Source organism: Lentinula edodes (assembly GCF_021015755.1).
Source record: "Lentinula edodes strain Le(Bin) 0899 ss11 chromosome Unknown C8R40scaffold_22, whole genome shotgun sequence".
NCBI classification, from domain to species: Eukaryota; Fungi; Basidiomycota; class Agaricomycetes; order Agaricales; family Omphalotaceae; genus Lentinula; species Lentinula edodes.
This window is the reverse complement of record NW_025764328.1, coordinates 223063-359706: the sequence shown is the minus strand read 5'-3', so window position 1 is coordinate 359706 and position 136644 is coordinate 223063. Positions and strand designations below refer to the sequence as shown.

At 45.3% G+C, this 136644-nt stretch overlaps 29 protein-coding genes and 1 non-coding gene across 30 annotated transcripts; 15 read left to right on the top strand and 15 right to left on the bottom strand.

Annotated features, from left to right (window-relative positions):
* Positions 1-18458: 18458 nt before the first annotated feature.
* Positions 18459-20673, bottom strand: C8R40DRAFT_1070354 (FAD binding domain-containing protein; the record flags this gene model as incomplete). The annotated part of the gene is made up of 11 exons (XM_046226218.1): positions 18459-18855; positions 18903-18932; positions 18987-19140; positions 19192-19317; positions 19379-19448; positions 19497-19651; positions 19674-19684; positions 19752-19878; positions 19927-20017; positions 20342-20459; positions 20519-20673. 11 exons carry the CDS (start codon positions 20671-20673, stop codon positions 18459-18461), a joined length of 1434 nt encoding a protein of 477 aa, XP_046085299.1.
* Positions 20674-21418: 745 nt separating this feature from the next.
* C8R40DRAFT_330672 (uncharacterized protein) lies at positions 21419-23121 on the bottom strand (the record flags this gene model as incomplete). Its single annotated transcript, XM_046234727.1, has 12 exons — positions 21419-21743; positions 21791-21825; positions 21879-21963; positions 22021-22150; positions 22207-22233; positions 22294-22413; positions 22467-22475; positions 22531-22583; positions 22724-22754; positions 22812-22928; positions 22977-23032; positions 23088-23121. Coding segments are annotated over 12 exons (995 nt in total), but the record flags the coding sequence as incomplete, so codon positions are not given.
* Positions 23122-25943: 2822 nt separating this feature from the next.
* C8R40DRAFT_1016347 (uncharacterized protein) lies at positions 25944-26603 on the top strand (the record flags this gene model as incomplete). The annotated part of the gene is made up of 5 exons (XM_046222931.1): positions 25944-26036; positions 26090-26219; positions 26273-26396; positions 26459-26512; positions 26564-26603. Coding segments are annotated over 5 exons (441 nt in total), but the record flags the coding sequence as incomplete, so codon positions are not given.
* A 3111-nt stretch (positions 26604-29714) lies between these two features.
* C8R40DRAFT_1171718 (uncharacterized protein) lies at positions 29715-30745 on the bottom strand (the record flags this gene model as incomplete). The annotated part of the gene is made up of 3 exons (XM_046231754.1): positions 29715-29918; positions 30002-30082; positions 30131-30745. The coding sequence occupies 3 exons, from the start codon at positions 30743-30745 to the stop codon at positions 29715-29717; spliced, it is 900 nt and encodes a 299-aa protein (XP_046085296.1).
* Positions 30746-33267: 2522 nt separating this feature from the next.
* Positions 33268-33753, top strand: C8R40DRAFT_1048038 (uncharacterized protein; the record flags this gene model as incomplete). The annotated part of the gene is made up of 2 exons (XM_046224474.1): positions 33268-33635; positions 33690-33753. Coding segments are annotated over 2 exons (432 nt in total), but the record flags the coding sequence as incomplete, so codon positions are not given.
* A 444-nt stretch (positions 33754-34197) lies between these two features.
* Positions 34198-35657, top strand: C8R40DRAFT_1048095 (WD40-repeat-containing domain protein; the record flags this gene model as incomplete). The annotated part of the gene is made up of 6 exons (XM_046224478.1): positions 34198-34288; positions 34341-34540; positions 34601-34869; positions 34926-34988; positions 35043-35319; positions 35373-35657. 6 exons carry the CDS (start codon positions 34198-34200, stop codon positions 35655-35657), a joined length of 1185 nt encoding a protein of 394 aa, XP_046085294.1.
* Positions 35658-36472: 815 nt separating this feature from the next.
* On the top strand, positions 36473-42608 carry C8R40DRAFT_1171716 (uncharacterized protein; the record flags this gene model as incomplete). The annotated part of the gene is made up of 34 exons (XM_046231753.1): positions 36473-36538; positions 36591-36635; positions 36693-36749; positions 36801-36860; positions 36913-37014; positions 37064-37138; positions 37194-37244; positions 37297-37371; positions 37429-37518; positions 37593-37700; positions 37759-37809; positions 37863-38012; positions 38062-38184; positions 38237-38398; positions 38460-38609; positions 38662-38682; positions 38735-38902; positions 38972-39121; positions 39171-39404; positions 39465-39659; positions 39716-39886; positions 39937-40155; positions 40207-40374; positions 40427-40669; positions 40723-40902; positions 40956-41432; positions 41482-41514; positions 41563-41637; positions 41687-41746; positions 41803-41925; positions 41985-42125; positions 42182-42286; positions 42355-42498; positions 42564-42608. The coding sequence occupies 34 exons, from the start codon at positions 36473-36475 to the stop codon at positions 42606-42608; spliced, it is 4317 nt and encodes a 1438-aa protein (XP_046085293.1).
* Positions 42609-44130: 1522 nt separating this feature from the next.
* C8R40DRAFT_1195411 (WD40-repeat-containing domain protein) lies at positions 44131-45686 on the bottom strand (the record flags this gene model as incomplete). Its single annotated transcript, XM_046233078.1, has 8 exons — positions 44131-44301; positions 44349-44471; positions 44535-44545; positions 44605-44873; positions 44926-44982; positions 45037-45109; positions 45230-45359; positions 45411-45686. The coding sequence occupies 8 exons, from the start codon at positions 45684-45686 to the stop codon at positions 44194-44196; spliced, it is 1047 nt and encodes a 348-aa protein (XP_046085292.1). The 3' UTR covers positions 44131-44193.
* A 495-nt stretch (positions 45687-46181) lies between these two features.
* On the top strand, positions 46182-48049 carry C8R40DRAFT_1171714 (uncharacterized protein; the record flags this gene model as incomplete). The annotated part of the gene is made up of 14 exons (XM_046231752.1): positions 46182-46207; positions 46267-46486; positions 46549-46622; positions 46672-46730; positions 46792-46866; positions 46916-46984; positions 47038-47121; positions 47180-47290; positions 47337-47369; positions 47428-47526; positions 47574-47654; positions 47726-47781; positions 47827-47856; positions 47909-48049. 14 exons carry the CDS (start codon positions 46182-46184, stop codon positions 48047-48049), a joined length of 1158 nt encoding a protein of 385 aa, XP_046085291.1.
* Positions 48050-48404: 355 nt separating this feature from the next.
* On the top strand, positions 48405-57463 carry C8R40DRAFT_1171713 (uncharacterized protein; the record flags this gene model as incomplete). Its single annotated transcript, XM_046231751.1, has 34 exons — positions 48405-48476; positions 48529-48747; positions 48806-48856; positions 48912-49118; positions 49171-49242; positions 49296-49325; positions 49382-49441; positions 49489-49608; positions 49660-49830; positions 49884-49949; positions 50004-50216; positions 50271-50399; positions 50449-50532; positions 50594-50698; positions 50750-50836; positions 50893-51072; positions 51128-51307; positions 51364-51564; positions 51615-51785; positions 51844-51909; positions 51960-52079; positions 52130-52168; positions 52223-52276; positions 52337-52372; positions 52423-52455; positions 52505-52618; positions 52698-52844; positions 52893-52898; positions 53269-53418; positions 53469-53808; positions 53864-55695; positions 55749-56141; positions 56194-56731; positions 56778-57463. The coding sequence occupies 34 exons, from the start codon at positions 48405-48407 to the stop codon at positions 57461-57463; spliced, it is 6972 nt and encodes a 2323-aa protein (XP_046085290.1).
* Positions 57464-57714: 251 nt separating this feature from the next.
* Positions 57715-58332, bottom strand: C8R40DRAFT_1048003 (uncharacterized protein; the record flags this gene model as incomplete). The annotated part of the gene is made up of 1 exon (XM_046224472.1): positions 57715-58332. The coding sequence occupies one exon, from the start codon at positions 58330-58332 to the stop codon at positions 57715-57717; it is 618 nt and encodes a 205-aa protein (XP_046085289.1).
* A 2737-nt stretch (positions 58333-61069) lies between these two features.
* C8R40DRAFT_1171711 (uncharacterized protein) lies at positions 61070-70576 on the bottom strand (the record flags this gene model as incomplete). Its single annotated transcript, XM_046231750.1, has 36 exons — positions 61070-61540; positions 61598-62044; positions 62094-62345; positions 62402-62485; positions 62537-62599; positions 62653-62724; positions 62781-62960; positions 63014-63211; positions 63265-63444; positions 63496-63570; positions 63634-63675; positions 63725-63801; positions 63872-64043; positions 64110-64241; positions 64297-64458; positions 64513-64587; positions 64640-64714; positions 64764-64787; positions 64860-65063; positions 65119-65199; positions 66535-67719; positions 67771-67861; positions 68704-68731; positions 68798-68893; positions 68959-68982; positions 69035-69103; positions 69158-69229; positions 69284-69334; positions 69392-69437; positions 69481-69557; positions 69624-69695; positions 69746-69829; positions 69894-69952; positions 70003-70076; positions 70128-70347; positions 70401-70576. 36 exons carry the CDS (start codon positions 70574-70576, stop codon positions 61070-61072), a joined length of 5490 nt encoding a protein of 1829 aa, XP_046085288.1.
* A 572-nt stretch (positions 70577-71148) lies between these two features.
* On the top strand, positions 71149-73902 carry C8R40DRAFT_1070343 (uncharacterized protein; the record flags this gene model as incomplete). The annotated part of the gene is made up of 10 exons (XM_046226217.1): positions 71149-71304; positions 71372-71422; positions 71475-71579; positions 71632-71673; positions 71883-72086; positions 72309-72327; positions 72594-73044; positions 73092-73123; positions 73222-73599; positions 73802-73902. 10 exons carry the CDS (start codon positions 71149-71151, stop codon positions 73900-73902), a joined length of 1539 nt encoding a protein of 512 aa, XP_046085287.1.
* Positions 73903-77400: 3498 nt separating this feature from the next.
* C8R40DRAFT_1048066 (uncharacterized protein) lies at positions 77401-77873 on the top strand (the record flags this gene model as incomplete). Its single annotated transcript, XM_046224476.1, has 2 exons — positions 77401-77685; positions 77736-77873. Coding segments are annotated over 2 exons (423 nt in total), but the record flags the coding sequence as incomplete, so codon positions are not given.
* Positions 77874-78256: 383 nt separating this feature from the next.
* On the top strand, positions 78257-80693 carry C8R40DRAFT_1109785 (S-adenosyl-L-methionine-dependent methyltransferase). Its single transcript, XM_046228310.1, has 15 exons — positions 78257-78566; positions 78616-78627; positions 78681-78852; positions 78909-78990; positions 79042-79177; positions 79232-79255; positions 79313-79373; positions 79427-79575; positions 79631-79735; positions 79795-79808; positions 79856-79938; positions 79990-80039; positions 80093-80214; positions 80263-80377; positions 80433-80693. The coding sequence occupies exons 1-14, from the start codon at positions 78318-78320 to the stop codon at positions 80339-80341; spliced, it is 1338 nt and encodes a 445-aa protein (XP_046085285.1). The 5' UTR covers positions 78257-78317; the 3' UTR covers positions 80342-80377; positions 80433-80693.
* A 1285-nt stretch (positions 80694-81978) lies between these two features.
* Positions 81979-82796, bottom strand: C8R40DRAFT_1109778 (uncharacterized protein). Its single transcript, XM_046228309.1, has 2 exons — positions 82260-82796; positions 81979-82176 (listed from the first exon to the last, which is right to left on the bottom strand). Exon 1 carries the CDS (start codon positions 82775-82777, stop codon positions 82469-82471), a length of 309 nt encoding a protein of 102 aa, XP_046085284.1. The 5' UTR covers positions 82778-82796; the 3' UTR covers positions 81979-82176; positions 82260-82468.
* Positions 82797-85600: 2804 nt separating this feature from the next.
* Positions 85601-86587, bottom strand: C8R40DRAFT_1047983 (chaperonin 10-like protein; the record flags this gene model as incomplete). The annotated part of the gene is made up of 1 exon (XM_046224471.1): positions 85601-86587. One exon carries the CDS (start codon positions 86585-86587, stop codon positions 85601-85603), a length of 987 nt encoding a protein of 328 aa, XP_046085283.1.
* A 3073-nt stretch (positions 86588-89660) lies between these two features.
* On the bottom strand, positions 89661-91144 carry C8R40DRAFT_330432 (uncharacterized protein). Its single transcript, XM_046234726.1, has 6 exons — positions 90790-91144; positions 90651-90734; positions 90422-90595; positions 90261-90368; positions 90034-90207; positions 89661-89983 (listed from the first exon to the last, which is right to left on the bottom strand). The coding sequence occupies exons 1-6, from the start codon at positions 90849-90851 to the stop codon at positions 89881-89883; spliced, it is 705 nt and encodes a 234-aa protein (XP_046085282.1). The 5' UTR covers positions 90852-91144; the 3' UTR covers positions 89661-89880.
* Positions 91145-92955: 1811 nt separating this feature from the next.
* Positions 92956-94094, top strand: C8R40DRAFT_1171706 (uncharacterized protein; the record flags this gene model as incomplete). Its single annotated transcript, XM_046231749.1, has 6 exons — positions 92956-93131; positions 93185-93283; positions 93340-93426; positions 93482-93655; positions 93707-93871; positions 93926-94094. The coding sequence occupies 6 exons, from the start codon at positions 92956-92958 to the stop codon at positions 94092-94094; spliced, it is 870 nt and encodes a 289-aa protein (XP_046085281.1).
* A 2238-nt stretch (positions 94095-96332) lies between these two features.
* On the bottom strand, positions 96333-97122 carry C8R40DRAFT_1109737 (uncharacterized protein). The gene has a single exon (XM_046228308.1). The coding sequence runs from the start codon at positions 96647-96649 to the stop codon at positions 96362-96364; it is 288 nt and encodes a 95-aa protein (XP_046085280.1). The 5' UTR covers positions 96650-97122; the 3' UTR covers positions 96333-96361.
* A 697-nt stretch (positions 97123-97819) lies between these two features.
* On the bottom strand, positions 97820-99023 carry C8R40DRAFT_1171705 (translation initiation factor eIF 4e-like domain-containing protein; the record flags this gene model as incomplete). Its single annotated transcript, XM_046231748.1, has 4 exons — positions 97820-98560; positions 98617-98802; positions 98865-98915; positions 98973-99023. 4 exons carry the CDS (start codon positions 99021-99023, stop codon positions 97820-97822), a joined length of 1029 nt encoding a protein of 342 aa, XP_046085279.1.
* Positions 99024-99676: 653 nt separating this feature from the next.
* C8R40DRAFT_1109734 (P-loop containing nucleoside triphosphate hydrolase protein) lies at positions 99677-101102 on the top strand. Its single transcript, XM_046228307.1, has 7 exons — positions 99677-99791; positions 99843-99869; positions 99928-100129; positions 100191-100574; positions 100623-100762; positions 100816-100968; positions 101026-101102. The coding sequence occupies exons 1-6, from the start codon at positions 99710-99712 to the stop codon at positions 100833-100835; spliced, it is 855 nt and encodes a 284-aa protein (XP_046085278.1). The 5' UTR covers positions 99677-99709; the 3' UTR covers positions 100836-100968; positions 101026-101102.
* Positions 101103-101383: 281 nt separating this feature from the next.
* Positions 101384-102058, top strand: C8R40DRAFT_1027802 (uncharacterized protein; the record flags this gene model as incomplete). Its single annotated transcript, XM_046223107.1, has 1 exon — positions 101384-102058. A coding segment is annotated over one exon (675 nt), but the record flags the coding sequence as incomplete, so codon positions are not given.
* An 837-nt stretch (positions 102059-102895) lies between these two features.
* C8R40DRAFT_1109731 (translation initiation factor eIF 4e-like domain-containing protein) lies at positions 102896-104445 on the bottom strand. The gene is made up of 3 exons (XM_046228306.1): positions 104248-104445; positions 104111-104195; positions 102896-104010 (listed from the first exon to the last, which is right to left on the bottom strand). The coding sequence occupies exons 2-3, from the start codon at positions 104177-104179 to the stop codon at positions 103336-103338; spliced, it is 744 nt and encodes a 247-aa protein (XP_046085276.1). The 5' UTR covers positions 104180-104195; positions 104248-104445; the 3' UTR covers positions 102896-103335.
* A 1093-nt stretch (positions 104446-105538) lies between these two features.
* Positions 105539-106898, top strand: C8R40DRAFT_1048113 (Clavaminate synthase-like protein; the record flags this gene model as incomplete). The annotated part of the gene is made up of 6 exons (XM_046224480.1): positions 105539-105687; positions 105747-105869; positions 105929-106358; positions 106420-106508; positions 106574-106793; positions 106848-106898. 6 exons carry the CDS (start codon positions 105539-105541, stop codon positions 106896-106898), a joined length of 1062 nt encoding a protein of 353 aa, XP_046085275.1.
* Positions 106899-109660: 2762 nt separating this feature from the next.
* Positions 109661-110797, bottom strand: C8R40DRAFT_1070332 (uncharacterized protein; the record flags this gene model as incomplete). The annotated part of the gene is made up of 6 exons (XM_046226216.1): positions 109661-109679; positions 109748-109897; positions 109988-110053; positions 110076-110188; positions 110253-110318; positions 110624-110797. 6 exons carry the CDS (start codon positions 110795-110797, stop codon positions 109661-109663), a joined length of 588 nt encoding a protein of 195 aa, XP_046085274.1.
* Positions 110798-111141: 344 nt separating this feature from the next.
* Positions 111142-114803, top strand: C8R40DRAFT_1272894 (glycoside hydrolase family 51 protein; the record flags this gene model as incomplete). The annotated part of the gene is made up of 21 exons (XM_046234078.1): positions 111142-111261; positions 111535-111562; positions 111619-111654; positions 111728-112290; positions 112352-112400; positions 112462-112469; positions 112535-112632; positions 112698-112771; positions 112834-112904; positions 112974-113013; positions 113071-113158; positions 113208-113269; positions 113337-113426; positions 113482-113546; positions 113726-113786; positions 113848-113933; positions 113994-114014; positions 114070-114092; positions 114147-114189; positions 114247-114360; positions 114419-114803. The coding sequence occupies 21 exons, from the start codon at positions 111142-111144 to the stop codon at positions 114641-114643; spliced, it is 1965 nt and encodes a 654-aa protein (XP_046085273.1). The 3' UTR covers positions 114644-114803.
* On the bottom strand, positions 114801-116558 carry C8R40DRAFT_1237971 (uncharacterized protein). The gene is made up of 12 exons (XM_046233451.1): positions 116478-116558; positions 116376-116428; positions 116293-116307; positions 116205-116243; positions 116106-116148; positions 116026-116058; positions 115792-115827; positions 115585-115743; positions 115455-115527; positions 115260-115397; positions 115162-115210; positions 114801-115091 (listed from the first exon to the last, which is right to left on the bottom strand). Exons 1-12 carry the CDS (start codon positions 116551-116553, stop codon positions 114843-114845), a joined length of 963 nt encoding a protein of 320 aa, XP_046085272.1. The 5' UTR covers positions 116554-116558; the 3' UTR covers positions 114801-114842.
* A 1169-nt stretch (positions 116559-117727) lies between these two features.
* C8R40DRAFT_1109686 (uncharacterized protein) lies at positions 117728-120019 on the top strand. The gene is made up of 13 exons (XM_046228305.1): positions 117728-117801; positions 117857-117978; positions 118036-118110; positions 118166-118294; positions 118343-118393; positions 118448-118498; positions 118550-118639; positions 118694-118854; positions 118918-119088; positions 119163-119310; positions 119368-119389; positions 119486-119526; positions 119589-120019. Exons 2-13 carry the CDS (start codon positions 117871-117873, stop codon positions 119619-119621), a joined length of 1080 nt encoding a protein of 359 aa, XP_046085271.1. The 5' UTR covers positions 117728-117801; positions 117857-117870; the 3' UTR covers positions 119622-120019.
* Positions 119999-120080, bottom strand: C8R40DRAFT_t146. The gene has a single exon. It is a non-coding gene; the product is annotated as a tRNA-Val (tRNA).
* Positions 120081-136644: the final 16564 nt, after the last annotated feature.

Sequence of the window (136644 nt, the reverse complement as noted above, 5' to 3'; positions counted from 1 at the left end):
CGAGGAGTTGCGCCATCTGACTCTCGAGGACAGCCAGTCACTCGCCGCTCGGGCCCACTCCTTCTTCCTTCTTCACTACATAAGGATGACCCGAGTATGAGCATCATACCTTCGAGTCATGGCAGGGCTTGCAGATTACACTACTCCGCTTGCCAGCCTGCTTCAGGCAAGGGATCTTCTTTGACCTGCACCGTTCGCAAGGTTTTTGGTCTTCTTCGTCCTCATCGTCATCGTCGCCATCGTCGGGGTCCTCATTGACGTCCTGGAAAGAAACAAGTCAGCAAGGGAAATTTATTGATAGAAGGAAAGGGCGTACCTGAGCCTTGGCTTTACCTTTTCCTTTACTTTTCAGCCTCAGTATCTCCATAACCGGCCTTCTCGGTGAAGCAGAAACATCCCCCGTGGAAGTTCTGCCTTGACTTCTGGCTGTTGCAGCCTCTGCCAATTTCCTCCTCCATTCGATGACCTCGTCTTCCTGTTCTTGAGCCCGAACGGCCCAGTCGCGGGCATCTTGAGCAGCTTGGCGTCTCGCCGCTGCCTTCTTCTTTTTCTCCGCCTCCTCTGCCGCCTTCCTGGCAGCTGCCTCCTCTGCTGTCTTTTTCCTAGCAGCCTCTGCTGCTTTTTGCACCTTCACTCTTTCGACCCTCGCTAGGGCCTCCCTGATAATTTCATCTTCATCCTTGTCGATAGGAGCGCCGGGACTTGGAGGATCGGCAGGGCGGGAGGAGGTGCTGGCAGTTGGTTGAGTGGTGGTAGTGGTTTGGCTGGTCATCATTTTGATGGACTTAGAAGATTTTGGAAAGTTAGGCCCTCAATGGCAAAACCGCACTGTCAAGTCCATGCCTCGGGCCCCCATTCCACCGCTCGGTACTCCGAAGATCCACCGTTTATTGTAATCTCACTCTTATTGTTCTTTCTCGCTACACATACCCTTTCGTTCTAGTCCCTCCTTATTGTCTTTTACTTTACCCTGCAGGTACTACTCATATAGCTCCTAGTAGTTAGTCTGGCGCTCCGCACCGATGCGCCGCTCCGTAGATATAAATACTGCCTGTATGCTACTGTAGTTCCTCATTTTAATTATCGTCTTAGATTCCGTCCTTAACTCTGTGCTTCTCTAAGTCTTCAGGCTCAACACCTTGAAGTACGTTCTACTCTACCTTAGGACTTAGACGTTCTCTGGTTCGCTCCTCGTTACCGGCGATACCGCCGCTCCGACTTGGCTGCTCCTCAGCTCCTCCCTTCTATATTCTCAATCTCTGGGGACTAACAGCGTAACGGCGGTGTTGTTAATAACTTCACTACTGTCCCACTCGACCTCCCGCACTTAGACACCTTGTGACCTCTGGCACGGTTACATGGTGTACATGATCTTAACACGCGCACAGACCAGCTAAAACTTTCCATCAAATTGTACTCAGCTTACGGTGCACCAACAAAAATTTCCTGATGACTAAAGGGATAATTGCCGATGCTAACAGGATATAAAACTCTGGTGACTAATAGTATTTCCCGATACTAACGGCTTTCGAGGGCTCAAGCCTAAGAGGGGGATACTGTCAAGCCCATGCCTCGGGCCTCCATTCCGCCACTTGGTATTCCAAAGATCCACCCTTTATTGTACTCTTATTGTTCTTTCTTGCTACACATACCCTTTCATTCTAGTCTCTCCTTATTGTCTTTTACTTTACCCTGCAGGTACTACTCGTATAGCTCCTAGTAGTTAGTCTAGCACTCCACACTGATGCGCCAATCTGTAGATATAAATACTGCCTGTACACTACTGTAGTTCCTCAGTTTAATTATTGACTTAGATTCCCTCCTCAACTTAGTTTTCCTCTAAGTCTTCAGGCTCATCGCCTTGAAGTACGTTCTACTCTAACCTTAGGACTTATAAGTTCTTTGGTTCGCTCCTCGTCATCGGTGTTACCGCCGCTCCGACTTGGCTGCTACTGGCTCCTCCCTTCTATACTCTCAATCTCCGGGGACTAACGGCGTAACGGTGGTGTTGTTAATAACTTCACTACTGTCCCACTTGACCTCCTGCTGTTAGACACCTTGTGGCCTCTGGCATGGTGTACATGATCTTAACACTCCTCTCTTTAGCATCCCATCTTCCCAAACGAGAGATTCCTCTTTGTTGTGTGCAATCCTCTTCAATGCTTCAATCATAGTCATGTCCTTTGGAGCTTCCCTTACTCGATTTACTAGCAGGTCCTTGTTCATGAGGATGGTCGCATTCAGACGTTCTGGAGGTATGAGTACCCTTTCCCTCCCCGCTAGGACCTGATCCCTTTGAGCTCCCTTCTTTGGGTACACATCTGATCTCCGTGTGAGCACGTCCGGCTTGGCTCCCAACCTCCCTGGTCGATAGTTGATGACGAAATCGTAACCTGAAAGGAGCTCTGCCCACCGGGCTTGTCGTACTGTCAACTGCTTCGTAGTGGAGAAGTATTGGAGATTGTTGTGGTCCGAGTATACCTGAATCTGGTGTCGAGATCCTTCGCAATATGCTCTCCATTGTTTGAAGCAGTCCATGATGGCTAGGAGCTCTTTATCGTAGATGTTGTAGTTCAGCTCTGCAGCAATTATGGAGCGTGCATGAAAGGCAATGGGGTGTATCTCCCCCATTTCTGGGTCCAACTGTGATAGGATCCCTGCTATTGCCAAGTCAGAAGTGTCGCATTCAAGGACCACTGGTAGGTCCGGGTTGTAGTGTTCTAAGACTGGCTGAGAATGCTGACTTCAGTAGCTCAAAAGCACTGCTACACTGTGGGGTCCAGTTCCACACAGAATCCTTTCGGAGAAGCTTCGTGAACACCTTGGTGATTCCCAAGTAGTTGTCTATGAACCTCCTATAGAAGTTCACGAATCTGAGGAACGCCTGGAGCTCTTTTACTGTCCTTGGTTTTGGCCAGTCCATTACTGCCTTCACTTTCTCTGGGTCCATGTATACCCCCAACGGTGATATAATCACCCCCAAGTATTCGACAGTGTTGACATGGAACACACATTTTTCCGGCTTTGCATGGAGGTGGTTTGCCCGTAGTCGTTCAAGGACCTTCCTGACGTGTTCCACATGGGATACTTCATCATTTGAATAGATCAGTATGTTGTCCAAGTAAATCACCACACAAATGTCCACCATATTGTGAAAGATCTCGTTCATGAAGAATTGAAATGCGGAGGGAGCACTCGTGAGCCCAAAGGGCATTACCAGGTACTCGAATGACCCATACCGAGTTTGGAATGCAGTCTTCCACTCGTGTCCCTGGGCTACCCTGATGTTGTTGTATCCTGCGCGGAGGTTGATCTTTGTAAAGATCTTCGCCTTCCATAGTTGGTCCACTAAGGTCCCTATCAGTGGTAGAGGGTACCTATTCTTCTTCGTAATCTTGTTCAGAGCTCGATAGTCGACGCAGAGTCGCAGGGTACCATCCTTTTTTTTGGCAAACAAGACAGGAGCTCCCGCGGGGGAACTGGAGGATCATATGAATCCCTTGCCCAACATCTCGTTGATGTACTCCTTAAGAGATTTTAGCTCCTTCTCAGACATGTTGTAGAGCTTCCCTATGGGAGGTATCGCATCCCCTTCCGTTTCAATTTTGATATCATAAGGTCAGTGTGGAGGTAGCATCCTTGCTTCTCTGGGTGAGAATACGTCCGAGTAGTCCTGGTATTGGACGGGAATGGATTTCTTTAACTCCTCCGTCTCCTGGCGCCTCAATGCCTCTTTGTCGAGTTCCTTGACAACCTCCCCTTGTTCCGGACTAGGGTTTCCACTCTCAGGATCCTTTGGTTGCTGCACTCCCTTTGGGGAACTGCTATCACTCGCCCGGCGCATTTCTTCGGTAGGGGACTCTTCCTTTGTGGGCGATATATGGAGGAAATACGCTGGGGTTCCCTCCCTCAATAGGTGATCCATCCCAACAGCTCCTATTAAGCTGATGGGTTTCCCTTGTATGGTGGGGTCCGATTTTTGTTCCACCACATGGGTCCCCGCTATGAGCTGCTTTCTTCGGAAATTGTTACGCCTTATTGAACTCTTGGGAGTTAGACCCAACCTTGAAGGAATCTTGGGTATGTTCAGGCTTTCGATGTCTAAGGTGGGGAGATCGGGGTAAGGTCCATGCTCCCTCCTTTTCTTCCTCCACCTGACTTTTTGTTTAGCTCTAGGCCAGGAAGAGGATCGTTCCGTGTTTCGACTCTTCCACTTTTGATAGGCCTCTTCTGAATCCTTCGCGGGTTGCAGGGTTATTGCCTCCATGGCAGATCATCCGGCCTCAAGGTTTTCCTCCACCTCTTGTTCCGTACTTTTGCTCGCGAACGCTGGCCATTCATTGATCCCCATAAGGATTGGGCCATCTGGTCCTAGATCTTTTTCTGAGGGGAATAATTCGTGTGGACCCGGTTGTTTTGACTCGTGCTCCTCGTCCTTTACTTCCTCCAACTTCACCTTCATCCTCGGAGCTTTAAGAGGAGCTTCAGGAGGTGGTTGGAGAGTTCCTTCGTGTATTTTCTCGCCGTTTACCCCCCTTTCTAGCTCCTCAGTACCTCCCTTGGCGCCTGGTTGAACAACTTCCGACACAAGGGCTGCTGAGATTCGGACGTTTTGGTCCTGGAATGTCAGGCGAAGCTCCTTCCAGTCGATTACTGGGTTGTGCATGCGTAGCCACGGTAGTCCTAGCACAATTGGAGCCGTGGGGTGTAATTGAGTTACTAGGAACTCCACCTTGTGAATTGTTCCATCCACAAAGCTAATCTGGTCAGTGTAGGTCTGCGTTATCAATCCTGCAGAGGTAGGTTGCCCATCCAACAGCTCCAAAGGAATGCTGTTTGTTGAGTCAACCAGATTTTTGGGGTGTTGCATAGCGATGGTTTTGTCTATGAAGCATCTAGTTGCTCCACTATCCACTAGTGTGGCGTATTCTTTGTCTTCATCGAGGTCGGAGAACGGAAAGCGTGTAAGGATGATGAAGGAGTTGTAGGATTGGGATGTGAGACGAGCTGGCTGACTCCCCACGAGTGCAGCTCTTATTGTGGTAGGTGAAGGTGTTGCGGGGCTTTGCAGTTCGCCTTGATCTACCTCAAAGCCCCCTTCCCATTTCCCACTTCGTCCAACAGTTCCTGCTCACCTTCCTTTGGTGAGTCTAGGATGTGAACGTTCCAGATATCGTCCATTCCCTCCCGTTCCTCCACCACGATTCCTGCGTGAATCCATTCTAAAGGATGAGTTGAACCGTCCTTACGACCTCCCCCTTGATTGGTCGTCCCTCTTCCTCAAGTTGAATCGGCCTTGGACGCGCTTTCTGAGCTTCCTTGATCCTCCACTGGTCGTGCCAGTGATTCTGGATTGGGACAGTCCTTTGCCCAGTGCTCCTTTCGTCCACAACGCATGCAGAGCTCCTGTCTTTGTCTTCTCCACTTCTCCGCTCTTTCTTCGGGAGTCCATTTCCTCCTGGTATCAGTAACTCCTGCCAGAAGGACCGCTTTGGTCCATTCTCCTCCATCCCTGCAGTGGCAGCAGTCTTTCTCTTCCCCTTGACCTTCGTTATCGTAGTTTTCCTCTTCCCCCCAAGCTGCGGAAGCCCTTTGTCGTCCTTCTTTCCAGTTGGACCTATTTTGGAACCTCCCTGTCACAGCTGGTTTTGGATTGGAGGTCCAGACATCAGCTGGATCTCGTTCCCTACGCAAGGGAGATTTATAAGGAGCTTCGGGTGCTAGTTCCAACCCGGGAAAGCAACTCAGCCATCCTTGCAGTATTTTTTTGCCGTGGAGGTTCCTCAAACTCTCCGCTTGCACACATACAGCTCCATCCAACTTCATGAACACTCAAGTCCACTTGTCGTAGGATCGAGGTTCTTCCCTTCCGGTAACAACCTGTACAGGCAACCAGGGAGCTACCCCTTTCTTGAGGTATGTCACCAGGGCCTCATCATTAAATCCAGTGTAAGACCTGGGTCAGAATAGGTCTTAGGGTAGGTTTTGGTATACGAAGATTTATGTTGTAGCGTGCTAGGAGCAGGCTGGAGCTTGAAGGGAGCTACGGGAACCGCAACCGAGGACGGGAATGACCTAGTAGTGGCTGGAAGATGAGATGATGACCCTTGAGGGTGTTCCTAGGAGGTCCAGGGAGGTCCCTAAGGCATAGGGAGGTTAAGTAAGAGTGCGGGACCGTACGATATTGTGTATGGTAGATGTGAATGGGTCTCGAGAGTGTAAGCTCCCGAGAAGGTATATGCCAGGGAGGGTAGGTCCCTGGGGACTGGGCTTGAGGATGGACGTCCCCGAGTGTGGGAGGTGGTAACGGAGAAGCGATACGTAGTTCGACGTTACTTAGATCGAGGTCCCGAAGCTTACGAAGTAGCTAGGGAGCTCTGGGAGGTTTGGGGAAGGGTAGCTCACCAAAGCGTTTAGGCGTTGGGGAGCTTTAGTAATGTTAGAGGGAGCTCGGAGACTCACTCGGAAGGCTTAGACTTGAAGTAAAAGTGTATATTCAATCGTATAGATGATCAGAGAGACAATAGATGAGAGTAAAGAGAATTCCGTATAGGTAGCAGGTACAAAGGGACAGGGACTGGACCTATGTAAAGGGTGTGTGTTCAAAATATACCAAGCTGGGGCTTGGGGACGTATCAGAGCTACTTAAATAGGTACAGGAAGTGAACAAGGGAACATCAGGGGCCATGAGGCGTGTAATCAAGATTAGTAGCTTAATGGGGTAGGTGTAGGAGGGCTTCAAATGCGTGTCAGGGGAGGTTTAGGAGCTGTCTTGGGTAGGTACAGGCGTGGATCGATTCTTGGGGAGGTACGGGCGTGGACCGGTGCAGAGGGGTGAGAGTGTATGGCTGATACTGGGGCTGTCCTGGTCGTCACCATTAAGAGGGCTGTGGATAATGGTCGAGGCATGACAGGAGGAATGTGTACAGGGTTGGGAACCAGCCGAGCTGTCAGATCTTGTCCAGAAATCTGGGATGAATGTTGTGCGCCATCCATCCTTACCTCGCTGAACTGATATTGCTGCATCAAGACTGGGGTTACCGGTTTCATTTGCAGGTTAACTCTGGGGGGAGGAGTCAAATTTTGAACCAAGACATGTACAGTGGGGGAGGTCCCCGAGCGTAACTGGGGGCTCCTCGTGGCCATATTGCCGGGGTTAAGGAATTCAGGAACCTCGTTATTTCTGGGCGATGAATGTTCTGTCCCTGGAAATGACCATCAGAACCATGGAGCTGCCCTTTCTGGTCAAATTGCTCCAACGGGAACTCCCCTACACCCTCTGATTCGCATTGGACCATGTACGAGGTTCCCCGATTATCCGCAACCAGTCTGCGACAGAATTCCAAGGCCCTTTCTAGATTCGATCCAGAAAGTTCCTCAGACAGCATCAGAGTATCTGATTTCGCTAGTAACGTCCGATGTCGGGTCTCCTGCGAACACAACATTGCTTCGGACTCCTCACTTCTCACCAGAAGTTGGTGCATATGACTCATGGGCATATATGTATACACCGTCTGTCTGCTACGGACCCGGACAGGACTATCCTGATCGGGCATTGATTCCACTGGAGCAAGGAGGTGTACAGTGGTATATCTCCTGCATCTATGATTTTTTGCAGTGATTGCGTTGACATCCTTGTTGCTTTCTTCATCGATTTTAGCTGCCGCCGCCGCTAGGTTTGCATTTCGAAGTATTTGGATAGCCTGGTAGTTTGGGATATTAACCCTTGAAGGGGGGGTTCGAATTGTACGGCTCCTGATCTGTAGTTAGATGCTCGGTACAATATACGTAGCCCCACTTTGCCACAGAACTCCTTCTCTTTTCCATGGGTATGAGGGAGGAGGGGAAGTATGAATGATCGTCCATAACGAGCCTCTGCCTCTAACAATTCTAACATCTGCTCCGGGTCCAATAGGACATTGTACAACCAGAGAAAGTCTGATCGGTTTGCCGGGGTCATCAGCCACTGTTGAGCCTTCTCTGGGAGGTCTATTTCCAGTTGAGTTCCCACTGTTAGGAACTGTACCTGTAGGTCTGAAAATTCGAGACCATCTCCCAATGTTTCGATCCCCATCGACTCCAATACCTGCCGTAAGACCATAGCTACGTCCTCCGGGAGGCACTCCTGGATTCTAATGACGTCTTCCAGTCGCAACGTCATCTCCAACAATGGTTGCACTGGGAAGTGGGTCCTACTATGGTGTATTGCGTGTGTACGCTCCCAGTTGGGCATATTCATAGCTGGACTCTTCAAGAGGCCAGAGAGTGAACTTCCTTGTCTCGGAGGAGGAGGGTTAAGGGACTGTACGGGAGGAGTCGGTAGCCTCCTGGATGACGCCTGAGACTGTTCAGATGCTGCGGGTGATACCCTCCTCTCCGGAAGTTTCTCCTGTTGTCGTACCATAAGAGAATCCGGATTCTCCCTTGTATCCTTTCAATAGCGGCTACTTGGCCGCTGACTCTTCCACCTGCATTCGAAGCTGACTCCATGTCTAGCTGTGGTACCAGTCCAGGGGGAGGTCCTCTCATTCCCCAGGTAGGGGAATAGGCAAAACCTCCCATGGGGCTACTGGCAGACTGGGCGTAACACATGGAGGTATACCTCCGTTGTGGTGGTCCCATCCCAGGTTCTACTAGAGGGGGCTCCTGAACTGCAGGTTGACGTCCCTCGGGGGTCCTTACATTGCTAGCGGTTTCATCCCCGAACGACTGTACTGGGATGGACATCAGGCGTTGACCAGCTGCCACTGTGATGATAGTGGATCTAGCAGCCTGGTTTGACTTTTGAGCTTTTGTTGTGTTTCCACGAGATAAGGCACTCTTTTGTTTCTTCGATTCGAGTTTGGAACTAGAAGGTTGTTCCATTGACGTTGCAGACATTTCGTCGCGAGCTTGAAGGGAGCTATGGGAACCGCGACCGAGGACAGGAATGACCTAGTAGTGGCTGGGATAGAGAGATGTGACCCTTGAAGTACGCAGCCCCTATCATTTTCCCTTTCTTGCTGTCTCGACGCCTTTACTTGTATGATACATCATCCCATCACTGTCAACCCCCATCGATTACTGATCCACCTGACCCACCTTCTCTTTCTATCGGCTTCCGCCACCTTCTTTGCCCCTGAACTGTACAGTATTACATCGTTGTTTCTTGCAGACTGGATTATGTATATATAGCCAACCCCCCACAGCCTGGTCCCTTATCTTGACCTCTCTGTCATTATCTGGGACCAGGTATGTGCTTACTTACTATTACCTATGACTATGATACTCAATATATCTCTGTCATTATCTGGGACCAGTTTGCCTCCGCTCTGCTTAGTCGCTCCGCCTCACTGCCTTGCTCAGTCACTCCGCCTCTGCCGCTTCGTGACAGTCCCTAAGGCATAGGTAGGGGAGGTAGAAGTATGGAACCTAGTTAGGGGGTGGCTTTGACATTACCTAGATCGAGGTCCCAGAGCTTGTGGAGCAATTGGGGAGCTCGAGGAGGTTTGGGGGAGGTTAGCTCACCAAGGCGTTAGGCGTTGGGGAGCTTTAGTATTGTTCGAGGGAGCTTGGAGACTCACTTGGATTGCTTAGACGTGAAGTAAAAGTGTATATTGGATCGTATAGATGATTGTAGAGACAATAGACAAGAGTAGAGAGAAACTGAGATAGAGAAACAGAGAGTAAAGAGAAATCCGTATGGTTAGCAGGTACAAAGGGACAGGGACTGGACCTATGCAAAAGGGTGTGTGTTCAAAATATACCAAGCTGGGGCTTGGGGATGTTGCGGAGCTACTTAAATAGGTACGGGAAGTGAACAAGGGAACATCAGGGGGTCTAGAGGACATGAGGCAGGTGATTGAGATTAGTACTTAATGGGGCTGGTGGTAGGAGGGTTTCGTACACATATCGGGATGGTTGTCAGGACGTTTGGGTAGGTACACATCAGGGAAGTGGTGGTACTGTTTTGGGGAGGTGCGTACTGTCTCGGGGATGTCTTGGGGAGGTGCAAAGATAGGTAGGGAGTGTGAGAACGTGTGGCTGGTGCTGGGGTTGGTCTGGTTGCAGTCAGGGCATGACACTATTATCATTTTATTTATAATTATAGTGATATTGTTGTGCCAATGACCCGGCTTACCTGGAAGGGCACTCCCTGGATCTGGGACAACGACTGTCAAGAGGCTTTTGAAAACCTCAAAATTACTTTTACTTTTGCGCCTATTCTCGCTCACTGGGAACCCAATCGTCCTATTATTGTGGAAACCAACGCTTCCGATTACGCCATTGTGGCAATTCTCTCCATTCAGACTGTTGACAGTGAAATTCATCCTTTAGCTTTCCTTTCCAGAACTCTTCACACTGCGGAGCTCAACTACGACACTCACAACAAAGAGCTCCTCGCCATCTTCGAAGCTTTCAAAGCTTGGCATCATTATCTGGAAGGTTCCGGTGATCCGGTGGATGTTGTCACCGATCACAAAAATCTTGAGTATTTTTCTACAACCAAGATTCTCACCTGCCAACAGGTCCATTGGTAATCCATTTCTGGCTGGGAAAGCTCGGCGAAAAACCCAATTCAATAACTAGACGCTGGGATGTCTATCCCAAAGAGGGGGATATTGGCTACATGCAAGTCAACCCTCACAACTTCAGACCTATCTTTACTAATGAGCAACTAACTACATCTCTTCAAGCTACCTTCTTAGAAGGCCCGATGCTCCGAGTCTCTATTGTTATGGATATCGAAGCTCTGCATCAAGCTATCATTCTCACTCTTCCGAAGGACCTGAGCTCTGTTGTTGGCTTGGAACTTGCAAAAGATCCTTCCAATGAACGTTGGAGCTTAGGTAGTGATGGGTTATTACGCCTTGACGAGTGTATTTATGTTCTGAATCACGGCAATCTTCGCCTTCAAGTCCTCCGCTACTTTCACAATCATCTACCCCCAAGCCATTTTGGCCAGAACCGAACTCTAGAGGTTGTCAATACACCTGGCCCAAGGTCAGAGACTTTGTTTGTGACTGCGTCTCCTCCTGCACTACTTGCGGTCGCAATAAGCCTCGGCATCATCGGCCTTATGGCTTATTGAAACCTCTGCTGGTTCCAGTCTGACCATGGGATTCGATCTCCATAGACTTCATTGAGCAACTGCCAATGTCGAATGGCTATACAGCTATCCTAGTCATTGTGGATCGATTATCCAAGCAAGCAATCTTTATTCCAACTTTCGACACCATTACTTCTGAACAACTAGCTGAGCTTTTTGTTATTCATGTTTTCTCTAAGCATGGTGTCCCTAATCATGTTACTTCAAATCGTAGTTCCGAATTTGTTTCGGCATTTTTCCGGGCTCTCGGTAAAGCGCTCTCCATGGAACTTCACTATACCTCCGGATATCATCCGGAAGCTGATGGGCAGACCGAGCATGTCAACCAAACTCTTGAGCAGTACATCAGGATCTATTGCTCCTATCAACAAGATGACTGGTCACACTTACTTCCGATTGCTGAGTTCGCCTATAACAACGCTCCTAATGCTTCCACAGGTATTACTCCATTCTTCGCTAACAAAGGATACCATCCAAATATCACCGTTCGGCCTGAGGTCGACATGAAGTCTGATCTAGCCAGAGAATTCGTCGTCAATCTCAATGAACTCCACGTCTTCCTTCAAGAGGAAATCCTTCTAGCTCAATCTCGTTACAAGGAACAAGCTGATAGGAAAAGAATCTCACACCCGGAGTTCCCGATCCGTTCCAAAGTTTTTGTCCTTGCTAAGCATATTCGATCTACTCGTCCTACTGAAAAATTCTCTGAAAAATATCTTGGTCCTTTCAAGGTCATCAGTCGACCTGGTACTTTATTTTACGAGCTCAAGCTCCCGGAATATCTTCGCCGGATTCACCCAGTCTTCCACATCTCACAGCTGGAGCCGGTAACGAGCTTGCCTCGTTTTTGTGTGAAAGAGAAAGGAAGGAATCTAATGGGCACTCCAACCAACCAATCTAATACACAATATGCAAGTTCACTGCTATCAAATTTATTTAATAGCAAGGGGTAGCATTGGCAAAGGTTCCGCAAAGCTTTGAGAGCTAAGTAAGAAGCTTTGATCAATCAATTTGAATCGTTCTAAGGATTCGGTATATTCCTTTGATCAAGGTAGATTCAGCATGATTTGTGCTTTGATTGTATTGATATGGGTATATCAAGAATTGGGGGTTTGAATCAAAGTAAATGAAAACCGAAACACACAGACCCCTACGGAGGGCTAGAACTATGTGCTGGCACAACCACACAGCGTGATTTGCCCTTAAGACCAACAACTGATCCTAAGTTCGAAGAATACCCAACAACTGGATATACTTCTCGCAGTCACAAGGAGCAGAACACAATGTTCCTATACTCACAAGTGCCGGGCCCAAATGGCTGCTAGCGAAGAGGGTTCAGTCTGGCGGGAGTGTGTCTTTCCTTTTTATGGATTAGCACTGCAATGTCATCCCAAAATCACTTGTATTCCAGATACATCGGATTGCTATTTATACATACAGAATATAGAGTCGCACAGTACAATTAATTTAATACAATAAACGTTTGGAACCGCAAGGAAAGTATGAGCCCCTGCATGACCATGGAAAAGGAAGCTCAGTTTTCGAAGGCAAATAAGGAAGCGATTGAATGTGCATACATTCACCTCTTGATTCTCTTTCACCATCATCTACAACTCAAAGTGCAGAAAGTACTTGGTAGAATTAAGTTCCTTTCACATGTTAGAATAAATTTTCACAACCTTCACGTACTCGCTTTGCCATGGACGCTCAACTGCACTTCACCAGAGCTCGGGCTCGTGCCACCCGACGAGAAGATGACAATCCTGCTCCTCGCCAGCGGGCATCCTTGCGCCAGAGCATCCTGGGCCCTCCTCCAGCTTCGGCTGACAAAAACCCAGCTTTGTCAGATGGTTTTGCAGACCTCCCGGCTACACCTCCACCTACCCAGGCCCAGCCGTTTGTTCAACCGGCGTCGATCCACCCTCTTCTATGGGCAACTTTGTTTGGGAGAGGTTCTACCAGCTTCCTCACTCACTTCGAGATACATTAATTCCAAACTTCCCCTCCTCAGTGATCTATCTATCACAGCTACACCTAGTGACAAATCATCTGCAAAGCTACGACTCCCTTGTACGAAGACACAGCAATTGAGGGGGGAATCCGCCATGATCATCAACCACTCAGCGAGGACGAATCCAGTCAGAGCTCTGTCTCGCCACATTGAAGTCAACAGGTTGACGGCATCAGACCCTCTATTCTCATACTAACTAGCGAATGATTCCCTGCAAGTTCTGACCAAAAAAGACTTCCTCCATTATTGTAACAGGGTCTGGTCCCGCGCAGGCATCAACAGGATCACAGGTCATTCCTTCAGGATTGGCAGAACCACGCACTACCTCACGAAAGGGATTCGTCCCGACATTGTCAAGGCAATGGGCAGGTGGAAGTCCGATGCCTTCCTCAAATATTGGCGAAACCTAGACACGTTGGCCTCCATTCATGTCCATCACCTCCACGTCAGACAAGACTTACATCGTCGCACTCTTCACAGGTGTTCCGCTCCAAACTAGTTATAATTACCAGAACACTCACATACTGAATCTCACCATGATTCCACAGGCTTGGCTTAGCTCTCTGGGTTTGTCCACTCCTTATACCTCGTTCGACGTGCCAGTGGCTTCACTGTATCGAGTTGGGTTTGTCTTCACACTTGGTTTTTCTCGCAACCCCAGAGCGAAAAATTTATCCAACCTACTCTTCAGCAGCCCGAATAAATTTTCCGTGCCCTAGCCCATCACAAGCTATCAGTACAGACTACGATACGTTGACATCTCTCGATACTCTTTGAACCTGTATAGATACATTCTCGATTCCTGTTGCAATCTCGAAACTTCTACAATTGGTCAGATACCATTTAATTTGAATCTACATGTCCTTATTTGGTCCATAATGGTTCCAAGATTCGAGTATACCTTCAAACATGGGTAGGTACTTCATTATTCATTTAATTTAATTGTTTTGGAGAATGACTCGAATGGTGTTCAGCTGTCATTGCTGTTCAACACTTACTTCGATCGTTTGTCACCTCGTCTGGAGGCAAATCAGCTCTCCTCAATTCTAATCCTATCAATCTGATTCATCTGGATTAAACTAATTGCTTCTCTCTTTCAATAGACACCCATTGTGCCTACACTCTTTCAAGGGAGTTACGCATAGTATTCATTTAATTGCATTCTTCAATATTTTCTATGTCAGGACTCCTTGATATTCATTTGATATGTCTTTGGAGCCTCGCAGTACTTCGATCATTCTTCTAGTCATTTTCCTCAACCATGCAACCTGATTGGTCTATTAGACTAAATCGCAGTCTTTTAGATTAATGCATGATCTCATTCTAGAAGGAGTATTTGATAATTCCTGAGTTCTAGAAAGTCATTTTGAGTCAATCCTCGGCTCATGGTCACTTGAGTAAGTTCTTCCAAACTCCTGCCAGTGTAAGGTCCAATAAAAATACCCTTGGTATGTCATACATGAATGGTCATCCTTCGGATGTAGTCCGAGTCTGGTATAATCCTGCTTGACAAACAGGTAGACTACTATCCGAAGGTAGTATCGGGGATGGGTAAACTGACCAACTTGTGGAAGTATGGGTATATGGTCCCTTCAACTTATTAAACTGATTCAGTATTGACTTTGACTGTCAATCTGAGTCTCAATTACAGTCCTCTCAATATGAATCTATGCGTGAAAATGTCACAATTCACAGCATAGACGTCTAGCCAAAATTTAGGCATGTCACCGGTTACGCCGAACCCATTCCCGAATCGTACTCAATCTCCTCCACCTCCAATTGAAGTTGATGGTGAAGAGGAGTACAACGTTGCCGAAATCCTTGACTCCAAACTGGATAGAAGGTATAAACATTGTCCCCTTTGTTATTACATCCGGTGGGCCGGTTACGGAGGTACCGACGATGAATTTTCTTGGGTTGCTGCTGATGAACTGGTACCCGCCTTCCACGCTCGATACCCTCAGAAACCTGGACCTTGATCACAAGAAATCATTTTATTCCTTTCCCGATTCCGCCGTGCTCCGCTGAAGTTTACTTTGTGCATTTAGAGGGTAAATGTCAAGTCCATGCCTCGGGCCTTCATTCCGCCGCTCGGTACTCCGAAGATCCACTCTTATTGTAATCTTACTCTTATTGTTCTTTCTCGCTACACATACCCTTTCGTTCTAGTCCCTTCTTATTGTCTTTTACTTTACCCTGCAGGTACTACTCGTATAGCTCCTAGTAGTTAGTCTGGTGCTCCGCACCGCTGCGCCGTTCCGTAGATATAAATACTGCCTGTACGCTACTGTAGTTCCTCAGTTTAATTATTGACTTAGATTCCCTCCTTAACTCTGTGCTCCTCTAAGTCTTCAGGCTCTCTGCCTTGAAGTACTCTCTACTATAACCTTAGGACTTAGACGTTCTCTGGTTCGCTCCTCGTCACCGGCGATACCGCCGCTCCGACCTGGCTGCTACTTAGCTCCTCTCTCTCTACTCTTGATCTCCGGGGACTAACGGTGTAACGGCGGTGTTGTTAATAATGAGGCTACAAGAAGATTACAAGAAGAGGCCGGAGGGCCGATGTCCGATGTCCGATGCTACTCTACTCCGCCCTCTCCTTCCCCTTCTCCAACTGCGCCATCGTCGGCGCCGTTCCCTCCTCTACCATCTCCTCCTCATCTCCTTCCCCATCTTCCTCCATTCCCTGCTCCTCTACTTCCTTCTCCCTTTCGCAATCCTCTTCTTCGTCGCTGTCCATAACCCTTCTCCACTTCCTCGACAATCCCGACGGCCCCGCTTCCGGCAGTTCAGGGGGCATTCTCCTCCTCCTCGCGGCATCCGTTATAAACCAGTCCAGCTTCCAGTTGAAGTGTCGATGGTAGGTGTTGGCTTTCACCTGTCCATCATGGAGCTGTCGGTTGTCGGCAAGTAGTTGGGCTACCTGGCTCTCCAGGACAGCCAGGCGCTGGCCGGTTGGGTTGGAGCCGCCTTCTCGCTTTACCGTTGACAGCCATCCAGAATAAGAACACCGTACCTTGGCATCGTGACACGGCTTGCAGATTACTGAGCTCCTCTTGCCAGCCTGCATCTGTCAAGAGAGCTTTTCACCCTGCATCACTTGCAAGGCTCCTTGTCATCATCGTCGTTGTTGTCACCATCATCACCATCATCCGGATCCCCGCCGACCAGCTGAAGGATTTTGCAAGTCAGTATTAGCGGAGCAGTTAGTAAAAGATCTTACCTCTGCCCGTGCTTTCCCCTTTCCTTTACTCTTCGTCCTCTGAATTTCTACAACGGGTCTCCGCAGAGAAGCCGGCACCTTGCTGGGAGAGGTCCCCCATTGACTTCTAGCGGTTGCCGCAGTGGCCAACAGCCTCCTTTTGTTGTCGAGCCCATTTGGCCCACTCCTGCGCCTCCTGCGCCTTTTTCTTCTTCTCTGCTGCCGCCCTTGCAGCCTCTTCCTCAGCTTTCTTCCTTGCGGCCTCCGCCGCCTTTCTCGCTCTCACCTTCTCCACTTGTGCCTGTGCCTTCCTAATAATAATAGCATCCTCGTCTTTGTCTTCTAAGTCTTCCTCCTCGTGGACGGCGGAGTTGGAAGGTGGTGGTGGTGGCGGTGGTGCGGGGTGCGACCTCGAAGGGCCGGCAGTAGAAGGAATAGTAGTGGTGGTAGTACGACTGGCGGACATTGTGGACTTAGAACTTTTTGGAGAAGTTAGGCCCTTAACGGTAAAACCCTGGACCTTTTATAGGGAACAACCGTGCACGGACCAGCGAAAATTTTCCATTGAATTGTACTCGGCTTACGGTGAACCAACGAAATTTTCCTGATGACTAAAGGGATAAATGCCAATGCTAACGGGATATAAAATTTTTTCTCTGGTGACTGATAGTATTTCCCGATACTAACGGCTTTCGAGGGCTCAAGCCTAAGAGGGGGATACTGTCAATGTCATGAAGTACGTAGCCCCTATCATTTTCCTTTTCTCACCGTCTCGACGCCCTTACTTGTACGATTACATCACTGTCAAATTCCATCGATTACTGATCCACCTAACCCCCATCATCGATTACTGATCCACCTGTTACCCTTCTCCTTCTACTGGCTTCCGCCACCTTCCTTGTTCCTAAACTGTACAGTATTACATCGTCATTTCTCGCAGATCGGATTATGTATATAAAGCCAATCCCTCACAGCCTGGTCCCTTATCTTGACCTCTCTGACATTATCTGGAACCAGGTATGTGCTTACTTATTGTTACCTATGACTACGATACTCAATATATCTCTGTCATTATCTGGGACCAGTTTGCCTCCGCTCCACTTAAGTCACTCCGCCTCATCGCCTTGCTTAGTCACTCCGCTTCCCTGCTCCGCTAGTCACTCCGCCTCTGCCGCTTCGTGACAGTCAAGTCCATGCCTCGGGCCTCCATTCCGCCGCTCGGTATTCCGAAGATCCACCTTTTATTGTAATCTCTCCTTATTGTTCTTTCTCGCTACACATACCCTTTCATTCTAGTCTCTCCTTATTGTCTTTTACTTTACCCTGCAGGTACTACTCATATAGCTCCTAGTAGTTAGTCTGGCGCTCCGCACCGATGCACCGATCCGTAGATATAAATACTGCCTGTACGCTACTGTAGTTCCTCAGTTTAATTATCAACTTAGCTCTTCTCTAAGTCTTCAGGCTCAACGCCTTGAAGTACGTCTACTCTACCTTAGGACTTAAACATTCTTTGGTTCGCTCCTTGTCACCGGTGTTACCGCCGCTCCGACTTGGCTGCTACTTAGCTCCTCCCTTCTATACTCTCGATATCTGGGGACTAATGGCGTAACGGCGATGTTGTTAATAACTTCACTACTGTCCCACTCGACCTTCCGCCCTTAGACACCTTGTGGCCCTGGCATGGTTATACAGTGTACATAATCTTAACAGGTGGTTGTACTGTCTTGGGGAGGTACCGGGAGCATGAGATACGTGAGGTAGGGGGTGTGGGAGCATGTGGTTGCTGCTGGGACTGGTCTGGTTGTAGTCAGGGCATGACAGCCACTAGAAGTGATGTCAAAAAGTTCCTTTTGTGATCTAAGCAGATTTCAAGCAGGTGTTTATTCTCTCTTTGAAATCTGGTCTCAGTGATGAGTTAACCCCTGTACCATTCAATGAAATTTATATTTCTACAGACATTTCAGGAACTTGCAGATAAAAAGTGCATTTTCCTCTGAAATTTCTAAAATGGCTGAAATATATCCATCCGGACGCACAAGCACCATTCCACTTTGTTCAGATATTGTGTTGAAATATGTTCTATGAACACTGTGTTGACCCATTGTATATATCCTATTTCTTTTTGCTCAATTTCCAAGATTCATGTAGTGTAATTATGAAATATACCTTTTCCAATCACGTAAAATGGTTGGTACTTGTTTCCAGATATTGCTTTCCTTGGAATTGATGATGATTGTGTACATGGTAAATCTTTGCAGTAAACTGGCATCTTCCTTATCCTTTGAGTCGGCCATCTTTTGGAATGTTTGTGTCAGGCCTTGTAATGCAGTATAATGTCTGTGATCAAAAAGGTCGCCAGCAAATATGAGGACCTTAAATAATACATCACAGGGTGCTAGATCTTGCATGTCCATTGGCTGCCAATCGGCCATCCGGATAATTTCGGTTGGAGGAAGACGGGTTCCCACTGCTAACCCAGAAATGTCAAGTGTTCCCTTCTGACTTTCTAATTCAATGACAAGGCGAGACTTGTAACGGATACCAATGCCACTAAAAAAGATTAATGAGTGTTGTAGGGTTGTGCTGACTTTGCTGACCTGCTAAACAAATTCTGCTGATGCAGCATTCTGTTCAAAGCTTGAGTCAGCTCATCAATGAACTCTCAAGAAACATTTGCCTACGATGAATATACAGATGCCTTGCAACCATCAAGAGTGGCCGAAATTGCCTTATCAAATTTGATAAGTTGGTGCGCCAGTGCGCGTCGTTCAGTCTCATATGTATCGAGCAATGAGTCATCACTCCATCCTTTGACCACCCAAGCCAGTTTCCAAGCTGTCAGTCAGCCAAAGTCAGCCAATGCTCATGGTTTTACTATCCTCTTACCAAGATTATGGGCATCACCCATGGAAACATTTGCACCTTGGCCTGCTTTTGGGGAGTGTGTATGAGCACTATCTCCAGCAATAAAGGCAGATCCAACACGAAATGTATCAGCAACTTTCTGTGATGCTGTAGCATGTTTATATGTGTATCAATTTCCATTTGTTTGTCTGTACGGTTACAGGGTTACCTGAAAATACTGTGGACCAAAATATTTTGGTGAAAATGATCTTGTAAGGTTGGAGACCATTTGAAATATGCTAGGTAACTCCTTGAGCATAGACTCAAAAGAAATCAATAACACTGACCTGGAGGAGCTTCTTTTCTGTGTACTTGGCCGCGGTCATTGTATCAGAATTAGCTTGGCATGTGATTTGGTCCTCTGATGAACACTGAACATATATCCTGAGTTTGTCCTCTTCTCGGGGGATAATCTCTTTCCACCTCAGCAAATTGAAGAATACTGATACTGAATTTGCACTTACAATGATAGCACCTTGCGATGATTGAATAATGCATTTCAAACGAAAATCCGGGAAGTCAGTATGTGCGCAAACATCTACCACGCCCCAAACATTCTCTTATAATTCCATTGAATTTGCAAGAAAATCTGGAAAATATATAATGACTTGCCTGCTCGTTCACCCTCCAATTTCACTCCAATTTGTTGTCGCACCCAAGAGTGAGCACCTACAACATGAGATCAGCATCTCAACCCATATCTGTGCCCAAAATTACCATCGGCGCCGATGATATATTTTGCCTGAATTTGCGAAGTGCTAGAAGGCGGCTTTCTTCCCAACTTGTCCACCAAATGCTTGACAGTAAGCTACATAGCAATCACTAAGGAAGGAAATCATTCTCATCATGAGGTCTGACAACTACCACAATTTCTTTGCTTGTTCCAACTATAGATTGATATTGAACATGCATGGGCTCTGCAGGTTGCAGAATGACACCGTTTTTGCATTTGAGCTCAGAATGGAGAGTACTTTCAATAATTTGAATGCTTGCTGTCAGCTCATAGGGAAATCGGCAATCCACAATCATGTTCTGGCAAGGTATCCCCCTTTCAATGCCATTTCCATTCCTTTCATAATTAACCTGTCATCTCATTGAGCTGGATAATCAGAAATCATGCATCGAGACACACCAATCCATGTACTGTGGCTGCTTGTTTGGAAAACTTATCCAGAAATCCATAACTGTTCCAAATCTCCAATGTCCGAGGTTGTAAGCCATCTGCATTACCATAGATCTCGCCAGCATCTCTGAACAGATGCATTGCTTTGTAGCATTCTAGAAAACTTGTTATTGGTGAAACACTTACCGGCGTTCCACCACCATGACCCCAAGACCGAAGCTTGCAAGAGCCTGGGCCGCCATAAGACCAGTAGGTCCAGCTCCAATAATTACGACATCGGTTTTGAATGAAGAAGGATTTGACGAATTTGGCACTTTAGATTCGACACAGGCAGAAATCATAATGGGAAGGGTGTTATTATAGGTCATTGTCCATTGATGTTTAAATAGGACTGACGGGGTATAAATCCGGTGATTGAGCCTTTGCTTATAGATATTTATTCTGTCAATACATTTTTTGGCATCCAATCAGCAAGCTCCGCCGATGGCATACACAGCACCCACCTCTTTCGAATCAAATGACACAAAAACGGTATTAGATGACTTCCCACAGGAATTACACCAGACTGTATTAGTGTGTTTGATTATTCTACAGTACATGGTAAACTAGTTGTTTGGGAATCAGACCTCGCCAGTATAATTGATATCCTATCCTATCCAGAAAATTAATTTGTGCCACCAATATAAGTGAGCCTAAGCGAATATATCCAGACAGCGGCTTCTCAGAAGCTACATCAAAACCAACTTCCAATGGCCCCCCTACTTACCCTGTTGTCAACTGGTTTTTGGTGTCCCATCAACAGTCTGCACATCACATCAAATGCCGTTGATAGTTAAATGCATGTTAACTCTAGAATAATCGCAACAGGAAATCACCCATTCATCTGCAAAATCTGTTTTCTTGGCGAATTCTCCAAGAGCAGTTGAGAGTGCTTCCCAGTAGCCAAAGCACCCAGAGCAAGTTGAAAATTTTGCTCTCTGTGCTTTGGGTGCTGACTGCCATGTTCAGTACTGAGTAATGGGCCATTCCGCTTGCCGCGATAGTGGCTGGATAGATTAATTTCAAGTTTACATAAACCAAATATAGCTACTAACATGTGTAGAATCAACTGCTCTATCCCACCCTGAGAGGCCTCTCGTCTAGTTCAATTATTTCACCGGAGCCATACAGTTTTTCTTCATCTTCTCCATTGAAGGCACCTTCAAAAAAGCTTCCATAGAGTTCATCACCAAGATGGCCAACAGAAAAGAAGTCCATGTTATTCCCAGCACTAGAATCCACCTTTCGACCAAAATTCAGGCCACGGCCTTGTGGTGAGGGAACTGCCGTTGATTCTTCATCCAGGGTAATTGTCTTTTTTAAATTGAGTTGGAGTCGTGCCACCATGATAGCAGTAAGAATCTGGCTGAAGCTACGACATTGTTAACATATTTCACAGGCCATAATGCTGTAACATACCTTGCGCCAACAGCTTTCAGGTCCTCGACCGCTAGCTGAGATTCGAAGAGTGAATACTGACATATGATAAATTGAAAGATTGACCCACAAAATAAATCATAACATTCATTATATTCACACTACATATTAATGCAAAGTAAATTATGCCATCTCGAAGAATTAACTGCATTGTTCTACCTCAGCCAGTTAGTATGGGATGCAAAGAAAAGGGAGAAGAAATTCAGGCTCACGATATATGTCCGTGCTTGCTTCTATAGCGAATTGTTCTCCATAAAGTCAGAAAGAAGATGCATGAATCTGTCACAAGTGGAGCAGCCCACAAGGCAGCCATCCATTGTGATCGCCCAGTCAATACGCAGCCTGATTGATGGATAATTTCAGCAAAAGATGAAGACCACAAGATCATGGTGCCTGACCTGGAAATCCATCTGGGAGAGGGACTCCTACGTTTTGTTGAAATGATATTATGAGAGAAATGCAGTGTTGAAGATAAAATAACTCACTTTCTCCAAAATGAACAGCCCACCCACTAAAGAAAATTTGGGCTACAAGTACTGGGAGGAGCAACATCAGGATACATTTGCTTCTAAGGTACAAGGCATAAACACGAAGGATCATAGAAACTATGTAGTGGTGAGGACAGTAGTAATGTTCCAAATAATGTTTCCAGACTGACGTTCAGCGACTGAAAGACAATATTAATAAGAAATTATAAGGACCTAAACAAGGTTCAGCCCTACCAGTAACAAGACATAAGGTAGTGGCTCCGGCAAACTTGACATATCGATTACACCTGCAGAAGATGAAAGCATGATTCAGTATCAATTTGTTCATCGACCTTTGTACCAACACACATCTAAAGAATAGAACAATAACTATAGATTAGGTCCGAGCTTTTGGCCACAAAACTAGGGCAACTCAGCAAATGAACGCACTGAGTGGGTCCATGATGTTTCATGAAATTCTGTATGTTTATCTCTGTCATTATGTTCACAAAGGTCACAGTATAACAATGGCTCACCAAATTGCAGTATGATGAATTGACAGTGCGTTAAGTATCGGTTTATATAGAAGAGAAGAGAAGCAAATGTCATGGGTTGCGACCAAATTTTATCCACTTCATCCGAGAATGTAATGGCTTTCTGTCTTTCAGAAATTGACGGACCACTCTGTTAAATACTCATACCATGGTCCCAAACATATAGGGCATAATTCGAGGTTTGGAACATGTAGTTGCTGTTCCTAAAACTAGTTCAACTTGGATTCATGATACTGGGCTAAGGCTGTATGAACTTACAGATGCAAGAAAGAAGTAGCCAAGGATTCCATGTCGAAACTGTAGTCTACACATCCTGCGCCTCTTACACTTTATAGCCATGCATGGTTTCAGTTGGAATTTGCTAAATGATATGGGTGCTGTGCACTATTTCCGGTATTGTATTAATTTTGATCTTGCTAGCAGGCAGATCGGATCATTGGAGGTTCATTTGTGATCATCTCGCTGAAACCCCTCTCTACAATACAGCCAGTAGACCACATTTATTAGCCATTGTATTTCATCCTTTAGTGTCATGCCCTGCATGGTAGTCCCCGACTCTGAAAGTGAACATTTTGGTTGAGTAACTTGAAAGCTGTAAAATATGGAACCTCATTTCCTTTTCTATGTAGAAGGTGTCCTCAAGGAAGGAGCTCATCGCAAGCTTTCATGATGGTAGTGTCCTGGTGACACAGATGTGCAGTGTGTTCAGGGGTTCCGGCACACTGGTTTGCAGCCTGATTCAGGATGATGCAAATGTGCAGTGCTTTCGGGGTGTCCGGTGCACAGGGAAATTCTGAACAAAGCGATGTGAGGGGGAAGTTTTGAAAGGAGTAACCTATCTGGACAAACCTGCTTATGTTGCCACCAGGGTACATCTATGCAAGAGGTTACTCTGCTCACATTGCCATGCTCAAAGTTTTCCCTATGGTAAAATGTATTAAGTAAACCATATATTAGCCTTATTGAACCCAGCAATGTGTCAAACTCACCCTGGAGTGGCTCTGAGCAGTGCACCAGAGACCCCGAATGTACTGCACATTTGCATCATTCTAAATCAGGCTGCAAAGGGCTGCAAACTAGTGTGCTGGAACCCCTGAAATGCACTGCACATCTGTGTCACCAGGACACTACCATCATGAAAGCTTGCGACTTTTGATTGTCAATTGGTGCGAACAAGGACCTCCTCTTTCAGAGTCGGTGATGCATGGATGTCATTGGCAGGATTGGTATTGTTGAGTTTGGCGGGATATGTGGTATCAGCATAATCAAATGTACATGATGCAATCTGTATAGCATATATACTAAATGAAGAAAATATTATAGTATAAAGTCAGAGTCTTGAAACCATTCAGTTGGACATGACATTGTGTGACTATAAAGTGACTACTCCCAAAATATTACCACTGTTTAGTTTGCCATGCACAGCTGTGCAGTGGCCCTCAATCGCATGTCCAGAGGGTTTGGTAATGAAGCTTGCTAATATCAGATTGACTAATGCGGCACAGTTTCTATGTAAATTTGTCATTCTTGATTTGGTTATATTTTATTTATTGACACTTAACAATTGCGGCAGTCAGGCCGCAGAAAGTGCATGGCCAATGACAGCTCTTGACATTTAAAGCCATCAGAATATTCCTTATGACTCTGATGAAAATGATAAACTGTTTTCAGTAAGTTCAAGTAAACATCCCCAGTTGACTAGTAATCAGAGATCAATACAAAAATGAGCAGTCATTGAAAACCACAGTATGAAGGGCAGTATCACCCCCAGTTTCTCTGAGAGTAAAGACTATGCTGTTTCTGTAGAGGGGCAGTTGAGGATGAATGTCATGTCCTGATGGTATCCAAGGCACAGCTCTCATTGATGAACAATACTGGGTGGAAATGATGGCACTAGATGACATTCTGATGTGGTGCCAACTCTTACACTATGCCCTTTTACAATGTATGTATATTATTCTACAAGGCCGGATATATGAAGACTTGTCCTTATGTACATTGTTCAATTCGCAATTTGAGCACCGCATTTCATTTTTATCCACCTTTTTTGCCTATATATGGCATGAAGTCACAGGGTCTCGAAACCATTCATTTGGATGTGACATTCACGTAACATTGCGTGACTATTCAGTGACTACTCCCGAACTATTACCGCTGTTTGGTTTAGCTGCATTTCGCTGTATTCTGCTCTATTCCACCGTTTTCATTTTCTTTCCTCACTATATGCGGTGTATGGAGGATTGAGAAGGTTGCGCACCCCAAATCTTTGACTTACACTTTACTATACATACAACTAATCCACTCTATAGCTTTGTAGACATTCTTCAAGTACCTGGGTTGTAGACTACAGAGAGGTCAGAAGTAGAAGGCTCCAGATTTTACAGCCTAACCAACTAAAATATCCACATTCAGAGTTGGGAACTGCCGTGTGGTGGGCGGCACTAAAGGATGCAATTTTGAGAACACTTCGAGGTGAGTTAGTGCAATATCTCAGAGAATTATGGAACAAGCTTTCAGGCTATTCCACTAAATACGCACACTCAAAGTCAGAAACTGCCATGCAGCCTCAATGCGCACATGCCAGCTATCCTGTCCTTTCCTGATGCCAAAATATCCGGTGCCTGACAGTAACTTTTGTGTCTTACAAATGAAGCCTAGTAAAGACCAGTCCTTTAATGGAATTCTGATACCTTCCATGTGTCAATTGAATGATATCTGGGTTCAGCCTACAGCTGCTACACACATGGTACGAGGAAAAATCTCCCTGGGATCTCCTTTCTTCCCGTAGATGATGTGAGTACTATCCGACATAAATGGAACTTACGTGTGGGTTGATTTTAACCACCAAAATTCACAGTCCGCCATGCACATACCTATAAAAGGTACCACTGGTGAGCGTTCAGGTATTTCTCTGTCCTTTCTTGTCTCTAGTTTCTTTTGTCTATTCTTTTACTGGCTATGACATTTGCACAACTACGTCTATTGATTAACAACATGGATGCAGCTGTGAATGATCTCGAGAAGATTTTTTCTGTTCAGTCTCTTGATTTCCCATCTCTCAATACACCTTTTGCTGAATCACCAGCCGAGCAATTGGCTCAAACTTCAGATGCAATCAAAGCAATTGACATCTGCATTGCATCTGCCTATCAACTTTTGTCGACTGTACGGCATCCTTTTGGAACACTTTGTGATGCATCATCAATTGTAAGGTCCTTCTTTGATAACTGTTCTTGACTGAGATGTTCATACAAATCTAGTATCAACTCTCTGCCTGTCTTCGCGTTGCTGAGAATCTTTGCATTCCCGAGATTATACGTGAAGCCGATAACGGTGGCTGCCACGTTAGAGATATCGCAGAGCAATCAGACATTGACCCATCCAAGCTTGGTTATTTTGGCCTATTTAATCATTACATTCACACTGAGACATATTTCACATAGCCCGCATTTTGAGGGTGCTATCATCCCACCACATTTTTTTGGAGGTTTCTCCGGATACATTTGTTAACAATCGTGTTTCATCATTTTTCGATTCTGGGAAGCATACCCTCATACTCAAGGAGAAGTAAGTTGAATTGTTACTTCAACAACTCATTGGTTGCTGATATCTTCTGCTACTGCCCATAGTCCTGTGGATAAATATAAGGACACAGTAGGCATTTGCGGCTACATTGGTACTTGGTCAGTTTGGTAGAACAGCTACCATGCTGGTTGATGATACGTTTTTTTTAGCACAGATGAAGTGGCTAAGGCCGCATCATATCTTTTAGAAAATCTGAAAGATAAAAAACATGGCAAACTGTTTCATCCTGGTCATTCAGCTCTTCAACTGGCCATGTCCACCAAATTGGACTACTTTACCTGGTTAGAAAGAAGCGGTAATGAATATCGGTTTCAAAGGTATGCTGACACTGCGGCTGCACATATGATATTCAGGGGAAATTGATTGGGAAACTTCACGTAAATAAAGATAAAGTTTTTCTACATTTTTATCACCAGATTAAGTATATCTATTGCAGTTGGATGGTAAAATGTAATCTTTGTTTACTTTCTAAGTAAATCTCCCGCAATTATGGCATTAATATTGATTCACTTTGTGCCATGAAAGTGAACGCCCTTATTGCCCCCAAAAGATTGCCTATATCAGGGGAAAATCGTAATGAAATTGATGATGTTTTGTTGTAAAGATAGCTCGAGATAATGATAAGTCATATTTGGTGAGATTGATAAGCTTTTACCTTGCCTTTTGTTCGAGATAAAGAACGGCTATTGACAGGGAAAAAGAAAACGGACGTTCGGAGGGCATTTACCGGGAACCGGTTGGGAAATGGTCAGGAGAGATTCAGCCATCGAAGAGACACTGATTACCACGTTGTAGCGCCCGAGCGACGAGCCGTTGGTCGAATGTTGAGTGGATTTAATGCTTGGAGTTGTCGCCATACCAAAGTCCACAGAAAAATCACTGTATACTGTTGAGGTTGACGCAGACCGTAGCGGATAACATGTAAGAAGATCAGTGCATCATAGCCACTAGCAACGAGAATGACTTGACACATAGCTCACCTTTCTACGGACCTACGGTAGAATATATATTAACGGAAAATGCATGGTCCCGCTATATAGAGTCGATGGTCGACAGAAACTTCAAGTCTATGAGTGCATCGTCAGCAACATGGCATAGATTTAAATATATGAACATAGATACTCATCTGGACATGTAAACCGCTCATTTGACCGTTCAAATATTGGAGATCTCAAAAAGCATAAGGCCGCATCACAACAACAATTTCAACGTTCGATACATACTACGAGCCACAATTGTAGATATAGATCCTTCTATTGAAAAATCGTAAGTCAATTAGAACACGATTCTAGAGAATCTGGCGTACCTTTAACAAGTTGCGGCCCTTCGAAGCGTTGGACGGACGATCATCCTCCAGACATCTTTCCAATGGCCAGCGAAAGAGAACTTCTCGATATGCTTTCGGCGACCTGGTTCAAAGTGATCTCGTCAGTAGTTAAATGACAAAAAAAGTTCACCATACATAATCGACAGTAAAGTCTGGGACGATTAACGCATCGCAATTCCAACAAGATATGGCACATGGATTCTGAGGCGAATTTAGTTTAGCAAAATGATAATCGGAACACTCACCCGCTCGACGTCGATTCGCGACCCGAACTGGAGGAAACCAAATCCTCTCTGAACAAGGACAATGCGTGTCCCACTGTTCCTTGCGTCGCGCAAAACAACTCGACATCCCGATTTTCCATACCTCTTCCCGATCGACATAAGCGTATAACCAGCCAGGTCCATCCGCAGGAGAGATGATTTGCAAAGTTCGTCGGCGGAAGATTTTTCGTAATCTGGAAGGGGATCGACGGGGCATCGAACGACAGACTGAGCGGAACGAAAGCGAAGAAAAATTCAGCTATAAGGCGAGAACAAAATGAGCACATACTGATTTCTAGTCGGTGCACGTTTGCGAGAGAAATGAAACAGATTAGGTGAGTGCCTGTGCGGCAATGTAGAGACGTTGAACGAAGTAAATACAGTCGTGTAAGCAACATATAGTGTATAGCAGACTGACAATATAGAATAAAGGTGAGACCCGCACAAATTCTGAGATGTAAAAAGCTTCAGCTTACAGCTTGTACGGTTAAGCCGACGTACTGACATCCCGAGTGAGTTTCACTGTATCCGCTGGCGATCTACAGTGATCACGTTCAATAGTCATTTAGCTTGGGGTAGATAGAAGCGGAGCAACAACGATGCTCATGTGAATATGCAATGGGCAATTCGCCTGCACTACCAGTGAATGGAGCACCTAGCTTTTACCTAGCTGCGGACGAGCTTTGAACGATCATGAAGCAAATATGGACGATATTCCAGTAGACATTTGAACGAACTGTCGGAAGGATACTTTGAGATTCTCAAAGCTGCACATAAGTTATCTCAAAGCACTCACCTGCCTCTTCTGGCGGTCTATACTTGTCCCATTCACAATTCTAACGAAACCAGTTTCTAACACTGACGTGGACGACTTTCGCTCCAGTCTCGCTGACAGAGTACACTTGTATTTGAAAGAAAGAGCCATGTACATTGTTGAGAAAGCCATCCGAGACGGTACAATTGACGGCTGTTTGATTGATAAGAAAGGGGGGGACGGTAATAGGAGAGAGCACGGGAACGAGAGCTGGCGAACGGAATCCGGGAAGGCAACCTGGATGATAAGGTTAGTTTGAATACCAAGCTGATGCATCAGGGTCAAAGCTGAAGAGGGAGGCATTCGTCGTGGATACATTCAACCATACGCAGTTGTTTCGAAAAGATACTGAGTGTCGTAGCGTGTCGTAGCTTGTATTTCAGTCGGGGAAGCTAAGATATAAATTAAAAGGGAAGTTTAGATTTGAGGATGCGGACCGATTAATGGATTACACGTGGTTATCCCGGAGCTCCGGCTCGATCTTCGACGTCTTGGTAGGTAGGTCTAACAACGTTTACCTTCACCTGCTAGGTCGGAACAGGGTTTAAACCTGGTTATTATTGCTAGTTTAGTTTTCAGGCTACCCGCCATAAGGGTCTTCAATCACATCAATATCTTCAAGACAACAACACAAAATATATACAGCGCACTCCAATGCAGTGGAAGACCTTGATAATTGCAGCCTTAAGTCTCATCGAAATGTGTGTCTGAGAAAAGAAAGCAGGGTAGGTAGATTCTCTTATATTATACCATAAGAAGATACACTTTCTATTGCCGCATCGATTGAGGAATTTTCTCTGGCCTACACAAAGTGATAGATTTACGGTTATCTATATATCTTTTGAAAATCGAGAACAATGGTACGACCAGCAATCTATGTTATTACGGACTACAATCTATTGCCCTTGCCTGCGCGCCTCCTTTTCAGCTTGTGCAAGGCGTTGCCGAACTTCCTTGATCTCTTTCCGGGTGCTTACAGCTTCATGTCGAAGAGATATTTTTTGAAGTGCTTGCTTGCGGTACTTCAGATGGCATCTGATGAAATCGTCCACCGCCCAATGATCGCGATAATCATCAAGAAATCGGAATTTTTTAACAGCCTGAAATAATATAGAATGCGATTGAGACATTGTCCAGAGTGAAACGTGAAACAGGTTCGGAACATGCTCACCATCGAGCGTACCTCCTCGACTTTTGACGCAAGTTGTTTGGTGAGAGGTTCCGTGCAATCCAGGTGAGCTTGAACGAGCTTGTCGATATAAGCCTGATAGATATATCAATAAAGACACGACGTAAGAACACTTCCACGAACCTTCACTTTATCGAAACGATCGGTTGACCATTTCAGTTCCACCCGTAAGTTATAACCCCCCCGGCCAGGTCTACTGACTTCACCCCGAGGCTTTGGAATTTTGCCCAAGGCAGAGTCATCATCTTCAAGCTCTTCATCCGCGTCGTCTGACCCAGGCGTTACTGCTTCTGGACTCTTTATGGCGTTGGAAGTGTGAGTAACATTGATGTCTGCAACGTGAGAGACCTGCGCAGGTGTTGTCTTCTGAACCTGTCCATTTCTAGTCAGAATGATACGGGGTTGAGAGGTGCGGTTTGGTTCAGAGGCTGGCGATTTGTGAATACTGATACGAGGGTGAATAAACGGAGATGAAGAGGGATGGGCGATGCGTCCCTCATTTATATTAGACGTATAAGGAGTGGTCGATGGAGAGGAAAGAAATGTAGGATCTGGGGACGGGGTTCGATTGCGATTGTGCGACGTTCGCCGAGCCACTCGCTGAAGTCCAGGATTCAAAATACGACGGTCGATTGATTGAGACTGTACTGGTGATGTATGCAGTAGCTCAACGCGATCGTGGTATCTCGGATTCGTTTGAGCGGTGTAAATGTGTCGAGTTTGGCGAGATGCATCCATGGCGAACGATGGGATGAGGTTAATGATTTCCTGCTCAACGTTCTGATGACATTTATGGTTATGCTATGGACAAAGAACCTTTGCTCGAACAAAGGGGATCATCAAACCTTTCTTCGGATCCGCTCTGAGATTTCCCATCGTTCAAAGAAAAAGGATCCCTGTTCGTGTTTGTATGCGGCATGAATACAGAAGAGACAAGCAAACGGCGGGACCCAGACCTCGCTGCAGCAGGCAACGAGATAGGAAATACAATTAAGCTGTTAGCGGTTGTGTCAGACAGTCATACGTTATGACTATTATCGGCCTGTAATTTACGTACACACGTCGGTGAATAAGCCCATCGTTCAGTCAGTGCTTGTGCAGTTGAGCCCTTCTCTTCCTTTATTCTTTCCAGCATCTTTCAAATGAAAGATATTCGTCAGTCAATCCTGGCGCAAATCAAGCGGGTGAAACAATCATCCCTATCCTCGACAAGGGCAAACGACATCCGAGTCCTTCATCTCCTTTCACCTTTCGGTACGAATGGCTTTTGCTTGGGCACGGCGGGCGATCAACTATCTGTTAACATAATGTTCCGGAAAGCTTTCCTTTGTGTAAAGCCTTTCTAATACTCTTTTTTGCTTTTGATCAGGGATATATATATAGAGACAGCCAAAATCGAGACATCGATACTTGCTCCTCATGAACACAAATCAACCCGACGCCCCTGCGTTTATCCGCAAACCTCCTTACGATCGCATTGAACTTCGCTCCTCCACCATCACAAAGCCTGTTTCCGCTGATCGTCGCATTCTCAGCTCTCTGGGTGCTATCAGAACTCCTCGATCCACTGTCCGGGTATCCCCTTACCAGCCCTGTCGACCTCTGTCGCCAGATCCTACCTTCCAGCCAGCTTCGTTCGCTGCATCGAACACCTCTAACGACATTCCCACTACTTCTATCACTCAATCTGAGAATTTGCAAACGTCGGACCCGACAATTTCTCAGCCCCGGATCGTCACGAGCCGAACCACGACTAGTGATGCTTCGAATGCGAGTCAGCCTCAGGAGTCACTGGCCCACGATGATTCTGGAGACGAATTTGAGACAGACGATAAGATTCCGAAACCCTCCGGTGAAGTTGGTCAACCTACTCGGGGAGGGTATAATTTGCGCATCAAGCTAGGATGGGCGGACGACAGGTTTGACGATGTCGAGGTTCATACGTTTAACTACTTACGCGATATGTGCTCAAACTCATCTCCGCAGAAATTCATCAATGAAATTGTTGGAAGGAAGCTGGATGCCACACAACGTTTCGATGAACAATCTCTCTCAGACATCAAGGAACTCGGAGATATGGTGAGTCCTTTGTTACTTTGTTTCCTGCTATAATTCCTGATGTATCTTGCAGGCCGTCAGAAGGTATCCGTTTCTCAATGAGTATCGTGGTAACTGGGTGGTTCATGACTTCATAAAATGTAATTTGAAACATCGCAAGAGAATTCACGCAAAGCCTGCAGCTGTCGGGAAAGGGGAAAGGGAAAAGATAGGACGTCTTCGATTCGGATAGTCAGGATATACAGTAGTATACAGTTCAATGAAATGAATCGGTCTACTCGGTATTGAAAGCACATAGCCCAAGCGTTCGGCAGAAGATCCGTCCCGGTTCGAAGGCTTTATTCCTACCAGTACTACTGAGCATCGATTCCTTCATCCCCCGAAGAACTTGTTGCGAGATATCCTGACAATTCAACCAGTTCGGGAAACATGCGGAAGCCTTACGACTCATTCAAGGGCTGGCGACACAACAGTGTTTCCACAAGTGAGACTTGAGCACATATAGATCGCCATTTCATTTTCTCTCTAGCTACCTTACCGGACCCGGATGTAGCGTCCTACCCTCGATTTACCAGGGCACCTGGTTGAGAAGCCGAACTGGAAGGCAAGGTTCGAACGCGCTCAAAAGGATCCCAAAGTTGCCCTTCAAGATGCCCAGGTGTGTCATACTATAATATCTGATATTCAACAATCTAGTGTGCTAATGAACTCTCAGGTTGTCTAACCACCTCAAACGTCCTGTCACATGTATAATCGTATATTTCTCAAGGGAAGTCTGTAGCTTGCACGAGAGTTTCTTTTCATATTATGACCACTGGTTGATGGTAGAAGACGTCGAACTGGTGAGTGTTTTCTAACATATGGTGATCAAAGCAATGGACTATATTTCTTCTCGCCCAACTCCCGATAGAAACTGACTGTCGTTTGAAAGAGCATGATGCATATGCGATCTCTTTCATATCAATACAAAGATATTCTTTGTGACTACTTTCACAGGCAGACCTTTGTTTGTCGCTAGTAGATATAATCAGCACCTGAGATGTGCCAATCCCCTCCATCCAGCATTCAAGATACGAAATCCTCATCCTATTTCGATTTCTGCTAGCGCAATGGGAATGAATCAAGTGTCTATTCTTTCCAATCCCGGAGTGAGTCTAGTTACCTGTCAATAATCCTTTGCTCAAGCTTTCCAGATCATTGTTCGCAGCGTCCGCGCCCGCATATACCGCGCAAATGGTACAAATTCGGCACCAACACGAGTGTACTACCGCGAGGATTCTTTTCAATTAGAGAGAGGAAGATTTGTTCTCGCATCTGCGGAATTACCACATCCTCAAACTCAGCCTTACATTCATGATTCCATCGTGAAAGTTGTCCACCGCGGGAAACAGTACAAATTTCGAGTATTCTTCAAACGACACAAACTACTTCCCACCAACCAAGCAATTCTCCAACTAGCCGGTGCTCCGATGGATGGAGACGTCTTAGTTGTTGCCTGTGGCACAAAGGTCGGCATCAGAAATATTCGAGGCAGGCTGGAGACGCGCGCAGCAGACAAGGCTGTGAAAAGGTTCATCTCGTCCTTGACCCGTATACTGTCGAGGATATTTAACACTGCAATTAGGTTTGCCCAACACATAGCGCCCTTCAGGACAAGACGCACTTTCCCAGCATCGGTATCCTTATGATAATGACGAAAATGCATTCATCTTGTACATGTATAGCTTCCCTATCATAGCCTTTACTGTAACATTAACTTGAAGCAATTACTCTATTATACTTGTGTATCTAAGTGCTCTCGTTGTGTCTCTCGTGTAACTAAGATCCTTGGTTCTTGTGTTATTGTCTTTCATGAGATCGATTCAAACTCACAAACACAGCGCTATGAATAAGCTAGCACCCACTCATCCTCCGCTTAGTGTGTTGCGGTATAAAGAGCGCCCTTTCCGTCCGGAGAAATGTGAAAACCACGGCGGAAACAATGGTGCTTTGTCCTCCTCACTTTGAACTTCATTCGTCAACAAAGGGGAGGGTTTTTTGATCCGGTGAGCATAATGTGTGATTTAAAGCAGCATCGTATTCGTATAGCTTAGCCACCTCCCATTTCTTGCTCTCAGTTCCTCGCCTTCGTCATGTACCAACATCTCATTACCTTACAGGACTCCCGAGATGCCGTCATCTGTCTTTCGTTTTCTCCTCAGGCCAAATTTATCGCTGCTGCAGGTAGGTGGTCATTGCCAGTTAATTATGAATCGTCAGACCCAACTCTCCACAGGTTACGGCGGCGTGACAGTTTGGGACCTAGAATCGTTTGATCCTATACCCGTATCGAATAACATTTATAACCCGCGCAATCCTGACAATGTCTACTCGGCCTGTGCTTGGCTGCATTTTGAACAGGCAGATAGATATTTTCTCATTGTAGGATCACAGGAGGGCACGGTGTCTATCATGCAGCTGGAAGCAAATGACGAGGTGTGTGCAATGCAAATATCTCTTTATGCCACATCCACTGATTACGATTTATATCTTCAGGCCTTTCACACAGCTGTTCGGGTCGTTCCTGAACCTTCGGGTTTTCAGGTTCTTTCAATTGACGTGTACCATACCGAAATTGGAATAGGGAAACTCGCTCGTATCGCAGTTGCAACTGCTGACAATCGAACCACGCTCTATACTCTATCTTCATCGGGAGTTTTTAGGGAAATATTTTCGGCCACCGTCGAAAATTTTTCACTCATTGCTGCAAGGTTCTGTAAGAAGACTGCAGATATCTATATTTTTGAACTGAATGGTGGCACAATGTGAGTCGCTCATTTCATAATGGATATCTTGAATGCTTCTTATAGTGGCTTACTAGAATGAAACTCGACTACAAAACCGGGGACGTCAAGTCAAATCAGAAATATGGTCCTGACCCCATGTGCGAATTCCTCCGTTTTGCTCCTCAGAATGTCTTCACTGAGGTTTACTGTAGGGGAACTGTATGCATTGATGACTCGAGTAATTTTTTCGTAGCCTGCACCGACTCGGACTTCCAGATGTTACGCCTTGACACAATTGAACACATCCGAACTTTCTCAAGCCCAGACCCTGTGGTGGTTCGCTTCCCTAAGGTTGCTACATTTTCCGAAGATGGAGCTGTCTTGATTGGAGGTACGGACAAGGGGCATGCAATGGTTTTCGATGTTCAGAGCGGTGCCAAGGTTCAACTGCTCAAATATGCAAAGGGAGGTTTGGTTCAACCTGTTGCTGTGAGTATTCTCTAATCATTCAAATACCATGCCTTGTTTCTGAGTCAGTTTAGGCATGTATCTCCAAAAAAGGGTTCCTGGCTGCTATCGCCGGATCGACAATGGAAATTCCAGCCGAGGTCGTGATTTATCAAAAGAGTCATCTTCCCCCTTCTGCTCCGGAGTCCAACGATATCATGAAAGCGAGCCTCTATCGCACTCTCATGCATAGAGGCACCCTACAATTTATCTTCGTTATCCTAGGGATGTCATTGATGCTCAACGGACTTTATTTTTTGGCCCTTAACTACGCTCCTATGGTATGTTTTCCGGGTTCTTTGATTTTGCCCACACCATAACGCTTTCATCGCATCAGGTCCAGTCTATGTTAGAAGCCCAATCTTCGATGTCAGGATCGCCGGGGACTATCAAAGTTCACACAGAGTCTGCCCCTACATACAGTCGTCGTGATCCTATTAGCATTTCCGACGCATACACTATCATAGAGTCTCGGTATGCTTCGGAGCATCTGGATGTTCTAGACTAGCTTCGATTATTTCATAGCAGTATTTTTCTGTCTCTGTTTCCAAATCTACATGTTGCTCGATTTTTGTACGAGCTACTTACAAATCCAATGTGTTTTTGCGTTTAATATAAGCGCTAATATTGCAAGCGCTTGATGATTCCCTCATCGCACGAACATAAGTAGTGCCATTATTGGACTCTCAATGCACGTCAAGACGACACCATCCATCTAAATTTCTGCCTGAGGACGGCAAAGCGAATAACGGTGTTAAACTCATAACACAACAAGGAGTCATTAGTGTTCTACGGTCTCAATGCGTGTTTTACCTGTTGTGAGTATGTCGTACCTCTATAGGTATGAATATGTGAAGAATCTATATCAGCCTATCCCTGCCTGAAACATAACCCCTCAACGTGCGCCTATACAACCAAGCGAACAAACGGATAATCCATATCATGTCATCGAGTCAAAACGTGTCACTTCCTTTCTTTCTCTCCTTTCTTCTGTGAACAAAGACTTCCACCTCATCGTTGGACTAATGCATCCAAGTCCTAAAGCAATCCCTCCTTCTAGGAAGAGAAGACGTTCAAATTCTGCTGCCGCAGAAGGACCGTATCGCACAGTATGCCTTCAAATATAGTTATCACAATGGCGAAGACTCATACATTGGATAATCAGAAGATTCGATTCGTCTCCCTCCACCGGAATAATTCAGTAAGCCTGTCTTGAATTTTCTTGTTGACATCAATAAGCTCATCGATATCAGTCTACACAGGAAATGACACCAACTACCGTACTAAATATTCTTGATGTGCGTGAAGATCTAGTGCACGGAGGACGAGATTTTGATTCGATAGGCCATTGACAGAATTTCCACCAAGCAATTGAAAGATTGTCGATGCAGAATACTCAAGAGAATTCCGAGGTTTGTCTCGAGTTGGTGGATACCCGGCCCTGAATGTGAAATTCACCGCAGTTCGAATCGCTTATCGAGGAATTGCACTCTTACAAGAAAGAATACCATGCACTGTGGACGGTAAGAACTTGCTCAGTGTTATTGATGGTATACCATTCATTTCCAAAATTAGAAGTTTGAGAAACATGAGAGGCAGTCGCAGCTAACTCAATCCCGGACAAAGTGTACAGACAACTTCGATGACATGGGAAATGGGGAAAAGGATTCTCTTTATGTCAGTCGTATTTCGCCTTCATCGTAGTGTCTAATTTGGTTTTCATCAGATTGCTCAAGTACAAAGTCGTATGACCGAGAACTCATTGTTAGGCACTATATCTGCTATAAACGTCGAACTTGATGTAAAGTTTGGTTCACGTTGTTGTAGATTGCTTTGTACTCAACACAAATCTACAGAAACAGAGGGTCCGTGTTACGAATCAGGAACATGAGTTGAAAAGGTTGAAGGTATGTAGGAAGGTTTGTTTCACCAAACGCGAAAGCTTCCCTCCTGTTTTAGACCGTTATCAACAAAGATTCCCACCTAAAGAAGACCATGTCGGAGAAAATTAAGGATTTCGAACAGCGATTGCAAGTGAGGCAGTCTCAGTCCCTGAATCCTTGCACAATATTGATATATCCAATCGCATAGGAAGAGAGCAAGGCATCCAAAAATGAGCTCAAACTTCAAAAGCAAAGAATGACTGACTTAAATACACTCAATCAAGGTCTTGAGAGGCAGGTAGCTTTGTGCAAAAAGAACAATGTAACATTCTACTTTAACCTGCTATGTTGAGAATGTGACAAAGGTTTTAGCACAACCAGGCGCTCATTGTCAAAGAAGCTTCGGAATGGAAAACCCAATTCAAGCGGACTGTTCAGCAACTGGAGTCGGAGAAAAATGAACTGGACGGACTGTTAAAGGTAAATGGCTATCTGGAAGACCATATCTCTAATCTTCATACGCCGATATCAACTACAGGCGAAAGAATGCGCCATTCAAACTGCGAATACCAAATGCGGAAATTTGAAGGTAACTGTTAGAACCGATGGTCTTTTTTTCGGTACTGATGATAACTCGAATAGTCTCAGGTCAAAGAATTAGAACTTCTCGTAACAACGACGGAACAACTTGTTAAAGCGCAAGCTCAGGAGCTCACACTCGCGCGAAATAGGATTGATGAGCTCCAGTTATCCATAAAGGTCACAAGGCAAAAAGCGGAAAATCATACCAAGGTAATTTCCATGCTTTCCATCTATCTGCCCTTTAAATTGTTTCTACGAGGTTATTGAGAACCTTCAAGCGAGCGAAGCAAATGCGCAAAGTTCTCATGAAATCACAATGAGGGAACTCAAGGCATCTCGGAAGCGAAATGAAGAATTGCAGTCCGCAATCAATGAAATACAGGTGGGCGGTTCCTAATCACATATCGGCTTTGATGATCCAAACATACGTGAAGTATTCAAAAAGCGAACAAGCACAAGAATTAGACAATATACGAAAGGAGAACCTTTGCCTCTTGAATCGCAGAAACCAAGAGTACCAAGAACTTTGCGAGAAGTATGCAAACCTTGAGTCTACGGTTGAAATTATCAAGGTTACTAGTATGGAAACATTGAAGGTGCGCGTTATTCCTCTAACACATACATAGCTCGAGTCACCACTGAAATCTTGGTTTCCAGAACGAGAAAGAACTTGAAACTTGGAAGAGGAGACAGCTAACAACCGAAAATTTCTGTGATAATGAGGATTGGGAGATATTTCTCAAGCAAAATGAGAGGATTCTCGCATCTTCTCATGCTGCTGTCCAGGTTAAGAACCACGAACTTCATGTATGTATTTGGTGCTCCACTTTACGGTATTTTATCTCATGCGACTGCCCAGGCTAAGGACCAAGAACTCCAGGTATGGACCAGCACTACTTTTCGGTGCCATTCTCAATACAATTTGTCACTAGTGCAGAGTATCAGAGCTCAATACCTACAAGACGGCATTGATTGACATGGAAATTTGTGCCGGCAGAACGCTCAATTCTCTGCGAAATCATAACCAAGAACTTTTGTCACTCGTTGCGGTGCAGGATGCTAAAATACATCAAGTTGAAACCCTCAAAGATCAGATGAAGGTAAATCAGCAGAAGGGGCATTACCATGGTTTTTCAGACATTGATTCATATGGTCTTTTGATGTTTTAGGAGATGGCCTTGGAACTAGAGAGCCTGCAAACGGAAAAGGCTAATACCGAGCGTTCTTTTGTGCACAAATGCCAAGAGGTAGACAATCTCCGTATCGAATTTCGTTCCTCTGTACAACTTATCAAGGAGAAAGCCCATGCGGAGCTAGAGGTGCGCCTGTCTGTATGAACTCATTCTTGTGGTGCTTACCGATAGGTAGGAGAAAAATTTGGAGCTTTCAATACTCAGCAAAGGCAAGCAGGATGTGTGCCTGTTGGTCGAAGAAAAGGACCGGATCCTAAAGAACCTAAGGGACACCGACAATGAAAGAGAGAAAGAATTAGGCAGACTTCGCAAAGAGCAGGGGAAACTGGAAACCGCCCTCCATGTGGCAAGGCAGGAGCTAGGAAAATCGCAATGCCCGACATGTAAGGATGCTAAAGTGAAAGTTCAGGTGGGTAGGCATATCTGTAGACTTCATCACGAACTCATTCCCGATTAACATCTGAAAAAGGTGAACGAATACTTTAGCAAGAAATCGAAGCAGAAGTATAGGGCAATGACTCATGCCCAGACGCAAACATGTACAGTCGATGGTCGCAATGATCCAGAAGCTCAAGGAAACGATTCTAGGACGACGGAGCAGAGCATAGATTTGTTATGCACGACATTGAACAGGCAGTTATCCCTCGCAAGCGAAAAAAAGGAGGTACGATGAAATTAATACAATTAATGCAAGAAATAAATTAAGTTTCTGCCTTGTAGAAACGAGTGGGGCCGCCCACGGTACTTCATCTCATGACCGATATTCAGCTGATATGTCCTCTACTTCATGAATCGTCCGCGCACCCGGTACATCAAAATAACGACAAAAGGGCTGCGGCAACCATCATACTGCCAGTGGAAGTACGCGCTTTGCGTAACAGCGAATTGCAGGTCAGCTATCCCTTCCTCACGCTGTTGCCCGATGATTATCGTAGTCTTAGAACTATGCGGATCTAATACAACAGGAAGAAAGGTCGATTAAACCACATGCGAATACTTTGATTTCGGAGAAGCTACGCAAATTTCTAGGCGCGAATACAATTTTGAAGCATATGCAGGTTCAATCGAACTTCCCTTTAATTCTCCCTCAAAAATCGATACGAAAAGAGCCTGAACTCGCTGATTCAAGAAAGGCATTTGAAGTTCTTGAGCTTGTAGAGGTACCTTTCCTCCTTATTTGCCAAGTCACTGCAGGATATTCATTTGACCAGGAACCAGCACGAGAGCTTGAAGCTTCGAACGTCGTGAACGCGGGATTGGTACTTGATGCAAACATACCACAAACCATTGAAGAGGCACGTAGATCACAGGATCAAATTATCCAAATTTCGCAGGAAAAATTGTTCATCACAGAGAAAAGTCTCAAGAAGATGCTAAAGGTGCGTCTTGCTTCACAGATTCAAACGCAGTCACAACTGGAATAGTTCCTAGGACTGCAGATATTTCGAAACCGATCAGGACAAGACGAATATGTCAAACACTGAGAAGGCTGCAGAGTTGATGATCGAGCTGGCGCAGAACCCTGCTTTGACTATCCAATCAAAGTCCTTGCAGGAACAATGCGATTCCCAAATGCGTGCGTTCAGGACCACTCAGCCGAAGTTCAAAGACCTCCAAGTGACCATTCAGGGTCATGATCGGGAACTTGTTGAACTTCTCAGGATCAACGAAAATGTATGTCTTCTCCTCATATATACACAACACTGAAATACCTCCATTATGGACAGGAACGTTCACGAGAGCTGCAAACCTTTGAAGCGAAAGAAGCGGCAGATAGGGCGATGACAACCGATTTACGGAAGCAAATTCAAACCCTCGAAACGAAACATCGATCACAGGGCAAAAGCTTCCAACTTGTGAAGGAGCAGCTACTTCGCACAAACAAGAACCTGAAGATTATGACAGCAGTACGTCCCTGTCCAATAAAGATAGACCCGATAACCGATGAAATTAATTCTAGGACTACTACGACATGAAAATGCTTGTTGCAGAAGAGAATACACAATTGAAGAACGAGCAGGCCCGCACGTCTCATTTGACTATCCAGCTGAAAGGTTGTCGTGAACAGTGTAGCTCTCAAAAATATGCGCTAGATACAGCGGAACAGAGACTGGAATCCCTTCAGAAAACTCTGAATGCTCGATGTCAGGAACTGGAGTCTCTTAAGGGCAATATGACGACTCACGCAGACATTCTGTCTCAGAAGAATGCTCAACTCTTGGATGCACAAGAGCAGTCCGCTGATTTGACCACTCGATTGAAGGCCTTGCAGGAACGAACTGATCTTCAGCATTGTAGACTAGAGGAAACGTTACAAGAATTGGAGAACCTTCGGATGAATAATCAGGATTTGCTACGGGAGCTGGAGTCGCTCAAGGATGAACACATTGACGCGAAAAACATCGCAAAAGGGACCGGCCAGCTAATGAATATCCAGGTGCGATCCTCTATTCTACCCTGTATCAAATTATAATTATACTGTCTAGGATCAGACGAATAAAGAAAGGAAATATACCATGGTATGTCTTCTCACCCTACCCGGGGATTGACTCGATATCTTTGCTCAGGCACGAGTCGAGGTGGAAGCCCTTCGCTCCGAATTGAACAACCTTCGTATCTATCAAGAGCAGAGAGCATCTCAAGTGAGGTGATTGCTTCGACACTGGCGGATCTCTGAACAAAATTTGTTAGACGCAGGAACACCACAAGCTACATCGGAATAACCTAGAAAAAGTGGTTCAAGACAATAAGGTATAAACGAGCCAACATTGGAGGTTATTCGTCCTACCTAAACAATCCTCTGACAGTCACGGGAAGTTCGGAAGACTACAGATGAGCAAAATTTGGTCTCCGCTTTAGCTTCAAATACGTCGAAGAATCAGGTTCTGCAATCAAAAACAGAATCTCAGGGGAAAAGTTTACCATGCAAGGTTTGTAATGTCATCTTGAACGGTATATATACTTATCTCACAATGAGATTGTGCTAAAGGTCCTTCAAAAGACCCATTATACTATGGCACCTAGGCTCGATACTCCATCATGGGGAGGTCTCAAGAAGAGTTTTAGCGATGCTGACGTGGGAACGGAAGTTACGACCAGACACAGATATGCATTGGGTTTTCGAAAGAAGGTAAGAGTTTAGCTCCTGTACGATCGCCCCTTTGTATTGACATTATGTCGACTTAGGAAGGAGACAATGGAGAATCCCGGTTCTTCAAGAATCAGCGAGCATCCATCTATGTGCGTTCATATTTTGGTACGAACCGAAAGCATCTGCTCATAGCTGTTGTCGTAAACAAAGACATTCAATGAGTCCAACGACAATCTAGAGCAGTAAGGTGAAACCCTGTTTTCTACAGTCATCGCGTGCAGCTAATGGGTGGCTTTATAAGCTGGCAGTGTCGCGACGAAAACAGAAAGGAACATTAAGGACCGAAGTTGATTATACTATACCAGTCCCAGATCATTCTCGATCCCAACAATATATGTTTGCTACTTACATCGTATGATTGAGGCACGACCATCATGGCGCATCGAATACAAGACCTTGAATCATGCCATTCTATAGACTTACCTTGGTCAACGGTCTGATGAGTTGAAGCGGAACTCCTAGAATTTCTCCTCCGTCCAAGACATTCATGTAAATGTACACTACTTTAGTATTGATGATGAGCACATAATTGTACTCTACTCTAGTATTGATGATAATCGTCTATCATCGCACTCTAATCAACCAGTCCGGTTTGCTGACATCATCGAAACTCTCTAGGCAAAACACCAATACCTATTTACCCTCATTATCTCGTTGTAACCTGACATTACTTAGAATGCGCTTGAAAACACTGCAACACGAAGAAATCTAAAACGAGAATCTAAATATCAACTTATCGAGAGGTTCCCTCCTCGCCCTCTCATTACTTACGGGAAAAAATTGCAACAATCGATCATTCCGCCCCATTCCCTCACGTCACCAGAGTCTCCCAGTTGCGTCGACTTCGACTTCTCTCAATATGCAATTATCAGCATTAGATTCTGAAGAGCCGATCTTGATTCCCAATTCGCCGCCCCATATCAGCGTCCCCGGAAGATACCTCTGTCACTCCAGCGATGGGTTTCCGAATCATTCACAGAGACTATTTTTACAAGGTGACATTTCTTTTCTCCTCAGTGGCTATTGTTCTAATTTTTGCTCCCTTCTTGCTGAGATCAACGTGGATTCTGGAGTGTTAACGAAATGAAATTGCTCAAACAAGTAAGAGTCGTTGTCCCTTGGATTGTGCTTGTGCCTCATTGATTATAGGGGAAGCCCTTGCCCTCGAGTTCCACCACAGCATCCACGCGTGAAGCTCGATTGGAAGACGCTTTCTTATGCACTCACAAAAACCTGCAATGGATGACACCATGCTGTTCGCATCTCTTGTGGTCATCTTATACAAGTATATCGAAGGGAAAATGAAGTTCCCAACCCAACTACCACGCAGTTGAGGAGTGTTTTACACCAATCCTGAACTACACTTCACAATCGCACGTCGACGAGATGCTATCTTCAGATGGCATCCACGTTCCGGTCGTCGCCCACTGCGGTGGTCCCGCAGGTCTCGGTTTAGGCACGCGTGTCCCAGTTCCCAGCTAACGTATATCGGTGTCTTCTTCCGACATGTGCATGCAGTTTGTGAGGCTTCTTTCGTTCGTTATTTCTAGACTCTGCAGTGTATGGTGAATCAATCTACCCTCCTCTAGAATTAATACGACTACTTATGGAGCCCGCCATCATACAGATGTCGATGTTTACGATCTTCGTATCTTTTACTTGCCTTTTCATGCGTTCTTCCTTACACATGTTTTTGCTTGGGCGACGATTCGTATCGAACGATGGGACAGAATACTAAGTTTCCTGTATCCCATGATGACCACTATTTATTTACCAATCAATGAACTTCTGTGGATGACGCATGGCCCGACATGAAGAAGATTTAAAGAATCTTTGAGGAAATCGTTTTCCGCAATGCTTCTCAATACCTAGCTTCACGAACAGTGGCAAATGCAGCTGGTTTGCCGTAAAATCATATTCTACTAGGCAAGAAATTGCTACAGAAGTGCTATTGTATAAAGTTAACCGGAGGAACTAATGTTAGCTACATAGTATCAATATCTACCGGGGAAGAGGTAGAGCTTGATGCAGAAGGGATAAGAATCATTCACAACGATTGTAGAGTAATGAATTTGAATGGAAGAAAACCGAACACTAGTACCAGCAGGATTATCACTGAAATGGCGCGCAAGCATTCTATCACTGGAACAGGGACCTTGTATAATATTAGGAGTAATTTTCGAAATAATGACAATTGCTGACCATTACAGGGACTAACGTCCCAAGAAATCGAATCCGCTTGCTGTCCGGGAATCCAAGAACCCAGATATTGATATTGCCGTCCACATCTCCAGTTGCCATCGAGAGGCTTTCTTCGTCGTATGCCTGTAGACAGTGTTATTTGCTGGAGCATGCCATAACATCAAATGTCCTTACCAGCCCGCTTACCAGAGAATCAGCTGTATAAGGTTGATCTTAGATGCAAGCATAATTCTCCCTCTTTAAAGCAAGAACTTACAAGAAGAATGACGAAGGGTTTGAATCCTTCCTCCATTCTCAGAATCACAGATGACTGCATAACCATTGGCAGTCCCCACAACTGCGGCGTGGCCCTTATCTATGAAGATGACAGGCAGGTGTGTGCTTGACATGATAGGTAGCTCCGCACGCTCAAGGGATGTCTGAGTCTCTTTCTTCCAGGAGCCCGAGGATAAAATGTAACGATCGAGGCCCTTTGAGCTCGTTACCATTAGTGCAGTACAGTCTGGAGCGATTGCCGTTGCCCCCCTAAGCTTTATCAATTGAAAGTTCGAAGATATTATTGTCACGAGGAACTTACAATTGATCGTCCGGATAGACAATCCACTGGCTATGACCTGATTCGAGATTGATTTTCCTGAATAGAACGTCCCTATCACAACACTTTCTTTCGAAATAGCCAAAAACATACCAAAGTCCATGATGTAGAAATGTAATCACAGAATGTCTTTGATCTTTCAAAAAGTGGGCGCCACTAACAACAACTGGCAGATATTGGAGACTATGATTGGCACTGGGAGAGATAGTGCAATGAAAGCATCTTCGTAAAAACCAGCGATCTATGCTTTTTAGCAGATTCCTATACCACGAAGTAATCACCTTACCACCTTCTTTCTTCATGACAATGATATTGTCGCCCGCGCAGATGAGCATTTCATTTCTGGGGTCGTTGAACTCGATCGAGTGAATGGGTGAAGAGAATATATGAATAATGTTGGGCTTTGCATAGTGCTCCTAACACAATGATGGAAGACAAATCTTCGAGGAGGTGAAGATATTGCTTACCCTTGTTTTCGGACTGAATGTCAATAATTCTCCTTTCGCGGTTCCCATTATTAGACTGTGATCGCTATCCCAGTTGATCGTTTCGATTTGAGATAACTGTCGATGGGACCATATCGTCCGGAATCGAGCTTCCACATCGTAGATTCGAATAACCCCATCTTTTGAACCATTTTTGCTTGCACTTCCTAAATATCGGTGGTCCTTCGAAAATGCAAGAGCAACAATTGAGTCTTCAGGATTTTGTAAGGTTTGTATAAGGTGGAAATCGAAGGCCATAGCGAGGAAAATGAGCTATCGATGTATATTAGCCTCGTATTTTCCTCCCGAGGTGTGAAAGGAATTCGAACGATATGAAAGAGCAAAAGTGACGTGAAAATGTTCAAGGGAAGATGGGCTGACAGGCAGCTCAAACCGCTTTATATACCTCATACACATGAGGTGCCTAGGATCCTCCGAATCAAGGAATCCGAACAGCCGGAAGTCGTCTTTGTGCTTTAGAATCTCTTTCATTGGAAGTAAAGGCCAAAAGTGGGATGACGTAATTAGTTGGGTTGACGCTCAGGGTTCATTACAGCAGTCCTTTGAACGCGTTCACATGATAACCTATGATAACTCTGTGATTCAGAGAAAACAAAGGAAATCAACACGAGGGTATAAATAATGAATATGACGCTTCTGCTTTAGGAACGTCTTGATTCCTTTCAGCCTTTCAGCCTTCCAGCCCTTCATCCTCTCACCTTTCATTTCTAGTCTCTTTCTTGCTCATTCGCTATGAAGCCTTTACACGAAGAGATGTGGTGAGACAAATACTTTCATTGAGAATCACATCCACTGATCATGAGATGATCCGTTCTAGGAACATTGTCTTAGGTCCGAATACGAAAACTTACTTCGTGGATTTGTTTCCTGCGGCAATGGGACACAATCGTAATCTCAAGATCAAGAATGCGGCTTTACCGAAAAACTTGAATGATCACAGAAGCTGTCGTACCACTATAAGTCTCGTCAATGCAGAAGGTTCCGACATTGACACTCTCAACCAACCGCTCGTCCTCTGCACCCTGGTACCAATGATCGTAAGTATACTTTCATTCATGTAGTGGATATCTCTTTCTTATTGTGATTCTCCCTTTCACAGATAGAACAAGTCCGATTAGATTTTGGCCTCTTATTGAACAGTGAAGCATGCTATATTCTTGTGGAAGGACCCAAGTAAGTTATAGTGTTTTGTGCAATTCTGGGAAACTGACTGAGTCTATAGTCCGGTCAACATCTGTATGCAAGCAATCTCTTCAACGAAACAAAGGACCGACGTCATTGGTAAGAATAAAGCTTTCTACCTCCAACTTCCTGCATTTCGTTCCGACGGTATCCCGACCAGATCATGCTAGGACCCAATCGCTTTCATCTTCTCAAACCTCTCCACCTTCGCAAGCGAAATGCCCAAACGCAAACGGTGAGACACTTTACACCTCGGTATGCATCGAATACCAACCGAATCGCAGGATCGCTAACTGCCTCTACATCAACCCGAGATCCACGACTCTTCCAACAATCACGTTTAGGCAAATCTGGTGAGGTGGCTTCTCTTCTCAGAGAGTATTGTGTAACATCTGTGTATCTGTAGAGACACCGATCGGATCTAGCCTTATCAGCATCTCTGGGCGACTGCCGTCGTCTCTTTCATCGACTGAAAGAACCAATGTCAATGGTAAGAGCAAAAACTTGACATTCAAAGGTCCGACAACTTATCCACTCCCCCCGGTTAGTAACCGATGGCGCGAGGACCCCGCAATCAACTCATAATAAGCGCCAATCCCTTTCATCTTCCTACAACTCCTCACCTTCGGGGATAGCGACGAAAGGCCCGAACGTGAACGGTGAGATACGTCGCAATACATTATGCATCGCGCTGATTGAGTTCAGGAAATTTGGCAGCGACCCGAGCACTCGATTCACGTAATACTCAAATCCTTCCACCTATGTCATGACACTCATCCGCTCCTCTCCCGGCTAGGTCCTGGCAACATGAAGGTCCATTCTCAACCCTTTCCTCTGAAATCTCCAGCTGTCGACTCTCGATCTCATGAAACAAAGACAAACTCGACTCCGGATGGTGCACATGAATCTAACCTCATGCATCGTGTATTGATTGAGTTCCAGGATCTGGAGCCTTTCGCGCATCACCGCGTGTGCATGATCCACGAGTTTACCAAGGGGAAGGATTGAGCCGGGGTGAATCTAGTAAGATAATTCTTCTGTCTTCAACATTCTACGCATTATTAATGAATGTCGTACACTCAAGCAACCATCAGTTACCGCTCATCGTCCATTGTACCTCAGACTCGAATTCCAGCTTTCGACAACCGATGTAAGCACAGTTTTCTGGTTTTCGAGTATTGCGTACTTGACATAGTCGAAGCATATCCGAAAGACCACCTTCGATGTAAGCTCAATTCCCTACTTCCGGCTTGCTTGTCTTACTGTTTCATTCATAGACCGACCTAATTGCAGACACGAAACGAATGTTCCTTATCCTTCCAGGTTCCATACTCCAGAGGGTCGACATAATGGCGGAACACCAAGGCCATCTAGCGGGTATCGGTTTTCCAACTAACGATTCTGTCAATAAACAGTAGCTCAGAGTTCTATAGTCAAAGTCTGTAGATCATATTACAATATCTATCATGTTCATTCTGTTTATACTCGAGTCACTCTTGAGCGCATTCAAAGGATTGTTAGTGGTTCTAATCAACCCCTTTCTGTTCTAGCACGTGTGAGTCTAGCCTAACGGAATTGTATATATATGTGATATCGGAGGATAACCGTATCACTTTGGCTTTGGACAAAGTCCTTTCATATGTAACTCATTCATGCTGTCAAAGGATTGGGCGTAGGAACAAAGGTAAGTGCCTATCAAGAGCCTGGCACGATTTCACTGAAAGGGATCTGATCGTTTAAGACTGGGTCGGTTATCTGTTTTTTGCCTCCAAAATGCCCCGCAAAAGGAATAGATTCTCCGCACCAAACGACTCAGATGATTCTGACCATGAAATAGAACATCTTGTATGTCATGAGTGTCATTACATGCAACGATTGTTACTAACTCAACTGATAGAAAGTTAGACTCATTTCCCCGCTTCATAACGATCGTCTCCAAGCTGAAAACTACACACTCCGAACAACTTTGGCACAATTGACCCACGAAAGAGATGTGGCAGTCGGACATGCGTTGCAAACCAACAATGATCTTGCCTCTAGGCTTGCTTCGACAGAGGTTCAATTACGAGCTAAAAATGCTTTACTTCTCGACATGGAGAGTCGGGTAGGCCTCATGGTGCTTACCGTCATACCTTACCAATTGTTGCATCCACTCAAACATATTCTCATGGTAGCCCGGACATTACGCGAACGAGGAACGTAACGAGTTCAAACAATACATCGAGGTGCGTGAAGGTCAATATTATGAACTAGACCTTATTTCAACTTTGAGTTTCGCAGAATTTTGCAGGTTCACTTCAGCGCCTTAGTGAGGGAAGAACAGCGAATGAACAATATCGGCGCATCGAAGATGACAATTCAGTATGGTCTATTGTCAATTTCACTCTCCCACTCTCAAACATACAATTCCAGTTTCTGGTGCAGCGTTCTAACACTCTTCTGACCAATTTGCAAGCTACTCTGGAGGCCTACGAAGAGCTACAGAAGGTGAATCATACTCAATCCTTAATCAATATCATACTGACATGTTGTCTTCAAGGCGTTTAAGGGACTTCAACAAAAACAAAACGAGAGTATGACAAAAAACTGGCATGCGGCCACGACTTCCCAGGTCATCATCCATTTTCTCCGGCATAATACATGAGGTTCATACTATCCAAACAGATTTATGACGGGAGAGCCAGGGAACTAGTGGTACGTGCATTCCATCTGTGTATCATCGTGAATATTACATCAACGCTGGGATGAAGTCTCATGTAGTCCTCAATCTGAATCTTGCTCGTCCCGGAAATCAGGAAATTCCGACGGAGGTAGGAATTGTAAAAGACCCGCGAAATGAACCTGAATTTAGGCACAGACGTCAAGGACAGAAGCAAGCAATAGCACAGATCATCCTCAATCTGTAATGTCTCCAGAGTCGTTTCATGAAAGCAGCGACGTTCAATCAGCACGAGAAATAATTGCACAACCACTGCAGGTTTGTGTCCTTTCTACCAACTTGCACAGTCGAGACTAATTCCTTTCAAAGCTTGAAAGGATACAATCAAACGATTCGGAAAACAGTAGTGTATCAGTTGACAAGATCCAATTCATGCTTCATGATCTAGAGTCTGAATCCATTGAGATGCAAGATGCTTTGTTGGAAGATCCCAAGCAACATCACATAGACCAACTATGTTCAGACAACATTTTGATGCAGGTAGGATACTTCAGCATCCCTCAAAGATGATTCACTTTGTTGACCTTTATTAGACCCAGCTTGATGAAATTCAATTGCTTTTCGACCAGTCGCTGAGCAATAAAACAATGATTATCGAGGTATAATTTACGCTGTCCCAGTTATGCTAAGATCACTAAGTTCATCATATCTAGAAATGTACCCAAGAGCTCGAGTCGGTTAGATCTGAGCTGGTTATTTCACACCTGAAATATCAGGAGAAGGAAATTTCGATCGAAGAAAAATACCGTCAATCATCTCAGCGGGAGATAGACAAAGAGAAGAGCAAGCTCGAAACTGCTCGCCGGAATTTGGAAGCGCTCGAAGCGGATAAAAAAGCTCTACAGCTGAAAATGTCTGCCATGCAAGTGAGTATATGGCGGGTGTCGAATGTTTGATTCTACTGAGTCTTTCATCTATAGATCCGATCCGCTCAACACCAAGCTATACTGGAGCAATCTCACAGAAGCGCTCGCGATCTACTGGAGGAAAACCGAGTCAAACATGATATTGCCCTTCAGACATCTATGTCGTCGAACAATAATTTACAGGTACCTAAACACTCTTCAAAATTTGATCCACTCGTCATTTACGACATAGACCCAACTTGATAAAACCGTGGCTCGGCTCGAATTATCTCTCAAGGAAACCTGCAATGAAAAAATGAAGGTCAAGATGCTCGAGGTACAGATTTGATTTCCGCCCCCATTGTGCTACCGCTTGATTTACTCACATGCTATATCAGACCCAGTCCAACCAATTCATGAATCGCGAATCTCAGCTCGAAAAATCTCTTCAAGACGCACTCGACTCGTTGGAGATTGCCCGAGTTCGAAGTGATGCTCTCCAGGTATCATGATCTCACTGTTCTGTTCTGTTGTATGTTCACATCTTAGGATAGACCGAACTCAATGACATCAAGAACTCTAAAGTTCAACTTGAACAGCTGCTCGACGAAACCTGCAAACCTTCAATGGTCACGCTTGAGGTAGAATTTTTTTTTCTGATCGAGTTCGCGACGAACCCACTACTCGTTATGTTCAGAAACATGTTCAAGAGCTTGAAGCAGAGCTGAAAACATCGTGCCAAAGATACCAGGATGAACTCTCAATCAAAGAGCAGTGCAGAATTCAATTACAACATGAGGTTGACGAACACGAAGGCAAGCTTGAAGCTAGCTGTCGACACCTGGAAGCACTTGAAGCGGAAAAGCTCACGCTAGAGGTAGATTTTTTTTCCGATCGAGTTCGCGACAAACCGACTTACTCGTTATGTTCAGAAACATGTTCAAGAGCTTGAAGCAGAGCTGAAAATGTCGTGCCAAAGATTCCAGGATGAACTCTCAATCAAAGAGCAGTGCAGAATTCAATCACAACATGAGGTTGACGAACACGAAGGCAAGCTTGAAGCTAGTTGTCGACGCCTTGAAGCACTTGAAGCGGAAAAGCTTACGCTTGAGGTAGATTTTTTTTTCCGATCGAGTTCGCGACGAACCCACTTACTCATTATGTTCAGAACCATGTGCAAGAGCTTGAAGCAGAGCTGAAAACGTCGTGCCAAAGATTCCAGGATGAACTCTCAATTAAAGAGCAGTGCAGAATTCAATTACAACATGAGGTTGACGAACACGAAGGCAAGCTTGAAGCTAGTTGTCGACGCCTGGAAGCACTCGAAGCGGAAAAGCAAGCCCTAGAAGTAGACATGTTCGCATTACAGGTAAGGTTCCATCCCAGAACTATGGTTTGCTGACAACCTTACCCTCTCAGACCCAAATTGATAGATTTTCCAGTAATGAAGCCCGATCCCAAATGTCTCCCCAAGGACCTCAAGAAAGTTCCGCATTGCTTTCTCAGGATCAGGAATTGTTAACATTGCAGCAACGTTGTACCCAACTGGAGATGTCACAACAGGATGCGACATCTAAACATGAAGCACAGGTGCCAATAGTTTAACTTTCATAGCTCGGTACCGGCTTTATTTCCCGCAATTTTCTAGAGCAATACCCTTCGAACGCTTCGAACTGAGCTTTCCAATTCTCGAGAGGACCTCAAACTTCTAGAGGTTCGCGCCTTCATTTTACGACTATTCCTTTCTTGAAGCACATGGCATAGGAACTTCGTGATTCCCTTGAGGGAGAGTTGCAGTCCCGAGAAAAGGAGGTCCGAGCTTTGAGAACGACTTTGCTCACAGTACAGTCGACACCATCGACCGGTATAGGATACTTGGTTTCGGTCAGTGATCAATTTGTCAAATCTTATTTGATCGTTGATCAAGGCTCCAGAGAACTCCGAAAAAGGAGTCAGATGAAACTTCTCAAGAGGTGCGCGATGTTGTGCCTTTCGCTGCTTCGCGTTGGAGTAAATTTTATGTGTAGCTGTCTAATGACCGCAATTCAAAGGATGAGCGGAAGGTTGTCTGCGCTTCAGAGGTACGTCCGGAAGTAAGAGGGTCGGAATTTCCAGCCATTCACTCGGAGAGTTGTTTACAGCTGGACCCTCAGAAATCATCACAATCTTCTCCAGAGGTGAACTTCTATCATTATCACAGCATCAAACTGACACAACACCTGTACAGATGGACGCCCTCAGCACAGACATTATCCATGACGTGCGTTTGTAATATGAATATATAAGCAGATGTCTGAATCCTGTTGCAGGTCAATATGAGCGATATAGTCTCGACTATCTTGCCACCCCAAGGTATAACGTTCAAAATACGGTCGAATGACAATACACAACGGCCTGTACTTTCATTATCCGACAGTGGCAATGTATGTGGTTTCCCCCGACTGGAAATATCATGATCGTTAATCCTGTGTCGCATCTGGCTGTCTTGTATGCCTTCAACAGCCTGACCCTTCGCGCAGCAATTCATCGCCGTCAAATGAGTCCGCGTCCACTTCGTTTACAGGCTTGAACAAGATCCTCTGTAATACCCCTATCGAACATCGATTAACTACCGCACGAAAATATGAATTATCTTTACCGCCATCGCTGGTAAATTGGTCTGAAATGCTTCCTTTGTTGATCTAACATTGTTTTTAGATGGGCGTACGTCGCCAAAACGGTCGATTGCCTAAGAGTGGCACCTCAAAAAGAAACCATCGTTCTATTTACGTGCGTTCAACCAACTTATTCATTGCAGTGAACAAATGACAATCAGCAAAATCTTTAGTCTGACAAGCAAGGCAAAGCAGGGTGACCGGGAACTTTGTACAATCTTACTTACTGCTCAATCCTCATGTACAACAGTATCTTACTAGAGTCTGATATCGTTTCCTTGCTTCCCAACCTTGTGTAATTGAAATTGTTCATCATATTCGAGATCACTCCGGACCGGTGTTTATATGAATTTTAGAGGACTCCCCTTCGAAATTCTTCTTAACTGAAAAACTGAAAAAATCCATCTGGTATGTCGAAGTGGAAGAACAAAAAGACCACTTTCAAAGACCTTATTGATGAAGAAGCGAGAAATTTACAAGCTGCGCCATCCGCGATATCCACTTCATCTTCACCACCAACACCCTCGAACTGCAATACTCCAAAAGCTGAGATCGATCTGAGGGAACCTGTCCGTGAATTTATCTGCCTCCGCTCAAACAAAATCTGACACTATCACAGGTTACAAGAGATCTTGGGTTGACGGACGCTGGCGTTAAAGTTGGCGCTATTGCTCAGAAGGCCCTAAAATCTGCCGACCGTCTTCTAGCTATTATTGTAAATGCTCGCAATGGATTTCAGGAACTCACCAGTAATTCCGATCGACATGAAATTCATACTGTCTGCGACACAGCTGATCGAAGCCTTGTGTATGTGCGCTCTGAACTTCTGAAGATCAAAAACACTGCTGCCGAAGAGAAAGTGAGGGGGGTATGGCAGGACGTGAATGCTCTTGAAGATATCCTGTACGATTGGAGAACAGCATACCCAGATGATATATCCCCTATCAAAATCAACAACAGTAAGTGTTCACTTTACTGTCACCATGGATCCTTAGTTACAAGATGTATTCATAGCCGATTCCTTTGGACAACCTGAGGAAAAGCTGAATGCGCCCACCCTGATTGCATATACCATCGCTCTCGTGAATCGGGTTTTTGAGGGGGCAGCTCGTCGCGGTTCCGGGGTGTTACTGAAAATGTTGAAACTGTTCGGCTATTCCTTCATTTCACTTGCTGGACAACCAAACTACATTCAGAAGAAGGCTCTCAACGACATTCCAGAATCGATTCAAACTGTAGAAAAGGCCTTGAATCTGGATGTTCAGAGCATTCCTTATGCTGTATGCCCTCGTTGCAGCTTCACACACATCCCGACCTACCCTAACGGGCCTTCTGATCCTGTCTATCCCACTCACTGTAACGAGCGCCTCACTGAACTCTCGGATCCATGTGGGACAGAGCTGCTGCAGGAAGGAAAACCATTCAAGACTTATCATGCCTACTCCTTCTATGAATGGTTCGGCCGTTTCATTGCTCATCCTGGAATAGAACAATACGGAGACCGTTTCTGCGACGAGATTGCCTCATTCGAGAAAATCCCGGACACAAAGCGAGATATCAAAGATGGCTCATTCGTACATACTTTCAGGGGACATGACGGGAAGCTTTTTCTTGCTGAACGAGGAAATGAGGGAAGATGGGTCTTTCTCTTGCACGCCGATTTTTTCAATGTCGAGGGAAACCGAATTCGGGGAAAGACAAGGTCGACGGGCATCACATCACTCGTGTGCCTCAATCTTCCCCTTTCTATGCGCAATGACCCTGCATGGATCTTCATTCCTGGCCTCATTCAAGGGAAAAGTGAACCCGACGCTAAGAACTCTGAGCATCGTCATTATTGGCGTCTCCTCATTGACGAGTTCTCGGCTGGTTACCTACGGGGATTGCAACCTCGTCACACGTATCGATCTCACAGCAGTGAAGGGCTTAATGAGCGTGTGTTCCGGGTCGCCATTGCTGGAGTTTTGATGGACTTCAAGGCTGCCCGCCCTTTTGCAGGCTTTCTTGATGTTACTTCTCATCACACTTGCTTCTTGTGTAAGTGCTGGCATCGCGCTCATCTAGGGAGAACTGATTATCAAAATTGGACGACTGCGGGTGTTGAGTTTTTGAAAAGAGGAGCTGAGGCATGGTTAAATGCAAAAACGCCAAAAGAACGAAACGAGATTGAATTTTTCTATGGTACCCGATATTCAGAACTTTGGCGTCTCCCATACTGGAATCCTATAAAACAGCTATTGGTTGATCCTATGCATATCTTCTTCCTCATTCTGATGCAGAGGTTGGCTCGTGAGGTTCTCGGCTTGGATAATCCTGAGTCTAGTGAGGAAGAACACAGGAAATCAAAAACATCCAAGAAGAGTCAGCAGAATAATTCCTTCATCTCTTTCTATCATGATTTTACCCCACCGCCTCACTCTTCCGAGCTCACCTCCTCGACCGGTACCACTTCAAATCCGCCGGAAGTTCTAGGGCTTGACGAACCTGAAGCTGTAGATCAACGACTCTCCGTTCTTGAATGGGGCGACCTCTCTTCTGCAGAGCAAACTGCTCGTGTTTCTAGAATGGAACAACTGAGGGAAGAGATTCAAGGGAATCCTAGAGCCTTTCAAGGTATCTCTGACCTCCATTATCTATTGTCTCAGGGCCTTCCAGTTTCAGATGTTCACCGTGATCGTCTTCGAAAACGGTTAGGGAAATTCAAATGGGTTGTCTTGGCTCATGTATGTAATGACCTGATGGAGTTCCCAGACGAGAAGATGGAAATACGATTGCAGTCCCATTTTCATTCCAGAGGTAAAAAAGGTATAAGTCGGAGAGAGTTTGGAGATGCTTTGTACCGCTGGGTGAGTAAATCATTTGTTCTGAAGCTTAATCTAATGAGCCCAATATTTCAAAGCTCTCGGAGCGAATCTTGAACCCTGGTCAAACGTTTGAATGGCCACATTTCACGCCAAAGGATAAGCCCGCCCCTTCGATTCCCTGGCTACAGCTACACAATATACATGAAAATCAACGCATGAACCCCCTTCGCATACCGGGATTAGAAGGTCGTTTCGAATTGTTAGCAGAGACAATCAAACGTTTCAACTGGCACAGTGCCCACTCTGTCGGGCACATACATCGTTTCCTTACACAACCGTTGGTCGATGATGTAGTCGGTGATAAACAGCTGAAGGTCAATCTGAATAGGCAAACGTTGATAGCGCTATCCTTTGTCTGCATCGACCTTGACATTCTTCCCGAGGGTAAATTCGGAAAAGCGGAACTCGTTAATCAGCTGGTCAAATGGGTGCGTGGATATGAGCTCTTGTAGTCGTCTTACTCTTACAATGGGTTTTCAGCGTCTGACTAAACCTTTGAAGCCCTTGCCACGGGTGCGTATAGCATCAGATAAGGTCCTACAAATGGTCCAAAGATCCATTCGTGAAACTGTTGTCCCTTCATGGATTACGCGCCCACCATCTGACATGGGGCTTCAGCAAGCAGGTACTTTGAAAGCTGATCATTGGCGAGTTCTCTTCAACATCCACTTACCCTTCTCTTTGATCTGCATGTGGGGTAAGGGATCTCCTTCAGCAGTGGATAACGCTGCTGAAATGACTCCTGTACTGGAGACCTCGATGCATCTCACTTGTGCATCCATTTTGATGACTCGGAACAGTTTGTCCCCCAAGACCCGTGATCAATTCAGATCATCTTTGAGGGACCATATCCTCGGATTGAAACAAATTTTCCCAGGATTCATGCTACCAACTCATCATTTGGCATTCCATATATACGATTTCATGGATGGTTTTTCTACTGTACGCAATTGGTGGGGATTCCCATTCGAGAGACTGATCGGTAAGGTGCAAAGGATGCCCACAAATCATAAAATTGGTAAGGAAATCACTGCAATATAGATATCCGCTGACTGTTGAAATAGGTCAACTGGAATACACCCTATTGAAGGTGTTCTATAAAGGGGCCTTGTTTCGACGTTGGCTCATGCGACCTGATTGTCCCGATATCCTAAAATTCTGCAAACTTCTCTTGGATAAAGCATATGGTTACAACAATGTCGAATCAGACCAAGATGAATGTGACGATTTAGATGGCTCCGAGGTCGCGGAAATGATGGAAGGCAAAAGCAACAACAAACCACCACCTGGCCACAAGGTAATATCAGGATTTGTTAAGCTCCCTTTGAAGCTTGCGAAACGAGTGGGAAATCTTCAGCCGAGATGTTATTCGCAGGTTCCGGCCGCAAAAGGCTTTTATAGCATTCCTAGTCGTGTTGTCGGGAATAGCTATGTCTGTTACCACCAGACGAAAGATTTCCAGAAACCGTGGGCCGCAGGACAGATCCAGTACATCTTCGAGCATGAAGGGGAAATCAAATTGGCTATCAGACCAAGCAAACCATTGATCGGACACTGTGATCCGTTTGCGCAGTTTGTTGACCAAGGATTCGACTGTAGAGCGGTATCTTCCCAATTCCTTGATTGTTATGATATTGTCAAAGTGGATTTAATCATCGGACATACAGCAAGGTGGGAAATCGACGCAGATTTTGTGGTTGTGCTGTCTCTTGGGCGGGTGAGCTGTTCATTTGTACGCATTTTTGAGTGAAGAAAATTGATCAATCATTAGGAATGAACATATGTCGCTGTGGATTGCGTCGCTGTAGGTGGATCTAAGATACTCTCTATTTGAAATGTATCTATACAGGGTGACACGAGTTAAATCATACCGCTCGAGTGTTTGTTGTACGTTTACATGGATTGGTCAAGGCGAGCCTAAGCTATGAGACTATTTTAAACCTGAAGAGTTTGACCTGAAGAAGTTTAAGTCGTTACTGGTTATACATGGTGTAAAGTAATTCAATTCGACCCGGCGTCGCGACGATGTTCTACTAAGGCTTTCATGACATGGCAAACATCTCCGACAATTTTTAACCAATCACCCTTTCCTTGAGTATTGTCTTCGACCGATCGATATTGTAAATTTAAGCCCCACCATTTCAAACATACAATGATTCCGAACCAACCATTCAATCCGAACTTATCGATAGACTTCCATTCATCAGACCTTATATGTAGCAGAGACGGTCTCTCTCCTGTCGGACTCTGTCTCCACGCTGGCTGGAAAGAAGTCCACCAAGTTTTCACGTTCTCAGCAAATTCAATACCACAATCCTCGATATTCGGTTCGTTTGCCTTGCATTTGTACCGTTTCTTGTCTACCCACTCGGCTAGCAGTGACGGGCGGTTGACGGTGGGGAGCCGCACCTTCGCATTTGTCCTCCATTGGGTTGTTCGCTCGAGATCAATCCACGTAGAGACCAGACTCTGATACTCCGCACCCAGATCCACATTGACATATGCAAACGCATCTGGGAACCACAGTGAGGCCTGTTGATTGGATGCTGCATCCAAAGGATATTGCAGCAAATCCACGAGAGTAATCTGTGCATTCAAATCAGTGAGAGTAAGCCTCATGATATACCAAGGACCTACAGAGCTCCGAGAATTGATTTCCAGCAAAGGCTCTTCTTCATGGATGTCCTTTGCCTGTCAAATGCTCAGGATTCCATAGAATTAAAGGAGACTGGGACGACATACGGCTTGAGGAGGCGCCAACTTGGAACGTGCCTGGGCTGCCCATCAGATCGAATACGACTGAGTATGTGGCGAAACGCACTGCGATAGTATCAGCCAGAGAAATGGCCGATTCAAGTTTTTGTTTTTCTTTGCTTAGTGCTGTCGAGACTCCCTTCACCCGCTTGAGAGGCGCATAAACACATCAGCAACACTTGATCTTACCTCGTCAAAGGCACCGGCAATGGGTGAGAGCTATGTCTACGTCAGCTCAGCATAATTTACTCAGTGTATATGAAACTTACGTTATGGGTGTCCGAAGCAATGTTCAACGTCTATTGGCTTGAAGTGAGTGGCACTTAGTGTGAATTATAATCAGGATTGCGCACCGTCTTGCGGAAGAGGAAGATATTAGTTCATTCAAGACGGTATAGGGTAACACTTGGCTCACAATATTGGTATGTTGCGGAGGAGACGTCTGCGTAGCAATGTGGAGAAGTTCCGGGTGACCCGCTGGTATGCTCGGCTGTAGCGCTAAGTGTGAAGTGCGTAGCATACTTATAACGGATGATTGCGTACATGCATCGGAATGTCTGTTTGTATAGCCACTTCTGTCTTTTGTTTTTGAACGTCGTTAGTCTGTCAAGGAACATTATTAGACCTTAAAATACGGGGCCCATAAACGACTGACCTGAATAAATGACAATCTTTCATTCAGTGCATTATTCTGAGCTTTGAGGCGAAATATTTCGGCTTGGAAATTCAACGATTTCTTGTACAGTTGGGCTACCTCGATCTTCGCGCGTTCGAGAGATTCATCTTCACAGTACTAAAGAATAATTAACAAGAGTTTAAAAAGAGAGTGACAATACAAACCGTCAAGCCCGACACTTCTTCGTTGAGAGCTTGGACTTCCTGTTCAAGCTCGTTGATCCTTGCCTAAAAGGGGTGATCTTGAATGGCTTGTCACCTATAGAAGGTATGCTACTCACTTGTTGCTGCCTGATAAGTGGAGAACTCGCAGAATTTGACACCACCCGAACTTTAGACTACGATATACGAGAATGATTTTTGTGCACTTGGATTTGAAGAAAACTCACAATGCGTTCTACGACCTCTTCGGAACGATGTCTTTTGGCCAATTCGATATCTGAACCAGTGTACATCGTCGACAAGTTAAGACTGTGTAGTGGACATAGAAAAGTGTTTCGTTCAAGTTCTTATAAGACAAATGATCGCTCATTGGGACCTTTGCTTCCCTTTGAGACCCCTTTGAGACCTTTTGAAACCTACTAAGTCTCTTTGTTTCAATGGATGTAACTCGTTCTTCCACCCTCAAATTCCTGATCTAGTCCGCGCGCACCACAACGAGAGTTTGTAGGATATCCTTTGAGTGTTTGAAGAATTGTTACAGCAGATTACAGCAGCGACATCGGAGGAAAATTGACCCTTTTTAGAGAGTTAGGGGAAAGGTGATGCCTGACGCGGACCGGACGCAGATCGCCTTCCGAAATTATATAAGCATGCAATTCTGTTCCTGTTCTTTCTTCGTCTCCTTTACTCATTGTTTCCCTCTTTCCTTCCACTGTGACTGTGGTCCTGTTCGGTCTCGAAAGTTGGTTAATCCTCCACATTGGGCGCTATTTGCTTCTCCCCACTCCTACTGGCTCTCTCAGCCAGCCGTTTTCCATGTTTCTCCAATGCAACAGTGACCATTGTAGTCCATTGTGGTTCTTTTTACCGAGGCCCATATTTGCATGGTCCCCTATGGCCGTCGCTACACCAATGTCTCTTAGGGGCTCGTATTTCGATATATATATATTAGGTATTCACCTTACCAACATGCTTTTCGTCCCATCGCTTACTTCTCTTCTGATAGCAGTTCTCATGACTCTGTTCCGACTTCCAACGGCAGTCCCAACTGTCAAGACCCATTCCATCATCCTTTCCTCCCGCTTTTCGACTTAGCCACCGGCTGCAACCACGAAGGATGTGGTGTTCGTCTCTCTTCAGCTGCAATACGCTGCCGTGTCCTTCAACGCTTATGAGACCATCTCTCTTCCACGTTCTCTGCCTACTCCGGTGTGTGCATTTATGCTGCTACGTATGTCTGTGACGTTAACATTCGCTCGGCTCGGCGGTGTCACAGCAAACTTAAACACAGCCAACGTTTGCTGGATTATCGGGTGTCTAAACCTGTATTTGATTGTTTTGCTGCATCCTCCTGGTCCATCGCTCCCATGATCTGTTCGATCACTGTCCGCTTGGCTCCCGTTCAAACTTGATTTCGCATGTTCTTTGTTGGGTACACCTTGTGGAATGTCTGTTGATCATGGTTGGTGTATTGCCTTTCCGTACTACTTTCTGTACTACTTTCTTGACTGTAGAATGTAATCTGGTCTTCTGTCATTGGACTGTACTGTGTTATCAAACGCATGTTGTTTTCTCTCTCTAGTATCAGAGTAGCACTTCTCCACGTCCCTCCCCAAATACATCCTGTATCGAATCATTTTGAGCGCAGATCCATGAATTTTTATCACTGAACATAAATGCCTTATCGAGATGGTTAAGCCCCAAAATAGTCTAGGTAGAATAGGTGATTACATAGACAATTACTTAAATCCTAAGAAGATTACAACTAGTCCATGGCTGGGATCGGGAACCGCTTCTTGGTCAAGATTCGAAATTGTTTTTTCTGGTGAGGGAACAATTCATCCAGGTATTCTGGGCGAAATACGTCTTGCGGTAAGCCTTTAGGTGGGTCCCGCTTGTCAACAACGTCGTTTGAACGAATCCGCTTGACAGATAATCGTCCCTGTTGGGTAAAGATCTTCAATTCAACTTTAGGCGTCTCGTCGACCTGCTGTAATATTGGGGCGAAACTTTCATGTCGAAACCAGAGAATCTTCACTCTCTTCACGTCCTGTTTGGTGCTGACCCCGTCGATTACCACATCCTCATCGCCACTGTCTTCGTCCGACATGCCACCATCTCCCAACACTAGCAGAGCATCAACAACGTATGACCAAAATGTTACTCCTGATTCATCGCCCCCATCCTGACAGAATTGGACCATAATAGTTGCGATCTTCAAGCGAGTATCAAGTTTCTGTATGGATACGTGTTAGACATGGGTTACTGATCGAGATAATATGTAGGCATTCACCCAACGGCGAAGGCCTGAAGACTTTGTAGACAATCTCTGGCGTTCGCTCGACTCGGTGATCCGATCTGCTCTCTGAAGTGGCGTTTCATCAGGAAGGAACCGGAAGTTCTCGATTAGGCGGTATAGCTTGTTGAATCTTGCTTGAAAGAGGGCCCTAAAGTTCACTCGATTTTTTCCAAACCGCCCATCCTTGTGTGCCAAAAATATCCTTTCAGCTTCTTCCGAAAGCATTTCCTGCAGCGCATTGTTCCAGTGAGATTTCCGCATCTGCTGGATTGTGAGTCCTCGCCAGTGAAGTGTCGTATTAACGAGCATGGGCTTTGCTGCATCCATGCCATTGAAGAATGCTGTGAGCCGGACCTCCGGTGTCGATGGAAATTGTGCGCGAAGGACATCATGATTGTCTTCGATGTTCAAAGACTTCTGGTATAGATCTCGAGTCATATGCTAGCTAGCTTTCAGATCGATTTTCCATTGCATTAACAATAGGACTTACATTAAGGTTATTTTTTACGTCGAAAGGCTTGACTAGATGTTTCAGTTTCCACTTGGTCGCAATTACACGTTTGTTACTCTCCTGTTCATCGTCGTCATTGTCACTGTCATTATCGTTATCGTTGTCGTCGCTATCGCCACCATCGTAGCTCGGTTCATCGGATTCGTCATCATCGTCGTCGTGCGGGTCATCTGAGCCGTTTGAGCCATCACTTTGCTGAGACGGGTCGTTTGCAGGCCGAAATTTCTTTGCCTATACCACGACAAAATTCATCAGGAAGAATCCGAACTTTAAAATTTAGACCTTACATTAGAAGGTGCAGTGTTCGTGAAACGATTACTTTTGACCCCAGTGAGCCCAGTTGCGGCTTTTCCCTTTCCTTGGTTTGCACTCTATCATTTTCGAAGATTAATAACGTCGATTTGACTCAAGGGGGGACTGACCGTCGCGACAGCTGCAGCGTCATTTTGCTCTTCCTCCTTGTCCTCATCAGACAGGGCTTGAGACTATGTCGATCAAATCAGTGAGATGCTTGAGCATGTGAATTTTCAGGACGGACATATCTAGAATTTTTGCTTTTGGAGAAGACTCTGGACGATGACGAATGACTTCTATGGGGAGAATTTGCTGCCTATAAACAAAAAGGTCAGTTCAACCAGTCATGTACACAGATTGATGAGTAATTACCGAAGGCAAAAATGTCAGAGCATACTTTCTTCTAGTGGCTAGATGATGTGCAACAGGAGCATGACGAAGAGCTTTCTTCAGACCACCGAAGGGTATCGCCGTCGAATCATTATGCGACGGAGCGACGGGGACAGCGGATGATTGTGACGATTGGAAATCTTGCAGGGAAGTGGAGCCAGCCTGCCCGTCTGAATTGAACTCGCGGAGTAAAATTCAAAATCAAGGGAACGTACTTTGGGTTGAGATGGCTTGCCAGGTGGAGTCTGAGATCCCCGAGGGTTTTCCCATATAGGAGGACAGTTGTAAGCTTTATTAGCATCTAAGGCACCTACACTCATTCCAAATGGTGAAGAATCGGGGGTAACTCCAGGTAAGGAGTAAGAGAACTGTAGTTGGAGGAAAAGGTGAGCCACGATAGTGACGGTGATATCCTATTGACGAAATCAATACACACATTATACCCTGTCTGAGATTGTACTATCACAGGACGTCTAGTCGGAGTAGGTGTCCAAGCCATGTTAGATTGCACAGGAGGGGCCAATCCAACTGCTTGGAGACGTGCCAACTCTGATTGCAAGTGCAAAATTTGATTTTCCATTGCCTTGCTATGGCTCGAGGTAACGGCCAGTTCATCTGTCAATTCTGCACAACGAGACTCTGTCAACTGCAAGAAAAATTGTCAGTCATTTTCCCCGGAGACCACTGTGTTGCATACCTGGAGTGTACTAGTAGTGGTTTTCAATTCTGCGTCTCTATCGTGAAACGTTCCTTGGAGTTTTTCAAGCCGATCCTGAATCAATCATGTAGTTAGATATTTGCCCGAATTTGACAAAAAAAAAAACAAAAGTCGAACAAATTGTTCATCGTAGGCACTTTGTAATTCATCGAATCGGCTCTGTAAAAAAGGTTATGGAGGACCGAAATATCAGAAGACTGTGAATTACCTTCAACACCCTCTCTTCCCGCATATTAGAAAGTTTTTGACGAAGCGCTTGGATTTGATTCTGTGCAAGAATAAGGGCTAGGCGATGGCAGACAGAGAATTCCAACCTTCAGATTGTTATCTTCCCCGTCTCTTGCCAGTAAAGTACTTCGCAAGTGTCGTAGTTCTGCCTCTCGAGATTGCAAATCAGTTTCGAGCTTATGGTGAGAGTTCTGGAATTCATTGAATGATTGAACATGGGCAAACTGGATGACCTCAGCGCTGACCTCTAGATTCTTCATATCTTCACGGAGGATATCGAGTTCGAGGGAAAGTCGGTTCTGTTATTTACAAAATCATAACAAAATCATATGAGAAGGGGTAGCAAATATTGAAGTCGAACATACTTCGAGCTCATCTCGTCCATCCTCTCGAGTTTCGTAGCCGTCTATTATCTTCTTGAGCTGAGTAATGTATTTCTTGGCTTCCAGTAGCTGCTGTAGCTTCCCATTGGAGTCTCGTTTCAGATCATTTGTTGCCTAAATATTGATTCAGATGAGTAAAAGTGTGAACAGTGATGCAGGCTATACCCACACTGGACTCAGAATCCTCCTCTACAGGTTGCAATTGGATACTTGGTGAAATTTGAATGCTACTATTGCCTAACGAAGTTGAACCATGGATTTTGCTCGCAATTGTCTTCACATCTGACTCATTGATCATACGAGAAATATCCGCCAAAGAAGTCTCATATGCCTGTAGATATTTTCAAGAAAGGAAATATGACTATTGATGAAAACATCTACTGACCGCTCTGAGTTTCGCGTAGTCATCACGACATTTCTGCAGCTCTGTCTCCATCTTAGGCGAGACACATGCCAAGTTCTTTCAGGTCATCAAAATTCGCCCCGAAAAGCATAGGAAACCCAATGCGCACCGAATCATTGTCTACAGAACTGGCCGATGGTTCCTGGCAAACTCCCTTCAAGTATTGTACCGTTTGTGTAAGGTCCTGAGGACGATATGAACTCATGGTTTCAGCAAGAGATATGAGGACATACATATAAAATGACTTCCACCGCGAACTTTCGAGCGTCATAATGATCACACTGTCCTTGCTGTTAATGCTATCGCCATTATAAGAGAATTGCGCATACCGATGGCCCAATCAAGTTCTCCAACTGAAACTTCGACATTGCCTGATCTCTTTGTTTTACTTCGAGTGGCAAGGATGGAGAGTGATCGGTCAAAGCTCGCATGAGTATATTGTGTCGCGTTCCTAGATGGGCAAGCTGTATTTGTAGTTTATGAATCTCCGCCCGTTGAGCGTCGGTATCCAACACAGACACCAATCGGACTTTCTATGAGGAAATATCAGTGGCACTGAGAGGATAGAAATGGCGACTAGAAATATACAGTGGAGTTCTCTTCTAAGTTGTTCTGAGTAGTCGAAACTCGCTTCGGGGACGATGCTGGGGTATTGCTCGAATACATGAGCTACAGGAATAAACGTTAGCCAAAGAAAGGATGTCGGAGAAGAATAACAGCAGCGTACTTTATAACAAAGAAAGTGCCGGCCGCGGCACTTTATCGTATCGCGTTTGGATTATGGCCTGTCGGGTCCAAGGTGTTATATAGATATTGGAACTCATATGAGGACGATATTATGAGCTCAAAGCAGTCAACTTCTCCACTCGGAGTGCAAAATTATTCACCAGACATTCGTCGAACCGCTGTTATAGATGGCAAAAAGAACGATGTAGAGATTGATGTGTAGCTGGCCGCGCATCATAAATAACTTATTGTTTATTCCTTGGGCGCCATAACAATCAGCGGAAGCTCGTCGCCAGGTTGACCTAATGGGTTTCGAGATAATGAAGATGGGAGAAGGTGGTACGAGAAAAGGTGCACAACAGCCTCAGGCATCACCGGATAACCGGATCGAAGATAACCCAGAAGAAAACAGAGTCATCCCCACTGGAAATCTTATATCTTATCTTATCTCAAATTGTCTAATATTATTATTATCGTTTCCGAATCATACAAAACTGCTGAGAATCGATTTGTATATAGAATATGAAAGACTGGATTGCCTAGTTCGATTTGTTGAAGAAAAGAAAAAAACTATTGTTGGTGATCAAGGATATCGTCTAGAATATGGGACAAACAATCTTTGGAAAGTCTCTTGCCCTCATGGTAGAAGTCCAGCAAAGCTGTTCGGCGAATAGAACGAGCGGCGTATGTCGTGAAGTTAATACTACAAGGGCATTTGACCGCAACTACTGTATCGTGGTGAGGTCGAATACCAAACTTGGAGAGGAACGAATGTGAGTTGGCAGAAGTCCGAACTAGACGCGAGACTTTCCAGGTCCAAGGGTAACATGTTAGGTCGAATTCAATCACAATTCGCGAAGCGTGAAGATTTTGGGTGCGAATCGAGTGGCGAATTTCATCGCGGCATGCTATAGCCTGGATGAGACCTCGAAAGATAAGTTGTACCTGGTCCAAATCACCGACAATTGGGCGCGTATCGTCGGATAAAAAGTTCGTGGGGTGAGCTAGCATATAAATTCAGCTGAAAAGATTGGTTAGTGAACGAACGACTCACTTAAACGTTGGAGATTGGCCTCAGAACAAATGCTTCGATGCCCCAATTTCCAGTCTTGCCGTTGGCAAGACCTCGAACAGTAGATTGCGATCAGGCAGCCACTACAGAGCCGTGAATGTTTGCCCGGCCAGTATTGATGAGGACACTAGTAAAAAACCAAGGTCAGCTATCAGAAGCCGATGCGCGCGCGCTACATGAACACTCACTTTCTCGTTTGTACATACTTCTTTTAACGCTTTTCGAAAGGAGGTGACATTGGCATAGCGTGCGTCTGGAGAACGAACCTCACGCGTTAAATTAACCCACAACCTCGACAAACTTCCGGAACCCAGTTGACCTTCGAGACGTTCAGATCGTACCTCCCTCAAATTACGACGGATTCGTTTCTGAACTGGTTTATAGACTGAATGGATGAGCAGCGCGTTTACCAGTTCCTCAGCAATTTCGAACATCGATGATTCTGACTTCGACTGGGGCCCGATTTGCATCCAAGCCAACGTCTTGGCCAACAGATATAATAATTTAGCATCAAGGGCTTTTACGATCCAGTTTGGACCGCCCGTGATGATAAGTCTTGAAGAAAACCTAGCGAAACAATAGACAGACATGAAACAAACATTTTCCAAATATGCATTATAAGATCGGGGTGTGTCAAGGCATCGGGTCCATAGAACAAACACTCCTTTGAGGAAGATGTGAATTTCATCGAGCCTTGGAAGAGGCTGCAAGAACAAGGTTGTTGCTGCTAGAACCATTCCTCGATTTGCTGTCGCAAGCCGAAGTTCGGGATTAGAAGAGTAGGAGGGCACCTGCTGTCCACATAAGTCTTCAATGGCACTGGACCACGTCGGTAGTAACTGGAAATCGGGATAGGCAGTCTGCACAGCAAGATGGAAAGAATTGTCGGAAAGAGTATCCTCAATCGTGCAACGGAACGCAATTAGAAACTGCATTACTGGGTGATAGACAGATAACGACCACTGTCTGGTGAAAGAGACTACCCAGGCTTTCGCCAATGCTGGTATTGTTTTGGGATGATTCATTATGTTAATGACGAAGTAGTTGAATTCGGCGGGGGTACTCCGGGCAGGAGATGCGATGGAGTCCAACAAAGAAAAGACTTCCGTCATGCAGCGACTGGTAGTAGCAAGCGAAAGCTGCTTCGAGGTGGGTGACGCAGGTACGAAATCGTCGAGTGGCTTAAGGAGAGCCATCAACCACCGCCAAATTTGGGTCCACTCCGGTTCCACGATGGCGTAGCGGACCTGGAAGAACGGTATTTCGTAAAGATGAGAAGTCATCACCTGCATGACTTCTAGCACTCGAACGACTTCAGAAGCTAAAGGCCGGTCTGCATAAATGACGGGAGGCGACTGAGAGACCAGTCGAAAAAATGTTGAGGTGATGGTCTGCGAAAACGAGTGAGAGGCACGGAAAGTCGCAGAGCCACGATTGCTTACCTTGTTAATCATGGTTACTGTCGATTCTAGGACGTGATGTGCCAATATAGTGGGGAGAAGGATATCAGAAGTACGATCAACGCCATCTGCACTTATATTTGTTGGCCGAAGAAACAAAGAAATGAACAGAAACAATGAATGGGCAGAAACAAAGGGTGAATGACACGCTGTGGGTTGATACGTATCTCTCAAAAAAATTGAGATAGAAGAGACAATCTTGATTGAGCGGTGGAAATGGTTGATGAACAAATAAAGCAGACGGAGAGTGACCCTAGGGTGACAGCAACTATGGGCATAAAAGGAAAGTTGTTAGAAGGCTGTAAAGACTACATACTGGAGAGAGGGCAAGTACGCTGTGTTGGCATTTCGGTGCTCCGCGACCATTGATTGATCGAGCTGTGGATCAACAGCGGTGAAAGATCACAAAATAACGGAATAATGCGCACAAAGAATTGATTGAGGTTCTATGCCAATGATCACGCATTGATGACCAGCTTAAATGATGAGACTCGCATTGACCCAGCTCAACGTAAGCAGTGGATAAGATAAGTATTCGCTCAACCGAGCTCACTGAGGAGTTAACTAGTGTATGAGATTTTGTCTGGGGCGCAGCCCCGCTCGGGTATGAATCACACAAAAAGCGGTTTGGCTGAGCCTGGAGCGTCTTTTTCAGAAAGACTGGACACTTGAGTGAAAGAGGGAAGGGTGGGTGGGATCACAAAACGAGCTTGAGTTCAAAAGCGATAAGCGCCCGCTCTCATCGCCACATCTTATCTTATCCTCTGAGAAGACAGCTCTGCTGCCTCTCAATTGCACTTCTCTCGGAATCTCGGATCTTTTGGCTGATGTGTGTTCCGATCAATGGAAGTGTCATCGGCGCACCGGTACTCTTACATTCATGCGCCCCTGCAGCTCTGGCTCACTAGGACTCACTTGTAAAGTTGTAGCTCTGCAAACAATACTGGAATGATCTATGTATGTACATACTTTGACTATACGGAGTATTAATCGGAAAACCGATACCCACCTCTAGAGGGGCCTGGTGCTCCACGGTTTCCATTTCTATTCTTCATCGGAGTGCGGTCATTAGGATAACAAAGATTTCTGTAGTAGGTTCGGCGGTCTGTGAAAAAGATGAATACGTGTCGATAAGCGAAACAGACTGCAAAAGTATGAGATTGTACGGACACCGAGGTCTGTCTGGCGGGAATGCTGCGGTATTGAATGAGTAGATGGTATGCAGTAACAAGAAAACTGAGCTTACATCTACTGTTAGAAGTTGAATACCGTGTCTGAAAGAATGATCGGCGGTAAGCTGGGGTCTCATGCCGACCTATATCACTCGTCAATATTATATAGTACTCGATCACAAGGATCATCAACTCACCAAATTCAACAGTTGGACTCTGTCGTGAGTAGAGTCGACGATCTTGTACTGGGTTCAATGCAGAGGAATCTTCTGATCCATAAGTTAGTCAAGATGCAATGATCAATAGATTAAGATATATCTCACTGTTTGAAGACCTTAAGGAGGAAAGCGATTGAGTCTTCGCGTAGTTAGGACCTAGCGAGAAGGTGAGGGAAAATGAACAAATATACCCCACGAGATTGAAGACATTACCTTCATTGTTTGCCCTTTCTTTCAACGAAGACTCAGGTTGCAGCCGCTTAAATGTGTTGAGAGTGCTCCCTAAACCCCTCAAAACTTACATGATGTTCTGTTGAAAGGAGAGTCGACTTGCCATATTGATGTGAGCTTGATCGTAAACGGAGGCGTGGATCGCGCACTTGGTTCGATGCAGAGAATATATTGATACATGCTAATGTGAGAAAGGAACGTCGACTCGACTCACTAGATTCATCTGAGCTTGTCTGTTGACGGAGAGGTGGACGCACTTGGTTCGATGCCAAGAAGCATTCAGATTCTAAGATTCTATTGAATACTCAACACATAATGAGATGGGACAAATCTCACCGTCTACACTCGGGCCGTTCGCTGTCTCCAGAGATAAAGAAGTGAAAGTAGAAGGTCGCGGATGAGTCTTCGCATTATCATGACCTGGTAAGGAGAGGTGCACAAAGAATGTAAACGTCATGAGCTGTGGGTGGAGTTTAATTCCTACCAGTAACGCCAACCATTTCATTCTCTGAAGGAGCCGCTTCCATTGAGATATTAACGGGACTATATACTCAGTCAGTTGCACATATTTTTATATATCATTTTGAACTCACTTTGGTCCCTCCGCGAGAAGATATCCTGCTTGGCTATCCAACAAGAGGGTGTAGTCCAATCGCGCTTGCTCTATCTGTACAAAGTATCAGGGAGCTTTTCACCAATCGCAAAAGAGTTCACTTACAACCATTGGAACCAGGGTGCAAAGTACAAGCGGTTGCTTGAGTGTTTTATCGCCTGGCACTTCATCTCTGACCACACTTATGGTAGTACGACAGAAGCTGGACTCATTCAGCTTGTTTGTCAGTGCAGCATGATGTATCGTGAGACGACGCCGGCCTCCGACGACTCCAGGAAACAAATCTTTGAAAGGAATCTTGGTATTCGGACTTGCGACAATGCTCCTGTTGGCCCTGTCAGCTCGGTGGGGCAAGCTCAATCCAAGAATTTGGCCTACCACATTCTTTGATGCAAAGGCTTGGTACCGAAAGGACGATGCGCGGTTGAGAGAGCAAGAGAGACGTAGTTATAAAGAGACAAAGGGATAAAGGGACGGAAATTTCCATTGAACATCTCGTGGCTGAATCCTGCATCGTGTTCTAAACCCTTTGTTTCCTTCGATAAGGTAGACATTTGCTGATCATATGAGCGCGCGTTGAAGGGGAGTTCTTCAGATGGAATTAGAGCTGGAATTAGATGGGTGCTTTGTAAGGATACAAAAGGAAATTTCCATCGATGCGGTACGTAGTCTATATCCGAGCAAAACCGCCAGTAGACAAAGGACCCTTTGAAGGTTCATGATGACGAGCTGACGATGAAAGGAGTGAATTACATAATCGCTGCGGTCTCTTCTGTGAACCAACCAAACTTTCAAAGAATCCATGGCACGCTATATAATAAGGCTGCTCGGCCTGCTGGTCGACTCATCTTCCCCTTGAATCTTCCTACGTCAGTTTCATTCCTTCACATCCTGCCGAGTTGTAATCACTAACGCTTTTGACATTAGAATGCGCTCGAAGACAACCTCTGTAACCCACAAGTATCGTGCTCAAACACCAGATCGAACATCTAAATATCAGCTTACCGGACCCTCTCCTCGTCCTCGTCCTCACATTACCTATGGTAAAAATTCTAAGAATCGATCGTTACCCAACAGTCCTTTCCGCCACCAGAGTCCTTTAGTTGCTTCAACTTCGACCACTCGCATGGAATCGTTAGCATTAGATTATGAAGAACCGATCGTAATCCCCGATACTCCTCCCCTTATGAACGCGCCGGGTCTTTCTGATTCGAAGAATACCTCGTCCCCTTCAATCTTGGGCTTCAAAGACAAAGACATCGGTATGTTCACAAGGATCAAGGTGCTATTTCTCTTCTCATTCGTAACATCATTCGCTCAACATTGGTTTCTTCCCTCTGCTTACTTAGATCGACGAGCCGAGTGAACTCAACAATTTCGAACCGGAAATTTGCCTGCAGGTGAGTGTCCTCATTTCTTGGAGTCTGTCTGTGTCTTACCGGACGGACGCAGCCCTCGCCCGCAAGATCCACCAGAGCATTTACGCGAGAAACAAAGATGAAAGACGCGCTCGCTCGCTCTGAAGCGAATCTCAAGGTCGCCCTTCAAGCCGCTCAGGTGTGTTAGCTTTGTACATCGCACACTGATGAATGTACTGACCAACTTCGAGGACGCTAAGGACGAGATCAAAGCCTTCAAAGAGGCGGAGAAGGTCCGCAGCGAATGTCCTTGTTGCACACAAGTGATGTTGCAACCATTCATGTAATTCTTTTAAACTGCTGCTTGGTATACGAAGGACTCATCATTCAAATCAGCCTTTCTTGTGGACATACATGCTGCAAAGAATGCCTTGTCACATTAGTAGACCTATACATCAAGGCAAAGATGAATTTCGCTTGTCCTAGCTGTCGCGCGGTTCAGGGGCGTTTTACACCAATTCCCAACTATGCCTGTCAATCTATCGTCGACGAGATGGAACACGGTAATACATCTACCGATCGTCAGCCGTTGCAGTGGCCGCGCCAGTTTCGATCCGGACCAGTTTCCCTTCCATTCCCTCCGAGCAATGGAACTTTCCCTTTCTTGCATCCCCGAGCCCGTGCTGGGCCTGCATCATTTCCTATTGTAATTGACTAACTATCTCTCTATCTCGATATTAGACATATATGATTCAAGCATTCTATCTGTTCATATTTTGTGACTTTTGAGTCCACTTTTGTAATATCCCAATAACAATGGTAGTCCGTTTATATAATTACCTCAATGAAATTTTGTTGGTCCGACGTTGTTACCAACACGGTCTTCCTTTCTCTCCTTGAATACGAAATATAGTATTTGCGTGAACAGTTTCACTCTCTTCAGACAAGTGCGTGAATCTTGGCTCACAACTTTTGGAGTACTGTTGATTGCCATGGTGCGCGAGAGGATATAATGTATGATTTTAAAGTACACAGTGGAAAGCTGAACTGTCTGTATATGTAGAAACATGGATTACTGAAAGAAACATGGATTACTGAAAAGAGGAAGATAACTCTTGGAAATCGAAGATAAGCATCTTTTTAACCAGACGGGACCAGGTAGGAATACAGCCGATGGGACGAATAACATAATTTGTGGATTCCAATGTAACAGGACAAACACCGTCTATACTTGATCGTCTGAGGTCAAACAGTGAAGCGGACAGTCAACAAGCATCATATCTGACACTTGAGCGAGTACCGAGACGGAATAGGCTGCGAAGTTTCTCTGGGTGGGAGGAGTTACTTCTCCTATGGGACTGTCCGCATGCGCTAGAGCTAGCAGCGCATTGTCGAAGGGTTGTTAGGGTTCTGGTGGAACCACTCGATAAAGCCGAGGTTGTATGCCTTGTAATAGAATTTCTTCGAGCTGTTGGGCAAGGGGAATTCCTGAGGCAGGTCGTTGTGCGACAGGAACAATTGGGGGGTTCGACGACGGATATCATTTGTCAGAAAGTCATATTAGAAGGGGAAGCAGGTGGCGGATTTATAGATACACATTGGTTCAACAAGCCCTCTACCAAGTTCTCCACTCATTGCATACGGTCTAAAACCGCGAAGTCCTCGTATTTAATTCAACACATAATTTGTTGAAAATCACCCTCCCCACAAGCTCGGATCTGGCCCTTATGCCATTCAAGGGAGGTAAGAGATTCAGGGGAGATGATCGGATGATTGGCAGTTGTAGCTGGAGAGCCCGGAGAAATCGAAATAGATACGACAATTGAAGGTGGGGGGTGAAGATGTGGGCAACGGAGATGAGCCTGAACTGTCGGGACATGACACACTGGTACTAGATGAGCTCAACAAACATTGGAGTGCTCAAGGGACTAATAGATTCAGAACTGGTCGAGGACAAAGCAGATCCCGTGCTATGCATTTCGAATCAGTCAAAAAGCTAAGAAAAGAGAGTGAAGGGAAACAGTATACCCAGTGTACGGAGAGCCGGTTGCTGTGTAAGGTGATCCTGTCATTCCAGTATAAGGTGGGTATATCAATCCGGTTCTATGAGGTGGTTTGGTATTGGCCTGTGAATAGTAATGTGGATATGGATTGGATATTAGCCCTGTGTAAGGCAGGCTACTATAAGAGCCTGATCCGTATCCAGTTCGCGCCTCGTTGTCAGTTGTCGGTTGTCAGTTGTCGGAGTTCTGCTGGGGCTGGTTGCACCAGTAGTCGCAGACCTGTTCCGACGCGCTAGGGACCTATAAAGTTGAAAAGGGCCGAATGCACATCGAGATACGAGTTAATAAAGGCCTCAGAGTATCAATTGCTTGACGTACATTGAATCTAGTAACCTTCCTTTGTTCAATGTCTTCGTAGGTGCTATTATCGACAATCTACTTCCAACCCATTCGTCGGCGTCCAATCCATTCTCAACCGGACGTGAAACGGGTGTCCCAGAAAGACTTTCAATGTTATGATGCTCCACCTTGAATATTGTTTGCGAGACGAGCCTGCCACAAAATATGAAGCGCAAGAGAGCGCAAGGTGTCGAGAAGAAAATGCCCATAATCATAATGATAATAATCGGCAAGTACACCTGGCCGGTTTATTTCGGACCGGTCTCGTGGAAAAAGATAGGTTGAACTTGCTGTCTCACTCGGGATTTTCTATTCCACTTGTTCTCGATCTCTCGTCAACCAAAATTCGAGCCAGATGACTCAACAACCGCTTTGGTGTCAACAAATTCTCAATCAACCTAAAGCCATGCAAATAAAACTTTAGCGTGACGTTCCGAGTTCAAAGTACTATGTTTGAAGTATTTCAGGAGCCGAAAGGAGCGTCTTTATTCGCAGCATATCATTGAAACCGGATCTGAGTAGTGTGCGATCTGAATCATCGGTGTGTTCTCTCTATGATAAATCACCACTGTTCGGACTGGTCCAAATGATTAATTGCCAATACGCAGGATATCAACTTTAGATGATACAGCCTTTATAGTTATTCGTACTACATCTCTTCCACATGCGCACCATCCGCAGGACGACAGAGAATACTGGACATTGTAGTGTTTTATGATGATACACCCAATCTTAACGACGCAAGCTACGTTCCGGTTTACTCCACCACCGTGCAACTCCCACCGTCGATCTACGATATGGCGACCAAGGAGACCCCAACTCTCTTTTTTTGAACCTAAAAAATTCTTCCTAAGGAAGCGCTACGTTTTCATATCATCACTTCGATCTTCTGGCAGAATCTCTGACTAGGTTTCTGCCAAATCCGAAGCATAGGGTATTGGTGAGATTTTTATTCGGAAGCCGAGCATATTTCACGCTAAGCTGTAAGCGAAACGCCTGTACCAAAACAAAGACTAAACCCGCTCGTTACCATTTTCATCTCAAGGAATAAGAATTTTTTGTCCAAGACATTCATATACAATCACTCGTATTCTGTCTCACGGAAACTCTGGTGAGTGTAATACCCATATTCATGTTAACGCTACAGTAGGCTCATTACTACCTTAGTTCTTGATGGTTGCTCGGCCTCAGCCCCGGTATGGTCCCAATTTCCAACAAAATAGCTGGACATGTTGTATCACATCGGACGTATATGCTCTCAAAGAGAGTTCCATGCTGCCTTCTTTCGGCTCCTCGCTCTACATTTGTGTCTGAGCAATCGGCAGAGGATTTGTTCAGTCACCGGTATTTTTGGCTCTGATCATCTCTGAAACAACTCATCTGCAGTCTTTTACCAGGTTTTCTCTCGCTATCCCTTCCTGTTCTATCACCAGGCCTTTGAATATTTGGGACCGCGCTCACAAGGCCCATATCGTATCAGGATCGCTCTCACTCTCGAATCATTTCACCAAAATTCAACGATCAAGTTTGTGTGTGGATTAATTTGGTTTTTGCTTAGTCGCTGGACACCTGTATGTGTTCGTTTGGTTTTTGCTTAGTCGCTGGACACATGTATGTGTTCGTTTGGTTTTTGCTTAGTCGCTGGACACCTGTATGTGTTCGTTTGGTTTTTCCTTAGTCGTTAGACACTCATTACAGCTCACCATCTTCCTCCCTGCACAATGACTCGTCGGTCTACCCACAAATTACAGAAGCTCCACGCTCAACGACTTATGCGACCAATTTCGGCTTCCGATGGATTTGGCTGGATTTATGCCTATGTTGACTGGGGCAGTGAATGGAAGGTCGGGATGACCAGCGACTTTGTGCGGCGTCGGAAGGATTGGGACCAACAGTGTCCGTGTCTAAATAGGATATGGTTTCCACCGATTCCGGTCGCGAACCGACGCAGAGCGGGTACGTTTTTTGAAACCCAGTTCTATCAAGCTTTTGACTGTCCCTAGAGTCCGTAGTTCACATTTTGCTGGAACTTGAGTGCAACGATCGGCCGCGACTCTATTGTCAATCATGTACGACAAAATTACTTCTATCATTTCAATACTAATGTCTGTTAGGTTCTCGAGTCCATAACGAGAAATTCATCTTCGCTGGCCATCCTATGTATGTCTGGAGAAAGATTGTGGATCCAGCGCTACATAGGGCAGCAGTTGCTTGAAGGTACGTGGCCACCCGTTGATTCATAACTTACGAATGACTTACGAGCAGTCCATAGGAGGAACTTGGTGCATATAGTTTTGATTTTTTGTATGTAGTGAGATGATATGCAATTACGCGTCCCGTTGATTACGACAATTACTCAGTATAATCAATCGCGAAATCGCGAAATCGACCTCTTTAAGGCCAGGAAAGATAAGCACTACTATTTTACAAAAAAGGATCATTTAAAACCTATAACAGCTTGTAGAGGATGCACTGCGCCGCCGCCGCAATTCCGGAGGACATGAATCTCTTTCGAATCTTCGTTGAATCCTTCTCCAACAAAAGATATCTCAGGTCACTAGCTAATTCGTTGAGTACCCGTTATCACTGCATGTATGTTCATGGCAACTTACTTTTTGTTTTATTGTCGTTGGTCTAAGCAAAATGATGTTGAGAATCGTGCTTGCGGTTGATTCTGGCAATAATACTACAGCGTGACCAATTCCACCCTTCTCTCGAAGAACGCACGGCGGACGGGCGCTGCGGCAGGGTACTTGACGTCCTTCAAATGTCTGCCCTCCTCCTGGTGAGCTCCTGGTCAGTGCCTGCCGAGGGTCCATTTTCTTTTTCCCGAGGAATATGATTACTTTATCTTGGGACAAAGGCAGCAATAAAGCTTTTTATTTGCACCCTCTATTATGAATTTATATTCAAAGATATCCACAAAGAAAACTCTATCTAATTTCATCCCAAATAATCACTGATATATACAATCGTGTGTGAGGATACAAGACAATGACTTTCATCGGCAAAGCAGTATTCATTTCATATCAAATATTTCGTGGAATCAAGATTGAAAATGATCAAACATTCCATTTTCCGCTTCAGTTGCAAACGATATACTTTATCTGGGCACTATGATATACAAATTTATGAGCTTTATCTACATCATATATCCATTTAATTTTCTCACGAAAATTGTAGGCCCAGCCGCAGTGTGATTGCATACGTGGGACCTTGCTCTGGGATGCTCCATATGCAATTCTTGAAGGTGAAAAACATATAGTTACTTGTTGTCATTCATTATTCATCGAGTGACATGCCGTGAAGCATTTGACTGGTCTTCACTGGATTCACACAGTATTGTTGTGGACGTAGGAGGAGGCACTGGAGCTCCGTCTATGAAAGTATTGGCCAAATACCCACAATTATCTCTCATCATTCAAGACCGTGAAAATGTCATTTCTCAGGCTGAAAGGGTGAGCACATGATCTCCTTAGCCATTTCTTTTTGTATCCTACCTGAGATATATTTCGAAACAGTATTGGAACAGTGAATGGCCTAATGCTTCGGTGAAATTCCAAGGTGAGTCAAATTCTTGCTCAGTCATGTACTATGATTGACAGTAAACATTGAGTTCATGATTTTTTCACGGAGCAGCCACAGAAGAATGTGGCTGTTTTCCTGCTAAGGACAGTTTGTCATGACTGGCCAGACCATCTTGCTGTCAGAATCCTTCAACTTCTTCGCCAAGCAGCTTGCCCTTCTACAAAGCTAGTTATTGGGGATTACATCATTCCTTACTCATGCAGCAATGTTTGGGGAAACATTGATCTCCCGGGTTCTGAATACACAATTCCTCCTGAGCCGTTGCTGGCAAATATGGGTAAGGCATCTGCAAACATGTATTGGATAGATTTGAGTGTGGGTAAAATTCCGACAGATGCAATTCCTATCTAATATTTGAAAAACAGATGCAGGTTTTGCTCAATGGCCAGGAACGCACCCTCCCACATCACATACGGATCTTGCATGAAGCTGGGTGGAATCCAATTCTTCTCAAAACTTGCAGGAACTCTCATTTTGGATATATCATTGCTGAATGTTTGTAAATCTCATGAACTTGGTATCTCAACAATTCAGTCTTACTCCTTTTTTCATCATATTTGCCCACCCCAATTCTCTTGCCAAAATGTCAACTTCGAGTGTCAGTACCAGATGAGCTCTGATGAGTTCTGATGATCTGATGAGCTCCATCAAATGCGAATACATAATTTGTGGAAAAATCATTTCTCACTCCATGTGTGTAGCATACTGCTGTAACATAGTCATGGGTTGTTCCACAATTGCAGTAGGACCGCGCCCGTTACCCTTCCTTCTGATGATCATCAAATCTGAGTGACAGTTGGCAGATGGAAGGTGCCATGTCGTGTAACCACACTTTGCATCTATATATAATCATGTTGAATGATATTCAAGGGTTGTTGTACTTATATATTGCTAGGCACTTGCCACATTTTTTTCGACACCCAGAAACTTCGAAGACTGCAGCACCCATGAGCATGACCCCCGACTCTCAGAATCTTATGTCATTGGTTGACCTCATTTCAAACGCTGTGAAGGTCGTGACAGCAGAGTATATTCAAGCAGGGTATAGTGTTCCATCTTTAGATTCCACAACTGCTGGTCCTTTTGACGCCCCAGAAGAAATGTCATCTACTTTGACCACTGCTGTGCGAACCATTGAAGCAGCATGCGCTCAACTGAGTTACACAGTAGCCAGTCCAGGCCATGTAATTACTAATGTGACGGCAATGTTTATATGTGTTTGTCCCTTAGCTCATTATTTTACAGAAAAGCTATGGGGTATATTTTTCTCTTTCTGGAACATGCCACGTCCATAACAAGCCTTCATCAAGTTTTATGAACCTGCTGCTCTCTTGGTCATCTCCAATGCCAAAGTTGCTGATGTTCTCCTGTACAAACCTGAAGGAATGCACATTTCCGAAATTGCAAAAGCCACTGGATTAGATCAAGGTAAACTTGGAAGAATTATGCGCATGCTTGCAACAAAACATTGCTTCCGTGAAGGTAAAAGATGGTCTCTGTTGTCCCTTTTGATCTTGTTAAAGGTCTTCATTACCCAGTAAAGCCAGATGTTTTCGCCAACAATCGAATCAGTGTCAAGCTGCAATCGGATGACCCAGTTTCTGGGCTAGTAGGCCATATGTAAGTTGACAATCACATAATTGCACACATCTAACCTGTTTCTTGTGTTAGGACTGATGAAGTGCAAAAGGGGGCTGTATATCTCAATGAGGCCCTTTCAGAACCCCGGTCTGGACATTCAGTACTTGCGAGTGATACATCTTTCCAACGCGCTCATGGATTCTCAGTGTTTGAATATTATGAAACAGTAAAAAACATTGTTCCTCAAACAGTATCCTATGTACTCAACTCAACATTGTAGGCTGAGGGTAAAAAACGTCTGGACGTGAGTCCTCACTTCTGAAACTTCAACAATAATTAATCAAGTGTGGCATGAATGCAGCGGTTTGCTCAAGCAATGATTGGATGGGGTGCTGTGACAGGTAAAGGGATGCTTCCTAAAGGTGCTCAATCTTACCATTTAGGGTTAGCTCATACTCATATCTATGTTCCTAAGCATACCCGTGGAATGACTGTCCAGCTGGTACCATAATAAATGATGTTGGGGGTGGCAACGGCCATATTATGCTTGACCTCATCGGTTCATTCCCTCAGCTGAAGATAATTGTTCAAGACACCCCATCTATGATGGAGCAGGCTAAAGATGTTCGTGTTTCATATATTATCACTATACTTACTTGAAATGACTCCACACATATAGCTGTGGAGCAAAGAGAAACCTGAGCTTGTTCAAAACTTATCAGTTCAATTCCAGGCTATGAATTTCCTGCATGATGCTCCTGTTGCTTCCTGTGATTTTTACTATGTGTGCATTCATGCCCCTTTTCCTGACCACGACGAGGAGTCTGATTTTGCATCCCTCAGCTTCGACATGTGTTGTATGTTATCATTATTGGCATGCGAATAACTAATTTGAAAAATTCAGACATGATTGGCCAGACTTGGACTGCATAAAAATTCTTTCAAATATTCGTAAGGCAGTTAAACACGGTACCAGGCTTCTCCTTCGTGAGTTACACACATTTGTAGTGTGGCTGTGAAACTCATTGATCAATATAGATGAGCTTGTTCTTCAACATGTTGTAAGTGATGGCAGTAGGGGCGAACAAGCAAGTGGTTTGATTTATGGTTTTGGAGATGGTATTCAATATTTCCTTCATAGGCCCCTGAACCACTTCTTCCCAACTTTGGGGTGGGGAGAGCTCGACTGTATCAGCAAGATATGAACATGCTCAATCTGTTCAATAGCAGAGAACGCACTTTGCAGGAGTTTATCACTATAGGGTATGTGGTTTCTTTATTGTTTAGGTATCACTCTCAACTATACTTCAGGAAAAAATCCAATTTCAAATTCATTAAGCTATGGGATGCAGGAGAATCGTCCATTGTTGAGTTTGTTGTGTCAGATTAAAGCAATAGAAGCTCAAATGGGTGGCTAAAAGGTCCAGTGGGTGACAATTCAACTCGATCAATTAGAACACCACTAATTTGTCTGTACAAAGTTAACTTGCAGTTAACTGGTTGAATCATTCAATTTGTCCAACTTGGCATTATAAATTTCAAATACTTTTGCTACTACCCTACCCTTCTAACAAAGTGAATGCTACCTCTTTTTTGAGTGTACATACTGGGCCCTGGCCTAGTAAATTTGACATTGTCTAGCTCATATTGATCAATCTGATGCAGTTATTCCTGATGCAACACTGTAGATCTGTTAGAGAATATCTCAATTGACTGTCAAGCAACTGTATATTGTAGACACCTGTCAGAGAATATATATACTAAGTTAGCATAATGAGTGTACAATAAGTATACTAGAGCTCACCTCCGTTGACTGTCAAGCTACCAAAGTACTTGAATACGCCGCCGCCGGCGTGATCTACGTACAACTGTATAGTATATGCTGATAATGCTGTCTTGTACTTATCTAGGTCTGGAGTATTTCCCCAGTAACCCCCTACTCCGTACAATCCAGTCCGAGGCATTTTCGAGTAAATTGTACTGTCAAGGGCTTTAGTGAAGATATTCTGATAATGCTACTGTTGCTTGTTGCGGATAACATTTCAGTCATTTTTGAGATGGAATTCCCCTAGGACTTCCTGATCCTGGGACATCCCAAGAATTGAAGGACCCCTGAAATTATCTTGGGACCAGTCTGCGCAAAAATGCAGGTTTTGCAGATGATGGTTCAATAATTGTACTGACAAACACATAGCCCCACATCAGCAAAGTTACATTTTCAATATAAATAAGTTACTTGCAAGTAACTGTCACTAAGAGACAGTGGTGGCAAGCCCGAAGGAAATTTGCATGTGAATGCATGTTGATCTTAAGAAGAGGAGAAATAGCAATCTGGTATTGGTCCCTGTTTGGAAAACCTGTATGGTTGCTAGAGCAAGGGTAATAGCTGGAGAGCACTTTCCAACACCCAAAGCACTGAGAGAAAATTTTGAACTTGCTCTGGGTGCTTTGCTTGTTGGGAAATCCTCTCAGCAGTTTGAGTTAGCTAAAAATACAGGTTTTGCAGATGCAGTAATCAGGAATAAATTTCAATTTCAATAGCTAGTTCCTCGTTGCTGACAGTGATACTGTATGAACAGTGTACCTATTAAGTTGTATTCTTGCTAATATATACTACAGCACAAAGGTGAATCAATGGGATTTGGATAAATAAATGAAAATTTGAGCAAGTGCCCTAGCATCAGATGAGTGTATGTCATGCAGTCATGCAGTAAGGTCTGACAAGTTAATAATAGTTGATGGCATACAGGGGTACTGCATGCATTTGCTTTAATTGCCTCAATCCACTGTTTCTATCCGCAAACTCGCTTTTGTAAAGAAAGAACCCTCCAGAAGAAATGATGTTGTACTTCCTCTAATTGGTCTCTATGGAGATGCAACCACATCCATGATGAATGCGGCGCCACTTTCAAATATGGGTCAACTCTTGCCCAGTACATGGTAATCATATCTCTTATTGGCATGTCACTGCCTATGAAAGCCTTAGCATGAAGGACCAGACCTGCAGCATTCTTAGCCTTGTCTGCAAGTACCTGATAGTTGTCCTTGTAAATACTTCCTCAACCAGTCTGAAAAGAGTCGTATATTTAAAGAAAAATGGGAGTACCTGCTTCCCAAGGGCCAAACATCACTAGTCCCAGACAGTAGAAAAAATAAATACATGTAGAACATAACAATAGGATTTACTAGATACAAAATATTGTTTCTGATTTTCCTCTCGGCACGCTATATACACCAGGAGAAAAACGATGGTCAGTCTCAGGAATTAACACAGGGTGAATGTGGATGGATGGATGAATGCAACTCACCCACATTGTCGAGCTTGCGGCTTGGTCTTGATACAGGTCTCCGACATTCTAACTCGATCGAACCACCGCCCACCTCAAACCGACCAAGTCCACCGCAAAACACACAAAGACTCGGAATAAATTAAATAAAATAAATCAAGAAATATAAGGAAAGGATGGGATTGTTCGGAACCCAAACTTCTGGGTTGTTCGTTGAGAAAACAAACCCTTCAAGCCAACTCGATGTCCCCAATATGAGGCTCTTTGTGGCCGTTGTGATATACGATTCTATCCAGACACGTTATGCATATCCCATCAGAGGAATCGGAATCGGAATCATCGCGAGCAGCGAGGCCGGATCTGTGGAACCAAAAGAAAGAGAGAAAGATAGGGAGGTGAGTATATACAATATTGGATAGAAGAAAGAACGAGTGAAGGATGAAAAAGTAAGAGAAGATTTGCGAGGATTCAGGTACTTGAATTCCGCACAGTGGATAGAAACAAAGCAACATATATACAAACTTAGAAGACTCACTCATTCAAAATAGGACGAGCACCTACGCCGGATTGCCCCAACACCACTAAAACAACACACAACACCAAAGCAAACTCGAAGAGACGAGTGTAACGGGCCATTGAGGTAAGCAGGTAAATGATGATAGATGTGGATGGTTCGGGTGGTGGTGACGACTCGTTAAATGAGGCAGCTCGGGGTACCAGAGGGATTTCTTCGTTGGGGTTCAGGGAGCAGCGAGACTGGATCGAGAAGTTATCCGTAAGCACGCCCTACGAGGAGGGGTAGGTTAAGGCAGGAGGAAGGAGTGGTAACGACGGCGGTGAAACGGTAAAGGCAACGGCCTATGGTGATGATCGTAGAAGATGATAACTGGATCAAAGGAGTGTCACAGGTGGGGAGAGGTGCAACGAAACGAGACGCGATGGTCTCAGGACACTGGGATCCGGAGAAAGAATCTGTAGAGAAAGAGGGATAGAAAACGCCTAGTGGACAACCCTTGCTTTTTATCCGAATGATTTCATCCATTGGCCCGAGATCGCGAAATGGAATGGTGAAACAAAAGAGGAAAAGGTTCCGTCGCATCGTATCGTTTTCGCATCAGTGCGTATCAGATAATTTCAATGGGCATCACAAAATATCACAAGGATCAGCAGAGGATCAGCAAGGATCACAAGAATAGCTGGGATCTGTGGGTCGTCGAAGCCCGGAGGAGGAGGAACAAAAGAGGTGTACAGAGGTACAAAGAGGAGGAGGTTGCTCGAAGGAACCTATCACGGAATGACCGGCGGACAGGAGAAAAAGGGTGAAGAAAGAGGTGGACCCCCACGGTGGCGGACGGCGGAATCTACCGCATCAAGGTGAAGGCAGTTATCATTAGGCATCACCATCAAGCATCATCATCGCCCCACCGCAGTTTCACCGCCTCCAGGAAGCGTTTGAGGGAGTACTTCAGAGTAGTACTGGCCAAGCAAAGGGTTTAAATTTGAGGGTCCTTCCAGATTCGTCGTTGTTGAGAGACACACGCCCTGCCTCACTGTAAAAAAAGAACTTTCGGCTGGCTGTTTCCGTGAATGCTCGTTCGCGTGTAGAATTTGATGCGGAAGAAGTCGTAAGATTCGGGGAATGTTCAAAGGGAGGACGAAGAGGAAGGGAGGAAGGTGATGATCTTGGCTGTGTGAGCTAACTTGAGGTAAAAGGGATAAACGGACGTACGTATCGTTGTCATCGATCTCGGTACTGACTACAGTTCCATTTTCCATCTCAATGTTGTGATGTGTTCAATCGGGGTCTTCATGACGATCCTACGATAGAATGAGCCATGCCTCTATGTATATCTAATGCAGTAGCAGTGAGGTTGTATGGTGAGACCTAAAACAAAGTGAACGGGGCTGCAGCTGGCTGCAGTCAAGCCAAGCGCCTATGATCGTTCATAGGCGCTTCTATTCGAAAATAGTTTCTCCGGGAACCCGATTTCTCTTCCTCCTCCTCGTCCGTTCGTTACTCGTAGGTCCTATGTAGCATTTTTACCATTCATTATCGATATCTCTCCTGAAAGCTACGAAGTCGTCGGCGCCCCTCTCGCCTGTTCCTCCCCGAATCTCATTCCAAACTTGCAGAACAAACTTCACCCAAAACAAAGAACACCAATGGAGTTTAGGACCGACAAAAATTCATAACGATGTATCACCCGTTATAGCTATAATACTGGTTGGAAATGTTTCGGTAAATGAGTGCGTACACCGAACTTTTGATTCTTTATCTTCCCATCGAAGATTACCACTTATCCCCTCGCCCACTCTTACCATCTCCCCCTCTAACTGCGCGTTGCAGTATGAAGTGCTGACTCGCGTCTTTTTAGCTGTCTCCCCTGTTGGTAACGCCGCCGGTACATAGAATTCATCGCAGGGATCGCTTCCCCCATGTCGCGAGCGGTACTATAGAAGCATTGGGGAACCTCAATCGCACCTGGTCATATTATGCTCAACGAAGTCAAACGCGGCATGATTGGAGTCACAGTCTTTTCATCGCTCTGCAAAAACCGGCGTGCGTTTTCCTCTTCCTTCTTCACTCAAGTATACTAAGAAAGTCCTTCGCATAGTATCGGCCTCTCCAGCTATTTTCATCCGTCCCTTCGAATAAGATGACTGCTCGTCAATTCACCAGAGAAGGCAACATCCGTCTGCAAAGTTGATTGAAAAACTTTGAGACTATGTGCGTCGTGTTATACCCATTTTGTATTCAACGCTGCTGATATGGGGTTTTTCCTCTGCTCCGTTAGTTGCTGAACTTCCTTGCAACGCTAGCGTGGTCTGGTATACCGCATATGGCGTTGACGTCTCAGTTGTGAGTGTATCCCTTTCTTTACCTTACCGGAATTTAACGGGTCCTTGAATTGCTCTTTTTTCGTTATCTTGAACCTTCCGCTCTGAACTCTACGACAGCTCACGGCGATTTAATGGCTTACATGCCATCACCAGATAATTTCAAGCAGACGACTCGGACGAGGAAGAAGCTTACATCCGTGAAGACATGGACATTGATTGTGGAGTCTGGCAGGGAGTCTATGGTATGCCGTCTGCTTCCTTAACCCTTGTCTTCGTTACTGAATCAGATGCCGCTAGTTGTCCTATATCCGGATTTCGGCTTGAGGCAGACGCGGACAGTGGGTCGAATTATGTGTTTTCGAACCAGTTACTTCCTGCGCTTCTCCCCGCCTGCACCGCGACACCCTTAACTACATATCATATGCCAGCTGAATGCGCGAGAATTTTGAAATCCTGGTTTATTTCAATTCCTGATCCTCACGAAGCTCTTCCTTGGTTTCGTTTGCTCTTTATATTCAAAATTAATGTATTACAACAATCTTCCCCTTGGTATTATGTGAATCTAATGCCCGATGGGCATTTTGGATATCACTATACTCAAACACCCTTGCCGGTTTCGCATCCCACTTCCCTGCTTCAATCTTTTGTATAATCTTTTGCATTGGTATCCCTGATAGAGGAAAATCCCTCGATCCAAGAGCCTTGCTATGGAACAGACTGAAATGTACCCCGGGCTTCATCTCAACCATGGGGTTAAACAGCTCCACAGGTGCTAAACCACCCAACCATCCTGCTTGAAGCATCCGTCCTCCTGGTTTCGTGAGGTTGAGAGAGTCGAGTAAGACGCGGTTGCCGACGAGGTTTAAGACTTTATCAAACTCTTGTGGTAATGCTGGCGTGATCGCATGGAAATATTCTGCCAGTCCATCTTGTTCGCGTACTACGTCTACAGCATCCATACTCTTCAACCACTCGAATCGCTCTTCCCGCCTCGTAGTCGCAGTGACGACAGCTCCGGCATCAACAGCGAGATTCAATGCCGCCTGGCCGACTGTGCTCGTCGCACCACGGATTAATAACCTCTCACCGCGCTTTAGATCCAAGACTGTGAATAAACACGTCCAAGCGGTGCAATACACCTCAGGTAACGCTGCTAGCTCCGCCCAAGAAAGTTTTGTCTCCACTGGAAGGACATTTGTTAGAGGTACAGAGACAAATTCGCCATATCCCCCAGGTCGAGTCCTTCCCATTCCTCCCATCACTGCGACGATTTTGGTTCCAATAGCGAGGTCCCCTGAAGGACAAAATTCGACGATACCGACACATTCAAGGCCAGAGATGGGGTGGTATTCGTCCCATTCACCTTTACGCATGTGCATCTCGGCATGGTTAACACCAAAGGCGCGTACGCGGATGAGGACTTCATCTCGAGCTGGGAATGGTTTAGACACTGCTTGATGCTGAAGGACTTCGGGTCCGCCAAAGGAGGAGATGATGATAGCGTCCATTATTTCGGGCAGAGTGCAGAGGAACGGTGAAATGCTGATAATGAACAAGACCTGACAATGATCTCTGAACTGGGGAACTTTGAATTCGAGTTGGGGGATATAGTAGAGCTTTATCGTTTCTCCAAAACACGAATTACGCGGAACTTGTGGCCTTCTGGAGCTAGTTAGATATGATTTGTAATGCAAAGGTGGAGAAAGGTGGACGTTAGTCAGGGTGCATGATCCACCAATTAAATGTCACTCGGGATGTGCGGATGGACTGGGGAATGAGGAAAAGGAAGTATATTGCGCGTAACGTGTTGAATGTGCTGAATCTCTAAGATATCTAAGCCTTCACCTCCTCTCAAAGAGATCGTCCGGATCGCTGACGAATCACAATGAATTTCAAAGAGACTCGTCTCGAGGTGAGTTGACCTCAATATCTTCTGAATCCGTGCATTTCACGACACCTTTTCCAATTCAGCCTCAGTTTTCAATCCTCCCCAAGATTTCCTCCTCAGGCTCCATAGGGCGAGTTAATGAATAGGCCTCCGACTCTCACGGTCTGAAAAGAGCAGGAGACAAGAATATCGATCTGGTATAGCATTGGTTTGGGAAGCGGGAATGAAGTTCAACTCGAGTTAAAGAAAGGCCAAACGCACTGTTTTCTTCCACTCTCCAGACCTCACATTCTCCTCAGATGTAGGTAGGTACCTGCAGGACTCCGGGTCTGCGAAGGTCTTCGACAGTGGAAAAGGAAGGCTGTTGAAATGAATTTTACGTCTATATCCCAGCAGAGCGTTGTTGGAAGGTCCTAGAAGGCGCTACGATGTTTCAAAATGAGCAATTTTTCCTGGTCTGGTCTGTAGGTCCAGAATTAGTTGGGTTGACGAGGAAGTAAGCAGCCAAGAGCTTTGACGTTGATGCAGATGTTGAGATGGGTGATAGCGCGTAAATTTAGCAAGGAAAGGCATGGTAGCATATCGTCGCAGACCTCAAACGTTCAAGAGGATTTGGAGAGAGAGAGAGAGAAATTAAGTACGGATAACTCATGAGTCATGTATCTTCGCCTCGAATACTTTCCCACAATAATTTGTTACTCCATCTCTTCCAATCTCAAAGGCGCGTGGTCTAGCCTTGCGTCTCGTATTTTCGTGGAAGATTGAAGTTCATGGCCATCACAGGACTTTGTTCAGAAACTTTTTCTTGCTCACCAGCAACTAAATTCGTCGATCTTCTTCCGCCTCTCCGACTGGTAGACATAAGTGATGCTCTCAGTCTAGGGATCTCGGCCGAGTTCGACTAGCCTCAATAATTCTCATTTGCGTGTTTTCCTATGAGTTCATCAGCTCCTAGAAATCCCTCAAACTCAGCCTTCCCACTATTCTCCTCCGACTTCGATATATATCCTACCATATGTTTCCATCTTCCCCACCCACGGCTCTCGCACCTACCCTACTGCTCCAATGGAGTTTCTGCTGTCTGACTCTCTCCCACTCAAAATACCTCTTGTGTGATTTACCCACCCTTGGCCCCCACCCCACAAATGATGTATACCATCTCTCATAGTCACCCACACACAACTCATCCGTAGAGTTCCTTCTTGATTCACGAAGATGATCATTATTCAAGCTTCAAGCGCAAGTTAAAATTACATGACGCGACTATGTAGATGTCAGTTTTCACGCGTCAAGAGCTGGTAAGCTTTATCGCCAGCGTAAACCAGGATGAATCTGAGTCCTGACAATGACTTTTGACGAGAGCACCTCACCAGCATTCTGAAATGCTACTCGCTACTACTCACGTCAGCTCCTCCTTTATCTCCCCATTTTCCCTCTCCTTTCCCAAGCGGCAATTCTCACACAATAAGGGTCCAGCTTGCTTCTTCAATACGTGCTTTCTTTTTTAGATTAATGTCTGAGCGTGTCGCTGATATTTAGTGCAGATCCTCCGTACATCTATCCATTCTACGCATTATCACTCCTTGCAGCGCTCATGTATCTGTATGATCAGTGCTATATGAAACGGAAGTTCTGTTTGTGCTACTGGTATTAACAAATCCGAATCTAACCTCTCATCTGCCCATGATTGTGAAAGACTTGATCTTATCGTGAGACAACAGACCGCGGTTGATCACGGTTTGTGTAGGGCCCGTGTAGATCCTCTCTTGTACTGGAACCACCAACATTGAGCTTTCTCCGTCTCTTTACCTGTCCTAAACTGCTGCAACTCGAGTCGAACACAGAAAACTATACAAGGTACACTCAACATGAAAAATTCAAAGTACTTGTCACCTTTAGTCGAACTATTGACTCTTGTCTTAACCAGATTGGATGGATAATACCCTAGGCCTGTGCCCAGCGCGCTGAAAACCCACTGATGCTGCTTAGACCTTGGGAATGTCGATTTATCAACAAAACAATGCAGAAATATTCCCAACGTTTTTCATCGTATGGTTCACTTCATTCATCATCAACGCTATTGTACTCGTTCCCTCGTCTTTGTGGTCCGCTGTTATTATTGATGTCTGTCATCTGTACTAACCCTGGTTCAACTTAGCCCAGACCTATAGCTAGAGCCTCAAAAGGACGGCGTTGTTTCTCCTTATCAAACTTGAACTACCATGTGTCGATCAGTCTGCCATCAAAAAGTATCAGACTCTTTGTTCTTTTTAGGTGAGAAACCCCCTGCTGACATGTTATTTCCTATTCATTGGGTTAACATCTGTTAACATCTGATAATGCGGAATACATTGTAGTACATTGTAATACCTTGCGCGGCATGTATCACCGATGAAGCCTTCCCTCGAAAGGAAATTTTGTCTGTCTAGATTTCGATCAAGGAAAAACAGATGTCACTTCATGCTGGGATAAAAGATCGCTGTCATGCAATGTGTTGATGTTTTTTCTTCGTCCTCTTTCCCCCCGGTCCATATTCCTTGCGGAATTTCTTAGTCCTCCCTCTCACATCTTACAGTCTAGTATCCAACACGATTGAGGAGGCGTCCTGTTACAATCCTCTTGTTCAACACAGCCACAGGTGTGTAATTGAGCATGATTAGCAATAACGATAATGACTGACCATTCGTACATCTAGCACCCATAAGGCCTTATTCCACCTGAAGTTTTCGCGACGTTCGGATTCAGTATCGCGCCAGCTGCGAAAATTGGGCAGTTCTCGGCCCATTATGGGTTAATCAAATCTACTCGTACAAGGGTGAAATCTATGTATTCATCGGGCAGGGAAAGCATGGAGGATCGAATAAAAATACAACGGTCAATATATATGACCAGTAATATTGCAAATCAAGTCCATCAATTTGGAATGTTTCTGGACTCCCTCTCCTCCTGTGTCTTGTCCTCTTCATCAACGTCTGGCAAAGAGATGGCAGACACTACAGGAGTCTGCGGAGTAGGTCTAAATTCAAAGGTGAGTGATGGTCAAATAGTCAGATCTTCGAGGCTCACCGCTTTGAAGTAGTTATAGGGCTAGCGTGGTGGGGGGAAGCTCGACCGCGCCACGACTCCGCACTATTACACTCTCTAGTGCAGCTTGGGAGGGAGTGAAAATTCATGCCTTCTGGGGCGGCGGGGAATGAGCTGATGGTACTTGTTGACGTCGAAAAAGTGTTTGGAAGCGGTCTAATGCAGAGGTAAGCTGTGGCAACATTCAAATTATTCGAGGTTAGATTTACTGGTTGAAAGTTACAGGCCGAACCCTTAAGCTTGACTGGTAGGCCTGTGGGGAGGTTTGACATTGCCGTGTCTCTGGATTATTTGTCGGAAGATTGTTTGGAGGGGGTCTAAATGCAGAGGTAAGCTGTGGTTATTACTCAGATTGTTTTAATGAATTTACTGGTCGAAAGCAACAGGATGAAGCCTTGGGGTTGACTGATATGGAGAAACCTGCCCTCGCCATGTCCCTGGGTTACTTGTTTCTCCTGTGTCTGGGAGAGAGACAACATTCATGCCTTTAGGTGGAGGTGGAGGTAGTCCGGTGGCACTGACTCTGGGAACTTGACTGGCATAACTACCAACACCTCGAGTGAGCATGATCATTAATTTGAGGTCAATGTGAAGCTTACATTGCCCCAAAGTCCCCAAAATTCCTTGGTTCAAAACTGTGGCTTGGTGCACTGGACAGAGACTGGTATTGAGGGTGCAATAACCTGTAATGAATGTGAGTACATTGAGAAAGCTCTAAATGGATATTTCCAAGATCACCTTCCATAGGATTGATCTCTAAGTTGGCGTTGTTGTGTTTCAGCGTAGCCCCTATTGCTCATTGCGGTCGATGAACGATGTGGTTGAGCATCCAATGAGCTATTGATAATCACTTCAGTAACCTCAGTGGCACTTCACTCTAAGCACTACCTTGGATAACGGCCACCTGTGCTCTGAAGATGTGGCACATTCCCATTGCCAACTGACCCTCCTTTCCTGGTAGTTTCATGCAGATAGAATGTGGATTCTTCCTCAAACCTCGCTTGTCTGTGGTTAGTCTGGTTGGACCAATTGCTGTTCAATGGACTGCTGCTCTTGTCGGACATTTGGTTAATGTTTCGATAATAATTCTGAAGTAAGGAGGAGATTCACACGATTCCGTTTTTATACCCCCTGCTCACTGCTGACATAGCCTTGCTTGTACAAGAGACTACTAGTCATTCAGAAGGCGGACTTCGAAGATCTTGTCGACATCAAAAATTCCTCTAATCAAAGTCCCGGAACTTGTTAATCTCAAGGCTTGTTTCTCTTTCGGCGGATACAACCATACACACGCTTCTCCCCCTGTTCAGGTTCGGACTACCCAACATTCTCAATCCTCCACCGTCCTCAAGCTACAAAATTGACTTACCCTATTAAATCTACCTATGGAACTACGGCTTATGAGCCCTAGTGGTTATTATAAAGCCTGTAGTTCATTATGAATCATTATTGGGTTGGACTGAAATCATTGAAATGAACATAACTGAATAATTTGAGGTGAGGTAAACAAGCTTATCCAACAAGGAGTTCGAGCAATGATATGATCCAGGTACAATGGTTCTTTAGATTTACAGGAAATCCTTAAAATATTATCTTCATGTGATAGAGACATGCGGCTTTTGCCATAAGATTACAGTTATATAAAGCTGTTGTTCTAAAGGAGGGAAGGATTTCCCACTGATGAATTGTTCCAATGAGGCAATCCAGAAGATTGGTTATGTACATGATTTTATATCTGGCACTGAGATCTCCGAGAAATTATTTGAAAAGGATTGCCCTTCCTCGATCGAAACTATAAGTTTATTTTACCCTCTGGAAATTAGAGTATCTATAACCGTGAATCAACCGCAAGCAATCTTAGAACATTGGCTCCCCAACACTACTGGACATTCCCCACTCGTATGATGTTCTGTTAACACCTATCATAACAGGTAGTCTCCGCCGAAGCTCTCTGTTCTTTGACTGGCTATCAGAGAACAAGGCAGAGGAAATGAATTCGTGGAAGGTTTGATCACAGAGGAAAAATCTTAGATAGACCTTGATTTCGACGGCATGTTAAAAGCCCTTCCCAGTGGCGCTCGGTTTTCTAAAGAGAAAAAGCTTTGCCATTTTTAGCTCAGTGGATACACAAATCGTGTATAATCTTTTCATTCCTTTTTCTTCCTACTTCAGTACTTGTCCAAGCAGCCGCAACTTCTTCGTCAGCACTCCGAAATACATCAATGCCTCGGTTCCGAGTTCAGTACGGAGATGTAGCCACATTTCATGCACCATGGCAGAAAAGCCAGGTGGTTGTTGCAATCCATTTCAATGGCTTCACTGCTTCGAACCACTATGACCGAGATCAAATTATAATCATCATCCTGAGCCTATCAGTCCTCTTGGTACTTCGTAGTCTCCTTAAATCTCAGTAGTATGATCCTCATCGCAATCATCGAAACGTTAGAACTTGAGTTGGAAAATTGAATTCTTGAGGGACGGAGACTGACATAGGAGGATTCCACACCTTACAACTGAGCTGTTGCTAACGGAGAACTTTGAGTGGGAAATCGGAAATCATACAGGCAGCGAATTCAATAGGGTCAGTTATTTGGACTATCGAGCTAAAGTTGAACAACAAGAACATTGACGTCCAAAACTTGCACTTGAACAGGAATCAAAAGATCAGGTTGAATTAGTGAAAAAGGACGCCTCGAGGTTTTCAGAGACGACATTTTGATCCAAAAAAATGCAACAAGGGAGACATCTGATTTCGACAGATCTTGAGAGTCAGCTCTCTTGATGACTCGTAGTGCCTCCTTATGCGGGTAAGGTAAGGCTATGCCGAGAATTAGGATAGGTATAAAATCGAAATCGTGTGAATCCCGCCTCTTTACTGCAGACTGCAGACCAATTATTCATCCAATGTCAAGCACAAGCGGTAACACGTCGAATAACAACCTACCCCGACGGAACAGCCAGAGACGAGTGAGGTTCGCTGAAGAAAACACAATCTATCTGCAGGAAATGGTGGAAGACGGAGGATCGAACGGTCGCCGTGAAACGCCACATCTTCAGAACGAAGGGCAACCTTATGCAAGGTAATGGCTGGGGCTACAAACGGTTGAGTCTGTTGATCTTACCTACTTTACAGCTCGTCGGAAGCTCAATCCCGGCTTGTGTCTCCTACGACGGGCAATAGGGGCTACAGCGAAGCACCACAATCTCAACACAGGGATCAATCCTATGGAAGGTGACTGCTCAAATGTCCATTATAGAGTGCAGCTAATTTACTCACCTTTATCACAGGTCATTGCATACTCGAGACGAATCAACTAGCGCACTGAGCAACAGTGCTAACCGACCAATTCCAAGAACTTCGTGGAAACCTTTGGGGTGAGTCTCTCGTCGACTCAGGCTATCCAGCAGTGCTAATTTCAGGTGTCTGTAGCTACCCTAACCAGTTCGTCAGAAACAGCGCCACCAATTTCCCTCTAGCACCAGAAGGGGTGAATGTCGTCTCCCTCCCCAGCACTGATGAGAACATTACAGAGAATGAAAGTCCGGGATCATGGCAAAGTGGAGCTGTTCCCTACCAGCCAAGCCCAATGGAAATTTCCAGCCAGTAAGTTCAATAGCTCATTCGATTTCAACTTCAGCTTACCTCTGAATTTAGACCAACTCCGAACACTCCTTGGACGTTGACAAGCTCTCCGCCTTCTCTGGAAAGAGTGGACATCGCTTCGTCAATCACTAAAGATAGTGATAGTCCGAAACCGCGGCAAAGTCGCGCTCCTCTGCACCAGGCAAGTTCGACGCCTCAGTCGGGGACTTTCAACCAGTAAGTTCGAGAGCTCCGATGATGACTATAAGGAGTACTCACATTCATATTCAGACCGCCACTGCTCCCGCAGACTCCTTCAACGTTGATAGTTTCTTTGCCAGACGTTAACGACGAGGAGAAGATGGATGAAGAGGGGGAGCAGGAGCAGGAGCAGCAGCAGCAGCAGGAGGAAGGTTCGCAGAAGGAAACACTGTCACCAGATTCCGCGGATGGAGCTTAAACGACTCACGGATTTCGAGTTGATGAGTTGATGTGAAGATCCTCGGCGATTGTATTTTTATTTGTTGGACTTGAAAGCACATGTAGATTCGCCGTTGTACTGGTAGCAACTATTCATGATCACCTGTGATAGGTCGAGAATCACACGACGATTTCACGGAAATCGACGCTAGCTAAGCGCCAGTGGTCACCATTATTGTTATTAAATAGGATTAAGTACGCACCTTTAGGAAGGGGATTGAAAATGATCCTCCGATAGAGTTGACCGCGAAAACACATGTGAGAATTGGAAGGGAGGGGAGGACACATAAGTTATGAGCAGGTCGGAGAGAGGCAAGAGGGAAGTAGAAAGTACAGATATCTCGCGGTGTTATACGCTAAGCAGTATCATCTGTTTTTTGTTATTCATCGAAATCCACATAGCTGTAAGATTCGTCTCGCGGAAGGATTTAATCGATAAGTCATGCCTTGTATTGCAATGTATTCCGCATCATCCCGATATGAAATGATTGTGGGTCTGTGTATAGGTGAGAACAAAGAGCATTTGATGGTGGAATGATGGAACACGGTAAGTTGACTGATGGTGATCAAATTTTGCACGAGAAAAAACAATAAGGTCCTCTTTAAGCGTTCAGAACCTTGCTGGATGGTTCGGATTAGGTGAAACTGGGAAACAAAAGAAAAGCAAGGTAGTCGCGAGCGAGGGAGGAATTGACAAGAGGGGAATCATGAAGAGAAGGGGAGCCATGAAGCTTTGAGGACTTGAGGTGCTTGCGCCTTGGCAAATTTTCGACGTTGTTCTTTTGATGAATCGCCCGCAACGCCCCCACAAATAGCTAATACGAAGGGGTTAACACAGCGTCACTGGAATTCAGTGTCCGGAGAACAAGGTATTGCATATATCCTGTACTTCTTTAGACTTGATTAGTATTCGTGGAGGCATGGAGCGAAGGTGCGTACACTGCAACTCACCAGCATTTTTGAATTCTTCGAGGGCTCCCTGTTCTTCATTCACCTTGAGTGGCAGCAGTCCAAGTGGTTGCTGAGAGGCAACGTTGAACTTGATGGTTCTGGTTCAAGAGTTTATCGCATCCCACACACGCCCTACAAGAGTCGTGATCAATTGACGTCCACTGTCCCACGACAAGCACGGAATCGATATAAGATAAATGTTGGCTTTGTTGGCCCGAAGTGAACTACGTATGTGAGATGCAGATTTGCTATGATCATACTCACAAAGAGCGAACAAAGGCATTTCCATTCAGCGCTAAATAAATACAGGTGCCTCGCCGTCAACTATACAAGATAGGATAGGATAGGATAGTCGAGGAAAGGAAAGATCACTGACACGATCCCATTGAGAAACAGCTGAGGGCCACAATTTAAGTTGTGTCAACTAAGAGGTTTTAGGCAGAAATTATTTGTGAAAGAAAAAAGCAGGATGAGAATTCTGTTGGATGAAGGCCTAGTATCCCTTTCCTAGAACTAGAGAGGATTATTGTCAAGCTTATATTATCTGGAATAGATCAAGCTCTTGAAGATTGCTGCTTGAAAGTATGGAGTTGAGAGAGTGCGATGTTCCGTAGGTACTTTTCAAAGTCAAGGTAAACAATGTGATGTGTGCTCTACCGTGGACGTGAAGGGATCCCTTTTAGGTAAATACATTTTTGAAGTACACAAAGCAGCAGTAATTCGAAGGCCTCAAAGTTGACTGCTGTTGCAAAGGCGCGAGGTGATGTTGGCAGGATGAACAGGTACTAGAATTCGGGTTTTCAGTTGATTGATAGGCCGCCGTTCTTCAGAGATGTGAGAAGGCAGTAGTGATGTGCCGGCTGGGGCCCGGCTCAAAAGCCCCGGCTAAGGCTCAAATAGCCCCGGCCAAAGCTCATGAAAATCTTGAGCCGGGCCCTACATGAAAGCCAGGGCCCGGCTGGGTTCCGGCTCAAGCTTGGGCCCCGGCTGTGGTAGGTGCAAACTGTGAGATTCAAAATTTTTTTGATCTGTTCAAGTATTCACCATTGGATCATACAAAATCCAATGTAATATGTGAGTCTGAAAATACTGCCACAATGGTCTGAAAATTGTATCACAATCATTGCCAGAGTACACCATTGTTTCTTAATGCTCTAACTTTGTGAGAGGGGTGTAACATTAAGAATAATAGTGTACAGCAATCAAATAGTAGAATTCCAGTACACTAGACTTATCAGAGTAGCAAGCACCAAAATCATTACCTGTTGTTTCAACTACTGTCAATTCCAAATCAGATCAAAGTGGTTCCTTCCTTGAGGCTTGTAGACTAACATTCAAATTAGAAGGTGCTGCCATGTTATAGTAAAATCTACAACATGATACCTTCCCAGTCCTCATTAAGAGAGATTCACTGTGAATATGATGATTTGATTCAAGCTCCAACCCATCTACAATGGCAAAAGTATCCGAATTGTAATGCTTGAACAATTTTAGGTGATTATGGCATGAACCAATAGTTATCCTTGCAGCCAAAAATGGTGCTAGTGATGCCCATATAGGTAAATATTGAGCATTTAGCTTCATGCATATCAGCCATTGCCAATTCCCAGGTGGGAATTTTGGCACAAAATTCGGCTACTCAGCCCCGGCTCAGAACCCGGCTTGGGGCCTCTGAAAATTCTGAGCCGGGCCCTCAGCTTTCCACAGCCCTAGAGACGGCTCCGGCCCGGCCAGGCTCAATCCGGCCAGGCTCATAGGGCCCAAGGGCTCAGAGCCGGAGCCGGCACATCACTAGAAGGCAGTAGAAAAGGATTGCGGGGCAAACTGACCTCGAATCAACAACATTTGACACCGGTTCTTCTAGACATGCTTCCCCAAGTAAGAGGTCATCGGCCATCGCTTGAACCATTTTACCTGCTGAGAATGCTACTTGGAGAGGGCTACAGCGGATATCGAGTTGTCGATTTGCAAACCTGATGATGAAAGGAAGCTGTTTTTTATCCTGTCATATCTCTGCATAGCCATGGGTCATCTGCAAAACCTAGGCTGCTCTCAGTGCTTTCGGTACTGGGATCTGCTGGGATCTGCTCTCAGCCCTTAGCCGAATATCCATGTTTTGCAGATGCAGCTTTTAGAATAAAATCTAGACAAGTCAAACTGAGCTGATGAAGCTATTGTAAAATGAGAAGACCACAGATAAGACAACAAGTTCGGAAAAACTTATCATAGATTCGGAATTGCCCCAAAATTACCGATCATACCCCATTATTCCGTCACATCCGCCTATAGAGCCACTGTAGGCTCTTCTACTGCACAGACACGGTGGCATTTTAGGATCAGAACAGCAACCGGTCATTGCTTTCTTCAATTCATTTTCTGCTTTGAACACAGTGACATCACCTCGACTGTTTTCTTGTTTTCATTGTCACAACTTCTACACTTGTTTCAGCTCTCCTTGGAAATTTGTCATCTCCATAATCCTCCCTCGTAATGTCAGTGACTCAGCTTCATCCTTGTTATTGGGAGATATAATTGATACAAAGTATAATATCAAGCTCTGATTATGTGAAGTGAATACTGAAGATCATATTAAAAGTTATCTGATGGTAATAAGTAATGGGGAGCCTGGGATAGGATAAAGAATATGTCCATTGATATTATATAAATCATCCATCAGAACACAAAACACAGACAGAAAAGAAAAGTACAAATCTATCCCTGCATCCAAGTCCAATGACAAAAAACAATCCACACTTATTCAAACCACCTCGCAGGGGAGATACCCCACTTATTCCCTTTGTATATTCCCATATGTGAATATGCATCCATCTTGAACGGGATCTTCCTCTCCACACCAACGACCGTCCTCAAATCATCTCTTAGACTTCTCACTTCTTCCAGATCCGTAAAATCCTCTACATAGACACATATCACCCTACTGTTATTCATTTTCCCCACTTCCTCTTCTTGGTTCACGGAGACCTTTGCAAAGCCTCGTTGACGATACATACACACCATCTGTACAACATCTTGCCATAATGCATCCACTGTATTGACACTCGTGAAGATCAACCATTTGCCAGATAGTATGTTGTATTTTATTGCGAGGTTATCGAGTTTAGAAACGGTTAATATTGAGTGGCCATTGGTTTGGTGTACACTGGCGAGCGCGTCGAACGCAGCTTTGAGCTCTGGAATGCGAGGTAGAGAAGTAGACTCGAGCGAAGATAATCCACGGTTCACGGCAATCCATTTGGTGGTTGGGATGACAAAATTGTCAGGACCAGACTGGGATTGCAATTGGTTGTAATTCAGGCGAAAGGAAGGCCTACAGTACCGCGTAAATCTTTCCACGTTGGATAGACTAGCGGTATACTCGTTAAAGTACGCAGTTATCCAGTTGTTGGTGGTGGTCATGTACGGAACGTGCGAAGCAGGTGAGAAAATCGTTGGAAGGTATTTGACGTATGGCGTGGAGGAGGAGAACGAGGATGTCTGGAGCAAAGGGACGATTAGCGACGTTTTTGTCATAGGACAGAAGCGACACTCACCTGCGACTCATCGAACTGGAAATCTGACGATTGAGATTCCTCCATGAAGCTCTGACTACTCAAACTCGAGCTCTGACTACTTTGGCTTTGCTCGACATCGTCACAATCCCCTAACATAGGTTCTTCTCTATCTAATGTGATATTACTGTCCAGTTCATCTGGATCATCATCCAGATGTAGTTGTTCCTAATGTATAATAGTCCTTGTCTGCACGCCATATGATAGACAAAAAATCACGAAAAACATACAATTTGTCTAATCAAAGCGATTTCATCTGGATCATTCAGGCGTAGTCGTTCCTGATAGGATCAAATTGTTAGTGCGTGAAGTAGCTTGTGGCCATGGACAAAACTTACAACTTGTCTGACCAACGCGAGTGTCACATCGTCGATATCCATTGCATCCATGGTGAGAGTCGGTCTGCAGAATTTCAGCAACAAGAAAGATAACAAATTTTCGTTTGTTGTGCGTGTTCTGTGTATCGAGATGGAAAGTCAAAGTTAAGAGGAAGCCGTTAGTACCCTGACTCTCAGTTTCGAGTCTTATAAACTGTTCATCAACGTCCTCCAAGGACCTACTGTGCGCCCACACAAATTTTGTGGTGAGGGAATACAAAGAAATGCAACACCCGTCGCCTCATGCTATTATTCCGAAAGAACAAAAAAAAATAACAATACAAGCAACAACAATTGAATCTCTTCCCATTAACTTTGATGGTCGACGTTGAGCCCAACATCGCAACATTGTTATTACCGGATTTGATCAAGTATATTTCTACAGTCGTTGTTGCTTTTAGTCTTGAGTTTGATGCCCTTTAAAAGATGAACATGCCCTCGATATTAGTTCGAGTAATTTGTATCAATACCATTTCAAACAACCAAAAGCACTCCTTCTCAACATTGTTGACTATTTAAACCATTTCTCTTCCAACACTGTACCTAATATTCAATGATGAGATAAGAAGAACACACCTGTGATCAGCCTGCCCTTAACTCAACCTTTGTTGATATTTGTTGAATTACATATATGATGAAACGTGACAACATCACAGATCACATTCCTTTCATTCAACCACCACCTTCTTGGTTAAGAGATGGCAATGTTTCCTGGCGCCCACAATTTTGGAATATCCCATTCAAACTCCATTGTACGGGAAACTCACTATCATACAGAAGGTATGTATCCTTACGTGGAAGATTCAGGTGTACTTATTGTAATTTGTTTAGATATTCAGATGGAAATACAACCTCCAGGTATTTACGTATATTGTTCTCAATTGTCAATATTTCGGAAACTCACACTGCAGCTGAGGTTACATCAGGGGCATGACTAATTGCCCCAGATCTACACTGGCATTCACAGGCAGAAATGAGATTTCAGAATCCCTTGAAAAGTTCTTCCTCAAAACTACATTTCCAACAAAGCAAAAGGTCTTCTTGTTGTATGGCTTGGGAGGAGTAGGAAAAACTCAAACTGCTCTTGAGTTCAAGCAAAGATTATCCTTAAAGAAGAGGTAATGTGATCATATTCACAAGCTGCAAATGAATGTCTACTCAACATTGCTCACTGAGCAGACTTACTAAAATCTATTTTAGTAAGGCCAATACTGAGCAATCTATACAAGCCAGTTACTTTGTCATTGTTATTGACAATGGCATTGTGCAAGCTCAAGACTGGCATGCCGGAATTCACTGGCTGCATTCTAATGAGGAATCTTGGTTCATTATCATGGATAATGCTGATGATCCTAAAATCCATTTAGCAAAGTACTTGCCTTCTTGTGGTCATGGAAACATTATAATTACCTCTAGAAATCCTGATCTACAGGATGTAGCAGCACAGTCACTGGAGGTCCAGAATATGGTTCCAACTGAAGGAATTCAACTACTTTCAGAGAAAGCAGTTGGTGGTCCTTTGACTGCAGACCAAGAGAAGAAGGTTGCTCAGATTGCCAAAAAGTTGCATTAATTTCCCTTGGCTTTGGTACATGCTAGAGCATATATTAGGCAACGAAAACGTCTTTCAACCTATCTTGAAAGACTACAAAACCTGAGGAAACAAATATTGCAAAAGGAAATACCACAGTCTTCGGATGGATATCCTCTTTCCATTTATGCAACCTCGAAGCTTAGTTGGGATGAGCTCGGTGACCAAGCTAAAGCCTTGTTAAGTGTTTGTGCTCATCTCCACTATGAGAAGATTCCTCGCCTATTATTTGAGAGGGCAATGAAGAATATTGATATTGTATACCTGCCTCTTGGACCAAGCAAGGCTGTTTATGAAGATAAAATCATATTAGCAGAATTAGCCACATTAGAACACATATGGGATCCCAACCAATTTGATGAAATTGTAATAGAAGCAAATTCCTACTCATTGCTGCAAATCTCTGATGAGGGCCTTTATGAGATTCATCCACTAGTCCAACAGTGGCTCCAAGACATTTTTTACAAAGACAAAATTCAAGGAACTCAGGGGATCATAGCATCAACTCTCCAAAACATATCCTGGAAAGACGTTCATTTCAATCAACATATGGCATTCCATTGTTTTGCAATACAACAGTTTGAATGCGGTGGGTTATTGGATATTCTTGGACAGTATCATCAGGCTCTCAAATTATGGGAGCCCTGGCTTGAAACATTTGATAAGTTGTTGGGATCCAAACACAATGCAAGTCTAATGCACAGGGAACAAGTAGGAGGATGTTATATGAAAATTGGAAGGTATCAAGATGCAGTAGACATTGAACAACCTTTGCTGGAGCCTGGAAACCTCCAAAATAGTTTTGGGGAAAGAACATCCAAACACTTTGACCAGAATCCAAAATCTAGCAGTCACATTGAGGGAAATGGGCAAGCTCAATGAGACATTGTCCCTTCAGCAACCTCTGTATGAAACATCCAAAAGAGTTTTGGGGAAAGAACATCCGAACACTTTAATGAGGATCCAAAATCTAGCAGAAATATTTAGGCACTTGGGCAGGTTTAATGAGGCATTGGCCCTTGAGCAACCACTGCTTGAAACATCCAAAAGAGTTTTAGGGGAAGAACATCCAAACACTTTAGCCAAGATCCAAAATCTAGCAGTCATATTTTGGGAGATGGGCAGGTTTGATGAGACATTGTCCCTTGAGCAATCTCTGCTTCAAACCTCCAAAAGAGTTTTGGGGGAAGAACATCCAAGCACTATGACCACGATCCAGAACCTAGCAGTCACATTGATTGAGATGAGTAGATTCAATGAGGCATTGTCCCTTCAGCAGCCTCTACTTGAGAAATCCAAAAGTGTTCTAGGGGAAGAACATCCAAACACTTTGTCCAGGATCCAGAACTTAGCCGAGTTATTTAAAAGGATGGGCAGGTTGAATGAGGCATTATCTCTTGAACAACCTCTGCTTGAAACCTCCCGCAGAGTGTTGGGTCAGGAGCATCCACACACTTTGACCAGAAATACACAATCTAGCAATCACATTCCGAAACATGGGACAGCTGCATGGAGTATTGAATCCTCAACAACCTTTGTTGAATATGTCTAAAATGATTCTGAGAGAGGACCATCCACAAACTTTGGAAATGATACAGGCTCTAACAATGACATTGTGGCATTTGAAGAGGAAAGATGATGCTCTGGAGCTTGAGCAAACCCTGCCCGAAGGTCTTAGAATTTTCTGGGCAAAACAAATTCCAAGCCCTACACCACTGCCAACTTCCATTGCCAGTGATCTGCCGAAAGAACAAGATTGGGAAATTATTCCGATTGAATATGTTGAATGATTGTATACTTTGGGGGATCTCCCAAGAAATAGCAAAGCACCTTCAAGGTTTTTTTCCTCTCCAAGTCCATCTCAATTTATCAAATATTGAAGTTCCTCATTTCCTTTATGTTTACTTTTCTATACACTGTTTATTGTTTCTTTCAGTACTTGACCTAGTGTTTTGCAATTCACTCAGGTGTGCAGACACTCATATTATGAACTCTTGCCATCTTTTTGCTATTCCCTATGATGCTTCTTCTTTAAAACTCCCTGACAACCTTTGTTTTACTAACACAACCTCCTAGACATATGAAGTTCCGTTGCAACAGCTTTCCGTTCTTGATTTTGCACAATGTAGTCAAGAAATGCAGTGATTTTTTTTGACTTTTTTCCCTTTGTGTATGGAAAAGCATGTAGTGAATATGGTGAGGTTATCTGTAGAAAGAAAGCAATCTATCCTTTTGTCTTGTATTTTGTCGGATTATTTTTTTCAACTTTGATCCAAAAGAGACAGTAAGACACAGGGAGTGACATTCAAATTTCCGTTTGCTTAAACTCGATAAATGCTACAGATATGCTCATTGCCTGTTTACCTGTTGCTCGAGGTTATTGAAGGCTTGAGTCAAAGGTGGTGGGAAATGCCAGTATGGGGATCATCATGTGGGGATCATCATGTGGGGGAATGAGGAAGAAACAGAGATGTATTCTGTAAACAGATGAAGATGGGTTTAAGCTCTGTAAGGGAAGGATGCACATATGGAGCATAAACTAAACCCTGGTAAAGTTATATGTATAGATACAATAAGAAACAAAGAATAATACTAGGACATTGGGGTGAAAGCAGGGAATAGAAGGAACAACGCTTGAACAAAGATAGCATGAAGCCCATACACAGATGATCCAGCAGAAGACAAAGCAAAATGAAATTTCTGACAGCGGCAGGGCCAGGGCAGGGCCGATGCCTACTCTAACCATCTCGTTGGTGGAATCCCCCACTGATTATCTCTATATATCCCCATATGCGTATACGCATCCATCTTGAACGGGATCTTCTTCTTCACACCGACAACCGTTCTCAAATCCTCTCTCAACCCTCTCACCTCTTCGAAATCCGCAAAATTCTCCACATAGACACATATCACCCTATTATTCCTATCGTCTTCTTTCACTGAAACCTTTGCGATTCCTCTTTTCCGATACATGCATACCATTTGCACAACGTCTCGCCATAACGCATCAATAGTATCCCTGTTTGCGAAGATCATCCATTTACCGGATAAAACGTGGTATTGATACGCGAGTTCGTCGAGTGTCGAGACGGTTAATGTTAGGTGGCCGTTAATTCGGTGTCCGCTGGCGAGAGCATCAAACGCGGCTTTGAGTTCGGGAATACGAGGTGTTGAGGAGAGGGATGATGATGATCCACGATTTATTGCGATCCATTGGGTCGTCGGGAGAACAAAATTGACGGTGCTAGATTGGGATTGATTTTGACCATGGTTTAGGCTAAAATTGGGCCTCCAATACCGTGTAAATCCCTCCACGTTGGGTAGAGTAGCGGTAGACTCGTTGAAATGCGCTGTTATCCAGCCGTCAGTTGTGGTTATGTGGGGAGCAGGTGAAGAGGGAGAGAAGATCTGTGGGCGGCAGGGCGCAAACGAGGAGGTCCACAGCGACGAAAAGTTAGACATAACTTGACTGTTCACGAAACGACACTCACTGAATCCATAGACTTACTCTGTTCGACATCCCTGTGATTTTCCAACCTTGGCCTTTCTTCTCTTGTGGAGATATGATTTGCATCATTCAATCGTAGTCGCCCCTTGTACAACCGATTATTCGCGTGAGCTTTTGGAAAAGAAATTCGAACATACCAATTGTCTCATTAACGCAGGAGACATTTCGTCTATATCCATAGCTTCACCCATATCCATGGCGGGTGCTCAAAAGAGGTACGATAATGAAAAAGAAAATTTATAAGCGTTTCCGTTCTCGCTTTGCAGCTTGTCGTGTCGCGTCTCAGCAGGATGAAAGATTGAGTCAAGGAGCGAAAGCGTACCGATTGATCAATGATAAAATCAGATTGCCCAGACACGTGGCATCCTCTTTGTCCTTTCAGCTTTCACTGAGGAAACATAGAACAATATACAAATTCCAGTCTTGAGTAAAGGGCGCGCTGGAAGTGTGTGCTTTTCAAGACATACGTTCGATACATTCCGTTTTCAATCCGAAACATTCACTGATCTAGCTCGACCAAACAGATTAACCGCGAAGATTATACACCAATCGATACTTCCCCACCAAATTTGCTCGGAGCATAAGCTAGCTCTTAATTTGCCTCTCCCATCCTCACGCTGTATACAAGTCGCAAAAGTCAGCTCTAACGATGAACCTCACTTATTCTACTGGTCACCCACTGAGAGCGAAAAGGGTTGACTACATAGGTGGTCTCAGAACGTTAGTTTTACTCAATGTGTTCCCTTCATTCCACTTCTACATAATGTTCCGGGTATTCCCAATTCAAGCCGTATCCTCAACCCCCTGTTTTTCATGCCCCAGGACTTCTCCATACATTGACTCATTTCCGTTCATTCCTCAGCGCAACTTTGACCCTCTTACTCTCTCCTTTCATACCACGTCTCATCGTCAAATCTCCCCTTCTTTCCCTACCTTCTTCATTCATGGTCCCATTGTGGCTTTCCCTGGGCTGATATCCCAAATGATTCATTCTTCTGATATCACAGGACACCGAAGACCGAGCGTCTCTAAATCTAGCCCCGAACTCTCCATGCGGATCGGTTGATTCCTATTCCATTTCGACGTCTATATCATTGACCGCGTCGAGGGGTCTGGACCATTCATCCTCAGTATGAGTGGGATTCAAGGAAAAGGAAATAGACGATTTGCCAGTTGTCTCTCCGAGTATGGCTCGGAAATAACCTGGGGTAGCGTCCTATCCTGAAAAATCTTCCCATTCCTCACAAAACTCATTAAAACTCATTCTAGGCCTGTAATCGAGACCATGGACGAGTAAAAGAAGCGGGGTACATTAAGTGGTGTGTGGTGTTGATATTTGAGGAACATCTGTCCCGTTCTAAACCACCTCAGTGAATCTACAAAGCATTGCCTCGATATCCCTTAGGTTTCACCTGCAAAACGACAATCATGCCGGTCCCTGTTCAAAACCTTCCTGAATGGCCATCGGAAGTCGAAGCGCATCCTCTGCTCGTTATCGACTATCAACTACTGAAAGCAGGCGACAAAGACGAGATCAATAGATTATGGGAGGCCGGAACGACGTTGGGCTTCTGGTAGTAAGTAATTCCTCAATCCAAATCCACCGTTAGCTTGCTAAAGCGGGTCCGATCTGAAGCTTGAAAAATCACGGCGCCGAACAAGATTTCGTCGCGATGTGGGGTATGGGGGAGGAAGTCTTTAAGCTCCCACTTGAGGAAAAGATGAAGTACGAGCAGGGTGATGAAGGACTTTCCTTTGGGTGAGTAATTAACCTAATGGCGAGGATATCTAATGAATTTCACGCGGCGCGCGCGACAGGTACAAAGCAGTGGGTCATTACATCGTGGACGCCGTAGGCAACCCAGATCCCGTTGAGGGCGTCAACGTTGCCAAAGACGACGCACTATCTTACCCCAAAGTCTCCCGAAGAGAGTATCCATCTGTCATAAACGACCTCATGGACCCCGTCATCACGCCTTTCGTAGAGAAATGTGTCGGTATCAGCAATACCTTGATCGAAATCTTCAACGACAAGCTTGGATTACCAGAAGGTACTCTAGCCAAGTTCCATAAGCGGGAGGAGTTCAGCTCCAGCGAGACGAGGACTATCAAGGCCCCCGCGAACTTGACACCGGGTAAATTGGCTATCGGGGGTCATACAGATTTTGGGACTTTGACGCTTTTGGTGAATAATCTTGGAGGACTGCAAGTCCTTCCGCCTGGAACAACCGAGTGGCGGTATGCAAGGGTGAGCACATTTGACAACTGGGATGGATCTTCCTACTTATCTCGTGCAATCCTATACGTAGCCGCTTCCAGGACATATGATATGCAACGTCGGTGATGCTCTGACCATGTTCAGCGGCGGGTTGCTCAATTCAAATATCCATCGTGTCGTGTACGTACTTCTCTGAGGTATCTTCAAGCGCAACAGATGTTGATCTGTTTCCACCACAACGATAGACCTCCTCCAGGTTCACAATCTAAACATGATCGGTGGTCACAAGTTTACTTCACCAGGCCTGCGAACGACACACCTCTCTCCCCGTTGCTCGAGAGCTCTATCATATCTACAGCATTTAATAACCTTACTCCGGAGAGACAGCAGAGCCTCAGTCCAGGTGTTACTGCATACGAATGGTTTACTAGGCGGCAGAAGAATTATAGGACGAAGAATCATAAGGTAAGCTTGGCCTGAATAGTTGTATGACACTATCTCATATCAAACATCCATCAGGGAGCAGAGACATGGGCTGCAAATAGAGGAACAGAGCATGGCCGTGCATAAGCGAACTGAGAATTATCGTGTGGAGTTGTATTATTATCCAATTTATCCTTGGCTTCCCCTAGAACTGAACAAGCTGGTATTCACACTCATTCTTCCTTGAGCTTCAGAGACCAAAATCAGCTCTCATATATGTTATCAACCATTAATTTGGTTGATCGATCTATAAGATGGGGGATCATTCTCTTGCACATCTTGCACCCTCAGATTCTCGTTGTAAATTGACGGACGCCCTGTCGAGGTGTTCAGGTCCCTAGGATGAAATAACCCTTGGGAACTGTCTGCGAATATTGGCTCCTGAACATGATCAGTGGATGTGTGGTGAGTTTGGGACCGTGCTGTACGTTGGTTGGAATCATTAATCCCCGCCGTTCCTTGGATACTGGTGGAACTGACATCACCTTTTTTCCAGCGCATAATAATGAACATAGATATCATTCCAATCATTGTACCCATGATGCTTCCCGCAACACCCCCCGCCACAGAGGCTGTGCATGTATTCCTCCTGGTTAGGTTGGAGGAAAATGTCTCAATTGAGGGTGTTGAGGTATACACAACATAGTCAACCCAGAGCCCCTCAACGGAGCCAGATGTTGGAGGCAGTATCATAACCAGTGTGTGATTTCCAGGGTCCAGCGACGGTGAGCGGTAGAATGGAACTCGGTAATTATCCATCCCATTTGCTGAAAACGTGAAGACAGTATTAGGCAGATCATCCAGTTGATAGATAGATGTTGGAGATCCGTCATCGTGGTGCACACTTCCAAAAACCCCGACACCCACGCCTGAACACGATAGGAGTACGGAAGGTAAAAAATTGATATTTCAAAAGTGCGCACCATCGAATGTGAAAGTAACTGTGGAGGGCTGAGGATCATTGCGGCTTCCATGGGTTGTTCCTTCACATTCAAGCCCTGGTGTTCCTCCATTCACCCATCCAGTAGAATATATAAGACGTGGGTCAGTATCGTCCACCAAAACTTCAGAGGATAAGAGCGGTGGACAAGGGAACGAAGAGGCCATCTTTGAATCCCGGCTCAGTACTACTTAATTTAAACCTGGTGGACATAACTTTTGGACTCGTTCAGTACAAACTATGTCACACAAGGTTGAAATTAGTACAAACTTATGTCCACCAGGTTTGATTTTTGTCGATACTGGATTAAATTTTGATGCAGTACATTTGGTTCGGCCCAGAAAGAGGGGCTTGGATTCTCGCCTATGCTGTTGATTGTTGACAACAATATCTGCACGCTTTGCATACCGAGTGCAAGGCAAATGTTTGTGTTACCATTAATGCTATTGCGTACTCACAGGCTCAATATTCACCCACACTTGTAAGTGGGATAGATTCAACCACCAAAATCTGACGTGCTATAAGAAATGCAGAGGACGAGAGATTAAGGTTGGAAAAGCATATACCTCCAACCACGGCCCCATCCCTCAGGCCGTGCTTTCACAGGTAGCGACTTGCCATTCACTTCTATCTGTTTAGAACTTAGAGGCAAGGCTTGTGCAGCGGGAAGCTCTACAACAGCACTGAGCAGAGATCATAGGAAGGAAGGAATTTATTGCACGGCCGAAACCGACTTATTCGTTTTCTGTGTTCAACTCAGATAGGTATCGGAAGCTTGAAGGAAGGATGGTAGAACTATGTACTGAACAATCTGGCAAGATGTACCGTTCATTGCCATGGTTTTATACTTACAGAGAGTACAAATGGTAGTTGCCAGACCGAATTGTTATCTGGTACCAATTATACAATTTATCGCTTGACTATAAGATGGAAGGCTATCCTCCTGTATATGCTGCTCACTCAGATTATCATTCTGAATTAAGAAAAGCACTGTTAGAGTGTTCAAGTCCCTAGAATGTAATGATACTCCTCGGGAACTGTTGCCTGTGGATATCAGCCCCACACTGTGTTTAACATAGCCATCTGTTCTGTGGATGGTTGGGACCGTGCTGTAATATTGGTATTATTAATTATTGCAGCTGGGCAGATCATCAAGTTGACAGATAAACGCTAGAAACCCTTCTAGAGTGTTCACATTTCCGAAGACCTCAACACCCACTCCTTTACGGGAGAAGGATATATCAATTAAGAAAAATAAATATGTGTCGAAAATACGCACCGTTGAAGGTAAAAGAAACATTCGCAGGCAGAGAATAATTGTTACCGTGACTCGTTCCTTCATATTCAATCCCTGGTAGTCCTCCTGTCAGCCATCCAGGAGATGAAACGAGACGCAAGTCAGTATCATCCACCAAACTTCAGAGGATGATAGCGGCGAACAAGGGAATGTCATCTCCATCTGATCCTCAATATCTTTCTTCAAGCCAGGCTGAAATACGGTGTTGCTGAGGTTGCAACTCATTCCGAGTCGCGTTTACTTAGACACAAGGCTTGCTGCTTGCTTGGCGTAAAACTCTGAATCAGGTCGACAACGCAGATGATAGGAACCTGATTCCTGTGATTGAGACGGTGAGTTCCCAGCTAAAAGTTTCCACTGGCTGTTGCATGAGGAATGGGGGGATGGATCTTGAGCTGCATGTAAGTGTCCTGGGGGTGTCAAAGATCTGGAAAGAGGTATCGATTGCTCGTTGAGAGCGGAAGAAGATTTGGAGATTGAATTGAAAGAGACAACCGATTCTAACAAGTTTTAATTATGCGTCTAGCAGTGCTATGTACTGGAGCCCACGGGAGGAGTCATCTAATCAAGGAGGGATATCAAGGAGGGATCTTGTTCCCCTGCCAACCAACCTTATGGAGTAGCTTGTTGTCTAAATAACAACGAATCAGCAGGAACATCTGTGCGCAATCTAATACTACTCGCCAGCATAACACATACTGCGTCCATGATCCAACTTTCCACGAATGGTCTTTTCGGGAGTTCCGATACAACAACGTTGGGAGAATTGGGGTTTCCATCCCAAAATGTAGCGTAGGTCTTGGGCGTATGAGGTCCCTTACCCCTTCGATTTCATTCTTCGCGGCCGTTCTACATGAAGGGGAAAGTCATGCAAACTGAGAAATGCGAGAAAAGGCTGACTCTCACCCAGAAAGGCCTAATGTCTAAGTTACAACACACTGAATCAAGAATTGTGAAATTACATCGACGGATGGGGCTTGGTTGGGTTGGCTTGCGATCCGGATTCTGATGAGGCAGATCAGAGTACTTTAAAAGATCACCACTCCAATGTAACTTCCAGGCAGGAAGCATCAAATTCCCCAAGTCAAATCCAATCGGAGAGATCATATCGTTCAACTCCGGCGGCAAAGAAAGAAGTTTCTGTAAAAGAGGACGAGGAGGAACATCGCAAGTATCAGCATCGTGGAAGCGAGAACGAGCGCACTGAGCGCGGTGTAAACAATTCCTCTTCCCCGATAGTTGGGACTACGAGGATAGGAAGGAGTACACCCTATCAAAGATAGAAAAGAATCTGGAGACCAGTGAAAGTATTGACCTGGTGAGGGCGAGGGCCTGCAAAGACTGGTAAAAAAGTCAAAATGCAGCTAGTATGTAGTGTGTAGAGAAAGAAAAAAAATCTTAGCGCTAAACACGGCGTCTAACGACACACGAGACTCTAAGCTCAAGAACAGCTCACACATTGCACAATATCAGAAGGAACATGAAACGTGCACTGGACTGAATGGAATACGAAAGACAAGGAATGTGTTCCAAGGGTTGCTCTTCGCCAACGTTAACCACCACCAAATTCCCTACCTTCTGCCATCCTGCCCTGCCATTTTTCTGGGATATACACCGAAGATCAGGAGGCGACGAAAGCTTCTCGCTACCTCGACATGTGTATACATCAACCCAAATCACCTCATGACCTTCGAAACACGCAGAATACAGATAATCCTCGCCATACAGGTACCACTCTCGCGCGTTCATCAGGGGTACCCTCGAATGCCAGCATGTTTAATCTTCCCGGACCGCTGATTGGAACTCATACGGTGCGCATTGCATCACCAATCTGCTTCGAAGGTCTTCAACTTGGATTTACAAGTGACGAAACATTCGTGAACCTTGGTTTTATTTCTCCGGGGAATATATAAGCAATGTCATAAGGTCCTTTCTTACCTTGTCCGGACCTCATGCAACGGTCGGATCGTGACCTTTGCGGATGTGAAGACGAGGAGGAATACATATAGGTGGACGCTTCAGGTGAGTTTTGTCTTCGATTCCTGCCTTCCCATCCTTCTGACTTTGGGCATTCCGAACAGTGAATCGGCAACATGGTCCTGAGAAGAACGCTTGCTGTCATGTTGGCGGCTGCTGCGGCGGTCAACGCCTCAACTTTTGATGTTACATTTACAACTGCCGGCCATAATGTCCCTTCGACGCTATGTACGCGTGTCTTCCTCACCCTTCGGAGTTTCCGCTGCTTATTACCTTCCGATCGCATCCAGATGGGTTGATGTACGAGGTATAATGTTCCCTTTCGCGACGTGTTACTTGTACGGAACCTGACCGTTGTGAATCATCCATTGGTTAGGATATTAATGTGAGCCATCCAATTACTGTTCTGTGCGACATAGTCTGACTATTACTTTTCCTACCCCAGCACGTACGTCCGTCATATACGAACAATAGTCCATCGAACTGAATGTCGGCTAATTCTTATACAGAGTGGAGATGGAGGTCTTTATGCCGAGCGTACGTTATCCTCTCCTTGACCCACACCGATACCTCGCTCACCTGCCATCGTACAGTTATCCAAAACCGTGCTTTCCAACAAGTTACTCCCGGTTAGTTCACGAGCCATTTCTCTCCATCAGAATCTTCCGCCTTGCTTCCTATGGTCTCTCATCGTTCCTATAGGAACCTCGGCAGCTCTCACCGCCTGGGCCGCATTGGGATCAGCAAAGATATCCGTCGTCGCGTCCAGCTCGCCTGTATCAAGTGCTCTCCCCAACGCTCTCTCTTTCGCTGTTCCTTCCGGGAGCACAAGTACTGTTGGGTTTACTAACTCTGGATATTTCGGTACGCCTCGAATAAGTCTCGTTATCCGATATTCCGCCCATTTTTTTTTCTGCCTTCTAGGTATACCCGTCACTGCTGGCTGGACCTATACCGGTTCATTCTACTATCGCACTCCCACTCCTCCTGCTACCAAAATCTCTGGAAGCTTCACTGCGGACTTACGTTCTACTAGCGGCACGGTGTTCACGAGTACGACGGTTCCATTCACCACTAGCTCTACCTGGCAGCAAGCCACGTTCACGTTCACCGCCTCGTCAACGCAAAGTGCTGTAACCAATTTATTCGCGTTGTCTGTTGGCGGGTCGACTGTTGCTGGGCTGACGATGGAGTTTACCTTGATCTCTTTGTTCCCGCCGACGTTTAATGGGAGAAAGAATGGGTTCAGGATGGATCTTTCTGAGGTGAGTTTACTTCGTTCTCATTTGCGATGTGAATATATTGAATATCGTGTCTTTTGTGCAGACTCTCCTTGACATGAAACCGGCGTTCTTCCGATTTCCTGGAGGAAACAGTACGTCCATTTCCCTCCTCCTGTGAACTATTTAACAGAATAATGAACCAATCCTCGTTAGATCTGGAGGTAGGGCCCACTCTTGAACATTTGCACACCCGAGTATCGAATAACGATTTTGCGTTATTCTCCAGGGTGAAACTGCTGCTGACCGCTGGGCATGGGAGAACACTGTTGGTGACCTCGTTGATCGTCCAGGACGAGTAGGAGATTGGGGATATATCAACACTGAGTACGTTCGTTACCTTGAAGTTAACCCTTTAATGGACTCATCGTGTTTCTCTCCCTTGACATCAGTGGTCTTGGACTATACGAATACCTCCAATGGATTGAGGACATGGATATGCAACCTATTATGGCTGTGTACGCTGGTTCGTCGCAGACATTCTCGATTCTTCTAACCCTACCGTGGTGTTGATAAGTAAAACAACAGGGTATTCGTTAAACGGCGCCTCGGTGGCGTCAAACGACATGCAAACATACATCACTGAGGCAATTAATCAGGTACGTTTGGGTCGACAATCCGGTACATCTGCAAATGCTGATGTTCGGTCCTTGTTTCTCGTTAAATAGATCAATTTTGTCATCGGCGACGCGAGTACGAATGCTCAAGGTGGGTTATCTTTAGTATAAGCGTTCATATTAAACCGATTAACTAATGTATCTAAAGCTGCAATCCGTTCGTCAATGGGTCATCCAGATCCGTTCACGTTGAACTACATCGAAATTGGGAATGAAGACTTTTTCTCCCCTACGACGTAAGCAAATCCTAGTACTTTTCGGTGACCGTTCTTTACCATCCTATAGATACGCTGACTATCGTTGGGCTGACCTCTACAACGCATTACATGCCGAATTCCCTCAACTTCGTAAGTTTTCTTTCATTTACAATATATTGTATTCTGTTCTGACTTGTCTTGGAATTTTGTTTAATAGATTACATCGCCACAAGCGCAACCAGCGGTAACGTTCCCAGTCTCTCCCCCGCTCCGACCTATTGGGACCTGCATATCTACTCCAACCCTAGTAAGCTCGTTATCTATTGGAGACTGATTCAACGACTTGATTATGTGTCTGAAAGATTTCTTCATCAATGGCGCGTACAATTTCGACATTTTATCGAGGAACGGGCTTCAATTTTTCCAGGTATGTTGCTCCTCTCACTCCTCTCCCTATCCCTATCCTACCCTCTCACTCCCTCACTCCCCACCCCTTAATCCTATTATCCCCTCCCTTCTCCACTCCTATTTCCACCATTCATCCCTCATTATGCTGAACGATGTCAACCCGCAAATTCCTGACCAACTGCTTCCGTTCGTTCATAGGGAGAATACGCAACGACTACCGAAAATAGTGGCGCTGCGTTGACATATCCTTTCATTGATGGTATGCATTGTCTTCCCGCAAAATCCTGGCACCATCGACGTTCTTCTCAATCCGTTGATAGGTTCTATCGCCGAGGCTGCGTACATGGCTGGTTTTGATAGGAATTCTGATATTGTGTTTGCTGCTTCTTATGCTCCGCTGTTAAACGTGAGTAACGAGTTGGACTACGAAATATAGTTCTGTACGCTGATCTTCGTCATTGAATAGCATGTTTCTAGCACTCAATGGGTACGTCCATGATCAGTACTGAAAATTGAATCTCTTGCTCAATCTCTCCTTCCAGACTCCTGATCTCATTACTTTCTCGTATGTTTTACGCTCGAAGACTGATCATAGCTGATAGTACAACTTTTTGATCAGACCAAACACCGTTATCCGATCCACATCGTACTATGTCCAACAAGTACGTTATTCATAGGGAAATGCTACCCATTTCTGATTCTGACACTCAAAAACCTAGCTATACAGTCTGTACAAGGGTGACTTCTACCTCACATCTACGACCAACACCGCGAGCTCACCCGTGCAATGGAGTGTTACCCGTGATACCTCTGCGGGACAGTATTTCTTGAAAGTCAGTCCCAGTAACGCTATCTGCTTCATTGATTTTTCCTCAATCAGACCATTTGCAGGTCATCAATACCGCAACCTCCGCCAACACTGTTGTCTTTACCCTGCCCTTCACACCAAGTCATACGACTGGAACTGGGACGATTCTCACCGCGGCCTCAGGGACGCAAAATACACCAACTAATCCCAATGCTGCAGTTCCCTCGAGCTTCTCGTTCACGGCAGGGAAAACAATCACGTATAATGCTCCGGGGCTTTCGCTTTCGGTGCTTGTTGTTACGGCGTAAAGCATAGGGGGAATAAAAGGATCAAATTCGGAGTAGGTATTTAATGTAGCCTTCAGGATCTTTGACCCGATTGTACCCAGAATACATTTCAGAGTGAGAATCACAAACAGCAATGGAATAAAATCAGTCGAAAAGGGCAGAAATATTGAATAAATGTGCATAAATACATATCTAATAGTATGGTCTAGGGCATTGATTTCTAAACTGTAGCAGTAGTAAATACCATTGTCTCCAATCCTGTACCGGTTATTCCTAAGTCTCCTTGCTGTGGGATATTTCTTCTACCACCTTCCCCAGGTCCAGGAGTACCGGGATCTCGGACACCACTTTGATATATCATTCCCTGTGCCGCGCGTTTGCTTTCCGCTCGAAGATTAAGCAGCATATGATTTCCTAAAATTGACAATAAGACAACTGTCGGTGGATCTAAAATTCCTGAGAGAGTAGGCTAAGGCCAGTCCAAGCAAGGTTGATGAATATTGCGAACAGATTATAAACTTGGGACAACAGATACCTACATCCGGATTTGCGAACAGAATTGTATTTCCAATGAATGCAACAAAGATGCTGGAGATAATGATTCAGACTGATTATAATTGACCTGCTTCTGACTTACATAGCTAGATAGAGAAGCATATCATTCAGCAATAGCTCCAATAGATTTGAAGTCCATTCTTTGCGATTTCGTTGGTACTGAATGAAGAGCCTAATGACTAATATAAATGTGGTGGTTTCATAAACCAAAAGAGGGACCCTTGGCATATACTTCGATGAACAATAAGTTGAGACAGTCGGTATAATTTGGACCTACCAGAAAAGCCATAGATTGTGGTACTGGGTATAAACTGTGCATTGCTTGAAGCCAGGAGCAAGTTGAGCGGCGCCTAAACATTGTTGACGGTTCAGGAAAAATGAATTGTCTCCTCCGATTAAACTCAAACCTTTTGAGTGTGACCCGACTACTCCTACCACAGAGACCCCACATAGCATACACGTTATCATCAGGCCCAATAAAGGCCACCGAACCGCACTTGTATTGCGATACAAGGAGCAGACACTGAGCCAAACAATTCCGTCAGTGAGAGCTAGTTGAAGAATGCCTATCATCGGTGTCAGCTTCATCTCAATCTCAACCAAGTTCACCGTACTTGTTCCGATGAGCCAATATGCAATGGCAAATACGCCTTTTCAGTAAAATAGAGATTTGATTGAATATGGTGCCTAAACAATCTAAGGTCACCAACTTACAGCTGGACTCAGACAATAGTTAAACAAATTCAAGCCGAAAATAAAGGATACTTACAACTGGAAGGCAAGTTTTGAGAGGTGATCATTGAATTGCATTTGCGCTGGTAATCATATGAATTTTAAAATATTTGTACTGACCTCGTAGGTAACATTTGAGCTCACATGAGCTACATGAACAATTCAGAAGCATCATTTGTCAATGAAAAGTACTCACCATATGTTGTCACAAGTTGTGCTACAACAGCAAGGTAGCGATTCTGCAACATATCATGATTAATGAGTACTTTTGGTACAATGAATATCAAAAACTCACAGCTAGAAATAGGAAAGTAACTCCATTCTTGGGTCGGCCCTACGATGCTTTTTAACCCAAGATATTTTTTGAACTCTGTAGACTATACCCATATGAGCTCCAGCTGGTGAAAATACAATGAGCTAAGAATAAGAATATCAGTGCAACATGTATCAAATGAAGTGCTCTGACCTCGCTCTGGAATGTGAGAATGTAATCCCACAACAGTAATGTTAGAGCAGTAACTATGGATGACTTGAACATGGGATTTTTCTCTGTACCAATGGTGTTTACCTTCAAAATAACCATGCCACTGGGTATGAAGTAGTGCATTTTCAAGACCAAGGGAATAGAGAAGAGGAGATGACATTATCTGTCAAACTTATAGGTCAACCGACTTGTATCATGCTTTAAGTATTCTTCTATGTTGATTATCATGGGAAGTCTGCTTTGGCAGCCTGTTACAAAGTATACTTATCTATATCTCCATGAGAATATCTTTTGTTTGTTCGGATCCTGAAAACAGTATATTTACCTATATCTCCATGATAATATCTTTTGTTTGCTCAGATCCTGGAAACCTTGTGGGGCAGATTTCAGATTTCCGAACAGTCCCATGAATGAACCATTGGATATAGCTCGGAGGGCGAAGCCCTGCCTTGCCAAGAATAGGAATTGCCCCGAGGCCCCCTTCACTTATGACGCATTGAGCAATTCTCTCATGGTGTACTTGAACTTTGTGCCTTGTCAATTAAATTCCTGGCAAGCTAGTAGTATACATGAGAGTGAGCCCGTTGGTTCTTGCCTCGATCATCAATTTGACAGAAACACATCATAGCTGCTCGATGATGCCTTTGCCAATAAGAGGACTCTTCGAACTTGTAGTTTTAGCCTATAGCAAGTATTCAAGTTGGCAGTAGACTACTAATCTGCAAAACCTGGATATTCGGCTAAGGTCTGAGAGCAGATCCCAGCAGATCCCAGTGCTGAAAGCACTGAAAGCAGTATGCTCTGAGTGCTTTCACTGCTGGGAAGTGCTCCCAACTGCTTTCGGACCCTTAGCCGAAAATACAGGTTTTGCAGATTAGTAGTATATGATAGGATACTCAGAGGGCAACACTAAATCAACATGTAAGTTTATAACAGAAAATTTCCAGGAAAAAGTCCATTGCTCTACTAGAAATTCTTTCAAGAGTTTTAGTGTCTTGTACTCTGTCATGACTTGTAACTAAAAATCTCAGCTGCAGAAACGGTCAACTTGAAGCATGCAGTATCAAACCTTTTTATAGTTTACAAGAGTCACATAACTTGAATGGGTTGTCAAAGGGTGTTGCAGAAGAATGTTTTTGATTTGTCCCAGATTGTTGAAAAAAGAACTGGATGGCGCTGCATCTCAGCTTCGATAGCACATCCGAACACTCATCTCCGAAACCCCCCATCTATCAACCATCTTCAATTGCTATCACATCAGACCGATAGGACCGGAAATCGGATGCATCATCCCGGAAGAATCTACAACACACACGTGCATTGAATACTCTTGCCTCTCGACCCACTCTTGTAACTTCTGCAAATGCTTGCTTCGCTACTTTGCTTCGCAATACCCTATATCCTTCTGGTTCGAATTCTTCGTTACCGACGGGTCAAGCTGATACCAACGAAGTTCTCCGAAGATGAACTATTGACTATGAGCCCTTGGACAGCGCAGCAGATTGTTTATGAATCATTTTTTCATGATACACCCATGATGATGCTATTAGGAACTCAAGTAGCGTTGTTCAAGGTGTATGGAATTGTGAGCCACTTTATTCATTTGCTCTGTGAGACTTGTGATAAACTACTTCGTCAAAAGTCTTCAATTGCAACTCTTCTAATTCGTACTGGCGAATTGAAGACACCCCACACAATGAATAAACGTCTCGCGGATGTTTGTCAAGACATTCTCTTGATATATGCCATTACACTTACAAGGAGAACCGCAGACGAGCACCTTGATCGCCACATTTCTTTCCAATCCCTTGGTGGGACCTGGATATGAAACCCCTTCAGATGACCCGCGTGCAGCTATTGCTATTGCTCGCGTAAATTATTTACACAGGAAATATCGCATCGTCCGTACTTTATATCTTTATATCGACGAGATATCAATTATTCAACAGAACAACGATGACTATCTGTATAATTTGGCGTTGTTCATGATTGAGCCTATAGTTTGTGCATTTCTTGCTATTGCTTTCCGCTGTTCATTGAAGGAAATTTTGTAGAGGTGGACTGCACGTTTTGACTGGAGACCACATTCGCCCCTCGAAATTCAGGTACCTCTCTTTTGATCGTCAATGCGAAAAAAGCTGTAGCCACGCACGTAGGCCATATTTACTCTCTGGACTGAGATCGGAAGGAGGATGGGTATTAAAAATATCTGGGCATCGTACACGGAGATGGAAGAGTGGGTTGAAGTAACGTTACATCTCTTCCCAATTTCATTATTCCTTGTCAATACTGGCCTCTAGAATTTTGAAAAGTTGAATATGGTTCCTTCAACGGCATCGGCTGAGCTGGCTCGAACTACGATTAATCATTTTCTGGAGCGCATTCCTATACAATCTCTACGACCACTCTTCTTTCAGCTAATGTTAACTATCCTGGATACTCGTACACGGAACGCCATGCAGTAGATATATATTTCAGCCTATTTTCCATTCGCAGATTTCATACTCAACTGCTTTTTCCTCAGATTACCTGAACCAAATACCTGGGTGTCAGCGCTAATACATTGGCTTTTCATCATCCGAGCGTTTGTTGTTCGAAATCTTTGCCTTCCTCGCCGAAAACCCGCAATATGGGTGCAGCTGGATAACACGTACAGGCTAGATGAAGATGGTGTTCCGAGGATGAGTGCTGTCTAGTACGTCAACACCAAATTTTATTCTTCACAACTCCGAGTCTAATAACTGCTTGGCATATGCAACTTTGTTTCAGTCAAAGACGCTCTGGTCCCTACTATTTCCCTCAAAAGACTGGCTTTGCTTTGAGGTTGCAAAATCTTTTCATTTCGCTTGGGCTCAGAAGTGAGGAAAAATCGCCTGGTAGTAAATGGTTCAGTGAGGGATACCGATTGGAAGAGTTGGTGTGTGCCATCATGTATTTCTCATCTGCTTATCCGAACTCATTCGTTCTCTCCTAGGGTCCTATACAGTTCAAAGAGGGTCAGTAAAAAGTCCTTGCTCAACCCATCACATCCAATGTGCATCTTGTGTCTGTGCGTCACATAAGATTCTGATATATATATATATATGGAACAGATGGTCATCAGCAAGTAATGCAAGAAGCTGCAATTTTACAGGTTTGGGATTTTTACATTAGGTTCTATATTTTCTGGGGCCTGAACAAATTCTGCATATACAGGGGTGTCCACTTACAGGATTGTGGGCGAAATAGAGGTTGTGTTTTTAGGTACATATATATCGGCCAATGGACCAGTGACCACTTGCTAGTGCGAGGTTAAGATCCAAGATAATATTGTCACATGATGAGGGTAATCATTAAGACGAAATTGACTCTGTAATGAATGGATAACTACAAGCAAACTGGAAAAAGAAATATGAGAGATTGAACAAGTAGTAGGCTCCACTGTCATGAACTATATCTTGCTTGATGATAGCTGGTGCAGTTGAATGGTAGACTGGGTCCAGAATGGTTGCTTGCACATAAGAAAACTGACCGAATCCGGGTAGAAGAAACCTTGCAACCAGGTAAAACAGTATGTGTAGGCAAAGGAAATACGGTTTCTAATTAAAGTAATTATGAAGTAAAATTGGTTCAACCCGGGATCGAACCGGAGACCTTCTGTGCGAAGTCAATGTAAGACAGATGCGATAACCACTACGCCATTGAACCTTATATTTATAAGGACCTGTAGCGTACCTAGATCACAAAAATGTGTCAAAGAATTGGTACTGAACCGACAGCTGCTCAGGATTGCGAGTAGTGATTTAATGACTGTAGAAACCTGTAGTAACAACTGTAAACTCACACGGGAGTTGGGCACTACTGTTGACCATTTTTGACACACTGAAAGTTATCACGTACCGGTTTTCCGCTGTTGAATGCTCAAAGAATCTCATCTTGTAAACACGTTATTCCCATCCATTTCATCTGGATTGTGTCATGCCTTGACCACAACCAAGCCAGCCTTAATACCAGCTCCATGATCATAGATCATACAATCCCTATCTCTCCATTTCTGTACCATCTCTATACCTCCCCAAGACAGTACATCTTTTCATTGAACCATCACCTCCCCCACCCCGGAACACAGTTGGAACCTCCTTCGACATGTCTGATAACTCCATCAACATGCCTATGTCTGACAGACATGCGGATCTAGATTACAGCAGACCCGACAGTCAAAGCTCCTAATGTTCTCTTGTTAACTTCCCATACCTATTTAAGTAGCCTCACAGCATCCCCAAGCGATAGCTTGGTATATTTTGAACACACACTCTTTTGCATAGGTCCAGTCCCTGTCCCTTTGTACCTGTTAAATATACAGATTTTCTCTTTACTCTCTGTTTCTTTATCTCAATCTCTCTACTTTTGTTTCTCATCTCTACGATCATCTACACAATCCAATATACACTTTTACTTCATGTCTAAGCAATCTGAGTGAGTCTTCAAGCTCCCTCAACCAATACTAAAGCTCCCCAATGTCTACCATTTTGGCAAGCCAACCTTCCCCAAACTTCCTCAAGCTCCCCAACTGCTCCACAAGTTCTGGGACCTCTATCCAGGTAACGTCGAAGCTATCCCTTATGTCGAACTACATACCGCTTCTCCATTACTACCTCCACCACTGTAAGACCTGGGTCAAAATGGGTCTTAGGGTAGGTTTTGGTATGTGGAGGTTTATGTTGTAGCGTGCTAGGAGCAGGCTGGAGCTCGAAGGGAGCTACGAGAACCGCGACCGAGGACGGAAATGACCTAGTAGTGGCTGGAGCGACGAGATGATGACCCTTGAGGGGGTTCCTAGGAGGTCCAGGGAGGTCCCTAAGGCGTAGGGAGGTTAGGGAAGAGTGCGGGACCGTACTATATTGCGTAGTAGGAGTTGTACTCGCTAGAACGTCAATATAGGATCGAGTAGGTCGTATGTATAGATGGGTCTCGAGGTGGTAAGCTCCCAAGAAGGGATGTGCCAGGGAGGGTAGGTCCCTGGGGGCTAGGCTTGAGGATGGACGTCCTCGAGTGTGGGAGGTGGTAACGGAGAAGCAGTACGTAGTTCGACGTGAGGGGTAGCTTCGATGTTACCTAGATTGAGGTCCTGAAGCCTATAGAACAGCTAGGGAGCTCGAGGAGGTTTGGGGAGGTTAGCTCACCAAGGCGGTAGGCGTTGGGGAGCTTTAGTATTGTTCGAGGGAGCTCGGGAACTCACTCGGATTGCTTAGACGTAAAGTAAAAGCGTGTATTGGGTCGTATAGACGATCACAGAGACGATAGACAAGAGTTGAGAGAAACAGAGGTAATGAAACAGAGAGTAAAGAGAAATCCGTATGGTTAGCAGGTACAAAGGGACAGGGACTGGACCTATGCAAAAGGGTGTGTGTTCAAAATATACCAAGCTGGGCTTCTGGACGCTACTGGACTGATTAAATACGTATAGGGAAGTTAACAAAGAGACATAGTACGAAATGGGCACTTAATGGGGTTTCTAAGTACATGAGGACAGACAGGAGGACGGAATGATGGGCGCATGTGCGGGGTTGCAGGACCCTGTCGTGGAGTGGTTCAGTTGCATTGAGGGGAACTAAGGATCTTGGAGGTTGTCCTAGCAGCGAGGAGGTTTGCGGGGCGTTGGGAGTGTTCTCAGGGGTTCAGGGAAGTGGGCTGAGGAGGTAAGGGGGACTGAGGAGGTTGGGAATTATGTTAAGGAGCTTATGGGCTATGGAATCCGGGGCGAGGCATGACAACCACTAGAGGACATCCACCGCTACCCCCACTTTGCTGGACCTCCTTCCCGGACTCACACCTTATCGGGAGCTCACACATTCGAGACCTCCATCAACTACGATCTACAATGATCCTACGTTGAAGTTCCTAGCTAGTACAACTCATACTATTTAACACTTCTACGTCTATCGGTAACAAGCTTGCCTCATTTTTGTGTGAAAGAGAAAGGAAGGAATCAAATGGGCACTCCAACCAACCAATCTAATACACAATATGCGAGTTCACTGCTATCAAATTTATTTAATAGCAAGGGGTAGCGTTGTTAAAGGTTCCGCAAAGCTTTGAGAGCTAGGTAAGAAGCTTCGATCAATCAATTTGAATCATTCTAAGGATTCGGTAAATTCCTTTGATTAAGGTAGATTCAGCACAATTTGTGCTTTGATTGTATTGATATGGATATATCAAGATTTGGGGGTTTGAATCAAAGTAAATTAAAACCGAAACACACAGACCCCTACAGAGGGCTAGAACTATGTGCTGGCACAACCACACAGCGTGATTTGCCCTTAAGACCAACAACTGATCCTAAGTTCAAAGAATACCCAACAACTGGATATACTTCTCGCAGTCACAAGGAGCAGAACATGATGTTCCTATACTCACAAGTGCCGGGCCCGAATGGCTGCTAGCGAAGAGGTTTCAGTCTGGTGGGAGTGTGTCTTTCCTTTTTACGGATTAGCACTGCAACGTCGTCCCAAAATCACTTGTATTCCAGATACATCGGATCGCTATTTATACATACAGAATATAGAGTCGCACAGTACAATTAATTTAATACAATAAATGTTCGGAACTGCAAGGAGACTTCTACAATCGGTCAGATACCATTTAATTTGAATCTACATGTCCTTATTTGGTCCATAATGGTTCCAAGATTCGAGTATACCTCCAAACATAGGTAGGTACTTCAATATTCATTTAATTTAATTGTTTTGGAGAATGACTCGAATGGTGTTCAGCTGTCACTGCTGTTCAACACTTACTTCAATTGTTTGTCACCTCGTCCGGAGGCAAATCAGCTCTCCTTGATTCTAATCCTATCAATCTGATTCATCTGGATTAAGCTAATTGCTTCTCTCTTTCAATAGACACCCATTGTGCCTATACTCTATCAAGGGAGTTATGCATAGTATTCATTTAATTGTGTTCTTCAATATTTTCTACGTCAGGACTCTTTGACATTCATTTGATATGTCTTTGGAGCCTCGCAGTACCTCGATCGTTCTTCTAGTCATTTTCCTCAACCATGCAACCTGATTGGTCTATTAGACTAAATCACAGTCTTTTAGATTAATGCATGATCTTGTTCTAGAAGGAGTATTTGACAATTCCTGAGTTCTAGAAAGTCATTTTGAGTCAATCCTCGGCTCATGGTCACTTGAGTAAGTTCTTCCAAACTCCTGCCAGTGTAAGGTCCAATAAGAATACCCTTGGTATGTCATACGTGAATGGTCATCCTTTGGATGTAGTCCGAGTCTCGTATAATCCTGCTTGACAAACGGGTAGACTGTTATCCGAAGGTAGTATTGGTGACACGCCTAAATTTTGGCTAGACGTCTATGCTGTGAATTGTGACATTTTCACGTATAGATTTGTATCGAGAGGACTGTAATTGAGACCCAGATTGACAGTCAAAGTCAATTGCTTGACAAACAGGTAGATGTCATAAAGTACGCAGCCCCTATCATTTTCCTTTTCTCACCGTCTCGACGCCTTTACTTGTACGATACATCATCCCATCACTGTCAAACCCCCATCGATTACTGATCCATCGATTACTGATCCACCTGACCCATCTTCTCCTTCTATTGGCTTCCGCCACCTTCCTTGTTCCTAAACTGTACAGTATTACATCGTTGTTTCTCGCAGACCGGATTATGTATATATAGCCAACCCTCCACAGCCTGGTCCCTTATCTTGACCTCTCTGTCATTATCTGGGACCAGGTATGTGCTTACTTATTATTACCTATGACTACGATACTCAATATATCTCTGTCATTATCTGGGACCAGTCTGCCGCCGTTCTGCTTAGTCGCTCCGCCTTGTTGCCTTGTCCAGTTGCTCCGCCTCACCGTTCTGCTTAGTCGCTCCGCTTTCCCGCTCCGTTAGTCACTCCGCCTCTGCTGCTTCGTGACATTAGGTCAAGATCCATTACTGCACTGACAGCCTACCGATAAGGTTGTCCTTGCAGGGTCTATAGACACCACGTCTTCCCCAGTTCCGCCCGACTCTGAAACACCTGTTGACAGTATAGACTGCTCCGCACTCCCGCACGCACTTGACCCCAGAGACCAAGCTCACGCCCATAACAACGACGATACTTGGCGCAATTGCCAGTCTCAACCTTGCCCCAACGCCCTTTCGACCTCAATCCGAGAGCCACTCACTGTGAGCAATATAACCTTCCTGCCGATTCCCCAGCCCCGATTGCCTACTCCCATCATGTCGACTCCTATCCTGCCTGCCCCAAACACCTCTGCGGAGGATCTCATGGCTCAGCTCATCAGACAAGTAGCTAACCTTGCTACAGCTATGGAGGAACGCTCATCCTCTAAGTCAAGCATGAACAAACCCGAGGTTTTCAAGGGTAAAGATGGCGCTGAAGCCCGTCGCTTCATGGCTCAGTTCCAGAATTGGGCGTCAGAACAACCGGATCTCGCCAAAAGCCAAGTAAAACTCATCAAGTCTGCCTTGGGCTTCTTCACAGAAAGTGCCGGAGATTGGGCAACTCCCCATCTGCTACATTTCAATGCGGAAAATCCCCCTTTCGGAGGAAATTGGGAGGCGTTTCTGAAGGAATTTAGCCAATGGTTTGAACCAATGGACCCAGGTATGGAAGCCCGTAGCGAGATCAAGAATCTCAGGCAAAGTAAAGGACAGACAGTTGCGGAATTCGCTCAGAAGTTCAAGGATATCGGAGATTGGACTGAAATGTCTGATATTGACTTGCGGGAACGTTTCTTCACTGCATTACTCCCAGAGATCCGACAACACCTCATCACCGTAAACATTGCCCAAGGAATTGCTCCGACTCTGAAGGAGGCAATCAAACGGGCCATATCGGTGGATGTCTACCTGCACGATCCCACCATGACTGGCCGGAACTCTGGATACCCTCCCACGCATACCGCTCATACTACCCCTGCTGACCCCCACGCTATGGACATTGATGCAACCCACACCAGTAATGGGAATACTAGGGAAGCATTCCTAGCTCGCATGCGAGGACGATGCTTCGGCTGCGGTGCCCAAGGTCATGTCAAGCAAAACTGCCCACACCGAGAAACCACCTGCCGCTACTGTGGACGCCGAGGACATCTGGAAGCAGTCTGCCAAGACAAATTCATGGGACTCGGACGAGACCGAGGCTGACGCCAGCAACCTCGACGCCAACAGATATCCGCTACGGGACCCGCGCCATTCTCCCTATTCCCAAACGAATCCGTCCAAATCGCGTCCTCGACCCCAACATCTGCTCCTGCACCCGTAGCTGCTACTCCGAGCCCCCCTAACCAGGACTTTTCCAATCAGATTGGTCAAATAAGGGAATTACTTGATCGTGCTAACGCTATGTCCTCCTCGTCCTCTGGCTTTCAGCAGGGTTTTTAAAGAGGGTACCCGCTTCGGCTGCACCGAGAGTACCCCGTAATCAGTTTGTTATGTTCGCTACTTCCTCGTATGACTCGCACCCATCATGTACAATATCGTCGATCTGGGAATTAAACTCTACTTCCCCACATTTCTGAATTCATGCGAGACTAAGAGGAAGGAATCACAGTATAACAACTGCAGCCATGGTAGACTGTGGAGCTACCGCCCTGTTCTTAAACCAAGACTTTGTCACCCGGAACCATGTAAGATGTGCACCCCTCCATAAACCAATCGACGTTTTTAATATCGATGGAACACCTAACCGAGCTGGACGGATAACCCATTTTGCACATCTAGCACTCACAGTGGATAATCAAGAGCGATGGATGGACTTTCTGATCACCAACCTAGGAGGTGAAGACATCATCCTTGGACTCCCCTGGCTACGGAAGGTAAATCCGGAGATTGATTGGGAGAAAGGACGACTTTCAGTAAAGCCTCCTCGAGTAACGATAGAAGAAGTCCCAGACAAGGAGATCTTGTACTCTCATCTAGCCGCCACTCACACAGAAACCCCGATCCTCGAACTCCCGGAACTGGAACCTCCCGCAGAAAACCCCCACATTGAGGTGCCACTAGAAGCGACCCTTGAACCGAGTGAATCAGCAGCGGTGGAAGAACCACCAATACACCGAATTCGAGCCAATCATAAAACTCGCCGGGCATGGGTAAAAGCAGGAATTCTAGAGGAACAGACGGAGGAAGTCTGGTGCGCCGCAGGATTCACTTACTCCCAGCAGCTAGCAGAGGAAGCCAACCGAGACAAACCCGTTAAAACCTTTGAAGAAATGGTCCCTGAGCAGTATCGTGATTTCAAGAAGGTTTTCTCAGAATCCGCCTCCGAACGATTACCTGCCCACCAACCTTGGGACCATGCAATTGATCTCGTACCTGGAGCACCGGCAACCATGCGTACCAAGATTTATCCCATGTCCCTAAACGAGCAGGAGGAGTTGGATTGTTTCCTAGAAGAAAACCTATGGAAAGGCTATATCGTCCCCTCAAAATCACCAATCTCATCACCGGTCTTCTTCGTAAAGAAGAAGGATGGGAAACTCCGTTTTGTACAAGACTACCGGAAACTGAACGAGTACACTGTGAAGAACCGATACCCTCTCCCATTAGTTGCTGACATCATTAGCCGACTTCAGGGAGCAAGATACTTCACGAAGTTTGATGTCCACTGGGGTTACAATAACATACGGATTAAGAAGGGGCATGAATGGAAAGGCGCGTTCGCAACAACCCGAGGCTTGTTCGAGCCTAAGGTCATGTTCTTTGGTCTCACAAATTCCCCTGCCACGTTCCAAGCACTTATGAATGCTATATTTGCTGATCTCATTGCAGCCGGCAAGGTGGCAGTCTACCTAGATGACATCCTTATCTTCAGTAACGATCTCGAGGAACACCGACGAATGGTACGGGAAGTATTAACTCGGTTAGAAAAGCATGACCTCTACCTACGACCCAAAAAATGCGAATTTGAACAACAACAGATTGAATACCTCGGACTCATCATCTCAGAAGGGGAGGTGAGAATGGATCCGGTAAAAGTAGCCGCTGTTCGTGACTGGCCAGTCCCTACTAACCTTCGGGAACTACGAGGGTTCTTGGGATTTGCAAACTTCTACTGACGCTTTATCCGGAATTTTGCCAAAATAGCACGACCTCTGAACGACCTGACGAAGAAAGACACCAGCTTTACCTGGACCGACACTCGACAGAAAGCATTTGACACCCTTTGAGAAGCCTTCATCTCCGCACCGATCCTTGCTCTATGGACACCAGACAGGCCTACTCGAATCGAGGTAGACGCATCAGGCTTTGCCACGGGAGGCGCCCTTATGCAGAAGCAAGACGACGGCCAATGGCATCCGGTAGCCTTCAGATCGGCATCCATGCAGCCAGCAGAACGGAACTATGAAATCTACGATCGAGAGATGCTTGCTATCATTGAAGCACTGAAGGATTGGAGGAACTTTCTAGAAGGACTCCCTCAACCATTCGACATCATTACGGACCATTCGAACCTCGAATTCTGGTGCACTGCACAAGACCTCACCCGCCGACAAGCCCGATGGGCCCTCTATCTGTCACGGTTTGACTTTCATATGATCCACCGCCCTGGCAGAGTAAACACCCAAGCTGATGCTCTCTCCCGCATGGCAGTTCATCATGTATCGGACAGCCCTGATAACCGACAACAGACAGTCCTTAAACCTGGCCACTTCGTAAAAATTGCAGCTTCGATCCTACAGAACCCCTTAGAGGATCGTATCCGGAAAGCCTCAGAACGGGAAGCACAGGTATTGGAGGGTCTCAAAACAGTCAAAGAGCACGGACTACAGCGCTTGGCCAATGGGATAGCCGAATGGGAAGAAGACAATGGGTTGGTCTACTACCGAGGTCGAGTATACGTACCAGCAAACGACGACCTACGCACTGAGGTACTCCGTCAATGCCACGACCATCCAACTGCAGGACACCCCGGACTACACGGGACGCTCGACTTGGTCAGTACCCATTTCTGGTGGCCTATGTTGCGCTCTTTTGTGGAAAAATATGTTGAGGGATGCGAGGTTTGTGCCCATGGGAAGATCCAACGACACCCACGGGCCGTAACTCAACCATTAGATGTACCATCCGGTCTATGGGAAGAGGTAGGGGTTGACCTGATAACACAGCTACCTAACTCCCAAGGCTACGATGCTGTCTTGGTTTGCACAGACCTGTATGGAAAACAAATTCACGCTATTCCTTGCACCAGCTCCATCACAGCCGAAGGCGTTGCCGATATCTACTACCGAGAGATCTTCCGTCTCCATGGTCTTCCTCTTCACTTTAAATCCGACCGCGGACCCCAGTTTGCAGCTAAACTCATGCGATCCCTTCTCGCTAGGCTAGGAATTAAATCAGATCTAACCTCCGGATACCGTCCTCAGTCTAATGGCCAAACCGAACGAGCAAATCAGGAAGTAGAGAAATACATCCGCCTCTATGTAGGACGACGACAAGACGACTGGGCAGAGCACCTTCCCATGGCGGAGTTTGTGATTAACTCACGGACTCATTCTGCGCTAGGCATGTCCCCGTTCGAGCTAACCTACGGCTATCTTCCCTGTTCAATATCCCAGTGGGCCAACGCAGCGGTATTCCAGCTGTGGATGACCGTATACGGATTCTCCGAGAAGCGCGACAAGATGCCGGAGCTGCCTTACACCTAGGAAAGAAACAACAGAAGGAGGGATACGAACGCGGGAAGCAGAAAGCTCATCAATTTAAAGTTGGAGACCTAGTCTGGCTCAGTGCAGAGGACATTAACCTTCAGCTTTCCAGTGAAAAGTTAGGAGATCGACAGCTTGGCCCTTATCGCATTCTGGAGAAAATTGGCCCTTTAGACTACCGCCTTGACCTTCCCCTATCCCTAGATCGCCTCCATCCCATCTTCCATGTTGATAAACTATACCCCTGGAAAGGTAACTCCATTAATGGCGAAATACCAACACCACCAGAGCCGGTATACTTAGAGGATGAAGACGAACCGGAATACGAAGTAGAGGAGATCTTAGACAGCCGGCTTCGATGGAAGAAGTTGGAATATTTGGTTAAGTGGAAAGGTTACGACGCAGGGCACAACTCTTGGGAACCCGCAGCCAACCTCAGTCGAGCACCAAAAATTGTTCGGGCCTTTCATAAAAAACACCCAACAGCGGCAAAGCCTTGACCATCGAGGGCAATGGTCATAAGGAGGGGGGTAATGTCATAAAGTATGCAGCCCCTATCATTTTCCTTTTCTCACCGTCTCGACGCCTTTACTTGTACGATACATCATCCCATCACTGTCAAACCCCCATCGATTACTGATCCACCTGACCCATCTTCTCCTTCTATTGGCTTCCGCCACCTTCCTTGTTCCTAAACTGTACAGTATTACATCGTTGTTTCTCGCAGACCGGATTATGTATATATAGCCAACCCTCCACAGCCTGGTCCCTTATCTTGACCTCTCTGTCATTATCTGGGACCAGGTATGTGCTTACTTATTATTACCTATGACTACGATACTCAATATATCTCTGTCATTATCTGGGACCAGCCTGCCGCCGTTCTGCTTAGTCGCTCCGCCTTGTTGCCTTGTCCAGTTGCTCCGCCTCACCGTTCTGCTTAGTCGCTCCGCTTTCCCGCTCGTTAGTCACTCCGCCTCTGCCGCTTCGTGACAGTAGACTGCTATCCGAAGGTAGTATCGGGGATGGGTAAACTAACCAACTTGTGGTAGTATGGATATATGGTCCCTTCAACTTATTAGACTGATTCAGTATTGACTTTGACTGTCAATCTGGGTCTCAATTACAGTCCTCTTGATACGAATATATGCATGAAAATGTCACAATTCACAGCATAGATGTCTAGCCAAAATTTAGGCGTGTCACCAGTCCCCGTTACTTCTACCCAGCCACTACTAGGTCATTCCTGTCCTTGGTTGCGGTTCCCATAGCTCCCTTCGAGCTCCAGCCTGCTCTTAGCATGCTACAACATAAACCCCTTATACCAAAACCTACCCTAAGACCAATTCCGACCCAGGTCTTACATTATACCAAGCTCTCCTGTCACCGAATGGACTTGTCATGACAAAATGTCTGCAACGTCAACGGAATGACCTTCTAGTTCCAAACTCAAATCCAAAAAACAAAAGAGTGCCTGATCTCGTGGAAACACGACACAAGCTCAAAAGCTGAGCCAGGCCGCCAGTTCTACCACCATCACAGTGGTAGCTGGTCACGTCTAGTGCCCATCCCAGAGCAGTCGTTCGGGGACGAACCCTCTGACAATGTAAGGACTCCTGAAGAACGTCAACCAACGACTTGGGAACCTCCTCCTGTGGATCCTGGACCACCGGAATGGCTATGGGACCACCACAACGGAGGTATGCATCCATGGGATACACTCAAACCACCAGTAGTCCGATGGGAGGTTTCACTTACTCCCCTACCTGGGGAACGAGGGGACCTCCCCCTGGACCGGTACCGCAGCTAGACATGGAATCAGCCTCAAATGCTGGAGGGAGAGTCAGCAGTCAAGTAGCCACAATAGAAAGAATACAAGGGGAGAATGTGGATCCCCTTACATTACAACAAAGGGAGAAACTTCCGGAGAGGGTATCACCCGCAGTATCTGAACAGTCTCGGGCATTGTCTAGGAGGTTACCAACTCCTCCTGCACAGTCCCTTAATCCTCCTCCTCCAAGACGAGGAAGTTCCCTCTCCAGCCTCCTTAGGAGTCCAGCTGTGAATACGCCCAACTGGGAGCGTACCCACGTGATACATCATAGCAGGACCAACTTCCCTGTGCAACCATTGTCAGAGATGACGTTGCAGCTGGAAGATTTCATTAGGATCCAGGAGTGCACCCCGGAGGACGTAGCCTCAGTCTTATGGGAAGTCCTAGAGACAATGGGGATCAAGATGCTGGGAAGCGGTATCGAATTCTCAGACTGACGGGTACAGTTCCTAGCAGTGGGAACTCAACTAGAGATAGATCTCCCAGGGAAAGCTCAACAGTGGCTGATGACCCCGACGAACCAGTCAGACTTCCTCTGGTTGTACAATGTTCTATTAGACCCCGAGAGAATGCTAGAATTACTGGAAGTAGAGGCTCAATATGGCCGCTCATCCATAAATTCAAGGGGGATACTCCCCCTCCTCCCACAGACCCATGGAAGAGAAAGGGAGGTCTGCACTGAAGCTGGGTTACATATACTGTACCGAGCAACGGACTACAGGTTCGGGAGCTGTACGATTCGAACCTCCCCCATTGAGAGTCAACATCCTGAACTACCATGCTATCCAAATGCTTTGAAATGCGAATTTAGTGGCGGCAGCAGCTAAAATCGATGAGGAAAGCAACGAGGATGTAAGTTTAATTGCTGCAAAAAATCAAAGATGCAGAAGATACACCACCGCGCACCTCCTGGCACCAGTGGAATCAATGCCTGATCAGGATAGTCCTGTCCGGTCCGTAGCAGACAGACGGTGTACGTGTACATGCCCATGAGGCATATGCACCAGCTTCTGGTGAGGAGTCTGAAATGATGTTGCATTCTCAAGAGACCCGACACCGGACCCTACTGGTGGAATCAGATACTCTGATGGTGTCGGAGGAACTGTCATAAAGTACGCAGCCCCTATCATTTTCCTTTTCTCACCGTCTCGACGCCTTTACTTGTACGATACATCATCCCATCACTGTCAAACCCCCATCGATTACTGATCCACCTGACCCATCTTCTCCTTCTATTGGCTTCCGCCACCTTCCTGTTCCTAAACTGTACAGTATTACATCGTTGTTTCTCGCAGACCGGATTATGTATATATAGCCAACCCTCCACAGCCTGGTCCCTTATCTTGACCTCTCTGTCATTATCTGGGACCAGGTATGTGCTTACTATTGTTACCTATGACTACGATACTCAATATATCTCTGTCATTTATCTGGGACCAGTCTGCCGCCGTTCTGCTTAGTCGCTCCGCCTTGTTGCCTTGTCCAGTTGCTCCGCCTCACCGTTCTGCTTAGTCGCTCCGCTTTCCCGCTCCGTTAGTCACTCCGCCTCTGCTGCTTCGTGACATTAGGTCAAGATCCATTACTGCACTGACAGCCTACCGATAAGGTTGTCCTTGCAGGGTCTATAGACACCACGTCTTCCCCAGTTCCGCCCGACTCTGAAACACCTGTTGACAGTATAGACTGCTCCGCACTCCCGCACGCACTTGACCCCAGAGACCAAGCTCACGCCCATAACAACGACGATACTTGGCGCAATTGCCAGTCTCAACCTTGCCCCAACGCCCTTTCGACCTCAATCCGAGAGCCACTCACTGTGAGCAATATAACCTTCCTGCCGATTCCCCAGCCCCGATTGCCTACTCCCATCATGTCGACTCCTATCCTGCCTGCCCCAAACACCTCTGCGGAGGATCTCATGGCTCAGCTCATCAGACAAGTAGCTAACCTTGCTACAGCTATGGAGGAACGCTCATCCTCTAAGTCAAGCATGAACAAACCCGAGGTTTTCAAGGGTAAAGATGGCGCTGAAGCCCGTCGCTTCATGGCTCAGTTCCAGAATTGGGCGTCAGAACAACCGGATCTCGCCAAAAGCCAAGTAAAACTCATCAAGTCTGCCTTGGGCTTCTTCACAGAAAGTGCCGGAGATTGGGCAACTCCCCATCTGCTACATTTCAATGCGGAAAATCCCCCTTTCGGAGGAAATTGGGAGGCGTTTTCTGAAGGAATTTAGCCAATGGTTTGAACCAATGGACCCAGGTATGGAAGCCCGTAGCGAGATCAAGAATCTCAGGCAAAGTAAAGACAGACAGTTGCGAATTCGCTCAGAAGTTCAAGGATATCGGAGATTGGACTGAAATGTCTGATATTGACTTGCGGGAACGTTTCTTCACTGCATTACTCCCAGAGATCCGACAACACCTCATCACCGTAAACATTGCCCAAGGAATTGCTCCGACTCTGAAGGAGGCAATCAAACGGGCCATATCGGTGGATGTCTACCTGCACGATCCCACCATGACTGGCCGGAACTCTGGATACCCTCCCACGCATACCGCTCATACTACCCCTGCTGACCCCCACGCTATGGACATTGATGCAACCCACACCAGTAATGGGAATACTAGGGAAGCATTCCTAGCTCGCATGCGAGGACGATGCTTCGGCTGCGGTGCCCAAGGTCATGTCAAGCAAACTGCCCACACCGAGAAACCACCTGCCGCTACTGTGGACGCCGAGGACATCTGGAAGCAGTCTGCCAAGACAAATTCATGGGACTCGGACGATACCGAGGCCGACGCCAGCAACCTCGACGCCAACAGATATCGCTACGGAACCCGCGCCATTCTCCCTATTCCCAAACGAATCCGTCCAAATCGCGTCCTCGACCCCAACATCTGCTCCTGCACCGTAGCTGCTACTCCGAGCCCCCCTAACCAGGACTTTTCCAATCAGATTGGTCAAATAAGGAATTACTTGATCGTGCTAACGCTATGTCCTCCTCGTCCTCTGGCTTTCAGCAGGGTTTTTAAAGAGGGTACCCGCTTCGGCTGCAACCGAGAGTACCCGTAATCAGTTTGTTATGTTCGCTACTTCCTCGTATGACTCGCACCCATCATGTACAATATCGTCGATCCGGGAATTAAACTCTACTTCCCCACATTTCCGAATTCATGCGAGACTAAGAGGAAGGAATCACAGTATAACAACTGCAGCCATGGTAGACTGTGGAGCTACACCGCCCTGTTTTTAAACCAAGACTTTGTCACCCGGAACCATGTAAGATGTGCACCCTCCATAAACCAATCGACGTTTTTAATATCGATGGAACACCTAACCGAGCTGGACGGATAACCCATTTTGCACATCTAGCACTCACAGTGGATAATCAAGAGCGATGGATGGACTTTCCTGATCACCAACCTAGGAGGTGAAGACATCATCCTTGGACTCCCCTGGCTACGGAAGGTAAATCCGGAGATTGATTGGGAGAAAGGACGACTTTCAGTAAAGCCTCCTCGAGTACGATAGAAGAAGTCCCAGACAAGGAGATCTTGTACTCTCATCTAGCCGCCACTCACACAGAAACCCCGATCCTCGAACTCCCGGACTGGAACCTCCCGCAGAAAACCCCCACATTGAGGTGCCACTAGAAGCGACCCTTGAACCGAGTGAATCAGCAGCGGTGGAAGAACCACCAATACACCGAATTCGAGCCAATCATAAAACTCGCCGGGCATGGGTAAAAGCAGGAATTCTAGAGGAACAGACGGAGGAAGTCTGGTGCGCCGCAGGATTCACTTACTCCCAGCAGCTAGCAGAGGAAGCCAACCGAGACAAACCCGTTAAAACCTTTGAAGAAATGGTCCCTGAGCAGTATCGTGATTTCAAGAAGGTTTTCTCAGAATCCGCCTCCGAACGATTACCTGCCCACCAACCTTGGGACCATGCAATTGATCTCGTACCTGGAGCACCGGCAACCATGCGTACCAAGATTTATCCCATGTCCCTAAACGAGCAGGAGGAGTTGGATTGTTTCCTAGAAGAAAACCTATGGAAAGGCTATATCGTCCCCTCAAAATCACCAATCTCATCACCGGTCTTCTTCGTAAAGAAGAAGGATGGGAAACTCCGTTTTGTACAAGACTACCGGAAACTGAACGAGTACACTGTGAAGAACCGATACCCTCTCCCATTAGTTGCTGACATCATTAGCCGACTTCAGGGAGCAAGATACTTCACGAAGTTTGATGTCCACTGGGGTTACAATAACATACGGATTAAGAAGGGGCATGAATGGAAAGGCGCGTTCGCAACAACCCGAGGCTTGTTCGAGCCTAAGGTCATGTTCTTTGGTCTCACAAATTCCCCTGCCACGTTCCAAGCACTTATGAATGCTATATTTGCTGATCTCATTGCAGCCGGCAAGGTGGCAGTCTACCTAGATGACATCCTTATCTTCAGTAACGATCTCGAGGAACACCGACGAATGGTACGGGAAGTATTAACTCGGTTAGAAAAGCATGACCTCTACCTACGACCCAAAAATGCGAATTTGAACAACACAGATTGAATACCTCGGACTCATCATCTCAGAAGGGGAGGTGAGAATGGATCCGGTAAAAGTAGCCGCTGTTCGTGACTGGCCAGTCCCTACTAACCTTCGGGAACTACGAGGGTTCTTGGGATTTGCAAACTTCTACCTGACGCTTTATCCGGAATTTTGCCAAAATAGCACGACCTCTGAACGACCTGACGAAGAAAGACACCAGCTTTACCTGGACCGACACTCGACAGAAAGCATTTGATACCCTTCGAGAAGCCTTCATCTCCGCACCGATCCTTGCTCTATGGACACCAGACAGGCCTACTCGAATCGAGGTAGACGCATCAGGCTTTGCCACGGGAGGCGCCCTTATGCAGAAGCAAGACGATGGCCAATGGCATCCGGTAGCCTTCAGATCGGCATCCATGCAGCCAGCGGAACGGAACTACGAAATCTACGATCGAGAATGCTTGCTATCATTGAAGCACTGAAGGATTGGAGGAACTTTCTAGAAGGACTCCCTCAACCATTCGACATCATTACGGACCATTCGAACCTCGAATTCTGGCGCACTGCACAAGACCTCACCCGCCGACAAGCCCGATGGGCCCTCTATCTGTCACGGTTTGACTTTCATATGATCCACCGCCCTGGCAGAGTAAACACCCAAGCTGATGCTCTCTCCCGCATGGCAGTTCATCATGTATCGGACAGCGATAACCGACAACAGTCCTTAAACCTGGCCACTTCGTAAAAATTGCAGCTTCGATCCTACAGAACCCCTTAGAGGATCGTATCCGGAAAGCCTCAGAACGGGAAGCACAGGTATTGGAGGGTCTCAAAACAGTCAAAGAGCACGGACTACAGCGCTTGGCCAATGGGATAGCCGAATGGGAAGAAGACAATGGGTTGGTCTACTACCGAGGTCGAGTATACGTACCAGCAAACGACGACCTACGCACTGAGGTACTCCGTCAATGCCACGACCATCCAACTGCAGGACACCCCGGACTACACGGGACACTCGACTTGGTCAGTACCCATTTCTGGTGGCCTACGTTGCGCTCTTTTGTGGAAAAAATGTTGAGGGATGCGAGGTTTGTGCCCGTAAGAAGATCCAGCGACACCCACGGGCCGTAACTCAACCATTAGATGTACCATCCGGTCTATGGGAAGAGGTAGGGGTTGACCTGATAACACA

Excerpts from the sequence above, each read along its gene's own strand:
- C8R40DRAFT_1109785 (XM_046228310.1), top strand. The coding sequence starts at position 78,318 with ATGAGCATGACCCCCGACTCTCAGAATCTTATGTCATTGGTTGACCTC. Across the intron at positions 78,991-79,041 it reads TCTGGGCTAGTAGGCCATAT|GACTGATGAAGTGCAAAAGG; the intron begins GTAAGTTGACAA and ends TTCTTGTGTTAG. Across the intron at positions 79,178-79,231 it reads TGTTTGAATATTATGAAACA|GCTGAGGGTAAAAAACGTCT; the intron begins GTAAAAAACATT and ends TCAACATTGTAG.
- C8R40DRAFT_1109778 (XM_046228309.1), bottom strand. The coding sequence starts at position 82,777 with ATGAGTGAGTCTTCTAAGTTTGTATATATGTTGCTTTGTTTCTATCCA.
- C8R40DRAFT_330432 (XM_046234726.1), bottom strand. The coding sequence starts at position 90,851 with ATGAGCAATAGGGGCTACGCTGAAACACAACAACGCCAACTTAGAGAT. Across the intron at positions 90,735-90,789 it reads AGAGATCAATCCTATGGAAG|GTTATTGCACCCTCAATACC; the intron begins GTGATCTTGGAA and ends CATTCATTACAG. Across the intron at positions 90,369-90,421 it reads CATCCTGTTGCTTTCGACCA|ACCCCCTCCAAACAATCTTC; the intron begins GTAAATTCATTA and ends CTCTGCATTTAG.
- C8R40DRAFT_1109737 (XM_046228308.1), bottom strand. The coding sequence starts at position 96,649 with ATGAAGCTAAATGCTCAATATTTACCTATATGGGCATCACTAGCACCA.
- C8R40DRAFT_1109734 (XM_046228307.1), top strand. The coding sequence starts at position 99,710 with ATGGCAATGTTTCCTGGCGCCCACAATTTTGGAATATCCCATTCAAAC. Across the intron at positions 100,575-100,622 it reads GTTGCTCAGATTGCCAAAAA|GCAACGAAAACGTCTTTCAA; the intron begins GTTGCATTAATT and ends AGCATATATTAG. Across the intron at positions 100,763-100,815 it reads GCTTAGTTGGGATGAGCTCG|ATTCCTCGCCTATTATTTGA; the intron begins GTGACCAAGCTA and ends CACTATGAGAAG.
- C8R40DRAFT_1109731 (XM_046228306.1), bottom strand. The coding sequence starts at position 104,179 with ATGATGCAAATCATATCTCCACAAGAGAAGAAAGGCCAAGGTTGGAAA. Across the intron at positions 104,011-104,110 it reads TCACAGGGATGTCGAACAGA|ATCTTCTCTCCCTCTTCACC; the intron begins GTAAGTCTATGG and ends TGCCGCCCACAG.
- C8R40DRAFT_1237971 (XM_046233451.1), bottom strand. The coding sequence starts at position 116,553 with ATGTCATCTCCTCTTCTCTATTCCCTTGGTCTTGAAAATGCACTACTT. Across the intron at positions 115,398-115,454 it reads CACAATCTATGGCTTTTCTG|GGTCCCTCTTTTGGTTTATG; the intron begins GTAGGTCCAAAT and ends GTATATGCCAAG. Across the intron at positions 115,211-115,259 it reads ATGCTTCTCTATCTAGCTAT|CATCTTTGTTGCATTCATTG; the intron begins GTAAGTCAGAAG and ends CATTATCTCCAG.
- C8R40DRAFT_1109686 (XM_046228305.1), top strand. The coding sequence starts at position 117,871 with ATGAGCCCTTGGACAGCGCAGCAGATTGTTTATGAATCATTTTTTCAT. Across the intron at positions 118,855-118,917 it reads CGTACACGGAACGCCATGCA|ATTACCTGAACCAAATACCT; the intron begins GTAGATATATAT and ends CTTTTTCCTCAG. Across the intron at positions 119,089-119,162 it reads CCGAGGATGAGTGCTGTCTA|TCAAAGACGCTCTGGTCCCT; the intron begins GTACGTCAACAC and ends ACTTTGTTTCAG.